The 144,179-nt window shown below is 36.8% G+C and overlaps 4 protein-coding genes across 5 annotated transcripts in view; 3 read left to right on the top strand and 1 right to left on the bottom strand.

Moving 5' to 3' along the window:
* LOC145681387 (uncharacterized) overlaps positions 1 to 10,858 on the top strand; it is a 30,242-nt gene extending 19,384 nt beyond the window's left edge. Inside the window, exon 4 of the mRNA XM_081753037.1 lies at positions 10,091 to 10,858. Within this exon, the coding sequence (XP_081609163.1) occupies positions 10,091 to 10,241 (151 nt within the window). The 3' untranslated portion in view covers positions 10,242 to 10,858. The remainder of the gene's footprint in view (positions 1 to 10,090) is intronic.
* A 21,586-nt stretch (positions 10,859 to 32,444) lies between these two features.
* Positions 32,445 to 50,939, top strand: LOC145681681 (gamma-aminobutyric acid receptor subunit pi-like). The gene is made up of 4 exons (XM_081753300.1): positions 32,445 to 32,485; positions 42,090 to 42,178; positions 45,779 to 45,846; positions 50,694 to 50,939. Exons 1-4 carry the CDS (start codon positions 32,445 to 32,447, stop codon positions 50,937 to 50,939), a joined length of 444 nt encoding a protein of 147 aa, XP_081609426.1.
* Positions 50,940 to 75,107: 24,168 nt separating this feature from the next.
* LOC145681386 (glycine receptor subunit alpha-2-like) lies at positions 75,108 to 87,810 on the top strand. Its single transcript, XM_081753036.1, has 3 exons — positions 75,108 to 75,289; positions 80,385 to 80,670; positions 87,101 to 87,810. The coding sequence occupies exons 1-3, from the start codon at positions 75,234 to 75,236 to the stop codon at positions 87,299 to 87,301; spliced, it is 543 nt and encodes a 180-aa protein (XP_081609162.1). The 5' UTR covers positions 75,108 to 75,233; the 3' UTR covers positions 87,302 to 87,810.
* Positions 87,811 to 102,552: 14,742 nt separating this feature from the next.
* LOC145682428 (uncharacterized) lies at positions 102,553 to 124,253 on the bottom strand. 2 transcript variants are annotated; one of them, XM_081754064.1, is made up of 3 exons: positions 124,143 to 124,253; positions 122,310 to 122,429; positions 102,553 to 103,662 (listed from the first exon to the last, which is right to left on the bottom strand). In XM_081754064.1, the coding sequence occupies exons 1-3, from the start codon at positions 124,171 to 124,173 to the stop codon at positions 102,566 to 102,568; spliced, it is 1,248 nt and encodes a 415-aa protein (XP_081610190.1). In that variant the 5' UTR covers positions 124,174 to 124,253; the 3' UTR covers positions 102,553 to 102,565. The 2 variants fall into 2 exon arrangements, with proteins under 2 accessions (XP_081610190.1, XP_081610192.1); XM_081754066.1 differs by having other exon boundaries at positions 102,553 to 103,659.
* Between the last annotated feature and the right edge of the window lie 19,926 nt (positions 124,254 to 144,179).

The following is a 144,179-nucleotide window of genomic DNA, read 5'->3' as shown; positions in this document are numbered from 1 at the left end:
CTTTGATAAGCTCGGTGCACATCACACAATACATGTTGTACTCGTAGATCAACTCGTAAATCAACTTGTAGGCACATTTGACGTATGACTTTTACTGATTGCTAAAAAGATTTTGTCGTTTAAAAGCGTCATAGTATTTTGAGAATTGGCTCAGAGCGCAAAGTGAACTACATTTGGAAAGGCGTCGGGCCAGTGTGGGCCTGGAAGTGTATCATGCTTAAATGGTTACAGTTTAACTTCGACCAAGTAACACTCCTAGGATGGAAGCAGGTTTACCAGCCATACAGTAATTTATCGTGATATATGATAATTTAATCTTTAATGCTATATACGACAATGCCCTTGCGATAATAGATGAATATACGATAATTTTAAAGATGAAAATTGATAATTTTGTTTTCTGAGGTTAGCATCTCTGGATGGAAGAAGACAGTTGTTTATGCGCTGCTGATCAAGAAATGCCTTGAGGCTTTACTCTTTAGTGATAGTGATACGGCGAGTGCTGAATTTTTATCCTCGTGTGTTCCATACATTGGTGTACTTTGTATCTGTGACTTGTGTTCACCTATCAGTTTTTTGTGTCGTATTCTTATCTACTCTCTATACTTTTCTTTTCCGCCTTGATGGTGGCAACTTCTAACGGTTCTGTGCCTAACCAGGCCACTTTGACGACGATTAAATCTACTTCTTCTACAGCCATGGTGATTGATTCTACTGATAATCTTTCAACTCCTGAACCTACTATTACTACTAATGTTTATGCAGCTCATCATTTGGGCCCTTATATCGTTCATGTCACGGGTTCTGGTAGTATCGGTCGACAACATCCTATGAAATTAGCTCGTTTACTACATACACATGGTGCTGCAGACGTATTGGATTTAAAACAAGTTGGTCGTAGTTTACTTAAAGTTTATTTTCGCACTGGCTCTGCAGCGAACCAATTTCTTACAAATCCGTTACTACAGGCAAATAGCTGGAAAGCCTATGTGCCTAACTATCAAGTTTCCTGTAAAGGTGTCATTCGTAATGTGGATCCTTCTCTCAGTGAAACCGATCTTCTGTCGCATATAAAGAGTTCAGCTAAAATAACGCCCGTGAAGCGTATATTTCGTACCTGTTTAGAGTGCTCAACCTTCCTCTGCAGCGGGCAAGGGGGCTCCATCCCCCGCGCTCCCTCCCCGACCCCCGTCTACATCCTCTTCTTCCTCGCAGAAAACACCTACTGGTACAGTTGTTTTAACCTTCAATACCAATATTCTGTCCGACTATTGTACCCTTTTTTATATGTGCCTTCCAGTGGCCACTTATATACCTCAACTGAAACAATATTATAAATGTTTCCATTATGATCATTGTTCACAAAATTGTAAAGGGTGACCACATTGCACCACTTGTGGCTTAGAAGGGCATTCTTCCTCCGCCTGTACTGCACAACCTAACTGTCTCCATTGTTCCGGTGCTCACGTTGCCACATCCCGTACCTGCCCCAACGGACCCTCCAAACCCAAATCAATCAGCTTATGGCCCCGGAAAACCTCTCCTTTCAAGAAGCACAACGCCGAGTGCGTACTACTACACCCTCTCCTGTTCCTTTGTCCGACACAGTTTACCTCTCAAGAATTGAATACCTGTTTACAAGTACTGAAATCCTTACCTTCACTTCCATCATGCAATTCTTAACTGTACCTCTTCCCATCATACTCCAATGGAACTTGCGCAGTTGCAGCCACAAGGTTTATGCTCTCAAAACCTCTGTGCCTACTTTAACCCCGATTTTATATTCTTACAGGAAACATGGGTTAAAACTCCTTCTTCCCGTCTCCTTTCAATTATAATTGGTTTCATGTACTTCGTGATGATGGCTACGGTGGTAGTTACATCGGAATCCGTAAATCCCTTACGTATTTTCTCCTTCCCGCCCCCCTTACCTCACTCCGAGATACATTGTCAGGCCATTCGAGTTGACTCTGTCACCTTCATCAATATGTATATACCTCCTCATCTTCATCTGCTAGCCTGTGACTGGATCTCTCTTATTCAAAATTTATCCTCTCCGTGGTTTCTTGGTGGTGACCTTAATTGTAATCATCCCCTCTGGGGGGCTGCATTTTCCAATACAGCCGGTAATGAATTCTATGATGCTTATTTTCATACCTCTTGTTATCTTCTAAATGATGGCACCTCTACTCGTATTCCCCGTCTTTCCGAATCTCCTTCTGCTCCGGATCTCCGTCTCTGCTCTCCTTCTCTCAGTCGAGTCCTCCGTTGGGAAGTCTTCGCTGACGCTTTCGGCAGTGACCACTTCCTACTTCTTATCCACGCTTCCTCCTCTCACCCTCTTTCTCCGTCCTTGCCTTCGGTTTTACCTCACTCTCCTCCCTCATTTACTCGCCTTTCTATCTCTTTAGACTGGGCTCACTATAGAACTATTCTCCAACATTTACCATCTGCACCGCCTTCCACCTCTTCCCATGACCAAACAGTTCATTTTCGCCATAAAATTGCAATCAGCACCCGTCAATCACGCTTACAGCCTTCTGTTTCCTCCTTTCCTACTCGCCGTCCCGCTCCCCCGTGGTGGACCTCTGACTGTCAAAAATGGTTAAACCAATGTTTCCATGCTCAGCAAACCTATCTCCAAACACGTTCCACAGCTAATTTTCTTCTTTACCAACGTGCACAAGCTCTTGCAAAACGCCATATCCGCCTCTCTCGTCGTTTAGCCTGGGAACGATTCTCTTCTACTCTTTCTTCCGGTACTAAATCTTCTAAACTTTGGTCCTTTTACTGCTTCCTTAATCGTCCGGTTCGTTTCCTTACATCTGGGATACATATTTCTTCCTCATGGGTTTCCCAATTTCATGCCCAATTAGTCCCGACTACGACTATGTTACCTCTCATTTGGTTCTCCCCCTCCTTTCAAGATCCTACACATACTCCACTGGATTCTCCATTTTCTCTCCGTGAATTGACCATAGCCCTTCCAAAACCCAAATCCACCACTCCCGGTAAAGATGGCGTTTCGTTTAGCCACCCTCAATACCTGCCTGCTTCTCTTATATTAGAGCTGGACCACTGAACATATTCCTCCACTTTGGAAGGAATATGTTGTTCTTCCTATCTTAAAACCTAATAAAACCCCCGGGGTAGTTAATCATTACCGCCGTATAACCCTTTCTTCCTGTTTTTTAAAAAATCTTTGAGCATCTTATCAAAAATCGTATACAATGGTTTGTGGAATATCATAATCTTCTGTCTCAATATCAGTTTGGATTTCGTGTGGGGCGATGTACTTATGGCTATCCCACTACTTTGGTTTCTGATATCTGGTTGACCTTCACTCAACGTAAATCTCTGTACGCAGTGTTTTTGGATCTCGAACAAGCCTATGACACTGTTTCTTTCTATTATCTTTTAGACGAACTCTGGCAACTTGGTCTTCCTCCTAAATTTATTCGTGTCATTCATAATTGACTCATTAATCTTACCGTCTACATCCGCAGTATACTTCCCCCAGACTTACTTCCCAAGGCCTTCCCCAAGGTTCTGTTTTAGCCCCCCTTTTATTCAATTTATATCTTGCTCGTCACATCCGTCATCTTGGTAATACTGTTCGTGTTTTATGCTTTGCAGATGATATTGTCGTGTACACCCGCCTTTTCCCCTTCCCTAGCCTCAAATCTCTTACTACGGCTCTCACATCCTTCGCTTTTTGGTGTGATAAATATAATTTTTCAGTTAACTGGACCAAAACACATGTTGTGGAATTTACCCGGAAACGTTCTCCTTCTCCTCTCCAATTAGTCATCCATGGTGTTTCCATATCTCAAGTCTCATCTGTTAAATATTTGGGCATGTACTTGGATTCATCTTTACGTTGGACGCCTCATTATCGATTCCTTCAAGCTAAAACTGACCGCTATCTCCATCTTCTCCGTACAATCAGTAACCCCTGCTGGAGTGTTGACATTCGTCACCTCCTTACCCTATTCCGTCAAGTTTACCTCCTTATGATTACCTATAGCCTTTTTCTCCTTTCCCCAAAACCTGTTAAACGTATTAAAACCATCCAATCACTTCAATACCGCACCCTTTGTCGCACACTCTTACTCCCTCCCACTACTGCCGCCACAGCGCTATTTTCGGAAGCACGTGCTCCTTCCCTAACAATTTATGTTAAATTCTTCAGTGATACCTTTTGTTTTTCTCGCTTCCCCAGTACCTCCACTGTTTTCCTACCCTAACTTCAATTGTTATCATACCTACATAACTCATCTCGTCATCGTCCCTATCATTCCTCCCTTCATCTATTACAGTATACCATCCTTTCCCCTCTCCTTCCCCTCCTTTCTCGATCTCGGACTCATTTGCCTTATTTGTATTATTTTCTTTCACCCTTAGATCTCAATATCAAACTTCCCCCCTTACCCTCCCTCTTCGATCGGTCTTCATTATCCCAGAATTTATGTTTCGCTTTTCCACTCCTGGCTTTCTCACTTCCCCTCCAACACCCGCTATTTATATACAGATGGCTCTAAATCACGTGACTGTATCGGTTCGGTTTTCTACGATTCTTTTCTCAATCAACATTTCAGTTACAAATTGCCCTCTTCTACTTCTACCTTTCAAGCAGAAGCTTACTCTGTAGCTGCTGTCCTCAGTTACTCTCTTCAAAATTCTTATGCTATAGTATGTCTTGTTACAGATTCCAAATCACTCTTTTCCACATTACAATCATATCCTTGGACTTCTACAACTGACCGTACTATTTTAGAGATCAAATCGTTGGTAGCACTACGTACCACTCATGGCTTTTCTGCTTTCTTTTTACTAGTGAAAAGTCACGTGGGTGTCGATGGCAATGAGTCAGCAGACCGCGCTGCACGTGTTGGCAGTTTGTTTGGTCACCTGATTTCTCTCGAACTCTCTCCCTCCTCTTTCCGCTCCCATTCTCTCTCTCATCATCTACAGCGTTGGGAACATTATAATTCCCAAAGGCCTACAGCTAATTGGTACTGGCATCACCCTTCCCCTCTAACCTCCCGTTCTTGGTTTCTTTCCACCTCCCTCTCCACCTTTCAAATTTGTCTCTTACTCCAACTTCGCCTTGATGTCGCACCTACTCCAGTTCGCCTCTATCGCCTCCATCAACGTCCCTTTCCTCGCTGCGATTGTGGAATGAACCTTGGTACAGGTTATCATTGTTTTTTTTTTTTTTCATGTCCTCTTTACTCCCTCTATCGTTCCCAGTTCTACTCTCTCTTGTATGCTACTTATGGTTCGGGACCTTTCAACTTGGATTCCATTCTTTTCACGACATCGATTTCTCTCCTCAATTTTTTTTCTCTTTTATCTCTCTAACAATCGCATGTTTTCCTGCAGTACATAGTGCTCTATCTTGTCTGCCGCTTTTCTCTTAATTTTCAGAGTTTATTTCCTACCCTATTTGATCTATTTTACATTTTTGTTGTTACCTCTGTAAATTACCGACAGGTCTTATTCAAGGCGGTGGCAACATTCCTGCGTTGTATCTGGCGCAACAGAAGTGAAGTGAAGTGAAAATGCCTCGAGGGGTGCTTCGTAGCAAATTTGAGTTCGCCAGACCAGATCAATTTCATTTTATTTTATTGATGGTTAAAGAGGTGCTTATTGGGAAGGCCAGCAGTGAAGCTATTTGTATTTTATTCCATGCTGCTATGACATTGAACTAATGGGTTGACATTTTCCGTGTGGTTTCAGTCCAACCTGAAAGGAAACCAATGAACGAAGTAGAGCGTTGGCTTCGCATTCGGGTTCGATTCCCGCTGCCGACCATCCTGACTGGAGTTTTCCAGGGTTTTCTTCAGTCGTGCCAGGTAAATGCCGGTATGGTACCTACTAAACAGGTCCTGGCCGATACCTTCCCAAATCCTTTCCATTGTTGTTGTTGTTGTTAGATATCTAGTAAACAATGACCTCTGAGCTGTATCTGGTGATAGTTAAATGAATAAATAAAATAAATGAAATCATTCTTCGTGGACCGAAACTTTATAAAATTATGCTTTTCAAACTCCTAAGTTCCTCATGAAATATTATCATATGGTTTCGGTTGTATCATGCTTAGTTAGGATATATTCTTTTATTTCATTTCCTAATCACAATAGATATTTTATTTTTCTTTCGGGTCATGAACATTTAAATCACAACTGTAATGGGGAAAGTTGAGGTCTTCATGCAAACCAAACAATGCTGTTTGTAATTTGTTTTGATTGCGCGTGTAGTGATATTGAGAAAGAAAAATACAGATAATTGCACCACAGAAAAAGAAGACATTTATTGCATGCTTTGGTCATGCGTCCATCAAAAATGTCTAGATTAATAACACGCGAGTGTGTCAAAGTGTATAGCAACGGAACAGTGTTTGTGTAGGAAACAAAAACATAAAAGCATGCAACGGTTCAATTCCAATATCCATGCTTGTGTCTTCCTACAACGTGATTAATGGCCTATTTGAATTATCAGGAGTAGCAATGCATTTATTTAGTAAACAGTTTTGTTTCAGTAGTTGTTATAAGTGTAGATCGTGATTGTCGTTTTTGTTTCGAGAAGAATGACCTCTTGGAATGTTTACTGTGTCTTCTGCCACCTTTAATCATTTAGTTTATATTTCGTTTATTTTGCACACGCTTCCACCTGCTAATCAAAGCTAAGAACAGCGACACGGGTTGTTGAAAAGAGCTCCTTCGTGGCTAAGCAGTTAGCGTGTCCGCCTTTGGCGTGGAAGACCCGGGTTCGATTTCCGGCAGGAGCTCATGTGGTTCGGATTCCACGTTAATCAGTAGGTCCACGTCTCATATAGCCTCGCTGCTGAACGGGACGTTAAATTCAAAATCACCTGACCTAACGGGTTATTAATTTATAGGAAGTTAGCAATTATTTTACTCCACGTAGGACAAGCTGCATTCCAGCCAGTTTTGGAAGCGTTCAAAAGTAGTTCTGCAGAAATTGGCAGAACATTAACAATTCCTTTATCAATGAAACTGTAGAGGGTATATGACAAATGATTTACTTCTAAGGAAGGGAATATTATAAAATCTCTCTTTCTGACCTGACACCTTGATTTCATGTAGTCATTTCAAAAAATAATAAAAATGTGTCTAACATATTTGAATCTTAGGCCAATAATAGTGATAATTCTGAAGTATTTTAGTGGACTATGAATTGGACTTTTGAAAATCTCCTCTACAAGGTAAATTCTATTATTTACTGGCAAAAGTTAAGAACCATGGCAACTCCTTTCTCCTTCGAATAAAAGTCAAGTGTGATATAAAACATTAAGTCGTCATTAATTTTTGAATTTCTGAAAATCTTAACGTTAGACGAATATTGATTACAAAAGCTCATCCGTGTAATCTAAATGATCTTTGAAAATGTTATCATATAATGACTTCGTGCAATCTTATTTTCTACAAATTCAACAAATTGTCTATTGATGCAGTTAGAATTGATATCAAACAGGCGTTGAGACAAGGTTTTCCAGTCATCTTAGTGCAGCAGATGAAAGGCATCAATTATAATGTGACAAGCCAACACCCTCAAGGTGGGATTCCTATACCACTGTTTTTTGGCGACCCTCAAAATTCACGTTTAAAACCAGTGAAGATTCTTCATGACTATTATCGCATCACTGTTGATATAATTCAATGTAGATATAATTCAATGTTTTGGATGTCAACGCATAGATCATACTTTTAAGACATGTTCCACCATACCCCGTTGTGTTAAATGTCCGAAGCTCCACCTCACTGGGAATGTGCAAGAAGACGTCCGCCCATTGCGTAAATTGTGGAGCCGATCACCCCGCTAATTTCAAAGGATATCTGATTTTCCAGCAGGAGAAATCACGCCGTGGGAAGCTTCAATCAACGGCTTCTACTCAAGCTGCCTCCGTCTGCAAGGAATCTCTTGCGGCTAGTACATCAACACATTCCTACGCCACTCGTTTACGGAGTGCTCAGAACATATCTTCCTTCGAGGACACTGATTCCACAAACTTGGCTACGGCTGTCAGGGAGTTACTTCATATATTCAAGGAATTAAACTTTGCCACGATTTTTTTTTTCAAAATTTGGAAACGAATACCGCAATTGAAGCAAAAACAAGACCGGATGACCAAATTCGCCATTATCACAAAAATAATAGTCAATATTCTGGACAACGGAACCAACTAAGAAGTCCATCAAAAACAAAAATTAAATAAAAGTCAAGCAGTGCTTTCTTTGGACAAATTAGGAATAGGTGATGCATGGTACTTAGCCTAGACCCAGCAACTACCAATGAAATTGTTACATGTGTCAACAACAAGCCAATCAGCAACTGCCAATTCGAGTGTATAAAGAACAAGTACTGAGGAAATCTACACTCAGAGGAGGCCGAGGAACATTTTCAGAGCTGCGACAGTAGCGTTCTCTGATCTCTTCACATTTATCAACTCACAGTCGACTCCACTTAAATAGAAAGTATGAGGTTATCTACCTCGATACTTCATATAACTTGTCAAGATTGCATTTGCCTCTAAGGTAGAACTCATACACAGAAATACCTGAAATAGATGTCTCTAGTAGTCATTGTTTATCTTGTATACGGTCCGTATTTATCGGTGATACTTAATCAAGATTCAAAACGGGTCTACAGTAAAGCTTACTCCTAGATAAAATTTCTTTCTTGAAGCAATTCTTATTCTTAAACATGTTTTGAGAATTTCACAGCGAAAATGTATCTTGGTCAAAGCTACTCGCCTCGTCTTGTAGAAAATATTTAACTTTTTTTTTAAATATACTATCCGGCTTTAAGTGCTTTGCATGTACCTTTCTGACCGTATGATTCCAATGGGAATCACAAACTTTCTTGGCTTACATAGCGTATATATCGTGCCGACAAGTTGTCTTGTACGTCGTACTTCTAGCTTTTGCCAACGGATGGGGTTGTGTACGCCACGATTGCTAGTTCGCGCGCACTTAAGGGTCTTCACTAGAGCGAAATTATACTACCGCTAATTTTAGAGTTTTTCTGAAATATCTTCTAAACAAATAAAAATATTCGAAAAGCAGAAACGTAGTGAACTAGACAATACGATTTTGCATGTTATACCTTTACCACAATTCACCAATCTGCTTTTGGTATGCCACTATTTACAGAACCCGCAAAAATGCTAAATCTATCTACAGTTGCAACTTGAAAGCAGATAAATGAGCTGTGATAACGGTATCACATGCAAAATCGTATTGTCTAGTTCACTACGTTTCTGCTTTTCGAATATGTTTATTTGTTTAGAAGATATTTCAGAAAAACTCTAAAATTAGTGGTAGTTTAATTTTGCTGTAATGAAGACCCTTAACATATAATCCATTGAAATAAAAGACTTTCTTCATTTCAAAAACAAAATTCAGGTCAGAAAGGGTTAAGATCTATGGTCGGTTGGGTCTCCAAGTAGTGCCTGTGAAGCGCTCGATGTGCTGTAAGTGAGGTTTCAACGTTATATGAGTGTCACAAAAGAAGTCAAAATAGGTGACTGCTCTGGTTGGAGTGATGGGAGAGTTTTGAACCTGAAGTGAGAGTAATGAGTTTCGATGCATCTTGAAACATTTGTAAGGTGGTATGAAAGTTACAGCTTGGGTTTTCTCTGCGGTAATAGAGAGGTTGAATCATTCATGCTGTCAAGTTTTTTTTTTTTTTTTAATCCATTGGTTATGACAATAATTAGTGAAATCAAAAACTTGTCGTGAGAAATATTTATAAATAAGGTCAAAATGTACGTCTTGTATAAAACGTATGTCTTAAAATCTCACAAGTAGGATTATGAAACAGCAATTCTATTCTCAAGGCCAAATCTTGAGATACATTTTCATTAAGACAGATCTATGAATACGGCCCTACCAAGCTATGATTCGTCATTACCGCAAGGTTTAGATCTAGAACTTAGCAAATATTTCCCATACCTTTTATAGAAGATTACCTTCGTTACTGTAGCAGTAAACAACAAAATAAAATTTCTAATTTCACAAAACAGGTTTGAAACAAAATGATTATTAGTTATTCTTTATTTCAGATACCCAGAAGCGAAAGATCCAGATGAACTAACTACAGGGATGCATCAACTATACGACGCAGCACGCCACAAAGGACTGCAACAAGATGATTGTGGGAATCTTTTCTACGAGTGTCCTATTTCCTTTCTAGAGGAGCAGGAAGAATCTTGACTAACTTCTAAACAAATCACAAGAAACAGAGAAACATGTGTATTATATAGTCTGTGTAATGAAGCCTTGAGTTTCTCGCTTCAATATAAAATACATGTAACAAATCGTGGAACCATGGAACAGTTACCGGAACAGTCATTCATCTCTTTTTTTTTCTTTTTTTTATTTTAGTGATTAAGTTAAAAGAGAATGGAGATCATAAACAATATACAGGGTGTTGCAAAAAGTGTCACAATATTTTGGGAAGAGTTTCCTTACATCAAATTAAGAAAAACATTCATACATATCTGTACTCAAAACTTGATATTTTCAGAGTTATAAGATGCTGAAAACGTGAAACAAGTGAAATTTAGAAGTTCATAGCTCCACTACTATGGGACCTATCGTAGTCGGGTCAAAACATCATTGAGGAACTGGTATATGACCTATCTAAATACCCATGTTTAAGGGGGCAGACTACTAAATATTTTTGAAAAACTAATAATTTTTCTTTTGCCCGTTTTTCGTAAGTGGAAAGAGGTAATAAAATGTAACTTATCTCAGTAATAGATAATGTTATTCTACACCCGAAAATATGAATCGGAAGAATTTTCAGTGTTACCATCCATAGAAATTACAGTGTGACCAGAATTTGAATTACTCAAAAATCTAGGTAAAGGCAGCGACTAGAAAAATGAACTCAACGGTAATTGATGACTTATCATGCTGTCTATGTTCCTTGTTTACTACTTTTTAAATAATATTTTTATTTATTTTATAAAACTTACATAAATTATTACAAAATAAATCAGTTATTACAAAATAAATAGAAACATTATTTAAAAATGAGTAAACAAGAAACATAGACAGCATGATAAGTCATCAATTACCGTTGAGTTCATTTTTCTAGTCGCTGCCTTTACCTAGATTTTTGGGTAATTCAAATTCTGGTCACACTGTAATTTCTATGGATGGCAACATTGAAAATTCTTGCGATTCGTATTTTCGGGTGTAGAATAACATTATCTATTATTGTGGTAAGTTACATTTTATTACCTCTTTCCACTTACGAAAAACGGGCAAAAGAAAAATTATAACTTTTACAAAAATATTTAGTAGTCTGCCGCCTTAAGAATGTTCCAGTCCTTACACACCAATTTTTAGACAGGTAGGTGGAGAGTGATCAAATACTCCCAAACAGCCTCTCTAGAAATATTTGTGCAAGTACCGGAGGTTCTGAAACATGGATATTTGTATAGTTCACATACGAATTCCTCAGTGATGTCTTGACCCGACTACGATACGTTGCATAGTATTGAAGCTATGAACCTTTAAAATTAATTTTTTCACGTTTTCGGCATCCTATAACTACGAAACTATATGCACTTTCGACCACAGGTCCATATGGACTTCTTTCTTATTTTGATGTGAGGAATACGGTATATTTCCAAAATTTTGTGACAAATTTTGTAACACCCTGTAGATAGTGATCCAGGTCGTATTTTCAAAATACTATCAACTACGTGTATAACTTTCCAAACCTTTTCATATACTCCAGAAATTTGGGTGCATAATGGTGCAACAATAATTGGGCACCCAGATTCATACGGAAAGTCTTGGAACAATAATTGGGTCCTACAATAGCCTTTTACGGATACTGTCTGGCTCGCTTTCTATAATTTTCATTTTATCCACTGTCTTTAAGATATTTGCTATTTTTTTTTTTTTTAAGTGGATGTGAGCTTATAAAAGAAAGAGCCTCAAAAGCTGCGAATGAGTTTAACACTTTTTTTCTTCTTCTTCCTACATGCAATCAGCGCTGTAACTTAAATTTTTTCTTACGTTGAGCAACCATTAATATGCGTATTTGGTCCCTCTAGAAATTTGTTTTCCTAATTCTTGGGTCCCCTCTTTCCATCATTCTCCTACGCTTTATGGGCGCCCCAAAGCTTGTGGGCCCTTCCGCACGGCTAGGTCTACGGGGCCGTTAGTTACTTCCCTGGGACCGTTCCAAACATGACAAATTAATTAAAGTAATAATATTGACAAATCTCACAGCCATACGAATAAATATTATCTCTAGGGCCCCTAATATATATCGAAATGGGCCTACGATTTATTTTTGTTTTATTTACCTTTTGTGTGCTGTTTTTTTTATGTAATGTAGTGAACCTGTTTGATGCTTCATTTATGATTTCGTGTTCGTATCGTATATGGAGTAAGAAAATTTTGTCATAAAATGGCCCCCCTCGAACGGCTGAAAGCTTTTCTGGGGGAAAGTTGCCCCCCACAAATTACGGCCCTGCATGCAACGCGTTTTCTCTTCATATATTTTAGCAGCATTGCATCTGCGTCACATGTGTGTAGTGGAAGGAAGAACTTAACTTAAAAATATCCCTCAGTATAGTTACCAAAGAAATTTGTTTCTATGTCTGCGTGATACCAGTTCATTAAGAAAGGAATAAATCACAGTTTACCTTAGCATTAAGTTTAAAATACAGAATTGTTATTTTGTCTCTATGTTATATGGCATGTTACATATCCCAAGTATTGGATGTGAATCAAAGACTGATATGAAACTTCGAATAACATTTTTGTCGTTATATTGTATTCATATGTTATTCTTTACATGTAAGGTATGAAACTAAATAAAATTTGAAATATATATGTTGAGTTTTGAAATCAGGACAAAATTACATTGGAACTCTCGAACTCAAATTGTCTTGTGTAAATTATTCGCTTTTTCCTGCAATTTTTCAGGTCACTTGGGTTGGTTCAAGTTAGTATGGCATACTGGTAGTAAATGAAGATGTTAAAACTTACAGAGCTCCGTTGTGGCTAAGCGGTTAGCGTACAGGCCTTTGATGCGGGAGATCCAAGTTCGATTTCAGACGGGAGCTCATGTGGTTTGGATTTCGCGTTAAACTCTAGGTTCACGTTTCATATAGTTTCTATGCTGAAGTGTACGCTAAAATTAAATCAAGTCAAAAATCAAAATGCTAAAACTTATAGCAGCTGTAAAAAATAAATAACAAACCAGTGGCAGGTCTTATAGTAATAACATCAGCCAAAATAAATACTGTAACCCCACAAACTAAGGGAAGAAAACACACCAAATGTAATTCTTGTAGTTCAGTAAGCGATTCCTCTTCTTCCAGCCAGTAACGATAAAATTTAAATTTTCGCCGATGTGAAATTTTTGACGAACCGCCACTGAAACAAGTTAAGTACTAATGAAGGGGCGCCTAAGTGTATGCTAAGCACACTTCCTTCTTAGCCAATGTCCCAACCAGTTTCTCTTTCTCTTCTTAATAATATCTAAAACTGTTCTTTTCTCCTCACCATTTCGAATACCATCTTATGAGTTTTCTGCACGACCCAACTAATTCTCTCCATTCTTTTCCACACCTATATTTCTCAAGTTTCCAGTCGTTTGTCATCAATTTGCATAATGTCTATGTTTTTGTCCCCTTAACTACAACACTCTTTCTTAATGAAAGATTGTGAAATTGACATAAAGAAATTGTACGTCTTATAAAAAACATTTGTTTTTAAGCGTACACCCATTTACACCCCTCATTTGTTTTAGAATATAGCATGAAAGGAACTAAAATATTTTATGTGGTATTTATTTCAATTACAAAATAAAGCATTCCATAATAAACAAGAGCTGTCAATACACTATTGGGCAAGCTATTCTATGCTATGGAGGTTAATAGGCAAACATGAACCTCCATTATATAAAGACATATGCTATTAGTGCATGCTTCGACAAGAAATAATTACTTCCGCTATTATGACTGCAGAAATTATATGAACAATACAAATAATTTCTACATAATACACCGATATGTGTTTTGATCTTAAGGACTGATAACCTAATACAGTAATTACATGTAACTTGAAGATCTTTACCCTCCATAAGACAGTAACAATAGCGCTCCATGACAGAAATTTCCTTCATTATAATGCTACAATTAATTATTTATCGATAGTACGTTCTCGACAAATGTGTATATCAATTAGGGAACAAGGGAGAAGAAGAATGAAAGGATACTCGAATATATTTAAATGGGGCTCTTAGTGAATGGTATGTTTGTTAGAAAAAAAAAAAAATACTTAAATTTTATCACAGCAAAAGCTAAGAAATGAAATGAAATCTGAGTTTAACGTCTCACTATTATGCCCGTTAGGCTAAGGGAGACAATGATTATGGTGGATCACTAGGTGTTCTCGGTGCTATGCTAAACGCTGCTTGAATAGTGCGGCGTTGCCAGATAGTGTCGAGTGTTTACTGATGCCAGATAATAAAGGGGAAGTAATCATGTAATTATGCCCAGATACGCACTAGACAAATCAGTTTAGAATCCTTACGGCAATTAAAGCTAAGTTTCACTTCTCGAACTGCAACCCTAGAATCCAGGAATTTTCTTATTGTGTCTACCACAGTAAACGTACAAATTTGACAACGACGCATTATGGCGTTCTGCGTAAGGTCTTTCTCAAAATCTATTTCCCTAAATATAGATTAATATTCAAATAAAATATGAAACGAAAAACGGTCAAACAATATATCTGTTTCGTAATGAGATCGTTATTTTAAAATACTTTACATATACAAAAAGATATTTCATAAAACTAAGCACTTCTAGTAAGATCTAACAGCTAGTGTCATCTTGTGTGCTCATTGTAAAAACAATCAAATAATTTCTTTTATTTGTAACCTTTTTCGATATCAGAATACACAACCGAACGAATCAGTGTCTTGTGTTGTAGCTGAAACATAACTCTATCTTATACTACAATATTTATAATATGTAACGTTTTATTGTGCAGTAGTTAAGGGAACGAGCTAAAATATATACTGACTTCCGGGTGGTGATCCACCTTAAGAGTCTTCATCCCGGCAAAATTAAAATACCTCTAATTTTACAGTAATTATGTGATATCTTCAAATAGATAAAAGATAATCGAAATGTGGAACAAGAGCGCCCTAGACATTATTATTTTGCGTGAGGTACCGTTATCACAAGTCACCTAGTGGCTTTCCGTTTTTAGCTGTTTAGAAACGCGAAAATAAGTGCCGATTTTCAAAATAGCCCGAAATCGAAAGCAGATAAGTGAGTCGTGATAACGGTTTCTCATGTAAAATAATATTGTCTAGGGCGCTCTCGTTCCACATTTCAATTATCTTTTATCTATTTGAAGATATCACATAATTACTGTAAAATTAGCGGTATTTTAATTTCGCCGGGATGAAGATTCTTAAGGCAAGTGAATGATGATGAAATAATTAGTGGAATGAGAGCGTAAAAGAAATCCACGGACGCGATGTTGCTCACTAGAACTTACTCGGCCAGGGATTGAACCAGGGAAGGACCCCACGCATTAGACTAAGGCTAACGAAAGAAAGCTTTACCTAATATACGGATTCTTCTAATATACAGCTTCCTTGTAACACAGATATATCGTAAGACGGGGTTACTTTGCACCAGATGTAAGAAATTTTAAAGAAAATCGCATGTAACTTACAAACGTAATGATTTAGAACACTGTACTTTAAACATATAATAGCTAGATATATAAGGAAAACATTCGTGCAAGTACGTTAGTAAACATTCAGTATGACCATAATTATTGAAATATAAACTTTGGTGCAAAGTAACCCCATAGGTGAGAATACTTTGCACTACATACAAGAAAGTATGTTCAACATACGAACATAATATTTCTGTGCAATGTTTTCCCTCCACTATTTACCCATTTCACTTCCTACACAAAACTGCATGCAGTCTACAAATATTGATATTAGGATCATAGTACTGGTATCAGTACTTAGTATGAAGCATCGATATTTGTAAAGAAAATTACGTATTTCTGGTACCGGCACAGGAACCACGTGCTGATAGTTTAGCATATGTCCTACAAAAAGCCAACTCAGGAACAGAAAAGGGGCCGCGGTGGCTCATTGGTAGAGCGTTCACCTTTGGAGCTTGGGGTCCCGGGTTTGATCCCAGCCCCCGCCAAGTGAACTTTTGGTGGAGAAACACCATGTGCGTGGGCTTCCTCGGGGTTCTCCCGTTTTCTCCCACTTTCTTCCTTCCACCATTTCATTCATTACTCATCATCACAGTCTTCTTTAGCCTTACCGGCATAACCGTGGGACGTAAAACTCAAAAGATTTCATTTTCAGGAACAGAAAAAAATCCCCGTGAACTGATTTGCCTTGGTTGCTCTTTATGTGCAAGAATATCATCCGAAACGTAATCAATGGAATATTTGCGGGGTCTGAGGCTTTTAGGCTGAAGCCCACCCAAATTGCATGATTTCTTTTTTCTTTTTTTAAAAAAATCTAATGTTAGTCATTCCTATGCGTATAAGCTTCAGCCCCCCCCCAAAGAAAAGTTTAGTGCTTTCCAAAAAGCTACGCTTTTCTGAGTGAAGCCCCTCTTAAACTTTTTTGATCCGCCACTGTTCGTAATTTATTTTTCAACGAGAAATCAATTTTGGCATCTACCTAAATATGAAATTTATCAAAAACTAGAAGGCAGGAGGTACCAGAAGTAGTAATTTCCTAAGATGTTACTTTGGACTGGTGCAAAGTAACCTCCATTAGAGGCTGAAATCGCCTTTTTCCAGTTTTATTTTTTATGACTTTAAAACGTTTCACATTTCAATTTCAACTATTGCTTCAAAGTCCCATTATACACAGTAGTGTTCTACGAAACTGAGTTACCTTGACAGAAATTGTTCTAAATGATATCTTTGAAATTTTGTCGACCTTTACAGTGAATGCTTTCCATACATCTACAACAACAGACTCTCCGGATCAACGGTGTCGACTTTCCAAAATTTATGTGGATGCATATCAATGGCAGGAGGTGCTATAGTTTTCAGGGAAGTCTCGATATTTGATTTGATATATTGTTATTTAAAATCTTGTAAACACTGTCATAAAGGGCTATGCAGTGATAAAGTAAAACGTACCGATACTATAAGGATAAGTTGGGTAAACAATAGAAACGGGTTGAAACCCGGATCCAAACTAAAAATCTTGTAGGTGCGGTGCACCCACAAAATTATTTGTGTGGGTGCCGGAGCCCCGGAGCACCCACGTAGTCGGCGCGCATGCTCCGCGTAATTAGAACTAATGTTAACCGCCAATATTATACCCAAAATACAGTTAGATGTTCTCAATATTATAGCCAAAATACAGTTAGATGTTCTATCTTACGGTAGCAGTTGAAAATGTCTTTTTACATTTCTTGGTTTTACCACAGAGGACTGTGTAACTTTTCATATTTTGTACAAAGTTATTTCTGAAGTGCAAAGTACGGCATAATTAAATATTTCGATCCCAGTTCGTTCAAAATTACTTTAGTAACTACCAAAACTTATCAAAATAATTATTTCAATAAATTAAACTATTTTTGTCACTTTTAAACGTTGTATGTCCTTAATACTTATAATTCATTACGCAGAAATTAAAAATAGACTTCAATCCAGTGTTGCCAGACCAACCAGTTTGAAAAGCAGGAGATTCGAAGACAAAAAACAGGAGAAATCAGTAGACACATACAGTGTTGGCGTTTGAATGTAAATCCGAGGGGAGGCAATAAAATTTGCCATTATTAAGGGGGCAGTAGTCAAAACAAGCAGTTCAGAATTCATTTCCGATAAACTACGTTGAGCAAATGAAAGGGAAAAGTCCCGATTTATATTAATGTTATTTGATACACACATGTATCACCGTAAACCGTAGTGAAAGAGCAAAGTGGAGTGGGAAAATGTCTTTTCATGCACGTAGCGATAACGTAACTGTGTTGTGCAGTCACACGTGATCGTGACGTAAGACGATTTCTTGCTGACGATCAGGAGAAACGACCTAAGCCACTCTTCCAACCTAAGTTCCAATTTAAAGAGCACTTACTTGTAAATCTTCCAGAAAGTCATAAAAACGCTAACCATAATGCAGGGGTGCCCACAAGGGGGGGCTATGACGCAAACTGCGTCATTGAAATATTTGGGGGGTTAAAAATCTATATAAATATGTTTGAGGGTGTGTAAAAATTAATCGAAAAGATTTTTTTTCATGGAAGAACACCTATGGATAGACAATTGAGGGGGTGCGTCATGGACATAAGGGGAGGTGGTCACCACTGCATAATGCATATAGAAGATGACGTACAGTTGTATTCTTTGGATTCATACTATATACAGTAAAACTATAACTATATGCTCTACAGAGCTTTGTGTATTAGGCTATAACAGAGAAATTTCGTCTTTTTATGTGAGGAAACATTGAAAATTCAATATTAATAATAATATATTTCTTTAAGTTCTCGAAGTAAGGAAAAAGCAGGAGATTGTTCACTTTTCATTTTCTTTCGCAGTAGATCAGTAGAACTTAGAAAAAGCAGGAGATCTTCTGCAAAATCAGTAGCTCTGGCAACACTGCTTCAATCACCTATCGCTTCTTTACATATTTCTTTATCAGCATAAATAAAACAAGTTTAAACAAGTCTGGCTATAACATTTGTTATCATAAGATACGGACTATTGTCCTTAATGCCCAATAACTAAATATATATAAAAGTTAAGCTTGCATCCTAAAGATTTCTTCCCTTACCTGGTGGCATCAATTTTTAAATTTTTACCTGTGTCACTTCCCTCAGGAGCCACATTTTAAAACAAAAGGTGTCTGAGAAGTCCCTGTACCCTTAAGTTTGGGAATCGCATATACCAATCTCACTGTAATTTCAGTGTAATACTCCACGTAACCTTGATCACAGGGATCGCCAGACAGTGCTTGAAAGTAGGAACACCAGACAGTGCTCTCTGTGACCATGAAAGCGGCGTTATCAATACCACAAGTACAATTATATTATCATTGTTGTATGTGGTACTCAAAACCTAGGATATTCTCAAACAGTCTGTACAATGTTGTTCTCAAATGATATACCTATTTAGCCAGTTGTACCTATTTAGCCAGCTGAAAGGCACTGAAGGGCTTCCAAAAGACAGCTTGTAACTTTCTATTACCATTTTAGTTCTATAGAGATCAATGTTGAAATTAGAAGTTACTAGACCCTACTAAATTTTTTACTAATTCCACTTTCTGTTGAGTGTTACGGGCGAAGAGGTATATTTCTTAAGACGCTAAATCTATTCCAGAAAACTGCTTGCCGCTATCTATTACCGTTCTGTTCAATGCAGATCAACGTTGGAAACTGAAACAGTCAATTTCTACCATTTTCGATTTGAATAGAAGTTTATTGGAGGAGATGGAGGCTACTCTTGAAACGCTGAATCGTTTGCAGAAAAACAAGGGTCCCGATATCTCTTACGGTTTTTGCTCTGATACTGTCGACAGACGGACGAACGGACTTCCCCGTTCTATAGGACTTCCGACCCTTATGCACGGCATAGTTCGGAAGTCTAATGATTAATAGTCCTAGCAAAGAATGTGTTTGCTTTTGGGGCCGTGGATGGTTCAATGATAGAGCACACATCTCTGGTAAGTGGGGTCGCTGATTCGATTGCTGCTCGTGCCAACTGGGCTTCGTGGTGAACAAATACCATATCGGTTGGCTTTCTCGGGGTTTTCTTGTTTGCTTCCTTCTTCAGCCACGCCACCATTTTATTCATTATCATCACCTCCATCTCCCTGAGCCTCGGTGCACGACCGTGGAACGATAAAAACAAAAACCATTTTCTTTTGGTCGAAATAATAATGTTGTGGTGGGAGGTGTACGCAGATATAAACTGATCTTGTTTGAAAGGAGATAGAGGCTACTAAGTGAAGTAGTCTCAGTCTCTCTCTTTATATATATACAGTGGCGTAGGGAAGGGGGGCCGGAGGGGCCGGGCCCACCCAAAGAGGTCCGACAATGTACTTTGGTACTTTGATGTTTGTAATTTTTTATATATTTTTATGTTTATATATTTTTTGTTTGTAATTTTTCTATATGTACCTATAACAGCACTTGCCCCCCCCAAACAGACATCCTGGCTACGCTACTGAATATATATATATATATATATATATATATATATATATATATATATATATATATATATATATATATATATATGCGGGAGATGATAAATTTTACGGGGAATGTGTCCAAGTATGAATTATTCTACTTGTTTTTCTAATTTCTTGAAAAATGTGTTCAAGAACTCTTTCTCTCTCTCTCTCTCTCTCTCTGTCTTTTGAAATCAAGCTTGCTTTTAACGCTTAGAATTAATAGGGTTTTTTGGTGAAAATTGGGTAGTTTTGCTTAAAGAAGTATAACTTGGTCCATAATGGTAGCAGTGTGATGATTTATATTTCGTTGGATTTGTCAAAGACCACGCTTTCATATTCCGTAACATCGAGACTCATATGAGGTCTCTGAGGAAAGCGGTGTAGCCAAAAGTAGTGAAAAATCACCTATCGTTAGGAAAAAACATACATAAAACAAATGGCTGGCAACACTTCGATTCGTTATTTCACAGCTTGGTAACACTGAAAATAGAAGATAAACTTCGGTATATCGTAAAACGAGTGCTAACTAACTGAAAGTCCTCATGTGCTTTTCTGCTTTGATCTGCGTAAAAGCCTGTGTGTAAGAAATTACAGGTTAATTTTTACCTAATCAACAATGACCTTTTTGGACTTGTGAACCACAAATTCAGAGGGGGAGGGTAGGAGACGAGGTGGTGCTTGGATTCAAGGGTGATAATGTGTTCCTGCCCGTAAAGGCGAACAAAGAAGGTCTCTTTCCTTCCTTACTTGTTTGGTTTCTTTACGCCAGTGAGAAGAGAGAAAAATAAATTACTTTACATTTTTCTAATACCTTCCTTCGACAGATAAGGTTATAGAAGAACTGTAATGGGTTTCTTCTCTTTTGTAGATGAAAGCCAACCACAGGACTTCACGAAAAAAATACACATAATACGAATCTAAACATAAATGCATTCAACGTTTGTTGTGAAAAATATCACTACAATTATTTTTTCTTTGGATAAATTTGTATAGTGGCAACACTGCGCAGAATACTGAAATAGAAGTGCAAAAAAGAAATGTACACGTTGTCAGAAACCTATTTGATAAGAAGAAACCAGCGAAACGTTCGTCCTGCCGTTACAACCTCTGCAATAAAAATTCGAGGACCCATGTATTCATTTTGCATACACCTTAATTCTGAGGGTTAACCAAACACTGGATTTGCTTGGGGGAGCCGTCTCCCAAGATGTCGCATGAAAGCAACAGCTCTTTCATTTTTCATTTCGGCCTCCAATTGGACACCTTCTTCATGGGCACGACCGTTCAGGTCCAGTTGCCTTCTTCCTGTTTATGTAATAAATATTACTATAAAATGATAACATTCGAATTTGTGTTTCTCATGAATCTTTGTCCTTTAGAATTGCCGGGATTCAATGGGTTAATTTCTGTAAATTTTAAAAATTGTATTAAATACAGTTGTTATTAGCACTAAATTGTTACAATAAATTTGTTTTAGTGTAAATAGTAATTTCCCAGCTATTCTTTTATATATATATATATATATATATATATATATATATATATATATATATATATATATATATATATATATATATATATTTAAGGTGGTTTAGTATCTAAAGTTCTTGAAAATATACTTTTTTTTTATAAATTTAAATTGTTGTCTTGGATGAATTTTAGTAAATTTTTAATTAATTCCCAATTTTTTGTGTATATAATCATGTTTATAGATACTGGAAATGTATGGAAGTAATTAAGAATATGTGTATTGAAAGTATTTCTTTTCTTTTGTAACAGTTCACATTGGAATATTAGGTGATTGATATTTCCTATTTCTTTTCCACACCAGCACTTGTTTGTTTCTCTTTTTTGAATTATGTTCAACTTATAGGGCGTTAAAGCAGTATTCAATATTAAGCGATAATATAAGATTATTTTTGATCTAGGCCAAATTTTGAGAGAATCCCATGTATACTCCTGTGTTATGTCTGTTAGGTTCCAATAATGGATGCCAGGTCCTTCTCTTATTTTCCTTTTCCATGAAATGATATTTTCTTCCATTTTATTTCTTATCAGATATTTAAAATTGTAGTGAGGAATTTTAATGTTCGTTTTCATTCCTGTGTCAACTGCATTCTTGGATAGTTTATCAACTTCTTCATTCCATTTTATATTTACGTGCGCCTTTGTGTATATTAATGTTATTTTTACATCCCAATCTTGTATGACTTGAAAGGAAAAATTCTTTCTTCCTTTACTGTACATGAAAGCTTCTCAGTTGCGTCAAGTGGCCAGCCAATATGGGCAAAATAGTTATGATGATAATGATTTTTTATTAATATAGACTATATTACTAGCCTTTTCAATATCGTATTACGTTGATTTATACATGGGAAACGGAAGTGTAATCACTTACCCTAAAAGAAACTTGGACGTGTCACAATATGAATTATATTTTACTATAAAACAATTTCCTGAGCTTAAGTATCAGGTCAGTTGGTGATTTATAATATCATTATATTATAATGACATCATAAGGACTACAATGACAAAATATGTTACAGACACATATCAATTATCCCTTCCTCATTTCCTGTCACTACGGAAATGCTACAACCATAAGATGTCGTTCTATTTGTGCACGATAATCATAATTACACCTTGTTACTGCAAATATTTATTCTGTCAGCAAAGGCTATTAATAGAATTCCTAACTCTTGCTGGCATTAATAAACACAACTGTCAATACAGACACCATAGACGGAAGAGAATAGGACGAAAGGAGAGAGATATTTACTACAGACAAAAGCGTATTGATTCTAACCCCATTGTTACCGGGCGCACCTTCGTACGTATACCAGTTCTTGTTTGTCGATAAAATTCAATTGTTCATTACCCCATTTCCCTTTTGATATAGGCTAAATAGCACTTCCAACAGTTCCATATAGTAATGAACACTTCTCGAATAAAATCTTAATAAGCATGTAAAGTTTTGATACGAAACCTCAATTGTAACCCTCAATAATAATACTACTCAGTGACGTATTTAGGGGGGTGGCTTCCGGGCTTAAGCCCCCCGAAATCTTACTTACTATAGTAAAGTATATGAATATCTTGCAGAATTTTCACATTTTCAGGCAAAGCCCCCCCCCCGAAAGTTAGCAAAGCCCCTCCCGAAACAAAATCGTAAATACGCCACTGATACTACTACTACTAATAACAACAACAACAACAATAGGGGCCGCGGTGGCTCAGTGGTAGAGCGTTCACCTCTGGTGCTTGGGGTCCCGGGTTCGATCCCAGCCCCCGCCAAGTGAACCTTGTGGTGGACAAACACCGTGTGCGTGGGTTTTTCGGGGTTCTCCCGTTTCCTCCCACTCTCTTCATTCCACCATTTCATTCATTACTCATCATCACCGTCTCCTAACCGGCATAAGTGTGGGACGTAAAACAAAGATTTCATTTCATTTCAACAACAACAATAATAATAATAATAATAATAATGTTTGAAGTGTTTGAAATGTTCCTTGGGAACAAACAGCTTTACAGCCACAAAATATTTATTCAAATATAGGGTGCATGCATAACATACATATGAAAACATTCAAAAAATAAAAACCGCAATGCATATTACAAATAAAAATACAATGAAAGTCATAAAAAAGTATATAAGCATAATTATCATCTCAAGTAACATCTAAAATAAAATACACTCATTCATAAGACTAAAAATGATAACATAATAAAATGTGTATACAAAAGTGTAAAGAAATTACGTATGACATGTTAAAAAAAACTCGCAACCAAGATAAAAAAAAGAACCGTAGTATCTGCAGGAAAAAAGAACAAGAAAAAAGAGAAGAAAGATGATAGGAAAAAATTATTCAAATAATAATAATAATAATAATAATAATAATAATAATAATAATAATAATAATAATAATACCTCGATTGAATATTTTTACTCCCTCGACTCCCTCGATTGAATTGTTTTTAATCTAAGAGAAAAACGGAGATTGAAATTATTTGCTAAGTTGACCCCAGCCAAAAATATAACGATAATTCATTCATTTATCCAAATTTTCTTTCATTTAGACTGAAAGATCGGGAATTCGGGGCCAACACAATATTTCAGCCGCCGGGGCCAACTTTAAGCGGCAAACTGTTTTCTGCAAACGATTCAGGGCGTCAATGTTTTTTTTTTTTTTTTTTTTTTTGAAAACCTACTTTTGCCTATATTCACATCCTGCAACGCTGAAAGAGAATTTGTGGTTAAATATTTCATACTTTATTTCCTATTAGTTTCATGAAAATTTTGTTTTTATTTTTTGTTTGTGTGCGCGCGTGTTGTTGGAAAGGAAAGCAATTGAAAAGCTTAAATGTCCCGGATTTCAGTGAATAATAATAATAATAATAATAATAATAATAATAATAATAATAATAATAATAATAATAATAATAATAATAATAATAATAATAATAATAATATGAAGAAGAAGAAGAAGAAGGGTACATCACCTTAGTGATAGAGCGTTCAATCCCGGCTACATGATAGATAACATTGTGTTTGTGAGTTTTGTTTTCAAAATTTCCTGTCTTTTAAATTAAATGATAAACCATGGTATATTGTAGAGCTATTATTGACGAAATATGAACAAAATTTATAATAAACAGGATTCGACCCTCAGTGGAGGTTCATGGGATTTGGAACCCTCGTTAAGCTATGAATCACTATCTCATACATCCTCAACAATGTTAAACTCCAAATCAACGAAACAACCAACAGCCATGATCCTTAAGAATTCTGCTCGTTCGTGAAAATATGATGAGTCGATTTGCTCATCCAAACAGCAAGAAGTTGTCATAACAAAGTAATGTCAGTGTTTCCAGTTTGATATTTATGACGTCATATAGAGTAGTTTAAGCGGAGCGGACTACATGTGTAAAACTCAATTCACCAGTTCTAACCTCAATTAACCTCTTTGGGAAAATTTGCATTTTGTTTTTCGTAGAATACAGAAATACAATTAGATGAGGGGTTATTCAAATGAGTTAAACGTCCACCGACATTATTCAACTTATTATGCCAATGGCTATAAGTTTCAAGAAGAGGAGAGACCCCAGGTTGATACATAAACCAGGAAAAGAACACATATAACTAACAACATCAACAAATAATCTATACAGGATGTTTCAAAACAACACCGACAATGTTTGAGAGGTGATTTCTGACACCAAGATAAGTCAAAAAGTATAGACTAACCTGGGTGCACAAGTGCTTCCTTTCGGAGTTATAGGCTGCCGAAAACATGAAAAAATTAACTTTAAAGGTCCATAGCTCCAAACTTATGAGACCTACCGTAGTCGAGTCAAGACTTCCCTTACGAACTAATATGTACCCTATCAAATATCCAAGTTTCAGAATGCTGCGGTACTTCCGCAACAACTTTTATAGAGGTAGTTGCTGAATACTTCAAATTATATGCCCGTAGACAAACTCCATCCGTAAAAATTGTTGCGTGAGTACTTTAGGATTCTGAAGCATGTATTTCTAGATAGGGCACATATTAGTTTCTAAGTGAAGTCTTGACCCGACTACGGTAGGTCTCATAGTTTTGGAGCTATGGGCCTTTAAAGTTCATTTTTTTTTCATGTTTTCGGCAGCCTATAACTCCGAAAGGAAGCATTTGTGAACCCAGGTTAGTCTATACTTTTTGTCTTATCTTGGTGTCAGAAATCACCTCCCAAATTTTTCGGTGTTGTTTTGAAACACCCTGTATATTAAAATGCTAGAAAAGTTTATATCTTTGCGGCCAATCCTTCCGACTATGTGATCTCAAAAAGCACAAGTGGTAGAAACGTGCTGTTTTCGCTGGTCGATTCCAAATTTCGTGTAGATTTGCCAATTATCAATCAAATTTCCAAAAAAAAAAGAAAGAAAGAAAGAAAGAAAGAAAAGAAAGAAAGAAAGAAAGAAAGAAAGAAAGAAAGAAAGAAAGAAAAAGTTGATATCCTTGTGAAAGACAACCAGTAGAGAAGATACGTATTGCAGGTTGATGTATTATTATTATTATTATTATTATTATTATTATTATTATTATTATTATTATTATTATTATTATTATTATTATTATTATTATTATTATGTATCATAACTATTGTTTTAAAATTCTCCTGATAGTTGAATGACAGGCAGTAACATCGTAGTACGTTATACAATTTTCAAACTTACTTTGAATGTAAACAATTGTGTTTCCCAAAAAGTTGTAAAATAATTTTCCAGTTACACTCAGATGTATGAAATGTATGTACTACAGATTTAATTTTGTTTTCCTTGAAACAGTGTTTCAATGACTCTTTTCACTAGGTTAGGAATTATTTTTTGAATTAATATTTTGAAATTTTGAATTAATACACTCAAACCTTTATTACCTTAAGTTTGTAAAATAATTTATGATAAATCATTTTTTGTATCTAGACACAAAAAATACTGGTAAGATACAATTGAAAAACAGAGACAAATTATGTTAAATAAATATTGAAGTTGCAGTATTGGATGTTAAATTCAAATATAAATAGACATTGTATCTTTTCTCTCTCTCAGAAACACGTAGCCCCATGTCAAGTGAAGAGGCTGTGACGCATTCGGTATGGCATTCTGGGTTCGATGCTCGGTGGGAAAGAGGAAATTTTCTCACCTCCATCCCACTCCAATGCAGCTCTAAGGTTCACCTAGCCTTTATGAAATGGGTGCCTAGAGCATCTTGGGCAAGTAAAGGCGGTCGCAGCATGCGTTGGGACGACATCACCTATATTATGAACCGAAATTAAGAAAGTGTACGAGTGTTTTCAAAACCATAGGCCTATCTATGAAGAAATTAAACGTCGAGTAAAAGCAGCGAATTCGTGTTATTATTCGGTTCAAAATCTTTTGTCGTCGCGAACTCTGTCGAGGAATTTGGAGCTTAAAATATATAAAACAATAATCATGCGTGTTCTGTATGGTTGCTAAACGTGGTCCCTTACTCTGAGGGAAGAACATACACTGAAAGTATTTGAGAACAAGATCCTGACACAAATATTCGTAGCCAAGTATAACGGGAATGCAGAATGGCGGAAACTCCTTAACCAGGAAACTTCTTAAGATATATCGTTTACCGAAAATCGTTAAGACACTCGGGTGGGCAGACCATGTAGCCAGAATGGAAGAAAATAGAAACACCTTAAAAATTTTAACTGGAAATCCAATCGGAAAACGACCATTAGGAAGACCTAGGCACAGATGGGAGGATAATAGTAAGATGGATTTCGCAGAAATAGGAATACAAAGTAGAAACTGGATCCAGTTGGCTAAGGACAGAAGTCAATGAAGAGCTTTTGTGAACGTGGCATTGAACCTCCGGATTACATAGGAGATACAGTTAGTTACTTTTACTTAGTATGAGATTTTATTTCATATAGCCCGTGGTTCCATTAGACCTGTCTTTTTTCTGACCACCCTTTATTTTTTACATGTCAAGTGAAGAATGTTAAAATGATCAATCAACGAAAGACTTTGTATAACACTAGTAGAGCTTCAAGATAATGTTTTATGATAAAACGGAATAGTTGTAATAGATGTTCCAGCCTGGAACATTTCTTTCTGGGAAAGAGATTGTTGAGTTGATTTTAATGTCCTGTTCAGCAGCGAGGCTATATGAGACATGGGCCTACTGATTAACGTGGAATCCGAACCACATAAGCTCCCGCCGGGAATTCTAGGAAAGAGAATTCGAACTCCAGCGGTAACACGAATAGATACAAATTATATGCATTACTTGTTTTGGAATTTAGCGTCCGTTTCAGAACCGAGGCTGAATGAGACGCAGACCTACAATTTAAGGAGGTACACGAACCACCGTAATGCGTTGAAAGTTTTGAAGGTTCTCCCGTAGGAGATTGAACCCACAACTCTGTGAACTAAAGGCAAACGTGTTTGCCACTGGACGAGCACATATAATAATAATAACAATAATAATAGTCAGAACTGTAGTTTTCCTCTATTACCTAATAAAGGTTTTATGCTAAAAATGTGCCTGCTAGATACACTTATATCCTTTCGTTTATAAGACAAAATATAAGTAATTACACAGGGTGCTTCAAAACAACACCGACAACGTTTGGAGCTGACACCAAGATAAGACAAAGGGTATAGACCAACCTGGGTGCACAAGTGCTTTCTTTCGGCGTTAGAGGCTGCCAAAAACATGAAAAAATGAACTTTAAAGGTCCATAGCTCCAATACTGTGGGATCTACCGTAGCCAGGTCAAGACTTCACTTAGGAACTACTAGTATGTGACCTATTCAAATATCCAAGTTTCAGAATCCTGCGGTACTTCTCTAACAATTTTTATAGAGGTAGTTCTTGAGTACTTCAAGTTATATGCCCGTAGCGAAACTTCCTCTATAAAAATTGTTGCGCGAGAACCTTAGGATTCTGAAACATGTATTTTTGGATAGTGCACATATTAGTTCCTAAGTAAAGTCTTGATCCGACTATGGTAAGTCCCATAGTTTTGGAGCAACTAGTCCTTTAGAGTTCATTTTTGCATGTTTTCGATAGCCTATAACTCCGAAAGGAAGTATTTGTGCACCCAGGTTGGTCTATACCTTTTGTCTTATCTTGGTGTCAAGGAATCACCTCACAAATGTTGTCAGTGTTGTTTTGAAACACCCTGTATATGCATGTAATAATTAAATGCTAACTATATCACAATCCCTTAAAAGCTTCTTTTCCATTATTACAGCTTATTACAGTGGCTCGGTGGTAAAGTATTTATCTCTGGTGTATGGGGTTCCTAGTTTGATCCCCGCCCAAGTAAGTCTGTGGTGGACAATACTGTGTCCTTGGGGTTTTCTTGGGGTTCTCCCATTTCCTCCCACATTATCATTTTACTAATTCTTCCATCATCATTCCCTTGCTTTAACTGTCCATCTACCTTGGCCTACAGGGCATAAACGTAGGATCTTAAGCTGAAAGAGTTTGTATTTTCTTTTAGGGATTTGAGTCTCTCTCCTCACTAGAGAACTCCATAGAGACAAGCGTAAACTTTGGTCTTTCCATTGAACTGGGTCTATTCTAGTCCTGTCCTTTGCGTGTGTGTATTTTTAAGTAAAGAAACGTGCTAAATATATAAAGACAAGCAAGCATTATGCATTGCCTCTATCAGTTCATTGGCCAACTGACATGACCGCTTTTCGCAAGGAAGAATCAAGTTCATGGAAAATAATTCAAAAATCTAAAAGCTATGCAACCAGGATGATAAGAAAAACGATTGGGTTGCCTACCTCATAGACACTACAGTTCACTGTATAACTTTTGCTTTTTTGACTCCAATTTCCTCTCGAGTCGCAAATAGAGAATGCAGCTTGGTACGCTATTAGATCTGGTAAAAATCTATCCTGTGCAAATGTTTGTATCTGTGGGTGACTCCTTTGTATGGGAAAATATGTTGAGAGACACAGAGATAGACATTATTCTATGTATTATTAAGAATTGTAGAATAGCTAGTGGAACGTTTAGTTATAAAAAGGGAATAACATTTGCTAAGCCGTTTTTTTTAAAAAAAAAAAGTAATGAAAAATTCACCTTATTAAAAATAACATACGACTTCTGAGTTTTTCCAAAAGAAATGACTTCTGTCTTGTTATTGGGCTCTAAATGAAATATTACTCTATAAAATATAAACAAAATCGTTAGAGATGTTTTGACGTAAAAAAGCAATTTTCAATTTTTCATCCTTCAGTAATGCTTTCTTACTTTAAGGGATAGAGGTGGGCTACTGTGGCTCGGCGGTAGAGCGCTTACCCCTGGTACAGTGGTTCTCTGGTTCGATTCTTGGCCAAGTAATTTTGTGGTGAACAACATCGTGTCCGTGGGTTTTCGCAGGTTATTCCCATTTCCTTCCAAAATTCTCATTTCACCAATTCTTTCATCATCATCATTATCATCATTTGCCTTAATCATCAATCTCCTTAGCCCAAAGGGCATAATCGTGAGAAATTGAAAGATTTTCTGCTTTGTTTTAGGAGTACGAGAAAACCTTAGCTCTCCCCTCACTAGAGAAACCCAAAAAGACCTCAAATTCAAATTTTGATCTCTTCAATGAACTACGTCCCTAGTCATGTCCTTTTTAGTGCTTTTGGTTTAAACTTTAATTGCAAACTTTCATCCATAAATTTATATATATAGGGTGTTTCAAAACAACGCCAACAACGTTCGAGAGGTGATTCCCGACATCAAGATAGACAAAAAGTATAGACCAACCTGGGTGCACAAATGCTTCCATTCAGAGTTATAGGGTACCGAAAACATGAACAAATGAACTTTAAAAGTCCATAGCTCCAAAACTATGGGATCTACCGTACTTGGGTCGACACTTCACTTAAGAACTAATATGTGTCCTATCCAAATATCCAAGTTTCAGAATCCTGCGGTACTTCTGCAACAATTTTTGAAGAGGTAGTTGGTGAGTACTTCAAGTTATATGCTTGTAGCCGAACTCCCTCTATAAACATTGTTACGTGAATAGTTTAGGATTCTGAAACATGTATTTTTGGATAGCACACACGTTGATTCCTTAGTGAAGTCTTGACCTGACTACGGGAGATTGCATAGTTCTGGAGTTATGGTCAATTAAAGTTCAGTTTTTCATGTTTTCGGCAGACAATAACTCCGAAAGGAAGCGTTTGTGCACCCAAGTTGGTCTATACTTTTTGTCTCATATTTGTGTCAGGAATCTCCTGTCAAACGTTGTCTGTGTTGTTTTGAAACACCCCATATATATGAAACACCCCATGTTCCATAACCGTGTTCTGTTTTATGGTTACCAAAGAGTCCTAAGTAATAAAGACAATGAACAAAAGAGTGCTATGAGGACTGTGGTTGAAGGCAAAATCCACCGACACGGTGTTTGTCCACCACAAAGCCCAATTTAACGTCAGCTGGGATCGAACCAAAAACCTCATGCATCAGAGGTGAGCGCCCTGAGGTTGTACTCAAAGAATTGTTACTGAATACTATTAAATTTAAAAAAAACAAATAAAATTCTCGTTTCTCCCTCCAAAAAAAGTTAATTTAAAGAAGCGCTGAACCTAGTGGTTGATCTAGCCCAGGGACCGGGGCGGGAACCGGGGGCCTAGGCCTCGCAGTTGATTGAGTGACAAAAATAATTATAATATGTAAAGGTATTATTTACATATTACCGAAAGGGAACAAAATCTCCTAAGACGTTCTTGATAAAGTAAACTCATAATAATATATCATACTCTCATAGTATCATAGTCAATATCATAATATCATACTCTGAGATGTAGCTGCCTCCTTTCCCCAGTTTTACCTTCTAGATCCGCCACTGTTGTCCCTACAAGATTTACGTTACTTCAATAATCACGTAAAAGTTATAAAAAAAAAGAAGGAATATAAACAAATCGGTTCACATGACTACATTGATTTTGACTTCATTTCATGTGAATGACATTAATGACATTAATGAAGTAATTTTTAATTTTAATAGACGCCAAGGTTAGAAGCAAGTCCAGCTCATTATATATGATTTAATGGGTAATGTAATTTGTTCTTACGATTTGATTTTCCTGCAAAGAAAAAGAAAAGAAAATATTTGCGTTTCGCCTGGAAGTAAAGAAAACAATAAAGCAATCCTCATTATACTGCAATTGTTCTGTTCAATCGATCGGGTGTTTTGAAGTTTCTACATGTATGACTTGCTTCCGGACGGAAGGAGGAAACAAAAAAAAAAAAAAAAAAGCAATCTCTAGCCTTTAAACAGGTTCCTACTTCGAATAGGTACTAATGCGACACAAGTATTTTCTATACGCTAATCAATAGCAATGTCATAATCAGATATTTCTCCACATTCGTGTGTTAGTGTGCCACTTGTAGATAAGCCACATGCAAGGCTCGAACGTGTTTGTGTCGACAGGAAGGCCGGTAAAGGTCTTTCCTGTCAGTATGTGACAAGCAGTACTCGGGAAGTGTTACGATGATATGAGTGCTCAAGTGAAACATAAACAATATGCCCGTGTTCCTAGTTCAAGAATTTTTGGACTTGTCGCTTTGCACGTGCACTACTTCCCTGCTGGACATTACGTACAACGTAGCGAGGAAAATGTTTATTTACCGTAGATGACGCAACGTAATTTTGAGAATAAAATGACTGTTTTTGTAATATTTGGATTTTTGCTCCTGACCAGGTAGGTTTGTTTACGTTTTCTTTAGAAAATATTCAAACAGGTTAGTTGTACAGAGTTTCTTCATTTAAAGAAGGAAACACAGTGGCGATTCGTAACAAAGAAGATATACTGATAAAAATTATTTATGAATTTTATCGAAATGAGGTATGGGAACAAAGCTTCGTACAACTTCAAAGAGCTAAACTATGTCTTACTAGTATTGTAGGTAAACTTTATCCCGTTATTTTGTAGGTAAAAAAAATGTACTTTTTTTTTAAAGGATGTGACCTTTTTCAAGAGCCACCACTGTGGGAAAAGTTTACTCAGAGAAAGATTAGAATACTGTGGTATGCTAAAATGCACTGTCAGCTTTTAAGTCAAGATGAATTTTTCATCCATTTTGAGTATCAACTGTAATATACTATCATATCTATTGTAACAAAAAAAATTCAATCTAGACACTTGTAGTTTTGTTTTCTCAATTATCATACATATAAAGCTGCCTTGTGTTGGATGATTAGCGCATTCGCTTGCAGTCGGTAGAGGAAACTGCAGTTCGATGCCCGTGAGGTACACGTATGTAATTTGTATCCCGTTATAAACTGTTGGTCTGGGTTTCTAAATAATGTTCGCATGATGGGAAGCTTCAGTATCTGGGCTAGTTCTCATGTCATGGTGTATGGGGCACGGATCACCACCAACCACACTGACTCAAAGACTGCCACACTAAAATAGAATGAGTTATTTGAAAACAAATAACTGAAAATAAAACTAGAGTACTTAAAAGTACAAAGAGCTCCCTTCTGGCTATGTGGTTAGCATATGCGTTTTTAACGCTGAAGACCTAGGCTCAATTCCCGGTAGGAGCTCACGCGGATCGGATTCCTCGTTAAGCTATAAGTCCACTTCTCATCTAGCCTCGCTTCTGAAAAGGACGCTAAATTCAGATCAACAACTGACCAATTAATGAAATAAATTAAAATTTGACGGTATAAATCACAAGAAAATAAAGTTCGATTGAAACGAAAAAGCCTTAAGTTCTTATATGAAAGAACAAATTCCAGTCATAAAAATGAAACGGAATTTCTAGTTTTTAACATCTGACGATTATGTACTGTAGGCAAAGAAGATAAGAAAACCCGCGGCCAAATGTTGTCTATAGCACTTCGTTGTTCTGGGATAAATTTAAATAATAAAAACACACCTTTCTATATAAAACCCACACAGTACGTTAATGATTCCAATTTCACAAATAAACAAGAAAAACAACGAAAACGAAGGATAAACGCAAGTATTATAAGATAATCAGTGGTTGTTAAATATGAGGGAGATCCATGTTTCTCAAGAAGCACATGGCGCTGGAGAGTTTTGAGTAGGTCCGAGTCTCTGTAGCGCGACCTGCCTGAAAGCATTCCGTTGAAACGAAGTTAAGCGCGTTCCTTGGCTGCGAATCACGGCGCCCGCGACCTCCGCCTAACGCAAACACGATCTTGCCCTAGTTACAATTTCCTGCCAATGTGATGAAAACAAAGTACTTAGGAAATAACCACGACTACATTTGTTATAGCGTGTTTCTCACATACGTTGTAAGACAGTATTCACAAAAACGGTGAATTTTAAAACTTGATTTTATGTAGCTTATTTTTTAAATTTTTATTTAAATATTTAGTTCGACTTATAAATGTAAATACTAGAAGCTATAAATACTGAACTCAATATTTGATAAGGGCAATCCCTCTGTAAATAAACAAAAATATCGCTCAGGGATGTATTTAAATGAGCGTGCACTGAAAAATACATTGCATGTGTGGTACCTTTTTCTCAAGTACATGTTATTCTCATGGTAAAATGCCTTAATTCACATAGTAAATGAAATGAAATCTTTCAGTTTAAGGTTCCATAATTATGCCTGTTAGGCAAGAGCGCCGATCCTGGGGAGGCCAATGGGGCCCGGCCCCCTCAAAGCTCATGTGGGCCCCCGTATTGTATTTATGAATATACATATTTTTGCATAATTTGAATGCAACTTGTCTTAAACTCCTCATAAAGGGTCTATATACCTTCTGCATCTGAATGGGTGCCCCCCAAATTTACAGAGAAATGGGCACCCTTGACGTTAGGTTAAAGTAAACGGATGATTAAGGCAAGTGAATCATGATGGTGAAGAATTGGTGGAATGAATATGTGGGAGGAAACGGGAGTATCTCTAGAAAAACCCCACGATGTTGAACGCTACAAACTAACTTGGCTGGGGTCCGAACCAAGGACCCCACACGCCAGAGGTAAGAGCCCTACCACTGAGTCAAAGTGCCCCCCTTTAATTCACACAGTGACCAGTGTGCGAATTGATGGACGTGTGCCAGGGATTCCTCTTGACAAAAATTGACACTCTTTGAAGAAGGAATATTCATTCGTGACAGGGATAACTTTTTCTCTCTCATATTTTTTTTTCAAATTATCTTGAAGATAGAAACTGCAAACAGTTTTTTTTATTTTTTTATTTTGCGTAGACAAATTAAACATTCCTATTTCAGTTAACCCTTTTCCGGCTGAATTTATTTTTTTACTATAATTTGATATGATGGTAAAATATAGTACATTGAGGGTACATTAGACTATATAAAAATAAATTCTGCTTCAATTGTTGCTGAATAATGCTGAGGTGAAAGGGGACTCAGGAGTCCCGTCAGGCGGTTCGGCTTCGACATTATAACGCATACAAGAGAAATAATGTATGTGTAAAGAAGATGGGACTTAAAAGTCCCGACAGTCGGAAAAGGGTTAAAACAGTTTCATAAAAACGTTTAGATATCTTTGAGATAAAGTATAGAAGTAAGAAAAATTTTTACTCGTATTGGAGTAGGCCTTTAAAATGTGTGTGTGTATAATGGGTGGGTGCGTATACGGGTGAAATTTGTCCCCTGCCATAAGAAAAATAGTCAATTCGTACACGGATACTGACTGTACTAAAAATGAGAGTAACTCATTGCAGGTTTTCCAGGTATCTCACAAGAAAGCAGGCAACTTGTTGTACATCAAATAATAATAATAATAATAATAATAATAATAATAATAATAATAATAATAATAATAATAATAATAATAATAATAATAATAATAATAATAATAATAATAATAGTTTAACGTCCCTTTCAGCAGCGAGGCTATATGAGACGTGGACCTACTGATTAACGTGGAATTCGAACCGCATGAGCTCCCGCCGGGAATCGAACCCGGGTCTCCCACGCCAAAGGCGCGTACGTTAACCGCTTAGCCACGGAGAAGCTCAAGAAGAAGAAGAAGAAGAAGAAGAAGAGTTTTAGGTTCAGATTGGAAGTGTTCGGTTTCTGTGTGGTTATTCAGCAGGAGTTATGTTTTTTTTTGGGGGGGGGGAGATTTTGTGTTTACGAAGTGTATTGCAGATTAATATTCAAATTGTAGAAACTGTTTACTTGCTAAATAACTCTGAATAGATCCGTAGTATGGAGATGTGCGCAATATCAACGCCATTATAAGACTGTTGACAGCATTCATCATGTTAGTTACCGCAGTGGTCTCTTCACATTCCTTACATTCCAACTGGCCTACATGCAATCTTTTCGTTTTGACGCCAAGATTAGAAATTTTTAATTTACTAATTCCACTGAAGAGTGCACTTCGAAGTAAACGAAAAAATATTTATGTAATGAGCTCAAAATATGTTTTGGGGTTGCAAATTGGAAGTTTCATTATAAAGGCAATCAGTTCTTTGAAATGAAACTTTAAAAAATAAAATAAAATATGGATGAAACATCAAAACTTTCAGATAATTAATTATTTAATTATTATCAATTCTTTATTAATTGAAATTATACTATCTTTTCTTATCTTTTGAAACCGTACGATAACTGACAAGATGTTTCTACTTCAATATCAAATAATACACAGAATAATAATCCTATTTTGAAAAAAATGAAATGAAATATTTTAGTTTTACGTCCCCGATTATGCCGGCAAGGCTAAAGCAAGGCCGCAGCCAGCCAAAAAATGTAGGGGGGCCGGCTGAAGTTAGGGGGGCCCGATCCAACCATATGATAGTTCATCACCATATTATAGTTCTTTTGCAAGCCTACTGTAAAAATTTAAGGGGGCCAGCAAAAATTTAGGGGGCCCGGCCCGCTAGACCCTCCTTGGATACGGGCCTGGGCTAAAGGAGACGATGATGATAAGAAATAAAGAAGCCGTGGTAGCTCAGTGATAGGGCGTTCACCTCTGGTGCGTCGAGTCTCTAGTTCGATCCTAGCACGAACCAAGTAGACTTTATGGTGGCTTTTCTCGGTGTTCTCCCGTTTCCTCCCACTTTATTCATTCCACCCTTTCATTCATTTCTTACCATCACTGTCTCCTTTCACTTGCACGGGATAACCGTAGGACGTAAAACTGAAAGATTTCATTTCTTTTTTTTTCATTTCACAAAAAATGAATGAAATAGTGGAATGAATAAAGTGGGAGGAAACGGGAGAACACCGAGAAAACCCACACGCACGGTGTTTGTCCACCACAAAGTTCACTTGGTTAGAGCTGGCATAAATCCATGGACTCCACGCACCAGAGGTGAAGGAACGCTCTACCTCTGAGTCACCGTGGCCCAATCGTATTTTGAAGCTCACTAAAATAAATACAGATCGGATATGTCTTATGACAGCTGATAATATAAGTTATTTTACTTGTGCTTATCTAATATTACCATAAATAATAACTCAAAATATTTAAATAGAGTTTCGTGAGTATCTTTTATGTCCATACGGAACAGCGAGGTTAAAGAGACACAGAACATATTATGAACGTGGATTCCGAACCACAAACAAAACCAGTTGTTGACGGGTGCACAAATCTTCATATAAGATCAAACCTAACGATATGGGAAGTTTCTTCTCACATTATTTTGCCTTCAAAGAACCTCGGTTACCTGACCCTTAAAAATATTTCGATAGAGTAAATAAAAGGAGTAAAACTTTTTCATCTTCATTTATACGGCACGATAATAAGTTCCATTTCATTCCTTCTCTCTTTATAGAAACCGGAAGATGTAGACCTTCCATTTCTTTTTTAGAATTGAGGGTACGGTGGATGAGTAGTTCAGTGCTTACCCCTGGTGCGTCGGGTCCCTGGTTCGTTTTTTTCTTTTTGCCAAGTAAGTTTGTGTTGAACAACACCATACCGTGAGATTTCTCGGGTACACCCGTTTCCTCCCACTTGCTCATCCTACTAATTCTTCCATCATCATTCACTTGCCTTAGAGAAAATCTTGAAAAAACGAATTTTCCTGGTGGTGTCGTTCGTTGCGAATATTGATAACTTTTATTTTATTGGAACCTTTTAATTGTTTATGTTTTGAATACGTTAGAAAATATACTTTTAATCTTCAAATTATATCTATTGCAGTTTGACATCTTCTAACGGTGACACACACATCCCTAACACTGACGTATTTAGTTATAACAGAGACAGGCATAGACTTAACAATAACGCAGATACTACTTGCTAATATAATATTATGAGTTCAAATATTCCTGGTAAAGAAAACGGAAGATAGTGTAAGTAATTGCATATTTCATTACAGTAATAATATGTGTGTGTGATTATCTTCCTGCATAGAAAATAGTCGCCTAGAGGTCCCAATTTTCGTACAAACACAGTTCTTCAATCAGATCTAATCGCATACGAAGCCTTCTTTTTTCTAGATTTTCGGCATGGGAGTGGGTAAATATTAGAATTGAATCCTTCGTATTCGTGGTCGCTATTGTCCTGCAGTGTTAGGCAACCAACATGACAGAGTGGATGAATGGGTTGCATACATCTGAGGGGATGATAAACCTATTCCAACCACAGATAAATCTAGAGAGGGTGGGGGTGAGACGTTACAGCTAAAAATAATCCAAAACGTCAGATATTGCTGTCGAGTTGGGTTCACTCATTCCATGCGAGAATCCCGGTTTCATCCCTTAATGGAACCACATGTAGTATGTTAAACATCAAAGAATAGGATAAACTAATACAAGAAGGCAAAATTCTTTATCCTTTATAGGGGCGCAGTAGCTCAGTGGTAGAGCATTCACGTCTGGTGCATGAGGTCCCTGGTTCGATCTCAGCTCGCGCCAAGTGAACTTTGTGGTAGACAAATACCGTGTGCTTGGGTTCTCACGTTTCCTCCCACTTTCTTCATTCCACCATTTCATTAATTACTCATCATCACCGTCTCCTTTAGCCTAACCAACATAACCGTAGGACGTAAAACTGAAAGATTTCATATCATTTCTTTATCTCTTATGTATAACTAGACGTCAATTTCCGACAATCTTATGTTAAAGACTATTTGTATAAAGTGTGCTGTTACTTTGCACTATAATTTATTGAAATACTCGTATACGAATGATTTTATCAGAGAAACACTGAAACATTATTACCGTGAAAGTTCCTCAAGATTATATCATTTTTGTTCTGAACAATTCAGAAAGAGAACGTTACGCAATATTAAATAAATAAAAACAAAGTCTATACTATCAAAAATAACATACATAAATAAAACCTGATGTGACTATATCGAATACTACTTTTAAGATATGTATTTACGCATAATCGTACTAACAAATATAATGTCACACGCACACGAACAATAGAAACAGTTAATTGCATATGTGATCATTTATCATTAACTAGCTGAACCTGCGCTCTCTACACAGCGCATAATTCACAGATGAGCATGAATCTCCTTGTTATTCCTCACATTTGTACATGTTCTTTTACAACACAAGTCAAGGACAAATCGGCAAGGGCTATCATAAAGGGTAGATTTTTTCGATTATTTTTTCAATATCTCGCACCGCTTGCAAGATTTGAGCCTACTTTCATTGGAGTTTCCAATTCATGTACGATCAGTCTTTTCTTTCTTCTTGCATGCAGTATGTCATAAGCAAATACATTACACACACAATTAATTATAATGTCAGTGATATATGGTGTTCATTGGACGAAACACTCCAACATTAAAGATTCATCTTAGACTGGAAAAATGGTTATCCTTCGTTTTTCATGATCATTTAGCCATGAAAGAAACACCGGAGAGATATACTAACACCGTATACAAATGCGAGGTGTTGGAATGTATAACTCGTAGGATATGATACATTTACTTTTAAAAAATTCAATATTACCAGTTTACTTCTAAAAAAAAGTGTAATAAAGAAATAATGGCTATATTTAAAAAAATTCAATTAGAACTGAACAATCTACACACAATTTGCAATCGACCAGTGAAAACGGCATCTTTCTAGAGCTTGTGGTTTCCGAGATTTCATTGTCAATAGAATTGGCCACAAACATATAAACTTTCATGACCACAAACATATAAACCTAGGATTTTAATATATATATAGATTGTTGCGTCCGAGTTTTCAATTAACAGTTTGGGAACGTTCTGAAGTCACGTACATACGGAATTTATTTCTTACTTTTTTAAGTCTGTATATGTCCTCTTCCAAAATAAGTAGAAAAGCTTATTTTAGTTAGGTTTGTTTTAAAGATATATCTCAAAACTACAAAGATATGGATTTTTTGCGTTTCACTTTCTTTCAAGATAGGTGTTCTCCAGACACCAAACATAAATTTTTCAAGTTCTTCGGTTTGTTTCAACATAAGTGTAGTGTTCTCCAATCACCAAATAGAAATTTCACAGATCCGTCGATTTCTTTCAGCATAGATCTAGTCAAGCACCCATCCAGAAATGTTTGTTGGGAAGGGGTGGTTAGTCCAATACTACTAGCCATTACGTCTATGTAATATGGAACAGGTATTATTATGCACCCGAAAAGACTATAAGTAATCATAAAGTACTTTCACCTACATTTTCAGAAAAATGATACTCTGATAGACCTTGTAGTTATCTTTCAGTGCAATGCTTTGGTACAGACAGAGAATCATACAACAAGCAAGAAAGAAAATTACAAATTTAACGTGTAAGTAGAGGGATAGAGGAAATTATCATATTTGTTAGAAGTACATTACCAGGCTCATATATAATTTCCATGTGTGTGTGACGATGTTTCGTTGTCTCTGAGTCACACCGGGCTTGTGTCCGGTTTACCAGGTGTGATGGGTCATGATCTGATCGCTCTGGGTCAGCCCTTACTATAAAAACTGATTAAATTCTACAAGAGTGTTAGCGTTTAACGTTAAAAAAATGTTTAACGATGAGACATAGAACAATTTGAGAGATTTTTGATCTGAACAAAATTACATGAGTAAGCGTAAATCCTCATGCGTGGTTTTTGAGAAAATCGAATATTTATGGCGTTAAAAAGTATGTCTTTGGTTCCCAAACTGATGTGCATGGGTGATTCGGAAAGTAATGCCTCCAAGCTCACTAGTTGGCCAATAGTAATACAAACATTCTGATTTTTTTTATCATTAATGCAGTGATGTTTACGCTATAGAATGTCATTTGTTTCACCTTCCTATCTCTTCTCATTCTAAAGTAATGGAGCAATCCATGGAATCCAGTGGGGACGTTTGGTTGAAACAGCGGACTGTGTCATTGAATTTCTGACTGCAGATGGTTGTGCGCCCAGGAACAGTCATCGCCGGCGACGGGTCGTGGATATACCATTACGACCCGGAAACGAAGCGTCAGTCGATGGAGTACTGCCACACGTTCTGTCCTCCGCCAAAAAAAAAAAAAAAATTCAAAGTTGTCCCATCCGCTGGCAAAGTGTTGTTGACATTCTGCCTTATCCTGCCTATAGTCCGGATCTTGAGCCCTGCGACTTTTGAGTCTTCCTCAAATTTAAGGACCACCTGAAGGGTCAAAGCTACAGTTGTGGCGTGGAGGCGGAAGCAGCAGTTCAGTAATAGTGTCACCAGCAAGCATCACATTTCTTTGCCGACGGTATGAAAAATTTTGTTTCGTGTTGGCGCAAATATGTTGCCCGTAATGGGGACTATGTTGAAAAATAATGGTAGCATTTCTAGCCGACAGTGCAAGTTTTCCACTGATATGTGTATCGGTGCTGTCCAGTGGCGTATTTACGATTTTGTTTCGGGGAGGGCTTTGCCTGAAAATGTGAAAATTCTGCAAGATATTTCATATACTTGACTATAGTGAGTAAGATTTCGGGAGGGCTTAAGCCCGGAAGCCCCCCCCTTAAATACGCCACTGGTGCTGTCTGTCAAACACAAATAAAGGTATCACTTTGGAGGCTTTACTTTCTGAATCACTCTCGTAGTTGTATTTTTATTGTCCTGGAATCAGAGGTAAAGGTGAGAGGGAAAGCGGGGGAAGTCGTCCTACACTTCCAGAAAATCTGTGGCGTCCCTCGCTTTCTAAAAATTTACAATGGGCAAAAAAGGCATGGAGAACAGCTTGACGTCATGCGTCCCCCTACCTTTTCAGATCAATTTTTACCCCTGCCTGGAATAGTTTCTTTGTCGATATATTGTGTGTGAAAAACAAACACTGCTGGGTAGGAGATTATATTACATGTATAGTTGTTTGATTTCTTCTAACACGGATGCACATACTGCTTATAGAAGATAGACATAGTTTATATACATATATAACTTTTTCTTTCATGTTTTAATTGTCTTTCAGAAGTGGAAATGCCCAGCCCAAAAACGAAACCGTCGACATGTTCAATTTAAAAGAAGGTTACAATAAAAATGTACCTCCGCAAAATGCAGGTAATTTCAATTTATTTTCTTATTCTATTACTTCAGATCAGCCTATCTTTCCCTTTGTTATTTCTTTATTTGTTAGTAGCAGAATGCTCGTAGACAGAATATGTTTCATTTTGGATATAAAGGGCACCAAAACTGTTACAAATCGCCAACTTCGAGTCCCCAAAAGCTATGAATTCATCACTAATATCAGTCACTTTCAATTATTTTTTACATGTCACCATACCCCCTTAGGAGTACTAATGAGCAAGGGCGCCGATTTCTCTGTAAATTTGGGGGGGCCTACTCAGGCGCAGAAGGTATATATATATATGAGGATGTTAAGACAAATTGCATTCAAATTATACCAAATATTGTATATTCGTAAATACACTAGGGGGCTCACATGAGCTTTGGGGGAGGCCGGGTCCCCCAGGATCGGCGCCCTTGCTAATGGGGGTTGCATTTGGATTTAAACGGCATCTCAAGTGTCACTTTTCATCTTGGCAAAATCGAAAACTATAGATTAGACACTAAACACAAACTGGGACGACAAACATATCCTTTCATCCATTACAAACCAAGATTTAGAAATTTTCTTTTTCGTTAAGACTCACAGGACAGTTCCAGCTCATGACTCACGATACGCATGAAGTGGCAACTGCGTACCACGTGCTTCTCCAAACGTCAATTTGCTTCTAGTTTTGAAAACACTTTAATATCAGTAATTTTCCATCATTTTTATATATATATCTCCCACTCCCAAAGTTGCGGGGCTGAATTTGGATTTAAACAACATCAGAAGTGTCACTATTTATCTCAGCGACCCCGAAAACTATGGATTCCACACTAATATCGGTCATTTTCGATAATTTTTATATACTTTTCCGCTCTCCTAAGTTGCGCCATCAAAGTGAAATAATAAGAAACATCCCGGGCCCGAACCTCAACTATGTTGAAAATTTGATCCAGATTAGTCTCCTGGTTCAAGAGTTATTAAGTAGTGATGAGCGCAAGAGTCTTGGTCTTGGAGTTTGTGCAAGAGTCTTGCATGCAAAACCAAGACCAAGACCAAGACCAGGAATCCCGATGCAAGACCAAGACCAAGGGGTGCAACATCAAGACAATAGACAAAGACCAAGACCATACCTGAAAGACCAAGACCATACCTGCAAGACCAAGACCAAGACCAGGACCAAGACTCTTGCGCAAGAGTCTTGCACAAGTACCGGTACTTCTTGAATTCTTGTATAGAATGTAAAAGAGGAACACGAAAAATCATTACATCTTACACTTGAATTTCTTGGTTTGAGTAAAAATGCGCTGGAGTGAATGCGTTCTCAGTAGTTACGCAATCTGTGTGAGTCGATCTGCCCCTGTAGCATATAGCTACAGTATGTCGTTTTCTGAATCGGTTGTTCGCGTTTTCTGTAGTTATTACTCGTTTTCAAACCACACAGGTGTCATCTTGCGATATATGAGATATTTTGATGGACAAACACCGTGTGCGTGGGTTCTCCCGGTGTTTTCCCGTTTCCTCATACTTTCTTCATTCCACCATCTCAGTCATTTCTCATCGTCACCGTCTTCCTTAGACTTGGTGCATAATAGTGGGACGTTAAACTAGATATTTCATTTCAAAACATATCAGTTCTGTTCTTCGAAAACTAAAGAGAAATGTAGGGAACATCGCTAATTCCGTACACTATGGGTATGACCTTAGCTCCAAGGCTCAAACATCCGTTGCTAATTTGTAATGTGTGCTCATAAAATTAGTGTCAAAATAACATTTTCATTACATTGACAAAAACTTATTGCATGTGGCCGGGCGGATACTTGTACTTTGAATAATTGTTTATCAATGTAACTTTTAGCTTCCTTAGGTATAAGGCACATCGAGGATTGAGCGATATAACATTATACAACAATAAATAATCCATATTTACAAGTGAGAGTGATTTTGTACAGTTACATCAAATAACTTGGAGTTTGAAGACGGCCGTTATTTTGTATTTTTAATATAGGTCAAAAGTATTTATAGAAATTGAGTTTACACGAAAGACATAGAGAGTTGGGTTCTTTTCAGTTTTCACTCAAATTGTTCTAAAATATTAAGAGATTTGATTATAATCATTGTTATTTTAACTCTCTTTTTTGGCCAATATTGCTAAACATATCATCATCATCATTATCATCATCATATAGATATTCAGCCATTATTGGCAGGTCACTTGCTGCAACTGAGAAGCTTCGATGTGCGGTAGTCCTCAGCTACTCTCTTCTTCTTGACGTAGCAATTTTCTGAGTTAATACTTTCCTTCAACTACAGTCTTCTTCTCCCCCTTCCTCTCTTTCTTTTCACCATACCGTCTAGCTCGTCTCTCATAATACAGTTCCTCCTCAGCCAATATCCCAAATAGTTCCTCTTCTTTCTCTTAGTTATATCTAAAACCCTTCTTTTCTCCCCTACTGCTACTATTTCTAACACCTCATTCGTTTCCCGTTCAACTGAGCTAATTCTTTCCTTTATTTTCAAGTCTACATTTCGAAAATCTCCAATTTTTATGTTGTTTTTGCGTAATGTCCTTGTTACTGCACCATAGAGTACATAATGAAATCAGTAAAACAAAATCTCAATATTTAATTGGAAGTTTGTTCAATACAAAAATTAGCTAATCGTGGTTGAAAAGAAAAAAAATACAATCTGAGGCTTTAGAGTGTAAAAATAATTTTGTAATTTATAGTATTTCAGTAATCTGTGCTCTCTTGATTTTCTTTCGTGCGTCTCAGGCGTAGCCTCCCCAGTTTGGGAACCAGTGGAGTGTTGCATCTGTTAAAAACTATATATATAAAAAGATTATGATTTATCTTATAAGTAGAGAAGTGTGGGCACCCATTAAAAAAATAAAGGTCATCACCCATAGGTAAACTATATTAGATTTAGAAACACATTGTATTTCCGTTTCTATTGGCAAATTTTAGAACTTGTTATCCCTTATATCCAGAGTAAATTTTAGCTATGAAAAACACAAGATTTCTTAAAAGCAAGACTTGCAAGACCAAGACCAAGACCAAGACTCGGTGTGCAAGACTCGGTCTTGGTCTTGATTTGCCCATGACTATTATTGTCTAAAACAGTCACTTTCATTTTCGTATATATATAGATATAGATATAGATAAAATTTGGATTTACGAGAACTTATTGCGGTGACATGTAAACATAACCAAAGACGAGCGATATTAGTGCCCAATCAATACTCTTCTGGGTCGCTGAGATGAATACTGATACATGACAATGCCGTATATATTCCAAATTCATCCCTCGTGCGTATTCTAACAAAAGAAGTGGTTCAAATACTTTTTCTAAACCTATTACCCCCGTTCGAAGAAGGGGTGTTTCAGCTTGTAATGAACGAGTGTAGTTTAGAAAAATGCGACTGAAGCATTAGTAAGTTTAGGAAAATTCATTTCCAATCTCTATTCTTAATGTTTCAACCGTGAAAACGTGTCTCTACTTATAACTGTATTGTTAAATAAAAATACACAAACGTAGGTATAGGTTATTAATACTAATATAATGGGTTAACGTCTAGGTAATATTAATAGGTTAACGTCTTCTTACAGGTGAACCAACGGACCTCAGACTGGATGTGATGATTGACAGGATTTCGGAAGTCAATGAACACAGAAGAGTAAGTCTTATCTCTTTCAAAGATTTTACATTGTTTTCTCTTCTCCTTACGCACACACTGCATTGGATACACTATTCAACACCAAATTTCTTTCCTGAAAATTAATAGGCGACTCTGATATATATACTGCACACAGCATGCGTTATTCATACATTGCAATATATAAAATACAAACGATCATTAATGGAAAATACATTACTTCCAGCCCCCGTGGTAGACGAAAGTTGAAAAAATGTTGCGGGAAAAAGTGGAAACTTTACCGTCGGAACTAACTTTTCCCACTTACACCTGGCAACATCGGACGGCGATGAAACAACTGAGCATCAATATTGTATGTTTATTTTCCTGCTTGTTCGTGTGGTGAGCTACAGTTGGGTTAACAAGATGGCGACGGACATCTTTACATCTGAAATATCATGCTCCTTCAATTGTGCAATTGTGAATTCGTACATAATTTTAAATTTTGACAAAATTTAGTTTCTTTACAATTTTTATATATTATTACATCTTTTTTATATGTCCTGAGCCTCTAACCCCCAAGTAATTTTACAAATTGCGTGAAAACAAATCTACTTAGAACAGGCGAATTCGTCCATGTTGGAACGCGCCATTTTATACAAACCTACGTTTTCAAAAACAATTAAAACAAATTTAGTGAAGCAGTCCACAGGGCTATACGGCCGGGACTTCCTTCATAAATCTCCCAAATGGGAGATAACTAGAACTAGAGCTACATTTTCTCTTGATATACTGTGCTAATAGAAGATAAACAACATTGAGACTTGTGTTCTTGTGACTCACAGCTTGTGCATCCTTTGTTGTGAACTGGGCAACATTTGAAAACGTTGTTGTGTTTTGTGTTTTATAATGATCCTGACAACTTCTGTTATGTGTGTGGACGGATAACTCCAAAACCGAAGCTCACTAAGATAACGCCTGTTGTGAGAAAAGCGTATGAATTGTATTTTTAATCGAAAGTCGACGTAGACAAATCCCAGGCACCGAAATTCTGTTCTAAATCCTGTACAGTAAATTTAGGGGCCTGGTTATGTGGTTCTCACAAGTGTATGCCATTTGCTACACCTATGTTACGGTTTGAATCACATGATCATGTACACGACTGTTACTTTTGTCTGACAAATATAAAGGGAATAACCTCCAAGGGTAAACGATCAGTACAATACCCAGATCTACAATCAGCTAGAAGACTCATCCCACATGGTGAAGGTTTTCCTGTGCCAGTAGCACCAGACGCATGGACAATAGACAGCAGTGATGTTGATGAAAGTGAAGATGGATACTCAGAGTGAAGACCCTACATACAGTGCACGTACCAAAGAACCACATTTGATAACGCAAGAGAAACTGAACGACCTTATTAGAAACTTGAACCTACCCAAACAATAAGCTGAACTCTTAGCTTCAAGACTTCAAGGTTGGAACCTTCTTCAAAAGGAAAGGAAACTAACATTTTACCGTGGTAAACAACATGACTTCCTCAAATTTTACAGCAGTAGTGATAATTGCGTATATTGTACTGACGTGGAAGGACTGATGCAGGCATTACACATAAAGTCGGTGAGTGGCATTTATTCTTGGACTCGTCAAAAGCAAGTATGGAGTGTGTTCTCCTCCACAACGGTAATACATACCCTTCCATTCCAATTGGATATTCCGTTAATTTCAAAGAGACGTATCAAAATGTGAAACTTCTTTTCGACAAAGTGAGGTATGCTGAGCATCAGTAGAATATACGTGGGGACTTGAAGGTGATTGGTTTATTGCTAGGGTTACAGTTGGGTTTACAAAGTATTGTTGTTTTCTGTAAGAGTGAGACAGTAGAGCAAGGGGTCTGCACTACACACAAAGAGAATGGCCTACTCGTACATCCCTCACTCCCGGAATTAAGAATGTGAAAGAGAAACCCCTTGTTAATCCCAAGAAAATTTTTCTGCTTTCCCTACACATTAAGTTAGGCCTTATGAAGGTGTTCGTGAAAGGGCTGGAAAAGGAAGGACGAGTATTTAAGTATCTCCAAGAAAAGTTCCCAAAAATATCAGATGCTAAATTAAAAGAAGGTGTATTCATTAGTCCCCAGATATGTCAGTTGATGAAAGATGACATATTCGAATCAAAACTGACTGAGGTGGAACGGAAAACCTGGAATTCTTTTAAGAATGTCTTAGAAAACTTTCTGGGAAATAACAAAAGTGCGAACTATGCGCAACTAGTGGAGGAGTTGTCAAGTCTGCACTCTATGGGATGCAACATGTCACTGAAAGTGCATTTTCTACAAAGTCACCTGTCTTTCTTTCCCGAAAACCCAGGAGCTGTGTCTGATTAGCACGGTGAGAGGTTTCGACAATCCATTCAGACTCTGGAGCAGCGGTAAAAGGGAAACTGGTGTGTCAATGCTCGCAGATTTCTGCTGGAACTTGGCACGTGACACGCTCTTTACATCACACAAGAGGCAAGCTTCATAAGTGTTTCTTTTCTTTTGAGTGCCAATGTATAAATGCAGTAATTTCAGCAGCAGCTTTTCCACACTTACACGTGGAAACTTTGTACTTTTCATTGTTAGGGCATAGGAGTTTTTTTTTTTTTTTTTTTTTTGTAGTTTGACATACAAAATGTCGCATTTGATTTTACACATATCGCATTTTAGGCTATACAATTGCACATTTTGTCGCCAAGTAAATTAATTTACAAGATTAAATATACAATATTATACAAACTCTAATACAGGCTTAATATACGTACTTCATCAACTTGCGAAAAACCTCTTGCCCCTATTTATTGTTTGTCAATCTAATATGAATGGAAATGCCACGAAATATAAAAAATATACATTTTCGTTTATATTTACGAGATCCAGATGTGCCACGTATATATATTTTTCAACATCTCGTTTTTACATCAAAGTCACAATATTTATTAAAATGCATACATTAAAAAAGCCTTTTAACCTTTATTTACAAATTTCTCAACAACCAGCTCTGATACAGCATATCTGACTTCAGATTCGTAATCAGAAAGTCAAAAACTATATAAAAAAACACCTACTTTCATTCAGGAAAGAGAAAAAAAGGTGAAAATCTGTAGAACACTCTTTATATTTTTGGAGAGACACGTCCATCCTGTTCCCCGCCAGGGACGCCCATGGCATTACTGTTATCACCATGTGTAGGATGTTACATTCCCTTCGGCATGCACTGATTCGATTAGGAAGGGTGTAATAAAGCTGTTGTGTCATCTCCTAAGGCAGATTGGACTACAATTGTAGTACGACTAACGCCTGGACATTGGCTCTGGAATGGAGTTTTTCTTACTGGCTGGCTCCAAACGTGCTCTATCGGGGACAGATTGGGGGCTCTTGTTGGTAAAGGGAGTACCTCAACATCATGCAGACAGTTTATGGAGATACATGCCGTGTATAGAAGATCATTGTCCTATTGAAAGATGGAACCAGGATACTATCTCATGAGATGTAACATGAGGAATCAAGATGTCCGTAAACTACTAGTGAGCCGTCAGAATCACCACCAGAAGTGACGTGAAGTCATACTCGATGGTTCCCCTCATGACACCAGAGGTAAGATCGATATGTCTTTCCAAAACATTAGCAGAATGTGCCCTTTTTTCCTCGGTATAGCCATGCTCGGTACAGAACTGAGTCATCGCTAGAAACGATGCAACGCCAATCTTCAGTAATCAATGTATCCCAGGTGTAGGACCACTCCAAATGCAGCTGTATATGTTATGATGTTAAAGGCATCCTACGCATGGGTCGGCGATTCAGTAGTCTGCTAGACTGCGAGGTGACAGCCGAATGATGCGGGTGATAGGGGATGTTGTAGGAAGTTCATTACTTCAGCCCAGAGGCACGCCTAGATGTGAATGGGTTACGATGTGTTTAGCAGTACGATATTAGATATCGTGTAAGTGGCCATAATGTTTTGGCTGGTGAGTGTACATTCACAATAAATTAATTTTACAGTAAAATGATAAGGTAGAACGAAAATTATGTGAGAATGTTGTATTGCCATCGTGATTATGTGTATTTGTACAAACTTTGAGAGCTCTCAGTCAGTACAGAAGTCAATGAAGTTTAAGATACATGATTTGATTTTAACAAACAAACTGAAAAGTAATCTAACAAAAGCATTTTAAAAAAAATACATTAGTCAATAAGTGATTCTGGTTGATCAAAACAGACATTGCACAAGGTTGAATCAATTTGATGGCGTTCTTAGGTATCGAAGAAAAAGTAATTTTTGTCTACATTAATCTCGTTAACCACTCTTATTATTATTTTGATTGTTATTATTGTTCTGTTATTGCATTAATATCTAATTTGTAGTGGCGGATCCGGAAGGTAAAAAGTTCGGGGGGGGGGCAACCAACAGTCGTTCTTTCAGAAAGAATGTTCCGGGGAGGCACACTTAGTATTCCGCGGGGTACTGCTGGTACTATTCTATTTATTATTATATTATAAACGTATTATTTTGGTCTCCTCCGGGGAGCAGTCTTAGAGCTCCGGGGGGAACAGTGCCCCCATAAAACTTGTCTGGAAGAAATGCTGGCAGCCAGAACCCAGAGTATGATAGGTATATGATATATTTACTATAAGTTTTCAAAAATATATAAATGATAGCTGAAATTATTTTGGTACTAAAAAACTTGAGGGCTTAGCCCTCGGTTACGGACTAGATCCTCCACTGGCAGTTTGTTAGATTTACCAGTGTCAACTAGCGCTTAAGCTGTATTTGGAATTGTATTCGTAAATAAATAAAATAAAATAAAATAAATATTTGTATTCGATAACGCTTTACTTTTTTTGTCGGCAGGAAGTAGAAATGGATCTGTTGCTTCGCATTCACTGGATTGAAACCCGAGTAACGGTAAATCATGAGTTTCTGGACAAAGACAACAATAGTCGGCCTGTCTCTTTGGACGCAGACGTCGTGGAGCTGTTTTGGTTTCCAGACATTTACATTCGGGAGATGAAGAACATGAAACTGATGGAGATGTTTTATAAACTACGATCCATGAAGTTGTACAAGACTGGAGAAGTTGTTTTCAAAATGTCGTAAGTGTTGGATCTCTTTCTGATGGTGATCTCCTTTTAGAAAAAAAAATCGTAATGAATTATTTTTGAACATAGGAGTGGACTTGCTCCGTGAAAAGAGCGGTTCTATAGATATTGAGAGGGTATTATTATCAATTGGTCAGACGAGCTCCTCCGTGGCTAAGCGGTTAGCTACGCGCCTTTGCGTGGGAGACCCGGGTTCGATTCCCGGCGGGAGCTCATGTGGTTCGGATTTCACGTTAATCAGTAGGTCCACGTCTCATATAGCCTCGCTGCTGAAAGGGACGCTAAACTAAAATCAACTCAACTCAACTCAATTGGTCAGAGAGGGGAGTATTAAGAGTCGTGGGTCACGAATTTTATTGGGATCTGCGTCTCGCTTCTTAGACCATTTAGCACGGTAACCCAGACAGATTTGGTGACGTGGGCAGATCCAGTGACCCGGAAACAGGCCAAATAAAGGGTGTCTCATAAGGATCGCAACTTTGTAAATGTCCGCCATTTCTGTCCTAGTAAGTTGGCAGCACTGAACGTTATACGATTTTCATCTGTTATCTTTGTGGTTAGTAGTCACGTAGCGCCGAATAGCGTATGATAGTCATCTGTTTTCTATACGGATAGGAATGGAGCGCTTCACGGCAAAACAGTGTGTTGTCATTAAAAATGTGGTGAATCTTCTGAATTCCTACCCGTACAAAAAACAGATGACGATCATTCACTCACTATTCGGCGCTCTTATACTAACCATAAAGACAATAGATGAAAATCGTATAACGCTCAGTGCTGCCAACTTACGAGAACAGAAATGGCGGGCATTTGAAAAGTTGCGATCTTTATGAGACACCCTTTATTTGCTGTACCGCATTATTGCAGAAATTTACAGTAGATTAATTAATGTTCACTACTCGATCTCGAATGTTCATTTGTTTGATTCCGGTGTGATGTTTCTTAATCAAGATACCATGCTTTGCATATTTTAAATGTAATTTCATGCTTACTCATCTTCCCATGCTGAATATAATACTGTGGTTTTTGAACACAGACTATATAAAAAGATTTAACAAAACACTGTTAGGGCTCAGCAACATCCTTTATACTCTACACGACAACTTTTGCACTTTCACTTGATTAAACTTTGGCGATCTCCTATAAGAAAAACATATCTCTTATGTGATTTTCACGCGTTTATACTTTGATAAACCTTGTAGTTACCTTTCAATACAATCTTTTGACACGCAACAAGTGAGAAAGAAAATTCTAGATTTAGTGAGAAGACAGAGAGAGAGACAGAGAGAGAGAGAAGAGAAGAGAATGGTGTTTGTTAGCACGGGCGTCTCTGGCGGGGGGACGAGGAGGACGCGTCTCCCTAAATATTTTGAAGTACAAAATATTCAATATTTTATTCTAATTTAACTTGATTACTAACGACAGAATAACATAAATAATAATAATTATATTTATTTGGAATATAATACTCAGGCTATGAAACAATTATAACAAAGTTCTTGATATACCTTCGGCGGTCCGTGAAGGTAAGCAGATAGGTAACAAATGGAATCGAAGATAATAAACAGGTTGCCTAGGTAGTACCATTTAAATCACTTTCTTTGATGTTCCCCCTTCCCAAATTTTGCATGCCAGAGACGCCAGTGTTTGTTAGAATTATATTAGAACTTTCACACCCACTTCCCCCATATGTATGACGATGTTTCGTCATCTCTGGATCTCTCCCGGTCACACCGGGTCATGGTTTCACTGGGGTCACCGAGTCACGGATGTTGTGAGTCATGAGTCTAACTGCTTGGGGGGATAAGACTCCCCGAAGAACGTAGATTCTCACGTTTTTCACTATTATATTTTTATACTATGCATTCAAATGTATATTCATCTCAAATTCTTGAGACGGGATAACTGGCCCCCTAACCTCCCCAGATTACACCCCTGAGTGTAGTCATAAAGTGTAAATTAACTTTACTCACACCAAGGTGGGGAAAAAATGTCCACACTTTTTTGCGAGAATAATTTTTATGCATGTTTCTTTAGTATCATGTCATAACTCAGGTTTTCTGTCAAAAAATAATATAGATTTCATTTTTTGTCATTCATTACTTTTATTTTTTAGAAAATAACCCAAAATTAAAAAAAAAAAGTTTCGTGGTGAACATAAAGTAATCCTCCCTTGGTGTGTACATATGCATGAGGTTATTTCCAGTTAAAGTTGAAGATTATGACACTAGGTGTTGCTGCGGGTACAGCTGATGCAAAGCGTCGTACGTTTAAACGGAAAAGACTTGCTTATTTTCAGAGTGGTTATATTAAATGTGTAATCATAACGCACACCAAGGGGTTACGCGTTACACCGCTCACTAAGGCATGATATTAAAAATGTTCATCATATAAATTAAATTTTTGTCTCAGAATTTGTAATCCATTTTGTATTAAGTATAAGTATAAACTAAGAAAACTGAAGTCACAAACAGGGGTGCCCATCCCCCCAAAAACTGATGGCGCACTCCCCCCCAAAGTGATGCCACTTTTGAGCTGGTTTTCAGTTTACCGCAGGCCCTGGAAAATGTAATCGCACAAACAGAAAACTATACAAAATATTATCATTAATTCATTTATTATACATCATGTAGCAATTGAACAGCATTACTTATTAAGTGTCGTACATGGTATAAATAAGAAATAAATAAATACTCCCAGCAGAAAATGGGTAAATTACCTACACAAAGCGATAAACCGACCAGCCCATCCTTTCATATAGCAACTTGCGCGGTACTTCATTCGTAGAGTTTCTAAGCAGGGGGTAGGGGGATTCATTCTCGAGATTAAAAAAAAAATCGCATCGTGTTCCAATGTTATTCTGACGACAGCAAAATCACTTATTCGACATTAGAATAAAATTCTTCCCCATTTTTTTTCTCGATGGCACAACTTGCGCAATTCATCCCTCCTGCGGGCGGCCCTTCTCTCTTAAAACGAACCAACCTTTCCTTTCATACGGCTACTTGCGCGGTACTTCATTCATCGAATATCGAAGCAGGGGGTACGGGGGTTCACCCCGGAAAATTTTTGAAAATTAGCTTCTCAAAATCGTGTTTTAATGCTATTCCGACAGCAAAATTGCTAGTTCGAAAGTAGAGTAAAATCCCCCCCCCAAAACTTTTCTCAATGGCGCAGCTTGCGCCATACATCCCCCCTGTGGGCGGCCCTGGTCACAAAATAGAGAAGAATACTACACAATTATGAGTAAAAAAAAAAATTATGTGATGAACATTTTTAAACCCTGCCTTGATGTGCGATGTTACACGTAATCTCTTGGTTGAGTCGATTTTGAGTTTAACGTCCCTTTCAGCTGCGAGGCTATATGAGACAGGACCTAACGATTAACGTGGAATCCGAAACACATGAGCTCCCACCGGGAATCGAAACCAGGTCTCCCACGCCAAAGGCGCGTACGCTAACCGCTTAGCCACTGAGGAGCTCCACGTATTCCCTTGGTATACGTAGAGTTAAACATATTTCTTGTATGGACTTCTACAGTTTTGTGAAGAAAAAACGAGAGCCCTTCCATATGAAGTTTAGTTCGGTCATAAAAGAAGCATTCAAAAGACAGCCAATGCCACTATTTCTGATTTCTCTTAAATGTTGTTAAAAGGGAATATGAAAATAAAAAATTGAATAAGATTAAACAAATATAAATCTAGTTATGTTGAAAAGGCATAACTTCTTCTTCACAGGCATGAATGACGACTATGTTATACTTAAATGGATTGTCAAATTATGCCAGTTTGGCGAGTGCCCTGTTTTTTTTATTTTCTAAATTTTTTCACCAGTGATGCCAACCTAAAACGTTATAAAATCCCATCTCGAGATGTAGGAATTCCCATTTTCCTCTTAAATTTCCCAGAATCTACAAAATTTGCATAACTAACTAACTAACTGTATGGCCTATGGAACCCGGAGGTTCAATGCCGCTTTCACAAAAGCTCTCCACTGACTTCTATCCTTAGCTAACTAGATCCACTTTCTACTTTCTATTCTTATCTTTGCGAGATCCATCTTAATATTGTCCTTCCATCTGCACCTAGGTCTTCTTAATGGTCCTTTTCCGATTGGTCTTCCAGTTTAAGCTTTGAAAGCGTTAGTACTTTGTTAAATTCTCGCTACATGACCTGCCCACCTTAGCCTCCTAAACTTGATGACGCTAAGAATGTTTGGTAAACCGTATAAATTATGTATTTCCTCGTTATGAAGTTCCTGCCATTCCCCATTCTCGTTTGTCTTGGGTCCGAATATTCGTCTCAGGATCTTGTTCTCAAATACTTCCAGTCTATGTTCTTCCCTCAGAGTAAGCGACCATGTTGCGCAACCCTGTTTCTTTAATGTAAGTGTATTCAGATCTTTTACCTTAGTCAAATAATTTATGAATAAATAATTTAAAAAGACAATTAAAACTGTTGACGGAAACAGGCGCATTTTCTTTTAGTATTTTTATTACGCTTGTGTGTCGTAATCTTCGATGGAATATAGCGAAACTACGCAAGAAAACCTTCTTTCTCCAGTAATTTCGTGTGGGACGTTTTGGGGGTTGGTTGTTTTTAGTCTGGTACTTTTTTAGGAGTATGTTTAGTACAAGGGGTCCAGAAGCACGTAAAAAACACAAAATTTACAGGAGAAATGAGTGATGCAAGTACTTAGACGTAACATAACGTAACCAAATCTAAGCTAACCTAACATAAACTAACGTAAGCTAACCTGAACTAACCTAAACTAACGTAGTATTAGTAGAAATAAGCGAAATTCTGTCATTTTTTGGAAAATTATGCGGGACTCCTACACTAATATAACATAAACTAAACTAACCTAACGTAACCTAAACTAGCCTAACCTAACTAAAACTAACCAACTCTACCGTAAACTAACCGAATGTGAGCAGAAATTACCAAAATAGTAACATTTTTTAGAGAAAAAAGCTGGACCCCTTCTGCTAAACATAGGCCCTTTTTTATTATTATTATTTTACAGTAACAAAATTTGACAGTTAGCACAGATTTCAAGTTTATTGAGCACCCATTAGTCTACTACCTACCCATAGAGAATTTTGTTGGCGTAGGTGAAGTAAATGTACAAAAAATCCCACACATAAATTTCCTTTATCCCTATTCCAGAAATTAATGAGAAAATCCCATAAAATGGAATTTTTTCCACAGGTTAGCATCACTGTTGATCACCCTAATATGGTTATTACTAATAATAAATTAAAGTAAAAGTAAATCCACTCAAACAGAATTAACATTATATTCTCTTTTTTAACGTTGTTGTTTTGTTTTCAGGGCTGTGGTGAATCTGGAATGTGCAATGGACTTTACGCTTTATCCGCTGGACAAACACGAGTGTAAAATGCAATTCAGCAGCTGTAAGTTTCAATATTATTTATTATTTATTTTAGTAAAACGTTTTGCTTTGTTCAGAGATTGTTTTAATTCTACTTTGAGTTTTATTAGTATCTGAAGTCTATTCGAGAATTCTTAAACGCGTTCAATATCACCATTTTTTAAAAAAGTAAATGGCTTAAGACTATGAATACCATCAAAAATTTAGAAACTGAGCCAGATTTTGTCTGTAATATGCTATAAAATAAACTAATCCCAAATGTTCCCAAACGTATTCTTGTAGACCAGATATTTGATTACGTAGTTTATGACGTCATCATTGTTAGGCACCCAAACTTCTATAATAGCGTTTTGTATATAGTATTTGGATCAGTTTCTGATTTTTTCCAGCCTTATGCAGAGTCGTTTAGACGTTTGATTAGCGCCATACTAAGGGTTTGACTAACACATGATTATCAAAAGTGTATTCAGAATCTCAGATTAGCACGTAGTAGTTGACTAAGTTAATCGCAGGTGACTAATTAATTTAGAGCAGAGGGTACCCTGGTTTAGCCACGAGAATACAGACAATTAATTACCTGTTTCTCTTTCTATCTTTCCTTTCACCTCATCGGGTGAGTTAACTATAAACCAGCTATTTAGCCGAGTCCTTTACAATAGCAGAACTTTTTCTTAAGTTAGGTTGCCATGTTGGAAGATCGTGTAGCTGTGATTAAAAAAATCTTGCAACCCTACAATGTTTCTCCATGTAAACATAATCTTTAAAAAGACATGCAACATTTTTTCATCTTGCAAGGAGTCAAATCATGTTCAACTTTCTGGATCGTCTTGCTTGCTACCTGCTATCGCCCTCTCACTGACAGAAAGAAAACAAAACAGTTTTGCCGCTTCAAAAACGACGGATTCTTTTGGCCGGGTGGTGAAGCGCGCCAAAATACTCGTTTTTAATGAGAAGGTTCACTATTTATCCACTAGAGTGCAGTGCTGCATGGGTGGAAATATCCTTAATTTCAGAAAGTTGTAATGTGGTAAACAGTAAATAGAAAGATGGAGTTGCAAGATTTGTTAATGACAGCTACAAGATTCTTGTAGCATGGCAACCTAGCTTTAAAGTGAACAATGAGAGATGAGTAGAAGATTTCTAGTTTTATGAGGGATACATACAACTGATCAGTGGCGGCGGTTGGACGTTAAAAGTGGAGGGGCAAGACATGATCTGAATATTTGCATATAAATGTTAATTTACTTGCTTGTTTCTAATATTTTGTTTGATGAAAGGTTGTATAACTAATAGGATACTATCTTTTTCAGTTAAAATACCGTATATAGTATTTCATATTTTATTAAGTAAATTGACAAGAGCAAGAGCAACGCCAGTAGGTAGTAGTCCTTTGTACTCTTAAACAACAAAAGTGTAAGAGATTTGATTCCTTGCTCATGAACATCTTAAAATTCTGTCTGGAAAGCTGTGATCAGATTATTGAATAATAAATTTGCAAAACAAATAAATAGAAAGGATAATATTAATCATAGTAATAAATAATGATGCTTGTTTTGCAAGTCATATTGAAACAGGGATTAATGAACAACTTAATTTTTAATTCCACACATGCTATTAAATGTATGTTATTACTCTTAGAAAATGAAAGACAGTAAATACTACAAACATATGCTACGGTACGACATTTAAAGAAATATTTGCTTTTGCAACTTCCCGAAACATATTCGTTGCCATTAGGTGCAGTTTTCACTTTCTTGGAGCACATCAAAACACAACAATACTTAAGATTCATTCCATACTCCAGTTACACAAAATAACACTAAAACCTAGAATTATGTTGAATTCACTAAATTTAATTGTATATACACTCGTACACCCCTAACACCTACTTATACACTCATATATTACACTACAAGACAATGGAAAAGATAGAAGTTGTTTCTTATTACGCTATTTTCCCTTACTTTAGAAAGAAGAAAAGACATTTTAGGAACTGCCAATTTTTGTGCAATTAAAAAATAACTTGTGAAATACTTTTTTTTCTTCTTTTGCGAAATGCTCTCTGAATTAGTTTCAAAGCGGCTAACATATCGAGCCCTTGTAAAAAGTGAAAGTATGCTGAAATTGTTGTGCTCCAATAGGTTAATTTTGGGGTTATATTCTGTGGCAATTAAAACGCAATTCCTGTTGTTTTCTTTACTCCACGGGAAGACAACCAATACGTACTCACGGAACGGCAAATATATGGCACCATTTTATCTATGAACCAATAATACATACAAAAACTTTACATTTCTAAATGAAACTATATACATTAATGGGTTACTTCAAAAAAGTGCGGGGGCAGCTGCCCCCCTTTGCCCCTCTAATCGCCGCCCATGCAACTGATCAATAAATTATCTTCCGTTATAATTACAACATAATCCTTCTATTGGCACTAATATTGATTGACTTCTACTTATTCCTGCCATAAATATATCCCTCAGAAATGAATACGTTAATTATAATTCAATTCCGTAACTATTCATAAGTTATTGTGATGTCAAACCACAAAGAAAACAGTTCGAATTTCTTATTTCATATATTTTCATTTTAACAGACTACGAATGCACACGTCTAGATTTCCGTAATTGGCACATTTATTTTTCTCACTTGATTTGTTGGAGTTATATTAATTAATCATACCCAAATCAACTTATTAGCTGAACTCCAAGCAGACTCTGAATACCAAAAGGTGCACCCTCCTTAGTACAGAACTAGTACGATACTAACTAACTAATAGCATGACTAGCACTTGATTAACAAACTCTCTCTCTGAATACCACCCTTTATGTTCTTCCTTCTATTTAAGTTATTAACTTCTTTTAAGTAGGATGAGCGTAGACACCTTTATAATAATCGTGCCCCGTCCGTGCAATGAAAGTTCTTCCTCAAACTATGACATTGAAATTTCATTGGGTTGTTTTTTAATTCACACATGACGCGCCGTGACCCGACAGGCTGCCTTGAAGAGAAACTAGTCCGGCCGTGACTCGTTGGCTGCGATCCTTCAGATTTCTTCGGAGCATACGAAGCGACACAGAGCGCGACAAGAACAAATCAAGGGGAAATTGTGTCTTAAAGGCAGTAGCCGTACTGCACGGCACGGCATGGTATGTGTGACTGGTCGCGGCCGTGTTTCCGATGGAGCACGGCAGGAGAATGACATGGGCACGACATACACTGTGTGAATTAACCTTTAGACACCAAATTAATTACAGTTCCGTGACATTGTTCGTAATCCGGCATGTTTGTAAATAATTTCTTTTCCGTTGAATAAGTACCATTAATCCGTTCTATACGTGGTATTCTGTGTATATTCTTTTAAACTTTTTTTTTTCTGATGGAGAATATAGAATAAAAATAACATTGCCTTTTTTAATGATAAATAAGTAACATTGAATTAAAAAAAACAGTACAAGGGCAAGAAAAGAAAAAGTGCAAAAAAGAACAAAAAGTAGTTTTTGAACACAGATCTCTGACAGATAATGTTACGAAAAACCTTCAAAAGCACTCCTAGACACGTGGATATCTTGTCGGTTCGATCCCGAAATATTGTTCGTAAGCCGACGAAAAAATTGTTCTTATAATTTGTTTGTAAACCGATATGTCCGCAGAACGAGAAATTCGTAACTTCCTGATCCACTGTATATGTTATCTGTCAACAATTCCTTTTATATTGGCAACATACGGTTTATTTTAGGCACATAACGAGAGAAACTACTTCGATCACAGAGAAAGCTCAAAGGGGACTCAGTATCCCATAACTATTAAGCGCTAATGGCTATCATACAACTTACTTCTGACTCTAACCACACGCTAATCTAAAACTGAAAAATGAAATTGATAAATTGTGCCATAATTGTGTAAGCAATATTCAAATTTTAACTAAGGGTTTTTGTGTAAGAAAAATAACTTTGTATTTTATATATGTGTGATACTAGCTTCATATACGACTTGCTCTATTTCAGTTAATTTTCCGAAGAACGTGCTAAGTCTGAAATGGCAAGAAAATACAGCTGAGTCTTTTAGGAACAACTCCAAGTTTCGACTTCCACAATATGAAATATATTTCACCAGGAATGAGAAACCCTACACCCTGGAATATACGCTCAGTAAGTCTCTTCTCTAGACACAAAAATTGCTGTTAGATAATAGTGGAAGGGAGTATATAGTGGCCAGGGCGGGTAAAGTGGTCATCGGCACTTTTTTCGCCTGTATATACCTGACACCTATCGCAAGTAAGCCCAATCAGTGGCTTTAGTTGCCATTTTAGTTCTAGACGACAAAGAGGCCAGACGCAATTGTTGTTCTGCTTGTATGAAGAAAAAGGTGTATTCATCCATTGTTGATCTAAGGATAAGTATTAGTAACAATGATTTTCTCCCAACTTAATGACTATAGGTATAATATTTGTATTATCAAGTGCAATGCTTCTTAATATTTGTATTATCAAGTGCAATGTTTCTTAATATTTGTATTATCAAGTGCAATGCTTCTTAATATTTGTATTATCAAGTGCAATGCTTCTTAATATTTGCATTATCAAGTGCAATGCTTCTTAATATTTGTATTATCAAGTGCAATGCTTCTTAATATTTGTATTATCAAGTGCAATACTTCTTAATATTTGAATTATCAAGTGCAATACTTCTTAATATTTGAATTATCAAGTGCAATGCTTCTTAATATTTGAATTATCAAGTGCAATGCTTCTTAATATTTGTATTATCAAGTGCAATGCTTCTTAATATTTGAATTATCAAGTGCAATGCTTCTTAATATTTGTATTATCAAGTGCAATGCTTCTTAATATTTGTATTATCAAGTGCAATGCTTCTTAATATTTGTATTATCAAGTGCAATGCTTCTTAATATTTGTATTATCAAGTGCAATGCTTCTTAATATTTGAATTATCAAGTGCAATGCTTCTTAATATTTGTATTATCAAGTGCAATGCTTCTTAATATTTGAATTATCAAGTGCAATACTTCTTAATATTTGTATTATCAAGTGCAATGCTTCTTAATATTTGTATTATCAAGTGCAATGCTTCTTAATATTTGTATTATCAAGTGCAATGCTTCTTAATATTTGTATTATCAAGTGCAATGCTTCTTAATATTTGTATTATCAAGTGCAATACTTCTTAATATTTGTATTATCAAGTGCAATGTTTCTTAATATTTTTTTCTATTGTTAGGTGCTGTTTAAGTTCTGTTCAGAACGAAGAAAAGAAAAGTACACTATGGCGTGCAATCGGGTAAAGTGGTCAGAAGCAGAGGCGGGTAAAGTGTCCATCTCACTGTGCTTGTGGCCGCTTTACCCGGTACTTCCAATTGATCCAAACAAATATTTCTAAACTATGTAATAAATTGGGCTTACTATTTTAATATTGAAATAGCGGTTCACTTGTTATATACTTGCAGTGCTAGGTACGCTCATATAGACTTAGATCCATGTTCTTGATCGAAATAATGTAGAAGTTATTGAGCTGTTTTGTTCTGTTAATAAATAAATGCATTTGACCATTTTGAAAGGTAGGGTTTTGGTAGCTTCTGTTTGACTTCTCTGTATTCAGTATTAGCTAACTTTCTTACAACTACAGGTAAACTACTATAATAACAGTTTCTGCTAATCTTTCAGATTTAGGTGGATTCTTAATAGATGACTATTGGATATAAAGATGCACTTTAACCACTTAAACTAAACAAGTCAATTGTAGTCCATAAATTCTCACAGTGGATCATATTCCCGCGAATGATATCCCATAAGTAACAAACATTGCGAGGAAGCGTGTCCATTTTGCTCGCCTACGTCGGGTAAAGTGGACATTTTGTATGACTTGAAATTATGAATAATTACTCCGTAAAGCTCCTTCGAAACAGGTTCATTTAAATAAATCTTAAAACATAAGGACGGAAGTACATTATAAAACTTTTACTTATTTGTTAGCATGTTTCTATAGGACTGAAAAAAAATAAAATTCCTTAGTGTGGTCGCTTTACCCATTCTTCCCCTACATTTTATTTCTTTAAGTGAAATTTGAACTTAGCCCTATGACAAATAGTTCGGAAAGAGGAATTAATTAATGTGTACAGTTAATTCTGCTGAAGCTGAATTGAAACTGAAAACGAGCTGTAGAATTTGCTAAACCCAAATTCATTTTCCTTTTCTTTTCTTTTTTCTTTTTTTTCTTTTCTTTTTTTTTTTTTTTTTGTAATTTAACGTCTCATGATTATGCACTGAGATTAAGGGAGGCAATGATGATAATCGTGGAATGACAAAAGTAAGAGGAAACGGGAGAACCCCCAAGAAAACCCACGCACACGGTGTTCAACCGCCACAAAACCCATTTGACGGGAGCTGGGATCGAACTAAGGACAGTACGCGCTAGACTTGAATGCTCTACCACTGAGCCACCGCGGTCTCGCGTTTTTATAAGTATTTATATGTATGATTATAGTTAAAAAATAATTAAATAAAATAGACACTACCTACACAATTTTTTCGTCGAATTAATTTAGTTCAGTTATGACGTCACACAATTTCATGACGAATTAGCCAAAAATAATGAATAGCTAGAAAGGTATTTAAGTTTCATTACCTCTAATCTATACACAGGGTGCTTCAAAAAACACCGACAAAGTTTGGGGGTGATTCCTGACACCAAGATAAGGCAGAAAGTATAAAGCAACGTGGGTGCACAAGTTCTTCCTTTCGAAGTTATACGCTGCCGAAAACATTAAAAAAAAATGAACTTCAGAGATCAATGGCTCCAAACTCTGGAACCTACCGTAGTTTACTGAAGACTTCACTTAGAAACCAGTATGTGCCTTATCCAAATATCCATGTTTCAGAATCCTGTGGTACTTTTGCAACAATTTTTATAGAGGAAGTTGGTGAGTGCTTCAATCTGTATGCCCGTAGCCGAACTCCCTCTATAAAAATTGTTGCATGAGCACCTTAGGATTCTGAAACATAAATTTTTGGATAGCGTACCTATTTGTTCCTAAGTAAAATCTTAACCTGGCTACGGTAGGTCCCATAGTTTGGAGCTATGAACCTTTAAAGTTCATTTTCTTTTTATGTTTTCGACAGCCTATAACTCCGAAAGGAAGCATTTATGCACCCTTGGTCTATAACTTTGGTCCTATCTTGGTGTCAGGAATCACGTCCCAAACGTTGTCGGTGTTGTTTTGAAACACCCTGTACATAAAAATGAAAGTGACTACGTTTGTAACTTGATACTTCTTGAATCATTCGACCGATCTCGATCAGAGGTGATAAGAAGATAAGATTCATTTAGATTTTAGAGAGATACTTGAAAAAATAATAGGCTATATCTGGGTTTCTCAACCTGGGGTCGCGACCCCTAGAGGAATTGCGAGAGGGTTTCATGGGGTCGCGAAGATAAGCGGAAGAGATAAGTATAATCAGAATCTTAATACCGGAACACATTTCAAAATAATATTTTGAATTATGTTCTGATAGGCATATTTTTATTTTTGTACATACTGTTAAGAACAACAAAAAATAAGTCTACTAAACATTTTCAACAGGTGCAGAGTTGTTTAAAAATCAATTTAAATGAAAGAGGTACGCTATGAAACTAATGAGAACTGCATATTGAAATACCAGAAAAATATAAATGTAAAAAGCCTGCATTCAATTGAAATTCAATTAAATTTGAAATCTAATGAGGTATCTGAGGATGGTGTGATTTCACTAGTGCGGCAATGTCCGGTTCGATCTTCGTGACGCACATTATCGAGTCATTTTCAACTGATAAGCGATTTCTTGCCTTTAATGCTTACCATGGAAGAAAAACTACTTTCGCACGTGTACAATGTACCAAATGGAATTATTACTTTTAAAGCAGAATATACCAGACCAAGATATTCTTCTTACTTACTTTATTTATGTATTTCTTTATTTATTTTTATCATATGAGTCAAAATTAAGGAAGTTACGAAGTTTTAAACGGCGTCCATTTTGAAACAGTATGACGGATCGGATTCGATATTTGTAATATGAATAAACTGATCAAATCTGGATTGAATCCATTCGCTTTTAGGGAAGTTACTGTATCTACTATATACAAGAAATGGATTCTACTATTACAGAAATAGATGTATATAGTGAGATCTCTATAATAAGTATATTGGAAATTCCACACAAGCTTATTACAAACCAGAAATAATATGGGGTCGCTGGGCAGAGGATATGATACAATCGGGTCGTGATAGGAATTAGATTGAGAGAAGACTTATGAATAAGATAAACTTTAGAAAAGGAAGTTATAAAGGCAATTGGCAATTATCAGAGTGTGTCCTCTTTAGGAAGATACAAAATAAAAAAGAATATATCAGAATATGAAAGTGCTTCTATAGTTACGTCATAACTGTAGACTACAAAATGAAATGAAATGAAATCTTTAAGTTTTATGTCCCACGGTTATGCCGGTTAGGCTAAAGGAGACGGTGATGATGAGAGATGAGTGAAATGGTGGAATGAATACACTGGGAGGAAACGGGAGAACCCCGAGAAAACCCACGAGCACGGTGTTTGTCCACCACAAAGTCCACACGGCGCGAGCTGGGATCGAAGCAGGAACCCCAAGCACCGGGCCAGTTACTTGTCTTACGATTTTATGGGTCGAACCTTTTTATGTCGATTTTATGGCAATGAACCTTTTTTTTTGAACGTCCGTGAACTAGCCCCCCACATAACGCACTAACGATAAAATTAGTCTCAATTGTTAGTGCATCGTTAGTGCTTCATTATTATAGACGCTACAACTAAAGAAAACCTTTGGGGGACACATTCACGCGGGCCCCCATTTCAAGCACTAACGAAAAAATTAGTGCCATTCGTTAGAGCATTGTTAGTGTTTCTTAGTGGACCAACTCCCAACATTGGTACTTCAATATGGACGCTGGAAGCAAAACCTTTAGGGTGTGCTAACTTCATGCTAATCCCCCCAGAAAGCACAAACGATGAAACCTAGTGCAATTGATATTGTATTGTTAGTGCTTTCAGGAAACACTAATAGTTTCGTTAGTGCTTGGCTATTAATGCAGATATAATCAATTATATGTTACGAATCTCCCATAAGGAATGCATGGGGAATTTTTCATTGGGTCAAATTCCCGATAAATTCAAAAGCACTAATGATCTCTTCTAGTGCACTCGTTAATGCTTCATTAATGCTTTTTAGAGTACCAACACCCTACATTAGTGCTTCTTACGTATGCACTTACTCTTACCATTGTTTTGGCTCTATAGCCTACACTAATGAAGCACTAACGCTGGGTTTTGGTGCACAAAGAAGCACTAACGAATGACACTAGGTTTCCGTTAGTGCTTGAAGTGGGGGCTCGCTTGTACTTATTCCTACCATTGTTTTGGTTCTAGAGCCTACACTAATGAAACACTAACGTTGTAGGTTGGCGTACTAAGAACCACTAACGATCGAGACTAATTTTATCGTTAGTGCGTCGTGGTGGGGGGGCAAGTTCACAGACGTCTTTTTTAATGAGTTGTTTGCAGAGATGTCACATAAAAGTATCGTTCTCCCAGTTTCTTCATTCCACCATTTCATTCATTTCTCATCATCACCGTCTCCTTTAGCCTAGCCGGCATATCCGTAGGATCAGGACCGTAACTTGTGGGGGCAGGGGGGCAACAGTTCCCCAGAGAAGCTCCCCGCCGTTCCAGGGAGGCCCATATTAAGACAAAATTTTCTTACTCCATATACGATACGAACATGAAATTATAAATGAAGCATCAAACAGGTTCACTACATTACATAACAAAATAGCACACAAAATTTTAATGAAACAAAAATGAGTCATGGGCCCATTTCAGCAAAAAAAATGTCTACTATTAGGGGCCCTAAAAATAATATTTACTCATATGGCTTTGAAGTTTGTTAATATTGTCCCCTTCATTAATTTGTCATGTATGGAACGGGCCCAGGGGCATAATTAATGGTCCCGCAGACCTTGCCGTGAAAGAGGGCCCACAAGCTCCGGGGCCCATAAAGTAAGAGAAAGATGGAAAGAGGGGCCCAAGAATTAGAAAGACAACCTGTCTATGGGGCCCAAATACGCGTATTAATGCTTGCCCTCCCAGAAAAAAATGTAAGTTACGGCACCGCGTGGGACGTAAAACTCAAATATTTCATTTCATTTCATAAAAGTGTAGTTTCAGCATCGTATCACTCCGCCATCTATTAAAACAATGATTAATTAAATAGCGTTCCTTACGCATAGACGAAACAAAAATACATTGCCATTGGGTTTACTGCAGTGGTTCTCAACCTAACTGTTATCACGACCCCTGTTTTATCACATCCTCTTGTCAGCAACCCCGTTATAATTTCTGGTTTGTAATAAGCTTGTGTGGGACTTCTAATATACCTATTGTGGAGATCTCATGATATCCATCTATTTCTATAATAGTAGAATCCATTTCTTGTATATAGTGGATACAGTAACAGTAATATATTCCCTATGATGAAACTGCTGGTTCAAGATGGATATTAAAACCCTTCATTGAAGAGACCATCAAAGTAGATGATCTAAGCTCACAACTTCTTGACCAACTAAATAGAATTATTGTGCGACAAACCCTTGCAACTGGTTTTCTGTAACGAAGACTTGGACAACTTCTGGCTGAAGAGGAGAGAATATCCTGATCTGGTATCTGCTGCTACCGTGCAAAGTAATAAATCCATTTGCTACGTCGTACCTGTGTGAAAGTGTTTTTTCTTCCATGGTAAGCATTAAAACAAAGACAAGAAATTGCCTATCAGTTGAAAATGATTTAATGTGTGTCTCGAAGATTGAACCGGGCATTGCCGCACTAGTGAAATCACAGCATGCTTAGGTATCTCATTAGCTTTCAATTTTAGTTGTATTTCAATATGTAGATTTTGTTGTTTGTATTTTTCTGGATTTCAATATGCAGTGCTCATTAGTTTCATATCGTACTACTTTCGTTGTTCTTAACAGTATGTATAAAAATTAAAGCAAGCGGATTAGAACAAAATTGAAAATAACATTTAAAAATATTTTCCGGCATCAGATTCTAATTATATTTATTTCTTTTGCTTATCTTCGCAACCACCATGAAATCCTCTCGGCATTCTCCCTAGGGGTTGCGCCTCGAGGCTGAGAAACTCTGATTTACTTTAAAAGTAGGCTTATTACCAATGTTCGAAGTGGAAAAATAAATGCAGAGGCGGTATGTTTCATTATGATTTTGACTCAACATATTGCTATTTAAATATTGTCTTGATCACTGAAAAACCAGAGACGATATGTCATTATTGAAAAACCAGAGGCGGTATGGCATACCACCGCATACCGTCTCACTTCGACCACTGCTTATTACGGATAGGTGCTGATTGCCACGGGTGCTGAATGCCACAGCCAATTATTGGTGCTGACTGCCACGACTGTCGCTGATTGCAAATATGAAGGTGCTGACCGCCACGATCCTGGGAGAAACTGTATTTGGAAAGAGAGGAATTAATCCCTCATACTAAATTTATGATTATTAATTAATTTAGTAGGGATTAATTTAGTAATCATCACAGCAAATCTATGTGGCATCCTATAAGTTACAAAGTTGCTCACTAAGTGGAACGACATACACTTGGATGTTTATAAAGGGAATGTCTTTTCTCTTATATGTACAATTTGCACATTTCATTGTTTATATTAATTGTTTTATTTTATTATTTAATGGATATTATGGTCTGAAGCCAGTTGACAAGGGAAGTTTGGGAGAAGCATTCGCCTGCAGAGAAATAAGCATGTCATTTGAAGGACCAATTCATACTGATTACAACAGGTAATAAAACTCCTGTACGTTGAGAACTGTTCGAGATATTCAGCTTGGAAATTTATATGTGAAAATTAGTGGATGCATGTTTCAATGCGTTAAGTATTCTCACCCATGGCGAAGCCTGATGGTTTGAAATTGCTATTGCTTGATCACTGGGGTCCATTCAGAGACAAATTGTCCATTACAAGTTGCATGACGGATGGCAAAGATCTAATGGTTGAGAAGATACCAAAGAATTGGACACGACTTGTGCAACCATTTGATGTGTTTTGATTCCGATCAATCAAAGATTATGGCAGGAGATTTGTACATAGTATGAATCTTCTTCATCTGGACGTTATAATGTACCAACGAAACAATCAAATAAAGTTCGTGTCCATACGAATCACTTCCGATCACCGCGATACATTGGATTGTTTCAGTTTGCGTTCTACAAGGCAGGTTACGAACAAATTATAGGCCTATAACTTTTGAATCACTTGTCGAATTTGCTTTTTGCTTTGGTTCTGCGAACTGTTCTCTTGACGGATGCAACCCAATTGCACATATAAAATGTTCATGGTGCAAGGGAGTATTTTGCCTGCGTCATTTCTTCATAAAACAGAAGAACAACAGTGATCAATTTTCATCTCTAACCTATGATTATTGTGAACAATGTAATGACTAATTGTATCTAACAAACCCGTTAGTTATTGCGAAATACTTTTTTTTCTGTTACTTCCGATAGCTTTCAATTCGTATGTCAATATTCGTTACTAATTATCTAGTACTTAACGCGTATAAATGCGTATATCCTCATTTTCTGATATAAACTTCCAAGTTGAATATCTCGAACCGTTCTCAACCGTACAGGAATTTTATTAGCTTGTTAAAATCAGCATGAATTGGGACTTAAATGGTATGCTTAGTTTCTCTGCAGGCGAGTGCTTTCTCCTGAACTTCCCTTGTGAGGGACAGCCAGCAGTGCTTTTTTGATGGAACTTTCAAGAGCTGCTCGAAACAATTTGCACAGCTGTACACAGCTCATGCTGACATAGGGAGTTCAAGTGAGAACACATAAATCGTACCAATTTTGTACGCACCGCTCCCTGACAAAAAACTGAAAGTACACTCATGTCCAAAATTATTGTCGCATACCTATAACGATCTTCTTGTAAGAATATAATTTGATAATTTTGCAGAGTACTTTTAATGCATATATTATGTGTATAATCAGGAAATTTATATTTGTGATAAATTTCATAGGAAAAGAATTATAAATACGAAAATCATAATGAGTAAAAGAAAATATAAGTAAATGGACAAGAAAATTTTATTTTCGTTTTATTGTTCTTATTTACTGCTCTTTTGACATGAAATTTACCACATACTTGTCTTTGCCGATTATACACATACTAACATTATAAGAAATACCGGACGAATTCGTTATCAAATGATATTACTAGAACAACATATTTATAATCATGTGACAATAATTTTGGACATGAGAGTACATACAGAATCCTGTTTACCTTTGTTAGGTGTTGGTCTGAACAACACGATCCTAAGGATCATCTAGTTTCTTTCATGCTTCTTGGCGTCCGGTAATGTTTTCTCTCAGGCTCGTGGCAGTCAGCACGCCATCGTGGCAGTCAGCACCTTGATATTGGCAATCAGCGCCAAGAGTATATTATGATCCTACGAAATCAGGTGCGGATGCTTACGTTTTTACGAGATATGGATGAAAACTATCCAACATTAAAAATAATGCAAAATAACGCACAGGGAAGCAAGGTGGCAACAATGGAATTAAGAAGATTAGCGGAAATAAAAAGAATAGATATTGTGGCAATACAGGAGCCATATCTTCTAAATAGCAAATTAACAACCTTTCCTGTGGGAAGTAGGATAATCTATGGAGGAGAAGAGCCAAAAGCTGTGACTGTAATCATGAATAAGGAAATTGAAATACTGAAGCTAACTCAGTATGCAGATAATTGGATAACAACAGTGGAAATTAAATGGAAAAAAATAAATTTTGGATAATTAATGGGTACTTTCAATACCGCCTACCAACTCAAGATTTTGTAAACAAAATACAGGACATAATAGGACAAAGAGGTAATAATAGTATTCTGCTGTTGGCAGACACAAATGCAAAGTCAACAATGTGGGGAGCACAAGAAAACGATTTCAAGGGTGACTTAGTGGAAGATTTAATTATTCAAAATGGACTGCAAATCTTAAACGTGGGAAATAGACCAACCTTTATAGGAAACAGAGGAAAATCCCACATAGATGTATCATGGGCAACCACTGAGTTAGCAAACAGAGTAACAAATTGGCATCTGGGAGACAGTAACACGCTAAGTGATCACGAAATTATCACCATAGAGATTCAGGCAAACCAAACAACCAAAGTAGCAGAGACATATAATATAAAGAAAACAAACTGGAATAAGTTTAAAGATAATTTAAAGTTACCACAAATAGAAGAAGATAGTAATATTACACAAATAATACAGCAAATAGAGTTAGTAACCAAAAAAGCACTAAAAGATGCTACCCCGACAAATAAGGAAATTAAGAAATGCGAAGACTTTTGGAACCCCAAACTCCAGAGGTTGAAACGAATAGCAACATCAGCAAGAAAAAGCTACCAATCAACACTTCATCCCATTCTGAAGGAAAGGAGATTGGAAAAATACAGAATTGCTAAAAGGGAATACAAAGAAAAACTATTAGAGGCAAAAAAGAAAAGTTGTGATTTATTCCTAAAAAAAGGAATATAGAAGTAGACCCATGGGGAACACCCTACAAACTAATTACACAAAAAGTCAACCCTCTAATATTGAGCACAGTTAAAAAACCTGATGGAATGCTAACTACAAACAGAGAGGAAACATTAACGGCATTAGCAAATAAGTTCTTCCCAAAGGATATAAAGGAGACAGATACGGAAAGTAACATCGAGTTAAGAAACAAAATGATGGAGGAAACCATTGATACTGTACCTGAAGAAGATCTGGTAACAAATGAGGAGATGGAAAAGATAATGAAGAAACTTAAAAAGAAAAAAGCACCAGGAATAGATGGACTAAAGAACGAAATATACAAAAAGGCAAAAGATATTTGGACACCATATCTAGCTAGACTATTTAACTGGTTACTTAAGAAGCAACTTTTCCCAGATACCTGGAAAGTTTCAAAGTTAAGTATCCTATCTAAAGGACCAGAAAAGGACGCCTCAGAAGTTGGATCTTATAGACCCATTTGCTTGCTTAAAAACATTTCCAAAATTTTTGAAAGAATAATACTAAACAGGTTACAAAAATATAGAGACGTTAAGGACGATCAATTGCAATATGGTTTTAGAACTGGAAAATCAACAGAAGACGCTATAAATAGATTAGTAGATAATATAAAGGGAAAAAGGTACGAACGAAAATATGTCTTAGCACTCTTTATAGATATTGAAGGAGCTTTTGACAATCTTTGGTTTCCCTCTCTTCTAGAAAATATCAGAAACTTAAATTTGCCTAAATACATAATAAACTTAATAAGAAATTACTTATTAAACAGGCAAATCATAATACCGAACGAAGAAGGAGACATAGAAATTGAGACCGAGAAAGGTTGCCCACAAGGTTCTATCCTGGGACCAACTTTATGGGACATTGAGCTACAACCATGCTTGGAAGTATTAAACAAGATGCAGGAAGTGGACATAGTTGTTGCATTTGCCGACGATATTGCAATAACAGCAAGTGGAAATAGCAGAAGAGAATTAGAAATTAAAGCTGCAAAAATAATAGAACAATTAGACAAGTGGAGCAAAGACTAAACTGAAACTATCAACGAGCAAAACTAAATACCTAATTTTTGGAACAAAGTTACAACGAAACCCAATAATAAAGCTAAATAATATAAACATAAAAAGAGAACAAAAGATAAGATATCTGGGAATAATATTAGATGAAAAACTAAATTTTGATGCACATTTTAAATATATAACAACTAGAGGGAACAGCATAGCAAATAAATTAATTACGATAGCTAGAAACAAATACAAACTACCATTGAAAATAATAAATTTGTACCAAGAAACCATTTTAGCAGCTGCAATAACATATGCATCAAGTGTTTGGATTGGGAGAACATTAGAAAATAAAACATATAAGAATAGATTAAATAGACCACAAAGAAACATACTAATAAGATTAAGTGGAGCTTTTTCATCAACATCACATAGCTCATTAAGTATAATATTAGAAGTAAAACCCATGAATATTGTAGCTCTGCAGAGGGCAGCGAACTATTGGTTAAGAAAAGGAAATCTAGACAAAATCAGGAATACATTTGATAAAGAACTAAATACCTAAAAAGAAATTGAAGATCATATGATAGCAATTTGGAATGAAGATTGGTAACGGTATGAAGGAGCTCACAGAGTACATCAGATATTTCCAAACATAAAAGATAGACTACAAATAAAACATTTAAATCCCACTTACGGAATAATTCATTTCCTAACAGGACATGGACCGTATGAAGATTACTTGTATAAAATAAAATCCAAACGGACACCAAGCTGTGAATGTGGAGAAATTGGCACACCAGAACACCACATTATGTGGTGCCCAACAATGGAAGATGACGTGATACTAAGAAGGGAAATTCGAAACAAGACTTTACAAGAAATATTAACTAGTAAGGAAGATTGTGAGAAATTGAAAAAAATAACTAATGAATACTCAGATATAAGAAGAAATATGTACAGAAGAAATTTAAACAATGGAGAGAATTAAAGTGATGAATGAAAGAAAATGAACGAATGTGAGACTTGTTCCTGGACCGGAGAAAAGACTCCAGGAGAGGAAACACAGGAAATCCGTGTCTCCCACCGGGAACAAATTGAATGAATGTATGCACCTCCAGCCAAGGGACTGGAAGAGGAATTCCGGTGCAAGAGTGTGTGAAGAAGAGTGCGTGAAGTAGAGAGTGGTGGCGGGTTCACGGGAGGGAATAGGGTAATGGCAAGAAAGGACATAATGGAAACACCGCATTTACCGTTCGGGAGCCAGGTGAGGTTGGTGAGGATAGCACTGGGATACAACGGACCAGGGTCCACACTAAGTGCTCCGAGTGGATCCCGGACCCAGTCTATAAGAACCAGCCAAGATACCAAGGAACGCAAAATGAGCGGTTAAAAGAAATAAATAAATAATGAATACAGTATTCGAGTTAAACGAAAAGATAAATTTTTAGTATGTGGAAGAGTGAAAGTAAACAATAAATGGAAAAACATACAGGCTGAAAAACTAAATGCTTAAGTTAAGCCAGAAATTCGTGTGGTGCAAGGTGAAGTTAATATATATATATATATATATATATATATATATATATATATATATATATATATATATATATATATATATATATATATAAATAGAAAGTCATATAGGTGAAAAATAAGTGTCACTGATTATTAGTGTTAGTGACAGCAAAAGCATTCAGTGTAGTGTAGTGTTAAGAATATTAGTTTTGGTGTACAAAGGTTAGTGTGAAACACAGGTGAAAACCATTAGTGCAGTGAAAGAAATAGATGAATACCAAAGAAATATATTTAAAAATATGTATATATATATATATATACATAAATGTGTATATGTATATATATATATATATATATATATATATATATATATATATATATATATATATATATATATATATATATATATATATATATGTATGTATGTATGTATATGAAACATATGGGTGAAAAAAAAATCTAAACATACAGGGAAAACCTGCAAGAAACAAGAAGAAGCCTAAGGTAAAAAAAAAAGAAGAAGCCAATAGGTAAAAACATAAAAACATAAATACGCAGAGAACACAGATACAAAACACACACACAGAAATACACAATAAACAAGCAATCTAGATTCAAACTCATTTGTTAAATTTTTATAGCTTTTTTTTTGTTTGTTTGTTTTTTTTCGTATTTGTAAATTTTCCCTTTTTTTGGTCTCTTTTCCTTTCCTATCCTTTCCCTCCCAAATTTTCCATTTTTTTTCTTTTTTCACTTATGGAAATAAAGAAAAAAAAACTACTATAGAAATCATTCGCAATGATGATAACTCGTCGGTTTTCGAATGCTCTAGGTAACCGACTAAGAGTAACGCGACTGAGCGAATGTTAAAAAAAAAAAAAAAAAAAAAAAGCGCCAGTCGTGGCAATCAGCACCAATAATTAGCTGTGGCAGTCAGCACCCCACCGCTTACTACAATAAACTAAATGTATTTGTATCTGTTGCTTGGAATTGACTGTCCGGCTCAAACTTCTTGACGTTTGGCTAAAGCCAATGGTGCTTAAGAGCGACGTTGTCAGATTTCTTTTTCCTTTCGTGTACAAGAATAATGTGAAACGTTTCTTTTATGAAACACGGATCGGAGAACGAAGTAAACCTTCAAACCGAGAAGGTGAAAGAATAAACACTGGTTTAGATTGACTTGTGTATGAAAAAACAGTCTTATGAAAAAACAGTCTTACAATAAATTAACGAACCACTGTGCGTAGAATAATGCTTTTCTCTCCTAATTATTTAGAAATGATTTTCTCGTTTCCTAAACATACGTTCCTTGTACATTATATGAACAAAGGTGATTTTTGAGTGCAAATAATGTTTATCTCAAGCATCGGCTATTAGGCAACCTCGCGTAACTTTCATTGGATAATGTAAAAACAGAGGCCACGCCTTAAATGTCAAGAGGTTTGAGCCAGACAGTAAGTTCCAATATTTGATTCTAACAAACAAAAAAAATAATCTAACAGAAGCCATTTTAAAATAGATCCATTGTTTCCTTCTTTCTTTCAGCTGAACACTCTGCACTGCTAATCACATACACCTTGTCCAGGCGATTTTCCAGCCATCTGTGGGATACATACGTCCCTAGCTCAATCTTTGTTATAATCTCCTGGATTAGTTTTGCAATTCCTCACAACGTGATTCCTGGAAGAATGGTTCTCTTGGTTACAACATTGCTTACACTTGTCACGCAATACAACTCAATCAGGTAAACAAACATTATTACATTGCTGTAGGCGCATTCTAGACTAGAAGTTACAGTATCGTAAAACGGGGTTACTTTGCACAAGATTTAAGCCATTTTAAAGAAAACCGCATGTAACTCACAAACGTGATGATTTAGAACACTGTATTTTAAACAGGGCCGCGGTGGCTCAGTGGTAGAGCGTTCACATCTGGTGCTTGGGGTCTCGGGTTCGATCCCAGCCCCCGCCAAGTGAACTTTGTGGTGGACAAACACCGTGTGCGTGGGTTTTCTCGGGCTTCTCCCGTTTCCTCCCACTTTCTTCATTCCACCATTTCATTCATTACTCATCTTCACCGTCTCCTTTAGCCTAACCGGCATAACCGTGAGACGTAAAACTCAAAGATTTCTTTTTCTTTTTTTCTTTTTTTTTCTTTTTTTTTTTTTTTTTGTATTTTAAACATATAATAGCTAGATATATAAGGAAAACATTCGTGCAAGTTCATTGGTAAGCTTTCAGTTTGATCGTAATTATTGAAATATAAACTTTGGTGCAAAGTAATCCTGTAGGTTGGGTTACTTTGCACTACATACAAGAAAGTATGTTCAACATACGAACATAACGTTTCTGTGGAATGTTTTCCCTTCAGTATTTATAAATTTTACTTTCTACACATAACTGCATGCAGTCTACAAATATTGATATTATAATGATGGTACCGGTGTCAGTACTTAGTTTGAATTATCGATATTTGTAAAGAAAATTATGTATTTTCTTTTACCGGCACAGGAACCGCATTCTAATAGTTTAGCATGTGTCCTACAAAAATGCCAACTCAGGAACAGAAAAAAAATCTCTGTGAACTGATTTGCCTTCGTTATTCATTATATCCAAGAATAACCAACCGTAGTTAGTGGAAGATTTACGGGATTTGGGACTTTCAGGCTGAGGCCCACCCAAATTGCACGATTTATTTAAAAAAAAAATCTAATGGTAGTCATTCCTATGCATATAAGCTGGAAGCCCCCCCAAAAAGTCTAGCGATTTCTAAAAAAAAAAAAAAAAAAAAAAAAACGAACTCTTTGTGAGTGAAGCCTCTCTCTCAAACTACTTTTCTGGATCCACCACTGTCCATAATTTATTTTCCTACAAGAAATTCATTCCGGCATCTTCCTAAATAGGAAGTTTACCTAAATTTAGAAAGCAGGAGGTTCCAGTAGTAATAATTTCCTATCTGAGCGGTATTTTAGACCGGTGGAAAGTAACCCCGAGTAGAGGCTGAAACCGCCTTCTCCCAATTATACTTTTTTTATGACTTTAAAACGTTTCACATTTCAATTTCAACTATTGTATCAAAGTCCCATTATACACAGTAGTATTCTCCGAAACTAACTTAACTTTGACGGAAATGTGATATCTTTCAAATTTTGGTGGCCTTTACAGTGGCTGTTTTCCATACCTCTACAATAATGAACCCTCTCGGTAATTAGAACTGATGTTAACCGCCAACATTATAGCCAAAATACAGTTAGATGTTCTATCTTACGGTGCCAGTTGAAACTTCCTCTTTTCTGTTCATGGTTTTGCCGACAGATGACTGTGAAACTCTTTTCATAAAAGTGACCCCGTCTTACGGTAAGTTAAAATAATTACTCTGTTGGCTAGATGCAAAATACCCTACAAGGAGTTTATCTTATAATAATACAAAAATCAAGAGCTCATCTTGAAACATTGGACATTTTTACGTTTCTAGCCACATACTACATTTTGATTTTGTATAATTCGTACCTAACCACTACCTTTCCAATAGTATATATATACTCGTACCCAGTGGTGTAAGGAAGGGGGCCTGGAGGGGCCGCCCCCCCAAAGAGGTCCGACAATGTACTTTGGTACTTTGATGTTTGTAATTTTTATATATTTTTTATGTTTATATATTTTTTGTTTATATATTTTTTGTTTGTAATTTTTCTATGTGTACCTATAACAGCACTTCCCCCTCCCCCCAAACACACATCCTGGCTACGCTACTGCTCGTACGATAAGTTATTACTTAGTAGTAAATGCGAGGTGCATCCAGAAAGTAAGTTCTAAAAGTACCCCAAGATGACGTTAGTGCAAGAGCAGGAAGCACTTGGGTAAAACTAGAGGAGGAACACACAGCCATAATACCTAGATTAAATCCAAAATTTGTGTTGGTAATAAACGTAGCATGCGTTCAATATATAAGCTATTTGTTGCTTTACAGAAAATAGATATAAGCATCTCCCAAATATAGGGGAACGTGGGGCATAACGGGGAAGGGGGGCATAACGGGGTATCGGTATTTTTTGAACTGTAATTAACTGCAATCTAGCGATAAGTACCTAAACAAGATTCTCAAGGACGAAGGGCTGTTGCGCTTGAGCAGCGTTCTTATCAGTTGAAAAGGAACAGTGCTGTGTGTCAATTCTTTGTTTTCGTCCTATGGCATAAAACGATTGGGATTTTACTTCAGTCAAGTTAAGGCAAATTATTTATTACACACTTTTAAACTATTGATATGTTGAAAGAATATTTCTTCTGTATTTGTTGTGTGTTTTTGAAGTTTACGGATTGTAGGTTATAACAGATACTCGTTGATTTAACACTACAACTCATCTGGGGCAAAACGGGGTGAGGCAAAACGGTATTGCAATCACCCCATATTGCCCCATTACCCCATTATGCCCCGTAAGAGTATCGATTGTGTAGTTTACTATCCAGCTCGAAACATTTCTTGTTAATGCTGGGATTGCATTTGCGCAGTTTTGTTTAAGTTTTTCATGCTGAATTTTCAATATTTGGTTATGTTGATTTGATGTCAGGAAATATTAAGATTTAACTGACAATAATCCGATGTAATCTGCATAAACTTTGTAGTACAATTCCCAATGATCACATTCTTTCTTTTTCTTAATAATGACTAATTCAGAATGTACATTTTGAAGTAATTATCAACATTAAAAAAAAAAAAAGAGTACTCATCTTTTGTTATATTTGATTATTGAGTCTAATAAATATTTCATAAAATTCAAGTTGTGTTATATAATAGTTATCATATATTGTTGATTTATGATAAGTCTATATTAGAGCTGGATATTATAGATGTAATAGTGTACGGGGCAGTATGGGGTAGGGGCATAATGGGGTTGACTGAAATTCAATGTTCCATTATGCCCCACGTAGGGGGCATAATGGGGAAAAAAGCCATTTTTGGAATAAGCTAAGCAAAAAGGTCCAAAACAATATTTTTGAAAGGATTTGCTGGTTGAAATATCACAATAAATGTCCAACGTGTCTACCGCAGAAAAATTACTGCAATTGAGATATTGGTTACCAATTTAGAAAGGCAAATATTTTAGCTTCCCCATTATGCCCCACGTTCCCCTATTCTATAGAAAGCGTTGCTCAATTTGGATCGGTTTCTGGATTGCATTCAGAAGATAACAAGCATACGTCACTCTAACCCTCTTCTCTGTGTTGTCAAGCGTACTTCATGGTTTCATTTTTCACCAATGATTTGATATCACTGCTACACTCATGAATTGTAAGCCAGTGTTCCTGTCTTTTTCTCTGTCCTGATGATTATGGTTAAAGGCCATAATGTTCTGCAATTTGAGTGAACTCAGATACAATAAAGTTATATAAATTCCAAAAGTCAAGTACCAAAATTTAAATGTACTTGTGTACTAAGGTCAATAGTATTGTTTTAGCTACAGCACGGCATATTTGAATATTTTAGTGGAAAATATTTCAGTGTTTGAATATTTTAACTTTTCAAACTCAACTTACTGATTGCCTAGGTTGGACCTTTGCATGTTTTCTGCATTAGACCGGTCCCTTGAATCAAATCGTTTCATACCTTTGGCATGGGAGGCCCGGGTTCGATTCCCGGCGGGAGTTCATGTTCGGATTTCACGTTAATCAGTAGGTCCCCGTCTCATATAGCCTCGCTGCTGAAAAGGGACGTTAAACTCAACCAATCGTTTTTAATTATTCTTGTCTATTGCGTCAGTATTATAAAATAAAGTATCGTACAAATCAAACCATTTGGCGTGACAGCCCTTTGTGGGTCTGAGCCGCTCTAACGCCATCTGTTAGCGACCGACTGAACTATGTTCAACCTAAGACTAACACGTGGTCAGTGCACTGTCTCTAACACGTGTATCAGGAGCTTAGTAGCCGTCATCTCTTTTATTTACGTGACTCCCCAGATCGCCTCGTGACGCTAGATGGAGACCGAAAATTGGGAAGCACTGGTCGAGAATCGAACCCGGAACCACGCGGAACGAAACCAACACTTTAACCAATAGATTACTGTGTCCGCTTCTCAGTATCCTGATTGGCCAAAAACGTATTGAAGAAATATATTACTATTTTCTACTCCAGGATGACTGAAAGAGGACAGTGTGCAAAATTTACTGAAAATGAATTGCAAACGGCCCTTTCAGCTTGATTTGGACTTGGGACCGCGGTGGCTCAGTGGTAGAGCGTTCACCTCTGGTGCTAGGGGTCCCGGGTTCGATCCCAGCCCCGCCAAGTGAACTTTGTGGTGGACAAACACCGTGTGCGTGGGTTTTCTCGGGGTTTTCCGGTTTCCTCCCACTTTCTTTATTCCACCATTTCATTCATTACTCATCATCACCGTGTCCTTTAGCCTAACCGGCACACGCGTGGGACGTAAAACTCAAAGATTTTTGATTTGGACTTGATATCAATAGATCACATGTCATTTAATTTTGAAAATGATTCATTTTTAAAATGAATGGTCCACTTAAGAGACTAATTTCCTTAAATTGACCAATGGCAATTGTTTTTTTTTATTATATAAAGTTAGCGCGTGACTTTCTGATTAAAATAAATATGTGTTATAAATGCAGATATGAGTATAATGAACATCTTATTACAGCTCTTAATTAAACGTTATGAAATTGGTCTAAACTCTCCTCTCGTCGTAGACAACTCTCTCCTACGTTTGTATTTGTATTAGACAGAGAAATGGGCCTAAAATTTTGTTATTTAAATCTATTATACGCGTACTATGTGTTTTGTATTGTGTTAAATATATGGTAGCTCAAGCACTTTTCTACTTTCCAGGGCAACGACTCCACAAGCTCTTGGGGTGAAATGTGTGGAAGTGTGGCTTATCACGTGCATTTGTTTTGTATTTTTCGCGCTAATGGAATATGCCATGTTGCTGATTGGCCAACGCTATGAGAAATGCTACAAGAAATGCTACGACGACCTAGAGAAATTGGTGATAGAATCAGACAACGAGGATGGTGAGAATGAGCAGGGAAATGAGCAAAAGGCTGGCGTTTCTGTCGTTTCGGATAGAGCAAGAGTTCATCCAATGCGATTGGAGAAGCCCAAGTCGACACGTGTAAGTAACATGCATTACATAGTGGAGTAATACACATTTCTTTTGTTGTGTTATACAGGGTATTAATGAAGTATACTTTAAGAGGTCATTCCTCACATCAAAATAAGAAAATAAGTTTATATCGACCTGTTCCTGTAACAGTGCATAGTGTCAGAGCTAGAGGCGTGGAAGAAAAATAAATTGCAGCATACGTTATTTTGAACACAAGGAACCGTGGAATGGCGGTCCATACCGGAGTAAAGAAAGTCGCACATACGACATCCAAAAATTCATATTTCAGCAATGTGCAATGGGTCCGTAAGGGATTCCCACAAGGCATGATTCTCAACATTCTGATGATTTCCAACAAATTCTCAGATATACTCACATTGCTGAAATATGCATTTTTGTATGTCGTATGTGTGGCTTAATTTACACCGATAAGGACCACCACTCTACGGTTCCTCATGTTCGAAATACGTATGTTGAAATTTATTTTTCTTTCTTTCACGCCTCTGGACGCCTCTAGCTCTGACACTATGCACTTTTGCAGGGGCTAATATTTTGCCTACTTTGAACCCATCTTTAAATTCCGAGCATATTCCAAAGTCCCAAAGAGATAGTATTGCATTTGCGTCAGCCGACTGTCGCCAGGGGCTCTACAATCTATACGGGCAGTGCGAATTTTGGTCCACAATAGTAGTTCAAGCCGACGGGAAACAATGCCTATTTCCTTAGGAACCGATGTGTGTAAAGTGTTGTATTAATTATTTTATTAACAACTAAATCTCTTTTTGAGAAGGATTAAGCTACCCATTGTTTCAGCGGCAGTTCCTTGTGAACGCCGTAAAGTTTTGCCGGGACGCCACTCTTGTTTGGCAATATTTTTCATTGAAGCTCTTCTCTTTAAAATCTCGATGGCTGTCTTCAATCCAACTCGCTGCTGCTCATTAATTCCTGCCTGCTTTTCTTCTGGTTGAACTCTCTCAATATCACTCCTGCGTTGCTTCTCCTCCCATCAATATATGAGAAACCCAATACGGAAATAAATTAAAGATAAACAGGAACCTCTATACCCACGTGCACCTCCTACATGCAGTTAAAGATCTAAAGTAGCACGTCGAATGTTGTGTCCCGTCACGGTTTTTATCCTCCGACATTTACCGGACAGTGAGTATTAGAGAAAGAAAGAAGAGTAAAAAAGAAAATAGGAGAGCGCATGTGAAGATTTTTTTCACCTCACCGTTGGCTTGGATAGTAGGAGGAAAAACCCCGGAAAGAAATGGATCCCAGGGAAACGCCTTTAATCGGTCATGCTCAAGTTATTTACATGGTAAACCACACAAAGAAGGGGTGGGGAAAACCATGTAAAAACTTTTTACTAAAAAGCGTATTTTACTGTCTGTATTTTTCTAGGTTAAAAAGCTGGGTGTGAATTAACACGTTAAATGTATATATTTTGTGATTACCTTTCCTTAGTGATGTTTTTTAGCATGCAGTTTCGGCATCTTCTTTTTCTCCTTCATCCAGTTTTCGATTGGTTTGTTTTTGTCTTGGCCAGTTTCTTCCTCTCCCTCTTTGGTTTGGATGCTATGTACTATGGATCTGGGATGTATGTGGATCCATCGGAGCTGGTGATTGGCTGCAGGTGTGCATTGAGAATTTTCAATGTAGCAGTTTTAATTACCGTTGCTAATAGTCTCCTGTTTTCTTTATATGTTACTTTGGTGAGTATGCTAGATGCCCACACAATGATTTTGTCTGACAGTTTCGATTACTTGGTTCACGTACTGCTTGATGTGTTCTGGTACTTGTGTTGTCGTCTGTTCAGGACTTAGTATTTCCTTCTGCTGGGTTTGAGGTGGTGATTGTGTCTTCTTTGGTTCTTTCTGTTGGGTGTTTTTCTTGGTGTTTTTCGCTGGTAGAGTATTCTTGTGGGTTGAGTCAGTTCTGCGTGGTGAGGCCATTTCGGACAATTTCCGCTTCCGGTTCCATGCCCCTCCATGGCACACGTTGCGCAGAAATTCTTGCTGACTGGTTTGCTGCACGGTTGGTTGTGGGCTTCCGCATAATCAGAACAAACTCTCTGTTTGTTGCATAGCTGCCTCCGGTGCTCATATTGGTAGCAATTCCATCATGGGTCCGGCCTTGCCTGCCCTTTAGATGCTTCTACTCTATGATGCACAGCGTAAACACGTACTCCATGTGTTTTAAGATAATGGACCTGGTCGGGTTTGGTACTAAACAGCCGTAGAAGTGGAAGGGGTCCTGAAGCTGGTTGTGTTCTTATAATGTTAGAGAATACAATGTCCTGGTTACGTAAGTAAGTTATGATTGGCTCTAATTTCTCATCTAATGGTACCCCTTTAATTATACACGTAAATGTTTGGGATATCTTCTTCTGTTTATTGTCAGTGCCCTTATTTCGTTCCTCTTTCTGGTTTGGGAATCCGTAGGTTGGGATAAATTCTTGGCTCTTCTCTCTTTTTTTACTACAATGAAGCCTTCTTCCTTATCTTCTACTAGTACTTCTTGGCTCTGAGAAGGGCTAGTGTTTCTATCTTTCTGGGCTGGTCCTACTTCTGGTTTAGCACTCCGAACCGTTTTGGGGAGGAACTTTCTGTTGAATTCTGCTAATTTCTCAGCGTAGGCCTGGCTTTCGTTGAAGTTCTTCTTCTGCTGCTGGTCTTATTTTTCCGAGTTTTGGCTTTTCACCTGTGCTTGGTTTTTCTTTGTGTGAGCGTTGAGGTTGTGAGGTTTCCTCCTGTGTGAATCTACGTGACTGGCTCTGAAAAGAGCCTGCTTTTTCTTCTTCGGAGCTCTTGACTTCCTCCTGGTTGTCAAATGTCATGCCTGGACCAAAGTCTTTCTCCTCGAAGATGCGAAGGAATATTTCTCGAGCTACTTTGGTCGGGAAGGTTATCATATATGTTCTTTTTCTGAGACATATATTTTCCATCCCGGAAGCGTCGATCTTCTTCTTTTTGTGCCTCATGATGTCCTCGTGGATGCTAAATCTAGAGCCGACAGAAAACATGAATACTGGTAGCGGCTGCAGTTCATTCTTTATCAGATTTGCCTCTGGATCAGCTGCGAGACACTCAATTGGTTCTAGATAGTGCTGCCGCTTACGTTCTTGACTTGTAAGCTTCTCCATGCTAGGGTTCTTCCTTTCCTCCTTCTTGGTTAGGTTCTTCTGCTTCGGCATCTTGAACGGATTTTTCTATTGTTTGGCTCTGGAAAGGGTCGAAGTATTAATTTAGGATTTTGGGCCTAAAATGGACCGTTTTTCCTTTAATTTGTGTGTTATTTTTGTCTCTACAGCACCCGAAGAGAAATGTATTGCATCCACATCAGTTGACTTCGGCAAAGCCTGTACAACATACCCGACCAGTGCGAATCTTGGTCCACAATAGGGGGACACACCGACGCAATGTAATACTATTTCTTCCGGTTATGCCTGTATGTGTAAGATGGCGTGTTTTTGAAAAACCTATCTCAAATGACTGATTCCTTTCTGTATTTATGATTTTGACAGCACCTCAGTTAACACCGCAAGGTTTACTTGTGTGTCAGACTGTTTTCGTTCTGCCGCTGAAACTACATTTGGCCGGTGAGATCTTCTCTTCCGCTGAAATATTCTCTGTCGCAGTAACACGAACTCAGCTCTTCTCAGTACGTCTTCTCTGGATCAGATCAGGAACTCATCTCCCCTATTATGAGAAACCAAAAACAGAAACCTTTATTATATAGAAGGTAGGCAGGAAGGGGCTGGAGTCTGATTGGTCAATGGCGACGTCTAATCAGTGTCAGTCTATGGGCCTCAATTGTGATTGGCTAGTTGCCTGTATTGATTGACAAGTCTTAATTTTTTTTTTTTTTTTTTTTTTTTTTTGTATACGTTTTCTTCCAATGAGGGGAAGCCATGTTTGGCTAAGTTGAAGACTGGTATTCCTATTGAGGTTGCTGCGTTCTCCTAATACTGCTATTGCCTCCTTCACTTCTCTTTCCCAGCGGAAAAAAGAGAAAAGGAAACAAGAAGCAAAAGCGTGTGAAATAAATGTAGGAGGTACGGAATTCTACTTCGCTCCGGGCGCCGAAATCTCTAGCTACGGCTCTGCTTAAGACCTCCAACACTTATGCATTTGGAAATCTAATTATTATACAAGTAATGCCAAGATACTACCACTCAAAATATGACTAAGATCATTAGGCAATTAAAAAAAAAGTTCTATAAACTCTGTATCACAAACATTCTACAAGAAGATACAGAACACTCACAAGGATGACACATGGCACTTGATTGAAATACCACCTTCGGCGCGGGAGGCTGGGGTTCGATTCCAGAAGAGACCTCATGTGGTTCGGATCCCACGTTAAGCAATAGGTCTACGTTTCATAGCCTCGCTGCTGAACGGGACACTAAACTCATATCAAATCAACTGTACTTTGATGTCACGTTGAAAATTAACTTTGCCATGCTCTGTGTAATGTTTACTTTGTTAGATCACATAGAGGAAGTTTAGGTATGTACCCGTGGACTCTCTGGTCTTGAATGCCTTATTAAAAAATCAATAAAAATTGTAAGCTTCTATGTTATAAATATACCACATTGACTTGACACCTAGTCTTATGTTCCAAGCGCTGCTATCGGCTGTAGGAATTCCACTCTCTTTGGCGTAGACGGCTGCAAGGCTCTCTCGCTTAGCAACAGCTGAACTCTTATTGGCTCAACGCGTGGGTGTGTTGAGAGTGTATTTTAGTTCGCATTTTTGCCATGGCTCAAGACATTTTGGCAGCACTATAGCTGGGTACAATTGATATTCTTGCAATGTGGTGCAACCATGCTGTTAATTTTTAAAACACGTTAACCTGTCTCTAAGATTGTATGCTTAGAAACGACATAAGCTTTCAACTCTTTGGCAGTTATTCTTCAATACTAGGCTTCAATACATAGGGATGACGTGTAAGTGGATAAGGAAACCATAGGTTATAAGTGCATTATAGGAAAACCAATATTATTGATATACTTTTAGAATTAGTTCAAACGTATTATAATTTTAAATTAAATCTATCTTCGTGAGAAGTACTAATTGGCATTGCAGAGCTACAGCCAAAGATTTAATTAGTTGTAGGGCATAACGTAGACATTCTTGTACAAATTCATTTATCAATGGTGGCATGAAGTTTGATCATGTTACCAAGGTACTGGTGTCTTTACGTGCGATGGTTGCTACAGGGTGTCCAATATACAATGCAACCCGGAGTTTGGGATAGTAGAACTTTTGAACCTGAAGAGATACACGAATAATGGTTATACCAAAATGAAGCCTTGTTCATGCATATATTTTTAAACTAGGAAGCAACGATTGAAGTACACTAGGAACCACACAGTGTTGCCAGATGTAACCGAAGAAGTAAATCAAGTTTTTTTGCAAAACATGCAAATTAACTCATAACTCAGATCTTAACTCAGGTTCGTTTCCAGGTCTTGAATAGTTCTTGTATACCTCTTGCTTTAAATAGCCCCATAGAAATGAATAGCAGTGTTGCTGAGTGCATGTAAGTAAAAATTCTATCATGATAATTTCAAAGTTTGTTTTTCATTGTTTTCAGGAATTGCATAATGTAGACAGATCCTTAACACACCTTTTGATGCACTGAAACATCAGCAGGGCTGTCAATTCAGAGTGTTAATTTATGAAAACTACGATTTCCCTAGTTCCCCCTTACAGAAGCCTCATCTGATTAGTTATCGGTGGAAATGAAAAGTTTTTTTTTTTTTCATTCCATAGTTTCCAAGGTACTCCAACTAAGCAAACTGAAAATTAACGACAGAACGTCCATACGTACGAGTTATGAATCAATTTACATGTTTTTTGAAAAAAAAAAAATGATTTACACCTTCGGTTACATCTGGCAACACTGTGCAGTTTCTAGTGCACTAGCAACTATCCACTTGACTTCATCGGACACTATAAATACACAGGTAGTGACAAATTATATATATATATATATATATATATATATATATATATATATATATATATATATATATATATATATATATATACAGTTCATGAATGCTGATTGGCTGGGATTAGCTGAAGTAATTTGTAGTAGCCAATCAGCATTCAGGACTTTTTTCGCTGTCTCTTACATATACAAACTGTCATTACCTATGTATTTATAGTGTTTGATGAAACCAAAGTGAACAGTTGGCGAAACTGTTACACTTTATTAATTTTTACAAAAACGTATTGTTTTGCTCAGCGAGTAATTTTAATTCGATATTGTGGTACGGAATCGTTTATGTTCTATTTAAATCAACAAGCCTCACAAACAGCTTGTGTCAGTGTAACATAATATGATAATATCTGTTGCGTAGGTACAATCTTTTCTGTAGCAAATATTATTAATTCAATGTAACGAATTTACTTTTTCATTTTAGAATGGTGAACATGTGTCTCGCAGAGAAGCCAGCAAGCAATTTGCCGGCAAAAAGGAAAAGATGAGGTTCCGTTGGTTGAGAGATCCTTCGAAGGGGGAGCTGGACAGTCTTTCCATCATCCTGTTCCCTTTCATGTTCTTCGTATTCAACGTGGCCTACTGGGTGAGCTACGGAACGGCCACAGAGGAACATGGGAAATGATCATAGGCCATTAATCAAAAACTATCATCGGCCATTTTAGTACCTGTGACAGACAGATATTAACTTTGATCTGAGCTATGTGGATATTTTCATAGTAGAAATTACGAGATTGAACGAGCACAGAGGAGCATGCGTAGCGATTATGAGCCACTAAGGAAAACGATCATTGGCCAGTTTGGTACTGTAACTACGAGAGACAGATATTAACTGTATATCTCAGTAGCGTAGCGTGGTATTCCGAAATGGGGATGCCAAAGTTAGTCACTTGTTTGATATAATACAGTACAATGCAATGCATGTTCAATGTGTATTTTCCTTAACAAGTGAAAAGATTCACTATGCAGGAAATGTTTCGATGACTCATGTTTTAGAGCTTTCTTCATGAAATTACCCAAATCAGAATACCGTTTGAACACCACTCCGACTCCTTTGCCCCAAACATAATGCAGACGAAACATAACATTTTATGCCCTACAGAACACCCAGAAAGCCAAGAAAACCTATCTCATACCACGAAGACTGAAATATTTGCGACTGATTGCTAGTTGTCGTTTTTATGGAAAGCTTTGGGGTAGGTCGTATCCCTTTCAGAGAGCAGCGCTGCTCGTAAGTCAACCGAGATATGGTAATTGTTAACAAATAATAATAATAATAATAATAATAATAATAATAATAATAATAATAATAATAATAATAATAATAATAATAATAATAATAAAATAAATTAAATTTGTGTCTGGTACTGTTATTGTAGTCATCATTTGCTAAAAGTTAGTAAGGTGCTATACCTTGTAGCAGCCGAAGACTTTCCATAGCTTTGTCTCTTAGTTATAAATGTAATTTTCTTCATACTACAGTAAAAAAATAAAACAAATATTCATTTCAAATCACAACGCAAAAAAAAATATACCGACAATTTTTCTTGACCACCAACGATCAATGTTGCTAATCAAAAGCATAAATCTAGTACAGAACGCAAGGGCATAGCCAGAGAGAGGTGAGCCAATAATTTATTACAAGAAAGGAGTGTAAAGCCATGTTCATTAAACAACTTGCAGAAGCTTTATATTAGCACGGCATAATTTGCAACCATCCCATACGATTACACAACACAAATAGAAGATTAACAGGATGAGTCTGCTCATTAAGGCCCGCAACCAGCCATTAAAGTTCAGGAGAGAGGCACAAATATGCTAGGGGGTCCAATCGTCACAATTCTGGATCTCTTTTATCAATAACTACTCTTAATAATTAGGAGGCCAAAACATTTAGGGGCCCAGGTTCCCGTAATTGCACGCCTGGTGGGGCATACAGTAGCAAATGCGTAGATTACGTTAGACGCCAATAAGCAATTGTCCCAGTTCCTTTTCTGCCACTACCATTGTGACGAGAAAAACCGGCTCCACTTTTGTATAAATATTGTTTTCAGTATAATTCCCTTTATTTATTTCTCGTGGGCAGCTTCTTTCTCCGCATACCATACTTCAATCTCGTTTTTTTTTTTTTTTTTTTAAATGTCACCCCTAGAAATTTGTCATCTTGGGTCCAGACCTCAGGTGCCCGTTCGTGAATATGGGCCTGAGTGTTTATACTATCATTTGAAGATACAAATAGAAAACACTTAAAGCAACTCTGGGGGCCTATTTCTGTGTATCTACTTCATTGTCAGATATCCAGATACGGAAGAGCACAAGTAAATTTTGTGAAGGGCAGAGGGTGGCCTACCGGATCGGTGACCGTGATTCTACAGAATGCATTATAGTTATGCTTGTGTATGTGAGTCCTCTCCAAGAATATCTGGCTACATTCTGGGACATGATATGTATTTATGATGTAGATTATTAGTTTGCCTTTAATTACTATTACAATTAAAATGCATTTAATTACGATTAAAGCATAACTATTTTTATACTATCACTTACATAAGCGACATGCTTCATAATGGCGTTGAACTAACTTTTTATGTTTTGTTCTATTTCCTTGACAGCGGTCGTACGTTCTATACAGAAACCATAGCTTAGTTCAAAATATATAGAGTTGGCAGTACTTGAGCATACGCCAGCTTATAGCTAAAGCAAATGTTGGGTTGCAAAGGGATGGCGGGGAGTAGTTGGACATGCGCATTCGACAGAAAGCAGACGAAAACCCCGATGCTTGCAGTAGGCCTGGATGCCCGAGGAACGTAGCGTACAACAAGAGGAAAGACAGAAAATGTGCATCTGAGTGATGCGCATGCGTAGGTTCCGCTTGCCAAAGTAAAGCGAGAGAGCGCATCCACAAGATTGCAGTGGAAATAATTGTGATAATATAAGCAAACTATTTATAAATATAATGAAATAGTACTTTTTTCTTATTAACAGGGGATGCCGGGCATACAGGCGTTCCCTTACGCTACGCCGCTGGTATATCTGTAGAAATGTCGATATTTTCATAATAGAAATTGCAAGAATGAACTTGACCCCAAGCAAACAAAAACTTTTAGTAAATATTAGTGGAGTTCGGGAAGACCAGCACGATCTTATGGTTCTTACAGACCTATATAAGAAAAAAAAGAAACATTTTGTTTTACTCGCCTTTCGGGAAGTTTAGGCTACGGTGTTCAACATCCTCCCTCCTCCATTAATTTGTTTTCTTTCAAATGAACTAAAGTTTTAAATGGAGGCACGGTGGCTGAGTGGTAGAGCGCTTACCCCTGTTGCGTGAGGATCTTGGTTCGATCCCCGCCCAAATAAGTTTGTGGTGGACAACATTCTGTCCGTGGGTTTTCTCAGGGTACTCCCGTTTCCTCCACTTTCTCATTCCACCAATTCTTCCATCATCATTCATTTACCTTAGTCATCGTCTCCCTTAGCTTAAAGGGCATAATTATGGAACGTTCAACCAGTGGCGTAGCGAAGGGAGGACCCAGAGGTGCCGCACTCCCCCCCCCCCAAAGAGGTCCGACAATGTACTTTGGTACTTTGGTACTTTGATATTTAAATTTTTTATATATTTTTATGTTTATATATTTTTTGTTTGTAATTTCTCTATATGTACATATAACAGCACTTGCCTCCCCCAAACACATCCTGGCTACGCTACTGCGTTCAACCGAAAGATTGTTTTTTCATTTTGGAATTTTAAAGTTTTGACTTTAGTCACTTGTTCTTCAAGTTTATTTAAACGTTCTTTAATTCCTGAAAATTAGATTTTGTTATACGTAGACCTATAGCTATCTAATAATCAAATTTGATATAAATGATATTAAATTTATATTTTAATAGGTCTACAATTTTTTTTTAAAGCAAGGGACATTTATTTAGATTTGAAGAAAAATTAGTAAGATCAAATCGTTAAACACCCAGTTTACTTCAGCGAAAACTCTAAGGAAACTCCCAACAAAAATCCTTGAGCTATATGTACAGGGTGATTTTTTTTAACTCATGAATTTCATTTGGATCTAGAATTTCTAACTGAAGTCCGATTTTTATGCGGTTTCTGGCAAATGATCACGGAAGGATGGGGGATTTATAGGACTATGTTTACTGGTTTAAATTCATCCGGGGTAATATCGATTACGCCTCAAGAAAAACAGCAAAATTTCGCCAGTGTACCTTACAATTGGAATGAAGTGCAGTGCGGTGTGGAGATTTGAGTTTTCTTCGTTAGATGGCAACTTCGCCAAGGTCAATAAAAAAGGGGAAACTAGGTCGGCTGTATTGGGAAATGTGATGTACAGTTCTGTGTTACTGTGTGAGTATGACAGCGCACAGTGAGAATAGTGTACTCTTTGGAGCAACATGAGTTTATCGTTAATGCTTTGGAGAACGGAATCTGTTGTTGCTATGCAAAGGGCATTTACAAACATATTTGCCTCACATTCTTCCCCAGACAGGAACATAATGTGGTCGTTAGTGAATAAATTGGAACAAACAGGATCGCTTCTGAGTGAGACAGAGAAGCATCGGACCCCGCAGAAGGGTGGTGTGAAAAATGTTTGTTATCGGCTCCTTAGGTCATTCAAGAAATCTCTTCGTCGTTTGTGGCAAGAAACCGGCTATAGCTGTTCAACATGTGATTTATGGGTGTTACCACGAACACTTAATTTGTATTCTCACTGACACTTGTTTTCTGCAGTTTCGCTTCAAAAATCCAAAACCTCATTCTAATTGTAAGGTATACTGGCGAAAATTTGCTGTTTTTCTTGAGGCGTGATCGATATTATCCCGGATGAATTTAAACAAGTAAACATAGTCCCATAAATCTCCCATCCTTCCTAGATCATTTGCCACAAACCGCACGAAAATCGGACCTCAGTTAGAAATTCTAAACCCAAATGAAATCCACGAGTTTAAAAAAAAAAATCACTTTGTGTATATATATAAAGGACTCAACAGCATTAGTTACAAAGCTGGTGATTACAAACAGTGTTCCAGGAAGAACACCAACTTCTAATATACCCGCCATTTCTGTTCTAGTAAGTTGGCTGCACTGAATCTTAGATTATTTTCATCTGTTACCTTTGTATTTAATAGAGATGGAGCGGCGAATGGCGGATGACCTTCACTTGTTTTCTGTACGAGTAGGAATGGAACGTTTCACAAAGGAACAGCGTATTGTTATAGTGAAAACTTAATTCCAAATGTGGTAAATGTTATGAATTCCACGCTGTACAGAAAACAGATGACGTTCATGCGCTACACTGAAAGAGAGAGAAAAAAACGTATGTGGTTTTCCCTAAAAACGTAGGGCACATTTGTAAATCCTGTAGTTTTTAGACCGCACATAGCACAAGTACATCCACGGGATCTCCGAGACTGAGCCCGCAACGGACGACGGGACATCCACATGTGCTCCCGGGACATCCACAGGATTTTCCGCGGGAGATCCAGATGTCCGCTAATATCCCGGGATACGGGATATTCAACGGGACCACGGAGGGATGTCTATTGGTTTTCCCTCGGACCTCCTGTCCCATCTGGGACGTCCCGTGGATATCCTACATGGGAATCCTTCAGGACGTCCATGAAATGTCTTCTCATTGTCCCGATAATCCCGGGAGCCGAATGGGATGATTGGGATCAAAATGGGACATCCCAGGGACGTAGTGTGCTATGTGGGACTTAACGTACAGCAAACATATAACTGAAAAAGTATATTTCTGTACATACTTTCCGTATAACTATTACGAATAAACATGCTTTTCGTTTGAACGAAAGAACTCTATATAGACGGCGTATCTCAAATAACCGTCGTTTTTCCTAGAGCGGCATAGTTATAGTCACAACTTTTATTGCAATATTTACAGGATCACTTCTTAAATCTCCAAGCCAATTTTGGACCCCAAAAAAAGTGTGATAAGCAATTAATGAGAAACTTTTGAATAACTGCAAAACTTTCTCGTGCTCTTCTGAAAAAGTGCTAAAACTTGAGTTACGCCCTTTCGTGATCTTGACGACGATATGATTCAAATCCCGCTTTAAGTAACAGATCTTGTCTCGTATAGTCTCGGTAGTGAAAAAAGACAGTAAACTGTAATCAATCAACTCTTACATTGCAGTTTAACTCGTTGTCTGTTGAATCAGTGTTATCCAATACCACATGCCAGATACAATAAATACAGCCAAAATTCTATTTAATCGAATTGTTATGCAACTTTTTATGGATTTTCATTTATTATCCATTATGTTTCATATTCTCGTTTGACTGTTCTGCTCACTAACAGGAAATCGCGCTCATTATCTTAACAAATATTACTATTTACTACAATAAGAGAACAAATGAAAGTCGTTTCATGTTCAATGCTGCCAACTTACTAGAACAAAATTGGCGGACATTTCAAAAGTTGTGATTTTTATGGGACACATTCCTTGATTACGTTTTTACTAGGGATGGCCAGAACCGGTTCCTGGTGGAACCGGTTTTCGGGTCTGAACGAATCCGGTTCTAGAAGATCCGGTTCCAGAACCGGTTCTAAAACGGATCTCCGAGAACCGGTTCCTCGTGGAACCGGTTCCGCCGGAACCGGAACTTTCTGGCCATCCCTAGTTTTTACTACTATAACGTTTGAAATACTACATGGAATAACTGCAGATATTGAGGTGTCATTTCATAATTAGTATTGTAATATACTCAGCCAAACAAAAGAAAAAAGTGAATGTCTGCTTATATTGGTGGAGAGTTTTGTTTTCCTCCTTGCCCAAAGCAAAACCTGAAATGACTCTATACTACGTAATTACAAATCATTTTGGTAGATTATTCCAGTGTACGGAAGTTCTCTGAGAACAGTAACCAAAACTTGGGTAAAAATATTCAATTATTGTTACACTTTTATTTTTCTCCCAACATCAACAATTACCCTCATGTGATATAACTTAGTACCTGTGTAAGAGTTTGTGATATAAAATTGAAAGTGATCAATATTTGATTTGTGTATTATAACAGTTACTTTTGTACAAATGTTTCCGAAAGAAATTAATTAATGTAATACTATGACTTATTCTAGTTTTTATGTTTTTTTTCTAAAAACAAAAACTATTCAACTATTAATACAGGGATGCAAATAAGCAACAAAATTTTACTCGCCCAACAAAAAAGGTACTAGCCCACATCCCACAATAGAAATCATTTACTTACCTTCGCTGAGCGCGAGAGATAGCATGAGCTATGAGAAGCGGGAGGTAGGAAGAACGCTATTCGCTGCGAGGATGATAGTGGAGAGAGAGGGAAGATTTTTTGGTAGTGTTTCTAACCCATGCTGATTTTAACCTCCAACATCAGTGAACACAACACAGAACTATACACAAAGAATTACACTTCACTGCACACAAGAACACTGTGTCCGGTTCGGCTTCTTCATGTGTCCTTCAAGATGCCCCCATCTGTGTCATAAATAACTACCCCGGGAGGGAGGGTACTAATAGGACCACTTTGTTTTACCAGCGAAAACGACAAACTTCCTTGTATGAGGAGGGAAGGAGTTGACAAGTCTGTAGCCACGAACTCCCTAAGGTGAGGATATGAGTCCTGGTCCCCAGAATGAATGAATTGCAAATATAGGTTGTGTTATGTGATGTAAGTTTTGCTTACTTTAGCTTACTCATTTAAGAAATAAATAAAGAAAACAATGAACAACTAAGGAAACCTTTATTGCACCGAGTGCACTTTTACATCTTATTAAATAAATAGCCTAATTTATTGTTCAGATTTTTCTAAATGAAGATGAGAAAAGGAAGGCTGCAGATTGATTCAAAGTATCTCTGTCATCCCTTCCCAGAAATGCTTCAAATCGCCAAATTCTAGTTCACTGTTGTGGCAGTTAGCAACACTATTAGGATTGCCCGTTCCTTTCAAGTGTGTTGGTTGCGGATTTCAAGGTCATAGCTCATGCTATCCCTCGCGCTCTATATTCGCCCGCACTGATGAACCACTCGCCCCAGGCGAGTGGGTTGAGTTGAGTTGATTTTAGTTTAGCGTCCCTTTCAGCAGCGAGGCTATATGAGACGTGGACCTACTGATTAACGTGGAATCCGAACCACATGAGCTCCCGCCGGGAATCGAACCCGGGTCTCCCACGCCAAAGGCGCGTACGCTAACCACTTAGCCACGAAGGAGCTCCCCAGGCGAGTGGGTGAGCGGTTATTTGCCTCCCTGTATTAATAATTCTTCGAAGGCATTCTTAATTTATTCTTACTTCGCACTATCGTTAGATCTTAGAATTGATATTGTTATTTGTTACTTCATTGTTTCAAACACGTGTTATGATTTATGAAGCATGTTCTCCTAATACAGTGAGGCCTCGATAACTTGAAGCTGAAGAGGATAGACCAGAATTCGAGTTATCGAGTTTTTCGAGTAATCAGTATTCGAATTATTAAGTTGGTCATAACAAAAATTTGAGATACCGAAGTACCGCGTTTCTCATTAAAAGTGATATATAACCTCTATAACATGAAGTTTTATGCTATTCGTTCAACCTTTATAACACGAAGTTTTATTCATTCAACCTCTATAACTCGAAGTTGTATTCGTTCAACCTCTATAACTGGATGTTTTATTCGTTCGACCTCTAAGATGATTTCGAAAGGGGTTTCATGTTTAGACATGAGTAAAACACAATTAGTCTACAATACATATTACCAACAATGACAGGATTAGCAACAATGACAATTACGTAAAAGCATAGAGCTATAGCTTCGAGTTATCGAGGCCATATCAAGAGAAATTCGATTTATAGAGGTAAACTTCGACTTGTAGAGGTTTACAGACACAAAAGCTTGAATTACCGAGGGTTGTAAATATTATTGTGAAGCCCTTAAAATTCGACTTATCGAGGGTGTATTTTATAAACATTCAACTTATAGAGGTTATTTTAACATTAAGTGGTATAGGAATGTTAAAAAGATCGAGTTATCACGCAATTCGACTTATCGAGGTCCAACTGTAGTAAATCGTCAGTATTGTGAACGAATTAATTATGAATCATTATGTAGTGTTTTACACGAAACCTGAACAGAACAGTAAATATGTGGAAGCAAATAAAATATTAAAAACTTTGTATTTGATTTTTGAAACAACTGCAGCGTAAAACGGAACATTATAAATAACAGTGACGTAACATGGATTATTTGAAATGTAAATATTGTGTATATATAAGAGTGATGAATTAGCATTATAACATGTCCTACTATTTTTACGTCCATTTGGAAAATGTGCCATTGGATTATAACGTGGTTCTCCCTATTTATTTATTTTTTTCCATATCTTCATATCAGTGGCGTATTTACGATTTTGTTTCGGGGGGGGGGGGCTTTGCCTGAAAATGTGAAAATTCTGCAAGATATTTCATTTACTTCACTATAGTAAGATTTCGGGGGGGCTTAAGCCCGGAAGACCTCCTAAATACGCTACTGCTTCACGTAGAGCAGTTCTTCTTATAGTAGCGGATTTAGCACGAGGCCAAGGAGTGCCTAGTCCTCCCAGTGTTTTGAGTGACAAAAATTATTTATTATTTTTATATGTTTGAAAGTCTACAGTAAAGTCATGATATATGTATCATAGTCTGGGCTCTGCCCTCCCCCCTAAATTTTACTTTCTAGATCCGCCACTGTTTCTTAGGACATCTTAAATAATTTTCAGAAATGAAATTTAGGGACATTAGGTGTGTCATTAGCTTGGTCATGCACTTTCTCTGATATCTTAAGACTTCTTTTTATTTTTTTTTAAAAAGTAATAAATTATATCTCAATAATATAATAAATAACTCAACACTATATCGTTAACATTGTCCATTTGTTTGCACCGTATTTTCTTCAACTTCTTCAAAATGGTGTGAAAAATAAATTTTTTATAACCTAACTTTTTAGTGCGTAGTGTACCTAAATTAGTCACAAATATCCACAAGCTTATAATAATTATTACTATAGTGGGTATTCGGAAAAATACCAAAAAACTTTGGGGCAAGAATCTTGACATGAAAATATTGTGATATTATATACAAGGTGTTTCAAAATAATACCGACAATGTTTAGGAGATGATTCCTGTCACGAAAATAAGCCAAAAAGTATAGACCAACCTGGGTGAACAAATGCTTCCTTTCGGAGTTATAGGCTGCCGAAAACATGAAAAAAAAATTAACTTTAAAGGTCCATAGCTCCAAAACTATGGGACCTACCGCAGTCGGGTCAAGACTTCACTTAGGAACTAATATGTGCCCAATCCAAAAATCCATGTTTAGGAATCCTAAGGCACTCACGCAACAACTTTTATAGAGGGGGTTTAGCTACGGCTATATAATTTGAACTACTCACCAACTACCTTTATAAAAATTGTTGCGGAAGTACCGCAGGGCTCTGAAGCTTGGATATTTAAATAGGGTACTTACTACTTCCTAAGTGAAGTCTTGACCCGACTACGGTAGGTCCCATAGTACTACAGCTATGGACCTTTAAAGTTCATTTTTTTCATGTTTTAGGCAGCCTATAACTCCGAAAGGAAGCATTTGTGCACCCAGGTTGGTCTATACTTTTTGTCTTATCTTTGTGTCAGGAATCACCTTCCAAACGTTGTCGGTGTTATTTTGAAACAACCTGCATATGATATAGATCATGGGTACATAAATGCATCATTTCGGGCTATAGCCCACAGAAAATTGATCGAAACGATAAAAAATGAAATGAAATGAATTCTTTGAGTTTTACGTCCCACGGTTATGCCGGTTAGGCTAAAGGAGACGGTGATGATGAGAAATTAATGAAATGGTAGAATGAAGAAAGTGAAAGAAAATGGGAGAACCCCAAGAAAACCTACGCACACGGTGTTTGTCTACCACAAAGCTCACTTGGCACGACCTGGGATTGAGTCTAGGACCCTATGCACTAGAGGTGAACGCTCTACCACTGAGCCACCGCTATCCTCGAAACGATAAAATAAAGGGCCATAATTCGAGGACGGAATGTCGGATATAGGGATAGTATCGAGACGAGACTTCATATAATCCCGACCTCGTCTCGATCGATAAATAGCAGTCTGAGTTTCGGTCTCGTCTGGAGTGGAAAATTGCCATCTCAGTCTTGGTTTTGTCTTGATCAGCAGTTGCTTGTCTGGAGCTCACTCTTCGTCTCGAGGGTCAAGTCTTGATGTCTCGTTTGATGATGTTTATCAAATTTATCCAGTTTATTAAGCCTTGGATAACTCAAATAATGATTCAAATCCCAGTGTAAGCAACAGATCTTGTCTCATATAGTTTCGGTAGTGAAAAGAAACAGTAAACTAATCAATCAACTCCAACATTAGAATTTGATTCCTGCCTGTTGAATCAGTGTTATTCAATACCACATGCCAGATACAGTAGATAGCCCCAAAATTGTATTTCAACTTTTTCGGATTTTTTCATTTCTTAGCCATTATACAAGGTATTTCACATTCTTCTTTGACTGCTCTATTCACTAACAGAAAAATCACGCTCATTATCTTAACAAATATTACCACGTACTAGAATAATAAATTATTACTGCAAAATGAATAATTACTACAAAATAAATTATTTCTAAAGAACAAAATGCTTCTTTTTACCGTTTTAGTTTTTCGAGTTTAATTGACAATTTATAACACAGATTTCTTGCAACTTTATGGTCAGCTTAACTCCCCAAACTCATAACTACACACTCAACTTTGGTGCGCATGGTCCTTGGCTGGATCCCTGAACAGGCTAAATTCAAACTCTTACATCTTGTGTAATTCGGATCCTACTTTAAATACCCGGTATTCTGTTTCTTGTATTAGTTTTCTGGATTATTATTATAGTTTCTTCCGCCTAATGATACGAATCGTTTCAAATTGTCGTATGTTTTTCGTGTTTACAATGGAGTAAAATTTACTTAATTTCAAGCATAAAATGTAAATACTGTACTTACTCTGTATTTTCAGTGTTACACTTTAGCCCACAGTTCGAATAATTATAATCTAGTCTACTGCTTTTTACTAAAATCCACTTAAACACTCAATTTTGATATTACCTTTTTTTATTATAGTACGTAAAGAATTAAACATTTACACCTTTTAAATATTGTACATGTTGATTCTACAAAATGGATCTTCTGTTATGTATTATGTTTTTCATTTCTATGACAACCAATAACACATATCATCAGATTATCATGTCGACAAGATATCAATAATAATCAAGGATCTTATAAAATAGAGGATCTGCCCTTCCAACAAAATCTTGAAGTCATACGTCACAGTTTCGCCACCGCTACTCTGCCCACTCCACCTAATAGGATCGCAATGTTTTGAGCCAACAAACATGGCGGAAACGAAAGTAGCCAATCAGACGATGGCGGAAACGAGAGTAGCCAATCAGACTGCCGATGCTCGGCTGTTTTTTGGCTTCATTATTTAATAGGATTAAGATACATATGGGCAGATTCTCTATTTATAACATCCTCGATAATAATATCAGAAATAAAATTAACTTAATTTTTTTTATATTTTCTTCTTCTTCTTCTAACTAGCTTGTGCATATTTCAATAGCACCTATTGCCCGCAAATACAAGAAATAATATTTAAAATTACATGTAGAATACACAATATCGTTATAAGTATAATCATGGAGAAAACAAATTACACCGGATTCAAAATAGAAAATCAAATTTCAACCTTAGAATACAATATCTACTATAATTAAGCATATTCTTTTCGTTCAACGTTAATTGCTTGACATACTATCTATTTCAAATAGAATTTTCTTTTCTTTATCTGTAGGAAACAAGTACCAACAGTTACGCTGAATTTAAATTCATTTTAAAATGTGTTGGAAGAAATGCCTTGTAATTCTAAATTGACTGAAAATGAAATAAAATCGGTGAGTCCCAGGATTATGCCCTTTTGGGCTAAGGAAGAAGGATAATTAAGGCAAGTGAATGATGATGGATGAATTGGTGGAATGAGAAAGTGGGAGGAAACGGGAGTACCCTGACTAACCCACGGACACTTTCACCACAAAGTTATTTGGTAGGGGATCGAACCAGGGACCCCATGCACCAAAGATAATCGCTCTACCACTGAACCAGCGTAGTAACATCTATTAGCATTAGACAGGTAAGTAATAACACACGTAGCAACATCTACTGACGTAACTGTTTATTAGTAGGAATTTAGCAAATGACGCGTAAACTGACGAAACATTGTGTTAACCAGGTCAAGAATTGCCGTAGCCAAGTAACCATTGAACAAAAAAGGTCACTGCTAACTAGGAGACTTAACAGTGGATAAAGGAAGAACATGTCCAAGTGCTAAATAATTATAGCGCATTAGACGGTATTACCCGGAGACTTGAACATTACGGAAGTTAGAGAAGAAATATTTAGAGAGTTTCGAAATGTAGTGTTGGAGGAAGATTGAGAAGGTAAAATGGACAGAAACAGTATCAAACGAAGATGTTTTAAAACGAATAGGAGAGAAGAGGACACTTCTAGCCACCACCCTTCGTAGAAAGGCCAATTGGATTGGATACATCTTGCGAAGAAGTCGTCTTCTTGGCACAACATCATAGAGGGAAAAAGGTAACGAAAGCGAGAAAAAGGAAGAAAAAGAACACAACTGATGGATGATTTGAAAAATAGAAGTAAATATTGGGAATTAAAAAGAAGGTTGAAGATCGGAAAACGTGAAACCATACAAATAAGTTTATTATTATGTTCAAATATAAAATACAAGTTATTAAATATATCTATCTTATATATATATATGGAGAGAGAGAAAGGGACGATTTCGAGACCTGCGTCCCTCGCTCGAGAAAATTCTGGATTCGCCCCTGTTTTCTCCCTCGATGCTGAACTTCAACTTCCTTGGCGTATACTTTTTCATCAGTTTCATCAGACTTTAAATGGTGTCCTTAGACTATCTTCCTTTCCTATTGTTTTGTCGGTAGTGATGGTGACTTTTAATGATTTATCATCTTAGTTTTCATTGTTGTTGTTATTGTTGGAGGTGAAGGTGATTTTTAATGGTGAACATCTTTTTTTTTTTTACCATTGTTGTTAGTGCTTGTGGTATTGGTTGTTAATGATTCCACACTCTTTGGCTTCACAGATTGAGATTCCAAGAGTTGAACCAGAAATAAAGTTACATTATAATCTTCTAATTCCAAATACTTCGAAAAATTATGGAAGACTAACTGATGTAAATATTGTACTGATTGTGTCTATAAATAATCACACGTGTTCCTGTTTGTAAACATCAACCACATGTATTTACGTTGGAGTACTACATCTCACGTTGGATTACTACAAGAAGCCAGACGTCGGCTACAAGTCATATGACGACATTGGAGCAGCAGCGCTACTGCCTCCAGGAGCACCTATAAAAACGAAAAGAATTCAGCTACCAGTTTGCGATTGGTCATCCCTTCTCTAGCTTGCCTAAGAGCTCTAGAAGAAACCGAACCTAGAAGCCTCTAGTTTGCTGCGGAACTTTAGGCTTTCATTTCTCCTGCCTTAGCTTGCCCGGAGCTCTGTCGGGATCTCAACGTCAGTCGCTTAGCTTGCTACGGTGCTCTGTGACTCTTAAATTCCCCTCACTGCTTGCTTCATTGCTCTGTGACCCTTAATCCCCCTCGCTGCTTGCTTCGGAGCGTTGGGGTTTCCTATTCCACTCTACTTAGCTTTCACGGAACTCTTTCTACCTCGCCTTAGAGAAAGTTATATTGTAATATTTCTGCAAATACTGTTTTATTTTATTTTATTAGAGGATTTAATAATAAACTAGTAGTGGCACTCGATTTTTGTCTATAATTTTACTGCATCTAGCCCTACCTATTCCCACAAATGGAAGAATGTTACAATATGAATAAAGCAAATGGATTAAGACAAAGTTTTTATAAACTTTCTACACTTGAAGAAATAATAATAATAAATTCCCGTAGGAGATCAATAATTTGAATCCCCGGGAAGCTGTAAGTGCATGCCCCATCTCAGTGCTGAAAGTGAATGTTAACTCCAAACAAACGGAAATATCGACGTAGATAACAAAGGTCCTGGGGGACCTATTTCCAGGACCTGACAAGCAAGTATGGGCTTCAGAGCTCCTAATAAAAGTTATTGTCAATGTCTTGAAAGAAAGCAAAAAGTATTGGTTATGGCACCCTGAAACAAAAGTTTTGACTACAATAAAGAATGAAATGTTAAAACAACACAAAGTGATAGGACTTTACGATGTTACTTGTGTGTTAATTTAACATCAAGAACATCGCCTTCCGAGCATATCAGAAATAACAAGTACAAGTAATTGTCAGTGAGAATTTACATTGGATTCTATTGTTTGCTATATAAAGCTTTACGCTATACGTAAGGACAATAGTTTTGTAAACCTATGAATTATCTGACAACAGTTACATGAGTATCAGTTCTGCCATCTGTTGTTATCCTAGCACACAAGAAAAACAGGTAAGAACAACAATAGCAGAACCGCTACTCATGAACTTTTGTCAGACAATTCATAGGCTTACAAAACTATTTTCCTTACCGATTACAGCAAATCTTATTACGTTATTCGTTACTTGGCATAAATGTCAAATATACTGCGTAAGGCTTTACATACAGCAAACAATGAAATCCAATGTAAATTCTCACTGACAATTCTGATATGCTTGGAAGGCGATGTCCTTAGTAATAGCAAACAAGAAACACCGTCAAATAGTAGTCGTTTTGTGTTGTTTTAACACGTCATTGTTTGCTGTGTGGTCTTAAATAATAGTCAGCTTTAATAATAATTAATAATTAATATTATATTTCTTCTGAACTATTCGGTAAAATAATACAACGAAATAAGCACCATCTACACAGATTTCGACACGGTGAGCACAGTTTACGTTCACCCCGTCTTGAGTTTGTGGTTTGCGAGATTGTAGAAGGCGTATGATAAGTTGATCGGACTCTAACATTGAGATCATTTTGTGACTCTTCCTTGTGCACAAACATTCCCTCATCCATGGACTTACTCCTGGAAAATCTGGTGCGAGCCTGATCATTGGCTGTGACAATTTTTAAAGCATCGGTGTCGGAATTCGATTTATCTCTATCCCAAGTTGGAGCTTTACCTAGAGAAGTGTGCTCACACGATGTGACAGAAACCAATGCTTTAGGGGTGACTTCGGATGTTGAGAACGTTTCCATGCATAAGTTACACATTGAAGAATGTTGAAAGTTCTCCGAAATCTTACTCATTTGGCCCTGCTTCCCAGGTTCTACTTCAATCACCTCGGCCAGCATTGACGATCGGCGTAACTGATCAAGAACTTTCACGTTGGACACAAATTTGGCAGGAGTGGCATCGTGAATGCAATGTGCTTTATTTTTACTGTTTATGAAAGATTTGATTGAGAGTCTCTTAGCGGAATCCACGTGCGGTTTGGGAATCTTTACTTTTCGCTCCTGTGTAAGATTTCTTGGATTTTGTATCGTTGCTTCAAAGGTGGGCGTAGAAACTGATACTGTTGTTAATACTGAGCTATTATTAACATCGTAATACCTATTGGCTTCAAAATCAACAACAGTGGAAGTATGACTGGAATCCAACAACGGTAGTGATCCAGGCGAAACTCCTCTGCCCAGTGATTCTTGCCTTGAGTAAGGGAAACTCTCTGTGCTTTCTGCTGTGATTTGGAAACTATCCTTCTTAAAATTCTCATCATTGGAATCATAATCATACGATGAATCAGAAAACTTAAATGTGGCTGGAAAGACCTCATGTACAGGTAATTTTGAAGGAGTGGCTTGTTTATCAGGTGCTCCTTGTTGGAGAGAACGAGGTAAATATGAGGAAGTGGGTGATTCAACGGTCTCCGCAGGATTTTCAAATCCATCCCAAGATGAGAATACTGCTGTAAAACAAAATATGAAATTAAGTGTGCACTGTACTGGAGGAAGTAAAAATAACGTGCTTGATTACAAGGTTTTATGACTTAACAGTCGACTAAGAAAACAACTGAAAAGCGACATATTCATTGTGTAGTTTTCAACTAATGAGTCATTTTTACATTCTAGAAATCACGTAGACTCTCTTATTCAATGAAAAATTTATCACTAACGATTAACACAACAACAGAAAATGATCGCAGTGTATTGCTAGGTGCGATATCTATAAGTTACTGTACGTATGACCATCTGCAAGATAAATAAGCCACCTTAAAAAGGAAAACGTAGGGAGGGACACGTAATGCAGCTAATGGAGGAGGAAAAATGTATCAGAGATCCTTTGTCCGTAATAATGTAATATAATTTTTTCTAGTGAAAAGTATATTATATTTATCTAACTGATAAAAGAAAGTAGGGCAACTTAAATCACATAGATCCAATATCAATTAAAATATATAAAAAATCATTAATTTAAATTATATTTGGCTTATGTTCAGGCTTTATGTTGCGGACACGTTGCTGCCTGTCTGCCGCTAGTAGCTCTGTATAATACAGTGTGTCCATAAAGCTGCGCAACCCAAAGTTTGATTCCGTATATCTTTTGAACCAAAGACGATAAACACCTGAGATTTAAAACAAATGCAAGCGTTTTCTATATAGATATTTCCGAGATCATGACCAATGTTAGAATTTGTAACGTTTTTGTGTAGTACCGAAAGTGTAAAATAAAAAAAATAAAAAAATGTACAAAATAAAGAAAATCAATTGACCTATTTAGTAACAGAAAACTGGTTTCCTGCGGGTGAAACCCTGTGTATATGTGGAGTATGCATCAAAATTTATCCATTGGTGTGAAAATGTAACAAAGTTAATGCAGTGTTGCCATGTAAAAAGACTATTGAAGGCAAGTCTGCAAAACGGGTGTTATTTGACAGAATAGCACTCCTTGTCAACATTATTATCGTAAAATTATTGCAACAGGCGTGTTTTAGGTTAATTGTTGCTAAATAATGAGAATTTGCACATAATCAATAACCTGAATAATTATGCAAAAATTTGTGATAAATTACCTGCAGCTGGCAACCCTTTCAAAGAAACATTAGAAACTACGAGAACGTTTTGGAGGCCACATCATATCCAAAAATTTCTTGAGGTACAAAAACAGTTAGTTAGGCAAGCCAACTAACGCCCATTCCAAGATTAATTACGCCTGGTAGAGCAGCTAGAACAGCAGCATGAACTTGCCCCCACATGTTAAAAGAACAAATCGTAAAGAGTGTTTTTGTGCAGGAGTGAGTCAAAACGGGGGCTGACGAAATGACAAATGGAGTATGCATACTTGTACTCACAGTACATAGCACAGTACCAGAAAAAATATACGGACACCAGTTGCGATGAGACTTAAATATTCTTTTAATTAATTCAAATTAGGGATCATATAAACAAGTTAACTTACTTCAAATGACTATACATATATGCGTATCAAATAATATATGCATAGATCATGTGGTATATGTATTAGTTTATTTTTTCAAAGTAAACACAAAGCCTTGCTCTGAGTTTTAAAACTATTAACAATAGTCCTACCTGCAAATCAATTAAAGTATGGATTGATCATTCAGGGGAAGAACCCAGCCCCGAATGAAAATTTTTGGGGTCTAGCAGAGCCTGAGCTCCTAGGTGCCGGCGCCACTGATTGATACGTAATGTTGCTTCGAAAGAAGAACTTCTCTGATTTCATTATTCGTTAAATCACTTTTGAAAATGCTAAATATTGGTACGCGGTAATTTATTTGTAAATATTAAAAATGCAAAATTCGGTAACACTTAAACGAGTTGCAGAACTTATCCGTACTAAGCGTATTTCACCCTTAGGTTGCAAGTGAGGGTTCGTGATTTGTTTAATATTAGTGCAAATTTACACATTAAGACACAAGGAGAAAAGAGGAGAATGTAGTGTCAATAAACAACAATTTAAAAATGCACGAAGTTAACGGTTAATATCCAATATCATTATTGTCAAATATCATAATTGACAATATATCAAATATCATTATTCCGTTCAATTCATTTTTCTTCCTTTATTTTCAGGATTACATTATCACTGAATTTCTCCACTGGAGATTATCTTTTATTTAGCAGCTTCCAACTGGAGCTCTGCCTTGTAAATGAAACATTTTAAAATGTGTAAACAGCGAGGGCGAGAATCGAACACGAATTGCCGGATTACGAATCTACAACGCTAACCACTCATCTAAAGCGTTACTTCTTCCGGCTCGCCAAAATAAAGAGCCTTTTCTGTTCGCTCACAACAGTAGCTTATTAATAGTCAGATTGATTGGCAAAACACAGGAATATGTAATTGAGGACTCGGAGGGCATTATATCACTGTATTCATTAAATTATCAACATTACAGATTTTTTACAAACAATTTTTTTTACAAACAAACAAAATACAAAACTCCTTTATTTTGAATCAAATACGCCGCGTGTATAATACTCGAAAACAAACTAAAGACGAATCAATTGCTGCATATTAATCGTGGTTCAGTGATCAAGGCGCTCGACCAGTAATCTGAAGGTAGTTGAATCGAATCGGAATACGAAAGACAAGTACTTTTTTTACTTTAGAATTTTTGGTGGCGATTGATCGGCGATGACACATGTTTTATTATCTTCAGATATTTGAATACTCGGATGTTTCAATACTTGAATTATCAAATCTTCAGGAATAATAATAATAATAATAATAATAATAATAATAATAATAATAATAATAATAATAATCTCAAAGATTAAAAGTTAGGAGCTTATTTTCGCTCAGGGAATAACCTTACAACCAGAAATGTAACATTTGGCAAGAATATTTCGGTATTGTTTAGTGTTGCTCACGAGAAGAGGAATTTGTCATCTCGTTTCTGAAACAAAACAAACACAATTGAGACGAGATTTTAGATTTTAGATTCAAGACGGGACAAGGTTAACTCAAATTATAGTCTCGCTTTGGAGATGGAAATTAAGTCTAGACGAAAAGTATCGTAAAGAGTTCTCGTTTTATCTCGATTCTCGAAATAGTGTATGTCCATTCTTTAAGTAACAATTACTTTGTAGACTGAATTTTATGCGCTACTTTGTTACTTTGTATTTCGGAGCTCATTGAATTTATAATGGTCTATGTAGGTATTTTTGTAGCAAAGCTTTTATAATTACTTCTGTATATCCTAAAAGTTAGTTTATTATATGCCTTACTATTCAGTGATATTCAGTTATTTTTATTACAGTTATTTTCCTCAAAACGTACAGTAGAATACTTTCTACAGTAAACTGTAGTGGAACGCTTTGGTTTAAAATTTTGGTAGTTGCAGAGGTGTGTCCTGGAGGTCCAGACACCATCCCAAAATCCCGACTTATCTGTAAGTTTTGCCTAATTTTAGGGCAACTTTAAAAATTTTAATATCATTATATTATTATTATTATTATTATTATTATTATTATTATTATTATTATTATTATTATTATTATTATTATTATTGAAAATTTAAGACCTCAATATTACGTATTATTGCAATGTAAATAAGCATACTGAAGTTGATAGGAAAAGAAAAAGAAAGAATAAGAGATATTTTCGAGGGATTAGTGTCCGAAAGGAAACGAAACAAGAGAAAGAAGGTGTCAGCTCCTGGACTATATTAATATCGAAATTTCGGATGCCTAAACAGAAACTAAGTAGGATTTGTCTTCACTATGATACGTAGCAACATGCTTTCTTTGGATAAAAGACTTTAAATTATGTATGCATTATATTGATATTTTATCAAAATATCCATACATACCAATATAAAAAGAATAATTTCCATTTACAAATTCTTCTTGAACGGAACGTGTTGGAAATGGCAAACGAATATATTATTTCTAGCAGTAGGAGTAATAGTGGAAGACGTTCGGAATAATTGCTCGGAAACAATATCGTTTCAGACACATTTATGACTCATACTAGGCCCTAAGCATGACCCTTAGGTGTCGTATTCATCAATGGTTTGCTAAACACGTTACGTTTTCACACAGTACGAATCAAGGTTGTAGAGATACATGTGACGTCATTTTGCTATTTCCCCTGTGAAGAAAGCCGTTTCTCCTCTAACCTGTAAGATCGAAAGAAACTGAGTATTTTTCATTTTATTATACATCAGATGTATGAATATTGTAGTTGATAAAAATAACTTCCCGTAACGAGAATCGAACCAGGAACCCCTGAATTACGAAATGAACGCTCATACCACTATGCTAAGTTCTCTGTTAAGTAAGTCAAAAAAACACTAGTGTGTGTAGCAAATTGCACACGTTTACGATAACGACGAAACACAATGATTAAGGTCATGATAAAATAGTATAGTCGAGAGACTTCAAATTTAAATTAAAAACAAAAATTGACATATAGTGCCTCAGATTATAACGACCACTAACTGTGTATAACTACGGAAAACACCAGTTTGTAACGAGCTTATTGCTTGTTTTGCATTATTTTATGTCGTTATAGCCCACAGTCCGTATATTTATATAATCTAGGTTACTGTTTTATCAAAATCCATATAAACACTTTATTTCGATATTACACTTTTTATTGCATTATATAATAAGTTAAACATTTATACACAATGTACATGTAAGTTTCACAAGATGGATTCTATATATATTATATATTTTTCGTTGCTATGACAACTTACAAAACATGTCATATCACAGAACATCAATCATAATAACAGAAAAGAAATTACATCTATCTCTCTTTATATTTTCTTCTTCTTCCTTTTGAATAGCTTGTGCATATTTTAAAAGCACATTTTGCTCGAAAAATACAAGTTACTATATAAAAATTACACAATACCGTGTAACGTAATCGACACGTGAAACACTAGATTATTGTGTTTAGTACTCACCAGGGGCTACAGTCCTCATATGAGGATGGGGAGTGCTGGCTCTATTGGCGAATGCCTGAACTAAAAATTATTGCTATGCAAATGCATGAGCTGGATTTCATTGCATAGCTGAAAATTACGAGAGGTTTTTTTCCAACTTTCTAGCTTTAAAATTTAAGTAATATTTGAAGTGTGGTAAAATTATAAATTCCATTATTTGTGCCTAGTTTCTTGATATGCAAACTAATTGTAAGTATTTATATTTGTTATGGGAAAGGAAGGAAAATAAGTGAAAACATGGTACCATTTCTCGGCGTTGAATGCTTAGCTTTGAAATTAATTTGATTGACAAATTTGTTTTATGTACATGAGGTTAAATTACGAAGAATTTCTTGTAATCCATATATTACGTAAAATCGGAAAACATGAGAAATGTATTTACAGAAAATTAAAATTTATAGACCTTCAGAAGCTCGTTCAAAACTAAAAAAACATGTGGTTGCTTTGGGAAGCACATTTTTTTGCTTCACCTTATGACAAGTATAGCTTCTCAAGTTAAAGAATATAACCCAATGTTGTATTGAGTTTTCATTAAATGCTAGAAGTTGTTGTTATTATTATATATTGTTCTTACATTCTTTGTTTTCCAATAAAATAAGGTTAAAAGGAAAACTAAAATAGTTATAATTCAAATGCGCAATCCACTATTTCAGTGTTACTGCCTCTTCGGGGTACTTCTGTGAGTAATAAAATAACATATAAATAAAGACGTCACGACCGTTACATAATGTCGCCCGAAAATGGGACTTTTTTTGTGTTTAAAAATAAAAAAGAAATCCTGGACTGTTGGATATCACATATTGATTATTTGAGTTTTCGAATGACCCTCGTATATGCAATAATTACAATTCATACAATCATATATTTTACTTTTATATCAATATTATTTTCATATTTATCTTAATTCTTATAATTAATTTCGTTGTATATAGTTCAACATCGACAACAGAAGGTACATTCAAATAACGTCATAAAAGCTGTTTAATTTAAAGTCCTTTCGAGGCCATCGATACGTGTTACAAGTTGGAAGTTAACAAAATCTATGTCATTTTCTTGGGCAAAACTAAGAAGATTAGGAAATGGATATTATTATGATATTTGTATGATTGTTCTTTTAAATGAGAAAGGATCAGATATATTATCTGTTCACACAAAATGCAATTTATAAATGAAATATCGACAATATCTAGAACAAAACACGATAATCAACGTATGATGTTTATTTATTTATATTTATATTCATAGAATTCAAATAAGGTACGAATAACAAACCAAATCATAACGATATTTACAGTGAAATAAAACAAGAGTCAATTGAATACGGTTTTCTCGGACGCCGTAACTTTAGCTTAAGTTACATGACCAACGAATTCGTTTAGGTTGCATTGAAAATCATAAATCGGAATACAATCTTGCGCGTTATTTACATCTACAGTTCTTTGTTTCCTATTTCGAGAATTTTTGCCATCTAGGAAATTTCTACGAAATTCAATTCGAGAAAAATTAGATCTAATGATTACATGTTTCTTAAGTGTAGTACGATTACTATTACTGTTGTTACCAAGATTAGATTCGGTTACATTACCGGTACACGTGAATTTAACATTACTTTTTACCTTGGAATTACACTTTAATCTCACATGGATATTTCGAACTTGGTTTCGAGTAAGGTTATTTTGGTTCAGGTTAGTATTGTATTGCACCATTGATGGATTTTCAAAATTTTGCAGTCATACCTAGATGATTGAAGTCAACGCATTGCATCACGTTCTGTAAAAGCACCATCGGATTGTTCACTATTATCATTTTGGTCTTTTCGTTGAGTGAACATTTCAACAGCTCCAACTCAATAAACCAATCATTACCAACATTGGTGGGAACACACGATCTCTTTCTGAATTTTACGAATACTGGAATCAACTTCCTTTCTGCTACATGAACAAATGTCGTATACATATCATTAAACCATTCTATTACAATTGCTTCATCTCTAGAATTAATATCATGTTGAATATACTGTGAATACAAGCAACCAATAGCATTCACTAGACGAAAATGGCCATAACTTTCCGTATATTTATGCATACTAAAATCATCGTTACACGCAGCATCAGTAAATCAATCAAAAACATTCGAATAAAGAGAAAAATCGGGAAGATCTAATTCAACCAATACCGCAGTATGTTTTTGCGAACACTTAGCAAATTTCATCCACGCATTTAAATCAATGACGTCATATTCCTTCGTCAATGCAAATTTTGGATCTACAGGTTCACTTAACGTTTCGGTAACTGATAAATGTTGGCTATTACTGTCGAGTTGTTGTTTCAATTGTACAATCTGCTGATTCATTTGCTCACCAAAATCTTGCTTCAATTGTCCAATATGTTGTTTAATAAGGTTACCCAGGTCAGAGGAAGTGTACATTTCCTAGTATCAGTTACTTCAGGTGTATTTTCAGTACCAGGAAGACTCATCTTAGTATTCCTATAAATTTTTATTCCACTCCTTAATAAAGTATATTCCGTTTTGATGTCTTTAATAAAATTACTACGTAACCTAAAAATTAATCTGCAGTTATTTATTTAGGAGATTGTTTACTTCTTACAAATCTCCTGAATTCCTGAGGCGGCAAACCACCAATTTATAAGAGGTCCATAAGATTTAACCCCGGGTGGAAACACCAATTTATAACGTCCTTAAATGTGTATAACTACGGAAAACACCAGTTTGTAACGAGCTTAATGCTTGTTTTGCATTATTTTATATGTCGTTATAGTCCACAGTCCGTATATTTATATAATTTAGGTTACTGTTTTATCAAAATCCATATAAACACTTCATTTCGATATTACACTTTTTTATGCATTACGTAATAAGTTAAACATTTACACACATTGTACATGTAAGTTTCACAAGATGGATTCTATATATATTATATATTTTTCGTTGCTATGACAACTTACAAAACATGTCATATCACTATCACAACAGAACATCAATCATAATAACAGAAAAGAAATTACATCTATCTCTCTTTATATTTTCTTGTTCTTCCTTTTGAATAGCTTGTGCATATTTTAAAAGCACATTTTGCTCGTAAATACAAGTTATTATATAAAAATTACACAATTTCGTTACAAGATCACTTTTTTTTGATTAACCGAAAGTATCTCCGTAACTTGTCTTTTATTATACTTAGTAATACTCGTTTTACAGTTATTTCCAGTAACCTTGAACGACAGGGACAAGAACACAGATTCATCGAGGACATATTCAATTTCAAAGGATCTCCCACCGGAATTGAACACGGGACCGCGAGCACTAAACTATCTGAGGCAGTGATAGCGTGGGTCAATGAAAACTTGACCCACCCCCCACCATGACCCACCACGATCCGCCATAACCCTCTACTAACCGTGGCCCACTCTGACCCACCACCAACTGACCTGCTCCGACCCACCACCTACCAAAACATGATACACAGCCTCTTCTCTACTGACTAAAGAGTTTATACTTGTAATAAAACCAGGTTGTGAAATTCTAACTAATCGGAGTTTGAATTTTTACGGTTACTCGCTCAAGCAGCGGACTGTTACAATAACGGTGGATCTGATCTTTACGATATAAAATGGTAGTTTCTCATGGGCCAAATTTCGATGAATTTCAATTAAATTATCATGGTATAATTATTTCCTTGTTGAATTATCGATACTTTTCAGTGGAAAAGTGGAAATTTGAAAGTCCCAAATCAAGGTAAGTAGACCAACATATAGGTCCTAACTTAAATTTTCCGTGTAATCAAGCGTACATTACAAATTTTATGTCTATTTTTCTCGTAACTTTATTGCCTGATTGCCCTGTGCCCTAAGAGCTCCGTATAATAAATATAAGCTTCAGAAATTATTATAGTACAAGGTGCATTGTTTCTGTTTCTCAATTTGTTTGTGAATTTGTTTCTCAACTAATATCGATCATTTTCGATTATTTTTACAAACCAACCCACTACCAATTTTGCATGTATAGAAAGTGTAAAGAACAATTTTAAAACATGCTATGAGACGTTCTGTTCATTTTCAATAAAGAGTTAATATACTGAATTTCAGCTCCGTAAGTTTAACGGTTTGTGAGATACTCATTCTTTCGCAAAAATTCGGATCCCCAATGCCCCATTAAGATATTATTATAATGAAAGTGATATGATAACCTCGCAGTTTGGATTAAGGCCTAACTATATACCAAAAGTCATTTCATTTGACTTTCCAATTTGACCGTGATGATCAGGCACACATAGCTACATTCATTTTTATACTATAATTTATATATTATAGTGATTCAAAAATGTATTGTTTCAAGTAGTTAGCTCCTCTAAAAACTCACAGGCTTTGTGTCTTAAAAGCGAAGTAGTAGTATAAGTCCTATTGCTATTATTGCCACCTAATAAAGTTGATGCGTTTGTTGCTTCTAGTACACAATCACTTAGAAAAAAGAAGCAACAAATGCATCAAATGCGGGAGATGAATTTAGAACATCTAAATGACGCATGCCTAGCACATCTTGTGCTGTTGGGTATCTGAAACAGTATGTACCTAAAGGACGTACCTAGAACATGACAGATATAACGTATGTCCCAAGTGACGACATAAAAACAAATGGCTGTTAGAGTGCGAGACTGAGCAGGTATATAAGTGCTATATTTGTGATGCATAGTTGCAAATATCAATTAGATGTAACAAGTACCTAAAACTAGGTGGTTGAAGTACATACTTAGCACATGAATATCATATGTGCCAAGTGTCGGGTACCTAAAAAGTAGCTGGGACACCTAAAGAGCACATGCCTAGCACATCTTGTGCTGTTAGGGAATATGCTTACATTTGTTTCAAGTCTTAGGTCTTTATCGTTCTTAGTTCAAAAGATATACGCAATCAAATTTTGGGTTGTGTAACTTTATGGACACACTGTACTATGGAAATTAAATTTTAATAATAATAATAACAATAACAATAATAATAATAATAATAATAATAATAATAATAATAATAATAATAATAATAATAATAATAATAATCATCATCATCATCAATTTCATCAATAAACATGAAAGGACAAGTCCTGACAGAGCCATGTTAGGTCTCGGGACATTTTCTCCGAAATTGGGATTGACTCAACAAACTTGGGACGGGTAGTAACGCTAGAACTACTCGACATCCAATTCGAGTAACTGTCGAGGGCAATACGAAAATTGCTGCAAGAAGACTGCAAATCTCAATTGAAGACATACATCGAATATTTCTGTCGGGAGATTTGCAGAATCAATATCCATGCTGTTGCTGACAAATCCTTGATGACCAGAGTCAATAGAAGAAAATTATTTCATAATGTTTGCAAATCTCAATTGAAGACATACATCGAATATTTCTGTCGGGAGATTTGCAGAATCAATATCCATGGTGTTGCTGACAAATCTTTGATGACCAGAGTCAATAGAAGAAAATTATTTCATAATGTTTGCAAATCTCAATTGAAGACATACATCGAATATTTCTGTCGGGAGATTTGCAGAATCAATATCCATGGTGTTGCTGACAAATCTTTGATGACCAGAGTCAATAGAAGAAAATTATTTCATAATGTTAACCAAGGATGTTATAAAATAGAGGATCTGCTCATATGACAAAATCGTGAAGCCATACGTCAGTGCTTCGCCACACCTACTCTGCCCACTCCGCGCCACTAAGATCACAGTGTTTCGCGCCAACAATCATGGCGGAAACGAGAGTAGCCAATCAGACGTTCCGGTCCAGATGATGCTCGGTTGTTTTGTGACTTCATTGTGTTCATATGATGAAGATACGTATGGGCAGATCCTCTATTTTATAACATCCTTGATGTAAACAGTACAAGTCGTGCACTACGGACAATATGAAGTTTATTGTCCTCTAATGATTCATCTCTCACGTTCTTTCCCGTATCCGGTGGAAAAGTTCTAAATACGCTTTCTGGTTCGTTTTAGTGTTTCACGTCGAGATTGTAGGTCGAATCTACAATATTGAATCTCTATCCACCAGCTGTTCTACAGAGGACTTACGACAGAGGTGTAGTAAGATTGAAAATCTGTTATGTCCTGCATGAATCCCTGGACAAGCATTACTGGGTTCCTCGGGTATTTTACAGGAACCAGTCAAAAAATATTTTCTCCAGCAACATTACGTCATAAGATACGTCATTACGTCAATAAACATACAATTCTATCTCTGTTCACTTGAACTCGATACGTCATCACGTCAATAAACAGACTCTATCTCTGTTCACTTGAACCCTTAAAGATTTCTGCTACAAATTGTTCTCATATAAGCTTTGTATTCCAATGTAAAAGCATTCTCAGGAGTGAAGAGATCACACCAATTGCGAGCAAACTTGTTAGATTTAAAGTAGTATGCTCTATTATGTTCCAGGTAGTCATATGTTCTGTTTTAGGCGGGACAGTACCAATTTTAGAATTATTTTCCGCTATTGAAGAAATGATCGGTGGGACACAGTAATGTCTTGCTTTGATCCTACAGACTTCAACATACCCAAAAATCTGTGCGTTTCTTAAGATATGATTGTCATCTTACGTTACATGCAACCGGCGATTATAATGTACTGCATTAGCTCGCGAAAATCATAAAAATCATAACTATTTTAATTATGCAAGAAATTGTAACATATTACGTTGAGATATTCACAATGAAAATATCTCCAGTTTAATTTTTCACTTGGAAGGAAAACGACTTAGGTAATTACGGTATGTTTTGGATTATAACCAATGTTCGAAATGAAAACAAACCAGAGGAGGTATGTTTTATTACAATTTTGATTCGACATACCGGCTACCTAATGTTGAAATGCAGTGAGGGTATGTTGCCCAAAAGATTGCACTTCTGTTTACATAATGACTGAAAACCATTGGAGAGCATATCTGTAGTAACGGGTGGGGATTGGTGTGTGGGGGAGCATGGAGAGACTTTGATCCCCTAGAACTTTCAGAAAAATATATTGCCTTATATTGTATTATAGAGAATTATACAAGAGAATGTTCAAAAACCGAATGAGGATATTAATAATTTCCTGCGGGAAAACTCCCGGTCCCTCACTCGATCGTGGGGTATTCCAAACACCCGGAAGGTCCGCTCCCACAGCAGACAACCCGTAAACCTGCCCATGCTTAAAATACGGTATTTATGTGGATCGTTCAATAAAGATGTGGCCTGACCCATTTCCAGTTGGGATAGGTTACAGATGTTAATAATGTGGAATGGTACATATCTGTATGGAAATATTGCAAAATATCAGCCTTCTAACCTAAACCGTTTTGTTGTTACATATCCTAATCCATGACAACGTGTAACTATGGAAAAAGTTGAGGCCAGAGCCGTGATTCGTTATCTGCTTTTTAAGGGGAAATCGCCCAAGGAGATTCACGAGGAGATGATCAATGGGTATGGTGATGTTGCCCCATCCTACAGCATGGTGAAACAGTGGTACAATGAATTTAGAGGTGGTCGGACATTAGTGCAAGATGACCCAAAACCAGGAAGGCCTCAATCAGCCACTGATGATGACACTGTGAAACAAGTGGAGGCATTAATCCCAGAAGACAGACGAATAACTATCCAGGAACTATCCCAACAGGTCAACATAAGTGTAAGATCTACCGAAACAATCATCCATGACCATCTGCACCTGTCAAAATTGAGTGCCAGGTAGATTCCAAGACTGCTGCAACCTTTTCAGAAGGAACAACGCGTGCAAACATTAAAGCAATGTTTGGAACTGTGCAATCGTGAGCCAAAGGACGATGCATGGATTCATACGTTTGATCCCGAGACCAAAATGGAGTCCAAGCAGTGGAATCACAGGGGGTCACAGCCTCCAAAAAGGCTCATGTGGTACTATCAGCTATAAACTAGGTGAACTTCTTTGCAGACACCTCATTTTAAAAAAAAATAGGAAAAAGATGTGAAAAACGTCGGTGTTGTCAACTTAGAAATTATTTCTACATAAGAAACAAATCCTTTTACGTGCAAAGCTATTCGTCAATTATTGTCTATAAAAATGGATTTACCAAAGGTATTTAGCATCTACTTTCTAGTGACGGTACGAGTATGTTTTAATCATTAAAAAACCAGAGACGGTATGCCTTCATCACTGAAAAACCAGAGATGGTATGGCATACCACCGCATACCGTCTCACTTCGACCATTGAGTAACGTATCCGAATCATACGTCTCAATATACTGTACTTGTACTCAAGGTACGAAAAATTAAACATAAAATGACATGGACGAAGGGTAAACTGGAAGATAAGAATTGGAACGTAATTAACAAACCAAAGGAGTCAGAGAGATCACGTAAAAAATCCTTCCTTGTCTCCTGTTAACAAGTTAAAATCATGATCTAAAGCACATACCGTAAAACTAGGTTACTTTCGGACTGCTCGGGTACCTTTTTGGGACACAGATATTTGCATGTTCAGGATGGTGTGGAATATCCTGCTACAGTCGAAAGTGGAATTCCATGCCACTATTAGAAAAAAAAAATTATCTGCTGTTTTTAATAGCAACTTCTGAAACCACTCGAAAGCACATTCTCGGAAGCGTGACAGTCTGTAGTGTCTTGTGGATAGATAGGGAAGGAGGTAATTTTGACCAACTTTCATCATACGTGCAGAAAGTGGAGCCATTGTTACGAAAAAACAGGTATCTATAATGAATATTGGATACCTTGATTATAATTGTCGATAACGTGCGCAGGCAGCAGACAAAAAAAAAAAGTGTTGATGTGGTGAATTTTATCACAGTTGAAACATTGGCGGGGAAACTCTGTGACACTCCTAAAACATTGGCGGGGTAACATGCTTAAGAGGCAGTCATAATCATGATGACAAGAGAAGATAATTATACATTAGAGAAGACATCTTGTCTACTGTGATAGGAGAAACACCTCCCAGAAAAGAATAGCAGTGTCTCAACTTCAACAAACTATCAGAAGGAAGAAATTGAACGTTTCCGCTAGACAAACAATCTACTCTAAGGACATATCAAGTGCAGAGGCCTTCAGCAGTGATCAAAATATATCGGTATTGCTCACTTCTAGTGCAAGGCGAGCGTTCCTGACAGAAAAGACAAACAGAAGCAGAAACCTGTCACTGGGAAATTCCGTTATCATTCTCAGCAGTTCCTTACGCAGAGCCTAATAACTGTCTCCTCCGATTTCTGGCAAAATTGTAAATTGATTCAAATGAAGACACCATTTATTCTGTAATGTCAGGACATCCTAACAAGGCCATATCAAATTTGTGCAAGGGTCAGTTCATATTCGGAAACTATGAAGGTGAGGTCTACCCAGGACGAACTGTTCAAAGGACTATCAACAACTGAGGCGCCTAATATCAAAAGTGGCCAAATCTATTTTTTTTACCAAAATTGATTTATAAATCGCTTGTTATATGCTTGATCTAAAGGAATTCCATGTGAACAGAATTTTGTTTAAAAACTTAATATTTCATACTAAAAACCTGGTTCAAATATGGGACTTTGTCCGCGTGTATATGGAGCTTCACTGCACGTTTTGCGAGATTACTCGAAACTAAGCGAAATGGATGTGATTGGTTTTGATAGTAGGCGCCTCAACTGTTTGGTCAGTACCGTGCAAAAGTGCAGTAATTATATTGATAATAACTGAATAAAAGACGACAACTTATACTAAAAGACGACAACTTATACTATACTGAGTTTTCACAATTAATAAACCTCTACACATAAAAAGGCCGCCGAAGAATCTTCACTATGAACGACCCGAACGGTCTTGTACAACGAATACTTCATTGATTGTTTTGTTTTGTGTGCATTTTGGATATCTTTTCCTTCATTTCAGTTGCTGCATTTGTGCACAACTCCTTTGTGTGTAGGGGCGTGGTGGCTCAGTGGTAGAGCGTTCACCTCCGGTGCTCGGGGTCCCTGGATCGATCTCAGCTCGCGCCGTGTAGACTTTGTGGTGGACAAAGATCATGTTCGTGGGTTTTCTCGGGGTTCTCCCGTTTTCTCCCACTTTCTTCATTCCACCATTTCATTCATTTCTCATAATCACTGTCTCCTTTAGCCTAATCGCCATAATCGTGGCACGTAAAACTCAACCCTGCAGCCATTTATAAGTACGATTACGTTTACAAGGGGATGAAAATATTGTTATTGTTCAGAATAGTGTTAATAAGGATCAGGCCCGCATCCAGACAGAAGTTTGGGGGGGCATGAATAAGTAGGGGGCCAAGTCATTAAAAAATTCTCTTACAAATATCTAAATTGTAATTTTTGTATTTTGTATTGAGGTCTGAAGGGGCCTTTAAAACTTTAGGGGGGTAGGCCCCCTGACCCCCTCTAGTTGCGGGCCTGATAAGAATATTTTTAAGAACGGTGAGGACAATGACGGCGATTTGGAGTTATTGAAGATTATTAGATAGAATAAGCCTATTATATATTATTGCTATTATTAATAGTAGTATCTTACTTGTTTCTACAATTAGCACTTGCGTAACGAATACACAATGATTTTAAAGACAAAATCGATAATTTTGTCCTCTGAGGTTGGCAACTCTGACGTAGTTGAAGGGTTAACTTTGAAATAGAAGTGCGGGGAATAGCTAAATACATTGTGTTCTGATAGTTGTTTGCCTCACATTTACAAAGCAGAAGATTGATTCTACAGGATGGTCCAAAAGTGTTGAAACACCCAAATAAAATCCAAACCGTTCAGAATCGGAAAAAAAAAAAAAGAGAGAGAGAGAAGTGTGACGGTAACAGACGAGGGGGAAAATCTTTTAAGACATATGGCACCAGCGGCCGCCATCTTAAAATGGCGGGAACTTTTTAAAATGGGAACCCTATCGTGTGATAGATCAAATAGTGATTTTTTTTTTTCAGGAATCCAGTGGTGAAACGTTTCTGACTCTACGACCAGTTGCTGCAAAGTTTTAATCGACTTTATGTATTTACCTGGAGATAACACTGCGGGCAATGTGTGGCTCATGTCCAGTCATAAATTACACTGCCCAGTATGTCCTCAAGAATGCTGGCACACGCAGCAATAACCCTGCGTTGAAGGTGGTTAATGTCCCTGATCTAGGCAGCATACACAATGAATTTCACGTAACCCCACAGAAAAAAAAATCCAATGCAGTGAGGTCTGGGGAACGTAGTGGTCATTCTACAGGTTCTCGCCGGCCTATCCATCTCTGTGGGAATTGCTCACCGAGGTACTCACGAGCACATAGTCCGAAATGACGTGGTGCCCTGTCATGTTAGAAGAACAAAGGGAAAGAGCCATCCTCTAATGCAATGGACGGCAGGATCTCCTCCTCAAGCATGTTACGGTAGGTAATTGCATTTAAATTGCTCTCGATGAAGAATGGGCCCACCACACGGGTACCCCACACACCGCACCACACAATCACTTTGTCAGAGTCAACGACCCGAGAATCGCCGTACTAGTGTGGATTGTTGTCACACCAATATCGGTTATTTTTACTTGTTCATCTTGCCCGACACAAAAAAATTGGTCTGAATTGATTCTGTCTTAGTAGTTCCGCGGGCCACTCACAGAATTCGACTCGGCGGTCTGGATCATCCTCGGTTAGATGTTGGAATAGCTGTACCTGGAATAGCCACTTATGCACAGATACGATTCGCAGGATGGACGTACGGGATTGGGCTAGGACAGTGGTTCTTAAAGTGGGGTCCGCGGACCCCTGGGAGTCCGTGGGATTTAGACGGGAGTCCGCGACGTCTAAAAATTGAAATGCGTTGTTATCAAAATGGAACTCTCAGCTGTTATGGAAGAAGTATTTTTAAGACTAAGAAACTGCAGCTATGGGCAGTACGAGTACAAAACAATAACTTAATCATTTCCAGTGCTCAAGGATTTCATTGATTCTTCAGGTGAAAAACTCTTCTGAATGCACAAAACACTTGTAGGACACTTGACAGCATTAGCTGCATGTTTTCGAGAATATTTCTCTGTCTCACAACTTCGGAATGTTGGATTGAAAATCCTTTCACTAATGTAGAAATCCATGACATACAAGGTATGAATCTCTCTAACACAGAGCAAGAACAGCTATTGAAACTATCCTGTGATAGTTCATGGAAAAATGTTTTTAAAGAAAATGAACTTCGTAGCTTTTTGTTGCGTGTGTGTTGTGAGTATGAAGAGTTGTCTAAAAAGGCACTGCAACATTTGATGTCTTTCCCTACCACTTACTTATGTGAGCAGACCTTTTCTGCCCTTCACAGTATTAAAACCTTAAAGCGAAATCGTCTTAATGTGGAATTTGATCTAAGATTGATGATGACAAATCTTATTCCATATTTCAATGCAATTATGGAAAATATTGTTTACCAAGTGGGTATTCTTTAAAAAAAAAAAAAAAAAAAAAAAGAAAAGAAAGAAAGAAAGAAAGAAAGAAAGAAAGAAAGAAAGAAAGAAAGTAAAAGAAAAAACATTGATTTTCAGTCTTGAAAGTTACTGTATTTTCAACTGAAATTTCGTCCACTAGGAAACAATCATGTATCTTTAGAATAAATTACTTATTGTATTATTTTTTGATCTTTTTCTTGTCTGTGGTAATTCTAATTAGTGCATTTTTTAATCCCCGTAAAATTTCAGATAGCATTCCAAGGGGGTCCGCAGATCACTTTCTGAATGAACAGGAAAGTTATCGGAAAGTTTGAGAACCACTGGGCTAGGCGACGGGCACTGCGGGTGGGACTTTTCGCGAATGATGCCAACACAGCAGCGGATGTAGCTTCGTCCATCGCTGTGCGAGGCCAGCCTACCGGGTTTTGGTTTGTTTTCCACCGACCCGGTTACCTTAAGTTTCGCAATAAATTTCTACACTGCACTATGGGAAATGTGCTCCCGTTCTGAGTGACGAGCGTTAAAATCGTCTGCGATTTGTTTGCTGCTACACTCTCCTGAGATCAACACGATCTCTATCAGCTTAACCCTTGTTAGCACCATTCCGTGTTATGCCACCTGAAACAAAAGAAAATCGGTTAAAACTCTGCAACGGTTGGTCGCAAAGCCAAAAACATTTCACCACTGGATTCCTGGAAACATTTCAGTCCTATGTAATGTATCACACGATAGGGTTCCCATTTTAAAAAAGTTCCCGCCATTTCAAGATGGCGGCCGATGTAACATATGTCTCAAAATATATTACTTCTCGTCTGTTATCATAACTTTTTTTCTCTTTCCCAATTCTGAACAGTTTGGATTTTATTTGCGTTTCCACACTTTTGGAGAATCCTGTACTTTGCTCAGTCAGTATTGGATCTAAATAGCTGACTTCTTTATTGTGACTTTCTAATTATGCCAAAATTGTACAAAAGTAACCCTGTTTTACGGTATCTCATTATATTCTAAGAAAATATAGCTACTGCAGCATTTTGTGGTAAGAATGTACTTCTTGAATCCACAATTTCGTTATCCAAAACTCATAAATAAAAATGTGTTTGTTTCTTGTTTTGTGGTTTTAAAAACTTGATACACTAAACCAGTACAAATGGAGTAGTGATGTATATCTTTGAAAAACTTACTGTCAAATGGACAACGAGTCTTCAGAAAAGCCTTCAGCTGACGATGCAATTCCTCGTTTCGAGAGTCCGATCCACAAAGCTCGAAGCAGATCTTATCTACATATTCCTCCCATGCGAGCTCTGTCAAATAAAGAAAACCATTTTCAAAAAATGTTGTAAGGTATAACGAATGATTCTGCTGTTCTTCTTTGTTAAATCTATACGTTTCTTGGAACAGTAGGGCCTAATTGATTTCTAAACAACTTCCATGTATCTTATGGTGTACGAAAATATCTTATTTCTTTGAGTATCGATGAAAACGATGCGCATGATACCTTCAATATAATTCTTAAATGTATGATACACATTTTTATACGAAGAGAAAGTACTTTTGTAAGTATGTTGCCTGTTGGATGCAGGCAATACTACTTACTTCACTGTATAGTTGGTTGTCCAGCTTCAATAACTGTATGGCGCAAATGGACTACCTGCTGTATTTATAAATAAGCTTTATAAAAACCACATTGGATCTCAAAGACTTCGCAGGTTGTTTGGACTGGACGCCCTCAAACGATGGCCCAGTTCTCCATGTAGCAAATCTATAAGGATTTATTGTGTGTAGCTCGGAATTGTTAGTTCCCAGCGCTTCGCATTAGCAAGAGGCTACCCAAGAGACCCATGGATATAATTGTAAAATACCGTATGCAATAAGAACTTACTATGCATGGCATTATTCAGATGCTTACACCTCATGGAATATGAAGAATTAGATCCTTCCTCTCGTTTGTCAACTGATCTATTCTGAATGGTAGTTAAGTCCTTTAAAATACCCTGATTCTTACAGGCGCCACACTGTCCGCATGCGTCGTGGTAATGTAACTTCCTGGGGCCAATAGTCTGAACTTGATTTACATAGTTGCTCTATTTATAGCCATCGGACTAATTTGGCTAAACACTAATAAAAATGAAATGAAATCTTTTAAGTTTTATGTTCCACGGTTATGACGGTCAGGCTAAAGGAGACAATGATAATGAGAAATGAATGAAACAGTGGAATGAAGACAGTGGGGGAACCCCGAGAAAACCCACGCACACGGTGTTTGTTTACCACAAAGCTCACTTGGCATGAGCAAAAACTAACTTTATGGTTTATGGTACTTGGAGGTTCAATGCTACGTTCACAAAAGCTCTCCATTGACTTCTATTCATACTAATCCGGCTTAAATATTAAATTTATTATTCTTTACCTGAAAATAATTGCACTCTATCAACGTTTACAAGGAGCACACTCACGCTTAACTTTGCTTTTGTTGACCTTTAATCCTCACAGGATCTGCCCACACTGTCTCTGTGCTTCCTCAAACCTTCTAGGAAGTACGTACATCCACCGCGTCTGTACTACCCATCAGAGATAATCACAACTTTTTTTTTTTTTTTAAACATTGTGCAGTCTCACTTGCTTCTTTGATCATTCGTTCACTAATAGTTAACTCTATATATTTGACTAAACACAAGCACCGGTAGTATTTTTTAGTTCGTTAAGTTAAAAATAATGAGCCTCACGCAGAGTCGTTTTGACGTACGATTAACGTCATACTAAAGAGCTGACTACTGCAGGAAACATATGTTAGTCGAACTCTTTAGTGTGGCACTAATCACTCGTCAGAACGACACTGCATAAGGCCCAATATTTCTAAGAAACATGTCACTTTAAAATTATCATGTTAACAGGGTGGAAATATTTAAATTTCATTATCAATGTCTCATTAAACAATAAATCATATGAAACAATAAATCCATGATAACACTAGCTCTCTTAAATCTTAGAATTAGATTTCTATTCCTAGTACGTACTGATTCTCTCTTCGCGGTTTATACGATCCATCGAGGTCACTGCTTTCGTATATAACCGTGGTTCTCATACAGAGGTTCATACTTTCGTTGTTAAGGTTAACTTCTTTGGCAACACACAATTATTATCGTGACAATTATTGCAGATGAGGTAATCTAGCTGCAAAATTAAAAAAGAAAAGAAAAGAAAAGAAATGCTACTTTGTTTTATTCGACTTTCAATAAATATTTTGTTTATACAAATAAACTTATTCTCACTGTATTCATAGCCACTACCTATACCACTGACTAACACAACCCTCTCGGGCACAGACTAGAATACATACAGACGAGCAACTTCCTATATGCGCTATTGAAATCAGTTTGGATCGTCTACACAGCGAAAGAACCAATCAACGCTCTCGGTAGGCGAGATCAGTGTCGTCGTGTGTGGATGGCGCTGCCATCGGTCTTGGAACGTGACGTCATGGGTTGTCCGAGTAACCGGCGGATTGTTTTCCTCTGCTTTGTATCTCAGTGTTAGATGTAGTACAGTAAGCTAATATTCACTTTTTCTTGTACTGTCTCTGGATTAGATGTTTCGTTCCAGCTTTTGTTATAATAATAGATTTTTCTTTTAAAGAGTTCAGTTTGAAAATATCTAAATTCCGCGAAGTACGTCAACATAAAAAGGTGTTCCCCAAATGCAAGTAAAAAAAGTGAAAATCTACTCTGTGGTTACTTTCGAAATTTCCACGTAGGTGACGTCAGATCAATTGGTTAGCTCCGTCGTCGCGTGTTAGAGACGCTACTGTCGCCAAATTTCCAGTTTTTCTCTGAGTTGGCGGTCTGTGCTCTCGGGAGAGTAATGCTCCCGGAAGTACGTTTTCTCGCGCGCTACTCTAGCCAGCTGTTTTACGCGCTATCCTAGCCAGCTGTTTTGTCACAAAATTTATATCATGGAGTACAAGGGGAACAAAACGAGCCCTCCGGGGCTTCTAACCCGTTCCTGCTCCAACGGTGCCGACTTTCCAAAATGTATGTGGGTGCATACCAGTGGCGGGCCGTGTTATATATTTTCTGGGGGTCTCGATAGTTTTGATTGATTTCCTTTTAGTTAAAATATTTTATGAACACTGTCATAAAGGGCTGTGCTCGATTCTATTCACAATATAGTTCAATTTTTTTTATTATTGTGTGGACTGCTTTTGACTAGACAAGAGACAGGCAAGGAAGGGGGGGGGGGTTGCTTGACTGCCTTTGCACACATTTGAAACAATTTTGCTTTAGAGGTTAGATATGTTAACCTCCATTTCAATGTTTTAATTGCTTATTATTTTTGATAATGGCAAATTAGAAATATTTTATTTTGTTTCAATCAAACAAAAAAAAAATCCTGTGGGTGCTGGACCCCGGAGCACCCACGTAGTCGGCGCACATGCCTACTACTACTACTTATCTGTACAAAAGTAAGTAAATCACTTTTTTGAGCATTATTTTAATAAAAAAAGCGTTATGATTTTTTTAATAAAAAACTTTCCTTGGGCCGGGTTTAAACCCACGCCTAAAGCGACTTCCATTACTAGCACGTAGTTCTAGCACGCTCGGCTACGAGGACCGATAGCAACAAGCGTTTGATTTCTGCTATATGAATGCTACGTGGCAAGACATGGATAACGCCAACCAATCGTGTATTTCGTTCATACTTCCGGGAGCATTACTCTCCCGAGCTAGTCCTCTGATTATCCTGATGAACCACTCCCTATATTCCTAATTGAAATTCAAATCGTTCCCACAATGCAACGAAAGTGATTCGACGACACTACCGGCTAGAGTTATAACTAACTGCATCTTCTGCTGTTGGCAGTAGCTAATTGTATCATTGGCTAATTCTATCAAACTCACGGGCTCTGAATGATTTGTTTCGTTCTTGTTTTCAGCAGTTCGTGCTACCCAACTCCTTTGAGTGGCGGAGCCACAATTTCCTCTCACGTAACTTAGTTTCAGCGGAAGAGCAGCTGTAACCTCTTACACTATATCGTTACTCTATGACTTGTACCAAACGACCTGGCACCAGTGTTCGTAGGTTTTAGTAAGAAAATTTCTCTCAAATTGCTCAAAAGGATTGAGTATAGCCTGCTACCCCCAGTGATTTTTAACGAATCATAGTGATTCTAACGATTCACGTTAGTTCGTAATGAATCGGAATCACATGTTATCAAGATTTAAGATGTAAATCTTGTGGTAAGGAGGCTTTAGTATAAGTAGTAGTAGCGGTAGTAGTAGTAGTAGTAGTAGCAGTAGAAGTAGTAGTGGTGGTAGTTAGTAGCAATACTAGTAGTAGTAGTAATAGGAACGGGTTAGAAGCCCCGCAGAGGTTGGTTGGGTTCTGTTCTCGATATAAGTAGTAGTAGTAGCAGCAGTAGCAGTAGCATTAGTAGTAGTAGTAGTAGTAGTAGTAATAGCAGTAGTAGTAGTAGTAGTAGTAGTAGTAGTGACTCTTCCAGTTCCGGTGACAAAGAACTGGGGGGAGCGGGTTATACACAAGCCGCTCAAAATTTTCCCTAGTTCGTTGAATGTCCAATCTCTACGACAGGAGGTGCCAACCATATTTGTTTTATTCATTTGCTTTTGTTTCAATTTTTTACTTTCTTCTTCTTCTTCTTTTTACAAAAAATACACATAAATACATCCTACCAACAATGGATGTAAATTATGCTACTTTGAACAGACACACACAAAGTAATTGCTATTGCATTGGTTTATTTTTGAAAAAGAAATTAAAATTTAAGTATTTATAGTGATCAATCAGTCAGAGCGAGAATTTCCCTGGATTTTCAATATTTTATTGAAAAATTCCCTTTTTTCTAAATTTATGTATGAAATTTCTCTCAAACTACGTACACTGTCTGACACTCCAAGCACCACAGACAGTAGGGCCAATCTTGGGGAAAACATAGGCTAGCCAACTGTCAACGTTGTAATTTTGTCTAATATTAGCCAGTCAATTTATCTCCCAACGTAGATTCAAGAAACATTTTGAGTGGCTCAGATCACCAACCTTTTACCTATCTGAGCCAACGTATTTTATGGTTAGAGAAACCGCAACTGGAAGTATGAGATCAGAACCATTGAATAAACGTTGGAAAATTTTCCGTTGGACAAATTACACTGCAAACTACGCTGGGCAAACGTATTTTTCAACTGTAGTTTCGCAGTTCCCTACCATGCCGGCAATTAGCATATATAGGGCTAATCAAATGTGCTAGGCAGTGGCGTACGCGGAATTTCATCAAGGGGGGTCGAGCAACCAATCTCATATCCTTTCAGGACAAAAATGATTTGTATGTGGATATATATCTTAATAAAAATATATTATTATTAACTATTCTTTCTGTTGGCATGTAATGGGATTAATAAGTTTTTTTTCTTGCGTTCACGCTTGGGAAAGTTTCTTCTCTAACCCTCAATATTTTCTTCTATTTTTAAAATTGTCGATCACTTCTTATTCTTCCTATTCCTCGCTTTCCTTCCATCTTCCCTTCTATAGCGATGTGAAGAAGACAATTTCTTCGCAAGATATGTCCAATCCAATTAGCCTTCCTACGAATCCAAGTAGCCTAAAACTATCCTCTTCTCTCCTCCACGTTTTCAATCAGTTTTGTTTGTTATTCCCTGTGTCCATTTTATCTTCTCCATCTCCCAACACCACATTTCGATGCTCTCTAAATATTTCTTCTTTAGCTTCCCTACTGCCCAAGTCTCAGAATCATAGTCGAATACTCCATATACATCACTTGATCAGCTTCTCCTTTAGTATAACACTAGCATTATATTACCCGCTTCGCTGTGTTGAAATAAACGATTTAAAAGCATATCTTTGTATGTCACCGCTCATCTTAGCGACCCTTAAAAATGTGGATTCAGCACTAATATCGGTCATTTTTGATTATTTTTAAATACCTCTCCTCCCCCCCCCCAAGTTGCGGGTTTGAATTTGGATTTAAACCGGATCGGAAATGTCACTGTTCATCTGAATGATCCCGAAAACTATGGATTAGACACTAATATTGGTCATTTTCGACCATTATTATATATACACATCCCAGTGGCGTCTCGTGACATAATTTTTCGGTAGTTCACAGTCGTTAAAAACTTCTATTCTAGAATTCTTTCAGTATTCTAAATAAGAAAAACTATAAATAATCAATATTTACACATAATGGAAAGTAAAAATTTATAAACAAATGTTCCATTTCATTCAGATATGAAATTACATCTCATGTTCTTCTAAGCAATCAACTTCTTAATATCTCTTCTGAAGTTTAGTTTTTTTATTTTTATTTTTTTCTCTATTGATGCTATAGATAATGCACTAAGACTATTTTGAGCTGTGGTACTCCTTTAAATGCTTTCATATTCTTTAATATGCTAACACAACTTTCAGTTTCTGAAGTCGACATCGGATTATTTACTATGATTTTCACGAATTTTGTTGTATGCTATTCTCTTTTTACAGACTCATAATCAATTTCACAATATACTAAATATAATCTCCATTAGTATCAAGACTACAAACGTCTGCTATCTCGTATATTTGAAGAGCTCATTCGTGGCTAAGCGGTTAGCGTAAGTGCCTTTGGTATGGAAGACCCATATTCGATTCCCGGAGAGAGCTCACGTGGTTCGGATTCCACGTTAATCAGTAGGTCCCGTCTCATATAGCCTCGCTGCTGAAAGGGACGTTAAACTCAAAATCAACTCAACTCGTATATTTGAATTGTCATGTATGCATTTTAGTGAACTGTCAACAGTATACACAAAACATGCAATGTATCAAATTTATTATTATAGTTGCAAAGGCACCTTTAATTAGGAACGCTTTGTCCTGTTATCTCAAGTAGTGATGGGCAGTGGGAATATTTCCGGCTGGAAGGAAAATAAAAAATGGGAATATTCCCGTTTTTTTTTCGGCATATAAATTCCCGGGAAGGAATTTATTTCCATTTCTTTATCTTCCAAATTATAAGAACCATGTATCTAATTACTTTATTTTCATTTATTATGTTTTACTTCTAGGTTTTAAATAATTTGGAGATTAAAAAGATAAAATTCTTTGACAGTACTTTACATATATAACTAATAATATGATATTTTAACTTCCATTTCCGTTTGCACTAGAAAGTAGCAAAGTACGGTACTAATTTATAAATGATGAGAAGGAGCCAGTTTGTAAAGTAATGTAGAAATTCTGTAGAAATAGAGATGGATTACTATAAATGCACTCGGAACCACCGTTAGTAATAGACGTCGGTCTGTCTCCTGTCTCTGACTCGAATTTCTGGAAAGGTCCTCGGACTTCTCTTACATGTGAATTAAGGCATGAAATTTGGAGAAACAGATAGGAAGAAAGGTCGTGTGTGGCAATGTTACGTGCTAAATTATAAAACTAGGTCAGTATCTTGCAAATATTGTGAACATAAATATGTACATGCAAATGTCTTCTAAGACATGGTGAGATATGTGTCTTCTAACAGTTGCCCAACCTAATTTGTTTATAACGTTTAAACATTTAATATGTTTATAATATCAATAGTAGAGTCAAGTTTAGAAAATCCACTTACATTTAATTTTAATTGTTTAGCGGTGTAAAAGTATGTGGACTTACTATACCATTTTTTCACATACATATTGTAAGGGGCCGTGGTGGCTCAGTGGTAGAGCGTTCACCTCTGGTGCATGGGGTCCCGGGTTCAAACCCTGCTCCCGCCAAGTGAACTTTGTGGTGGACAAACACCGTGTGCGTGGGTTTTCTCGGGGTTCTCCCGTTTCCTCACACTTTCTTCATTCCACCATTTCATTCGTTTCTCATAATCACCGTCTCCTTTAGCCTAACCGGCATAACCGTTGGACGTAAAACTCAGAGATTTCATTTCATTTTTTAACATATTGTAATATACATTTATGCGTACTCTCTAAATATAATAAAATACAGTAAAATCTGCCTTCAACGGACCCTTTATTAAACGGAAAACTGTCTTAAAGGGAAATATTTCATTGTCCCATGGATTTTGGAGTAAAAGACATGTAAAAGTCCCTTCATTAAGCGGAAACTGTGTTATGCGGACAACGGAAAGCAAAATAAACCTTTAACGGAAAATTCTGAGTTTCAGACTACATCGTTTAGAAAATTTTTAAACATCCTGTGAGAGGGTAAACATATACTGTCTACGATAAATACTTCGTTCTTTTGTTAAATCTTTATGGGCAGTGTTGACCTTCGTCAATCACTACTCATATTCAGCTCCCACAATTTTTCGCTAGTCCTACGTAGCATGTCAGCTGTCAGTCTTCTTTGTAGGCGTACTTCTGTTCCGCTTGTGTAGCAACTAGCGACAGCCAACAAAAATTAGAAGAAAACTGACAAAATAAAGTTCTGGAAAAAAGGAATTGAGGTAAAGCAGAAGTTATATATCTCCATTACGTGTCGTGAAAACAAGGAGGAAAGAGTTCAGAAGACTTTCAACATTTCAGAGAAAGCTTTTCTGTGTCCTGAAGTATACCGCAGCCAAGTAGTAGCAATGTATGCAAAAAATCCTGCTTGACTATTGGGAAAAAATAAAGGAAAGTGTGCACAGCATATTTTGTGTTTAAGTTTTTTTTGGGTATTAATCCGTAGAAGGAAAAAGTACTGTAATTGAACAAGTTGCGTACAACAATATATTTTCTCATTATGTCCGTTATAAGCATGCATATATATATATATTAACGAAAAGGTCTATGTCCATTAAACCCGTCTTTAACGGAAATTTTTGCGAGTTCAGCTAGATTCCGCTGAAGACAGGTTTCACTGTATTAATAAAACAAGATAATACCGTTCAGAATATACATTTTGAAGAATCCTCTGGACATAACAGTACAATATACGGTGATAAGAAACGAATTTACATTTGAAATCGTAATATAGTAGTAGAATTCACTTTTCTTTGTGTTTGTATATAAATTCCCGGAATATTCCCATGCTGGGGAATATTCCCGGGAATTTTCCCACAGAATATTCCCGAAAAATATTTTCCCGGGAATTTACCCATCACTAATCTCAAGACACTTCATTACTGATCCGCCCCCTACAAAGAAAAAAACCTTTCTGGTTACAGCTGAACGTACGTTACTGCAAATCTCAATATTCCTCTTTTTCTATTGTGTATGTGTTAAAGATGAATGTTGAAAAAAATTACTTGCAAAATTTCCTTCAATTTCCCACAATACAGAAGCTAAGATTTTACCATTGTAGCAATATTACCAAGTACAGCATTTTTTGATAAGCTATTCGCTTTTCTTACAAACATTTAGTTTATTTAGGTAGAAAAAAAACGTAGCCTAAAGAAAAATCAGAGATAATACATACTTAAAAAGTCTTGAAAATAAATTAAAATTTAATTTTATTCTACATTAAGTTAAAAATCTCTGGGGAAGGATTTTAAACCTCTCATTCCCCTTGGTATGACTTCGGAAAGCCGTAATTTTCTTTGCTGCATTAGAGTATTTTCATTACGAGAAATTGAGATAAAAAGAAATGTAGATAACTAATTGAAAAAATGAGTTATATAGTACTACTATATACTTCTATATATTTTAAGTTGCAGTTCATTGTTTGATTCTGTTTAAAGCGCCAAGATACTGAAAATTAGTCAACAACAGCTGTCAACGCAAAAGTTCATTCTTTGATTCTGTTTAAATCGCCACATTACTAAAAATAAGTCAACAACAGAGCTGTCAACGCTGCTCGTGCTAATCTTGATTTGAACGTCAGGAGATCGCAGTTCCTCCCCTCAGCTGCCCGCGTTTCCCTGCCTTTCACGCTCGCTGCTCTGTTGTGAACGCGGTGTGATGATGGAATGCATATACGCAAGGGATAAAGCAAGCGAAGAATAAAAATGACACGGTAATATAATACTATTCTAAATATTATTAAATATCTTAAGGAACAACAAACAGCCCACGATACTTGGTGGTTCACGTGCACTTGCGAACTGCACAAGGCGACGCCACTGATACCTCCCCCTCCTCCGTGCTGCGGCACACGGCATCAGAATTTTCACTGTTAATCTCAGCTACTTCTAAAACTATGGATTCGACACTAATATTAGTAATTTTCGATCATTTTTAAATGTTTATCTCCTCCTACGTTGTACCTTCCCCCTTTCCAACTATCAGGGCTGAACTTGAATTGAAACAGCATAAGAAGTGTCACTGTTTCTCTCATCGACCCCGAAAACTATGGATTCAACACTAATATGTCATTTTTGATCCTCCCCTATGTTGCATCGTCAAAGTGAATAGCCTAAAGTAATACCTGCCCTTAAACTCATGTATGATGAAAATTTGATAGAGATCGGTAGGGTGGTTCAAGAGTGATGAAGTCACAAAAGCAGTCATTTTATTTTATTTTATTTTATTTTATTTTATTTTTTACATATATCTCTCCTCATCCCTCCCTTACATTCGGTCGTCAAAGTGAAACGATATAAAACACCCGAGGCCCGACCCTCATATATGTTGAAAATTTGATCGAGATTGGTTGGGTGGTTCAAAAGTTATTAGGTTTTATTAGTTTTTATTTATATGTACCCCTACTAGGTTCAGGAGTTATTAAGTTTTATTTTTATACCCACCGGCGCAAATCCCGGGGGGACGAGGGGGACATGTCCCCCCAATGTTGGACCTGGGGGGGACTGTCCCCCCCAATAATCTGATTTAAAAAGCGCTTTTTCGGATTTGCGTCCGAGTGCCCCAAAGGAATGTAAGATGAAATTGATTTCTCTTGGCTTTTCCATTTTTTTTTTTTTAAAAGAATCGTATTCTATAGTATTTCAAACTGAACTTCGTGCTGTAGTGAGTTTAGTAGTCTCATCAATATGTATTAATTCCACTTCCGCTATTTGGGCACAAATTGCAATAAATGCCAGAGGAGGATATGCCCCTCTCCTCATGCTGGAAAGTTGTCTCAGCTGTAGGTACGGGCACAAATTCCGGGGAAATGGGGAGACATGTCCCCCCCAACATTGGAACTGGAGGCTCTCGCAATAATCCGATTTGAAAACTGCTTTTTGCAGATAACTGTGATGAGTTGTGTCCGACTGCCACAAAGGAAAGTTAGATGAAATTTGTTTCTCTTGGCTTTTCCATTTATAATGAAAATGAAGGCGTGCGACTGTGCGTGACGTAATCTCATATGAAATCTTATCTCCTCCTCTCCCCTAGGCCCTAGCACACGAAGAGTATATAGACTATCCAATGTCAGTAGAACCCATCTTTTCAGTAAATGCGCATTTAATCTATTTGTAGTATCAGCCTAGGCATCTACTCATGCTTCGTAAGCTAAAAAACTCTATAGCTATGGAACTCGGAGGTTCAATGCCGCGTTCACAAAAGCTCTCCACTGACTTCTATTCTTAGCCAACTGGATCCAGTTTCTACTTTGTATTCCTATCTCTGCGAGATTTATCTTAATATTGTCTTCCCATCTGCGCCTAGGTCTTCTTAATAGTCGTTTTCCGATTGGTCTTACCGCTAACACTTTGAAAGCGTTCCTACTTTCTTCCATCCTGGCTACATGTCCTGCCCACCTAAGCCTCCTAGACTTGATTACCTTAACAATGTTTGGTAAGCCATATAATTTACGTAGTTCGTCGTTATGAAGTTTCCACCATTCCCCATTCCCGTTCCTCTTGGTCCGAATATTTCTCTCGGGATCTTGTTCTCAAATACTTTCAGTCTATGCTCTGTACTCAATAAGCGTATGATTATCGTTTTATACATTTTAAGCTTCAAATCCCTCGACAGAATTCGCGACGACAAGAGGTTTTGAACTGAATAATAACACGAATTCCCTGTTTTTAGTCGACATTTAATTTCTTCGTGAATATGATTTTCGTCTGTTAATATTGATCCTAGATGTTTGAAAGTATCCACTTTATCAAAAGTATTATTTAATATTTTAACACATACATAATTTGCCGTATTACGGTCCCGACGCACTTCCATGTATTTAGTTTTCTCTGCATTTACTTCTAAACTCATGTCCATGCAAGCGTGTCTAATAAGACCTCTGCATTTCTTTCTATTTTTCTCATATCAACCCCTACTAAACTTACATAATCAGCGTACGCATAACCTGGTGAACACCGTTCACCTCTAGGTCCTGGTTGCTATCCTTCATCTTCCTTATAGCGTATTCCAGGACAAAGTTGAATAATAATGACGACAACGCATCTTCTTGTTTCAGGCCATTCTTAACGTGAAAGCTCGTGGCCAAAACTTTTCCTACCCGGACTTTACTTTGGGATTCATTTAAACATGCCTTAATTAATCTAATTAGCTTTTTCGGTATTCCAAATTCTGTAAGAACGTTGTACAATGTTTCTCTCCTAACCGAGTTATAAGCCTTTCTAAAATCAATAAATAGTTGATGTACGGGACTACTGTATTCCCGCTTATTTTCGAGTATTTGGCGAATGGTAAATATTTGGTCGATAGTTGATCGATTTCGTCTAAATCCACACTGATAATCTCCAAACATTTCATCTGCGTATGGGCTCATTCTTGCTAATAGAATGTTTGAAAGGATTTTATAGGATGTTAACAGAAGAGAGATGCCTCGATAATTATTACAGTCAGTTTTGTCGCCTTTCTTGTGAATTGGAACAATGATTGATTCTTCCCACTCTTGTGGCAATTCTTCCTTGTTGTAGATAAGGAGAATGAGTTTGTGTATCTTGTTCCACAATTTTTTTGCCTCCAACTAAAATTAACTCAGCCGGGATTTCGTTTACACCCGAGATTTGTTTCTTTAATTTCTTTATAGCGATTTTTACTTCTATTCGATTGGGTTCTGGAATATATGGTTCTGCGGTGTGTATCTTCCTTTCTTCACGCACATTAGTTTTTGGCTGCGTGTTAAGCAAATCGTCAAAGAAATCTTTCCATCTATTTAAAATGCTATCTGTATCAGTGAGAACTTTTCCATCAGCTTTCTTTCATATATAAGAACGAGGTTGATAGCCTTTCTTAAATTCGTTGACCCCTTTATACATGTCCCGAATGTTTTTATTTTTACTATCTTCAAGTTCCTAAATTTTAGCTTTCAAAATATCGCGTTTTTTTGTTCTAAAAGTTTTGGAAGTTCCTCGCCTGATGTCTACGAAATTTTGTGTAGTTACTTCATTCGGATTTTGTAGCCAACGTAATTTTGCCTGTTTTCTCTTCTCTGCTAGTTCGAACCATGGTTTGTTCCTACGTATTATTTCCGCGTGTCCCAATTTTTCTTTTGAGAGAGGATGTTTCGTAAGCAAAGAAAAGAATTCAATTGCTGGAATATTTTTCTCTCTAATCTTAAGGTTACATCTGTTAAGTAAAGAGTATGACATGCGTCAGATTTCTGAAACGATTCCTGTAATGTTATTGAGATTATAATCATTTTGCTCAAAGAGTATTGTTGCGTCACACATAATTGATATTCTTTCTTCATAGTTTTGGGGAAGTCGTCATTTATATTATTATATTACTATAAAACAATTTTAACGTGGATCTTTGTGGATGCCTAATTAGAAACATACCAATTATAAATGTGCATGTATTCAGATTTCAGAATGTTTTCACGGCAGTGATTTGTAATACTGATATGTACTACTACTTCATCTACATCACCTAATATATAATATACTCTACAACAGTTGATCAGATTCATCTACCGTAATATGAGTTTCATCTCCCTTATCTAGAATAAGCCTCAAATCTGCCCACCTTCCAATGTTGAAGACAACCAATGGCGTATTTAGGATTTTCTTTTGAGGGCTATGCCCAATACAAGGAAGGAAGTGGGCAATTGCCCACCTGAGTTTGAGAATTAAATATATTTTAATTTATGCATAAATTGAAGTTATAATGACAAGAATTACAGATCGATAAATCCTATATGATATGACACAAAAATTTAAAAGTGAATCTAACCCTTTATTCTATTCATACAAGAAAAAGAAAGCATCCTCTTGGCCGTCCTAATTTCCCGGGCTAATTATTTCCCCGTTTTGATTTTCTTTAATTCAAACATTTCCTTCTTTTAAAAATAACTAAACGATATAATTGTTCCTTTGTTATAATAACTAAAGTCTTGTCATGTTGATATCCGCGCATGTTGGTGTGGAACACTAGTTTCGCTTATCAACTCCTCTTAGTTTTGGTGTTACTGATGACGGCCAACTTGAATCACAACTGACAACGGTCGATAAAGTATGATAGGCGAAATGAAAGTAGTAACGTCAAGAAAAAGAAACAGAAAAATAGAAAGGATGACAGAAAGAACAATTAAGGACGCGGTCCTTACATGGAATGAAATTTGACAAATACAGTATTATTTCTAAACAAAAAGCATAAGAAAATGGAAAGTCAATGACATTCTTAGAAATGGTAAGAAGGATTATTGTTGTACGTGGAATGCGTAAAACTAACAAATTATTTCGAGGGGAGAATGAGCCCGATAGCCTCCTAAATTCGTCACTGAAGACAATTCTGCTCCCCTGATCCTTCACAACATTGTTTTTCAACTTCATAAATATTTTGAACATCGCTTATATATATATATATATATATATATATATATATATATATACGGGACCATCTTACCCGTCCCCCCCAATGTTGAAGACAGATTTGCGCCTTTGTTTATACCCCCTCCTCCTCCCCATTCCCCTCAGTTCTACAATCAAATTGAATAGCCTAAAACCAGCTTAGCCTCAAACCTCATCCATGTTACAAATTTGATCGAGATTGATCGGACGGTTCAGGAGATTTAGAGTCACAAACATAGTGATTTTCAATTTTATATATATAAATATTTTCTTGTTGAATGTTTCTTTGGCTATGACAATTCTTGACCTTATCTCTTTGGTGCAGTAAGCGTTTCCAGTCAAAATACTTTCTAGATACCAATGATCTATTTCTTCACGTTCACTTTGTTCTATTCTGATCCGTAAGGGCGTGTTTCCAAGGGATATTCGCATGACTTTCGATGTTAATTTCCATTCCATGTTGTTTCCCAGCGTCAACTATTTTGTTCGTTATCTCCTGTAATCCTTCAGGTCTAGCTATAACCGTTAACCGTATCATCTGCATACCTGATCTTGTTAATGATCTGCGATCAATCTTGAAATCTCCGATTTCCATTAACAGGGTGTCTACTAAAATTCCAAAATGAAATTTCATGACTTTTTCGTGACCTTTTCTTCACCAAATCATAAAACTTCCTAACATTTTGAAGAGCAAATTTGGGTGCGAATTAGGTCGAATTTTCATCCATGCGATAGAAACGTACTTTGCTTGCGGTTTGGTAGTGTCTAAAGCCAACCATAGACATTTTTGGTGGTGAATTTTGACGTTTTATAGAACGAATTTTTCCAATCTGTAGTTACATTTGTACAGTTTTTTAAAAATCGTGACCCAAAAGCTAATTTTTTTTTTTTGTCTTTTTCGTGACTTTCAGGACCGTTTTCTAATTTCGTGAGCGATAGACACCCTGATTAATGATTCCTTCATTATATATTCACTGTGAATTTTGAATAATTGGACAGACATATTTCATTCTTGCCTGACTCCTCTTTCAATTTTCACACTATTGGTTTCTCCTTGATTCAAGCGCAACGTCACTCGTTGACATATGTACAGGTTGCGAATGAGTCGTCGGTCTCTCCAGTTGACCTATGTTTCTTTAATACATAGTAAATATTTATTCATACTGTCTTGCTCAAGAGGGTTAAACCTCAACCCCTTGTGGACGCCACTGCAGCTGCAGATTCGTTAACTTTTCTTTCTTTGACAATGAATAAAATTATCGGAAATGCATATTAGCCTGAGCTGATTTAAATCATTTAGCCTGTAAATTTTCAGTTTGGATTGCAAATACAATAATGTGAATGTGTGACTCATATCCATGGACTGATCGAGTATTGATTGGCTATCGTACTATGTTGACAGACACGTAACCAAGGGGAGTCCGGACCCCCTTCGAAACCAGAAATGAAAATATTAAGGAAGGATGAAACGAAAAGAAACGAGAAAAAGAAGAATCAGCATTAAAAACAAAAAACTATAGCAAGTTTTTGGTTATTCTTTCTTATGAGGAGATTTGTATTACTTACAATACATGATTGCGAATGAGCGGGATATCCTGAAAAAGTCACGGAATTTGAAAATTTCTAAGAAAGTTACGGAATTTTCAGTATTTCTGCTACTAGTCAGGGAAATTTCAACCTTTTGAAAGTATAGTGCCGTTCTGTAACAACGTGGACATTTTTTCGTCATCGCTTCTCTGCAGTATCAAGCATATTTCAGAAACAAGTTTTCTACTGCTCCTTTAACCTATCATTTGAAACAGACAGTAGTTGACGGAATAATAAAAATAAGAGTGTTATGTAGAAAGAAAGTTCTGTTAATATTTGATTCAACAGAGAAAGGAACGCAGATATTGTAAAATATTTTGCAAAACATTACTGAATATGTACCGTACTTTTTATAATAGTTGAGGTCAGGGCCGGCGCTAGCAGTTTTGCCGCCCTGGGCGGTACTTTAAAATGCCGCCTCTTTAATCCGCAAACCTTATTTTGACAGAGGACGTTCAGGTATTAAGAAAAAGTAAGATACCATATTTAAAAACATGTATGAAAAGGAAAAGTACACAAAAAATTGAACTACCTCTCTCGAATGCTTACGTAATATTTAAACGACTCCATACATGGCACAATATTCAGCATGATTGATTTCGCTGTACGTGATATACAGCAGGGCATACAGAAAATTTAAAAATATATATGCTTTAGTCCGACTAAGAATTTTAATTTTTAAGCTTAGTTTATATCAAAAGGTGTTTCCAATAATGTGGAGCATGAAGATAATATAGTGAATCAAATATTACGGCGAAAGTAAGTGATTAGCCTAAGCCTTATAGCGTACAAAGACACAATAGAAAAACACAAATTTTACTTAGTTTAATTGAAAAAACTTTTCTTGCTTTGATGTGAGCAAATTCCTTTATCACATTCGCGTAGTCCAATGTTTCAGCCAATTCGTGGTCCATTGATATCGTCAGTAGACCATCTAAGGGCGTTTAAGATATGGAAGAACGTAGACAGTTTTTAATAATCTTAGAGTAAGTTTCGAAAAACTTCTTTCTCTACTTGCCACTGTTACTGGTAAGGTATACAAAATCATAAGTGCAACACTGACATTGGAAGCAAAGTCATATTCCTTAATTAATTTTAGTCTCTTTTGTTGAACATTTAGGCTTAATTATAGCCGATAATAGTTTCAGTTCGTCTTTCAAATCACTGGGGTTAATATCTTTCGATTCTTCGCGTATTAAAATGCAGGCACTTTTCAGACAAAAGTTCAGGTGGCATATCTTTAAGATTACTTATATCGTAAATAAAATCGAAATACTCGCTGTGATGTTTAAGTTGCCCAAACCTTTCTCTTAAAGCTAACACAATCACGTCTAGAAGTTTGTAATAAAAATCGATCTTGTATCTTATTTGTGAATCTTCAATAGCTTCATCCTCTGCCTCGTAGTACTGAAGCTGTCTTCTTTCGATTCGAGCTTGCACTGCACTACCTATCCGTGGAACATCCATATCTAATGATGATGCCAACTCCATCGCATCAACTAAGTAAGGTTGAAACTTTGGATAATTTCTGCTCCTCTCAAAGTATTTAGATATATTTTGAAGAAATCCGACTGCATCCGAAACATGAGAATCAATGGTTTGAAGACTTTTGCTTACTGTGTTTATGTGGAGTGAAGTCATACCAAATAACGAGTGAGCAAAGAAAGTAAAGCCACGCAGCTGGTTTGCTATACATAGAGAATCGCAGGCAACCATTCTATCTGTTCTATTGTCGTTGCTTATTTGAAGTAAGGCATCATAAATCTCTCGTATTTGATATCTAAGTGGAGTTAGAGCATCAATTCGGCTCTCCCACCGTGTAGTGTGAATAGTTTTAACCCTTAAGTACTCGCGCGGGGTGTTCACAGACCCCCCAACCAGGTAACTTTTGTTTTTGTGTTGCTAGACAGAAATCTTGATGAAAAAATATAACAATGTCTCAAAACGAGTTCAAAAAATCTGATTGCAGCAAATACTTTTAAAAACATGTCTAGAGTTACGCTACATTGTGTGAATTATTAAAAAAATATATATTTTTATTGTAATAAAACAAATATCAATTTGGGGGTATACTGGGCCCCCGCGCTAGTATCAGTGTCACAAAAAGGGCGCGAGTACTTACGGGTTAAAGTGAGGCTGCTAATATGTTCCTTTAGTATGGCCCAACGTTGAACTGACACAGAAAAGAAGTCATAAACTTTTTTTAACTATACAAAAAATGAAACGGTGGACTGAAGTGTTCTGCTTGCGTCGTTAGCGACAAAGTTTAGTAAAGGAACATAAAAGGCTTGGGAATTTACTTCTAGTATTCTCTTCTGAATACCTGAATGTTTGCTTTTCATATTGGAACCATTGTCATATCTTTGGCCCTTCTTGTCTTCGATAGGAAGTTCATTTCCTTTAGCTGTTTAATTATTACTTCTGTCAGTGCTATGCTAGACCAGTGGTGTCTGTTACTGGTACAAAACCAAGAAAGTGTTCGCAAATTTTTACAAGGCATTCTTCATTACTGTATGTATACAATTTGTACAAAACGATTGTTTTCATTTGCTCTGTACCAGAAATATCTGGTATACAGTTTAGTATTATACTATAATATGTTGCAGCTCTCAACAAAGACAGTATTTTGCTTTCAATTTACTCACTAAGAATTGGAATAATTTCATTTTGAACATCTTTTCCTTAGTAATGGTGGTATTTATTTTGTCCTCCCATGGTTCTTTTTAATGTGTTCGGCCATGACGCTGTCAAATTTATATTGCTAAAATATAAAAATAATTATATATAACGTATTCTCTAAAATATATATTGTTGATAAGATATGAAGAATTTGTAAATTGGTTAAAAACTCACTGCTAGAACCTAAATGTCTCTAGGTGTTGTAGGCTAGAACCGCCTGTCTCAAGTGGGATTGTACCTTTTGCGTACTTGGAGTGGAGCGTTAGAATATTGCTGAATAGAAAAAAAAAAAAAAAAAAAAATCAAAGACACTTGATAATCTTATCCGCCCTAGTTGAAAATCTTATCTACGCCGCTGCAAGGGAAATCTTAAACGAGACACCTGTGGCTAGTAGTTTGATCATTGAAAATGAGGGGAATGCTCTGAATTTCCTGAGTGAGTATTTTCCTGAACGTGAGTGAATTAAGTTTAATTACATTCTCAGGTAAACACAATTTTATTTTTCCATGTGGGCCTATTACGAACCGACACTATTCTTTTCTTTTCCAAATTTTGCCGCCCACTAGACGTGCCGCCCTGGGCGGTGGCACGGCTCGACCCCCCCTCGCGCCGGCCCTGGTTGAGGTCATAATGAAAGGAAAATTATTATATTTGCTTTATCTTAAGAGAAGAAACGCAGATATTGTACAATCTTTCCCTTAACTTTTTATCTTCTTTTACGCAATGTTTCTTCATAGTTTGTTATTAAAATACTTACAACCTAGGTAACATATCCCCGTTTTATTGTCCTAACAGACCAATATATGTTGCCAGTAAAGTTGTTTAGGTTGATCGAGCTCCTGGGCCTTCGGTATTTCATGTCACGCCCTCTTTCCCATTACGAAATTCTGGCTAAACGAACCAGTATATGTTCCAATAAAATAGTTTAGAATCATTGAGCCTCTGTTGTGACGGCCACAGTATTTCATGTCAGCTGGTTCGCTAGAACTGGTTGTTAAAATATTTCGAGTTCGCAGAACCGTTTGTTATACCCAGATATAAACAAACACACGTCTACGAAAGACCTAGCCAAGAGTGAAAGAAGGAAGCCAAAGAAATTAGTGAAAATACCTCTGTACTTTTCCCGCTCGCTTGTATTGTTGTGAATACAAACAACTTTCAATTTTTTCAATTCAATTGGCAGACAGAAATTTGAATGAATAGATAGAAATCTGGATACGAATTACGGAATTTTGTTCGGACTACTGGGATCTGTGAGTGTAATGAGTGTGATACGTATCTAAGAGGTCATCCACTTATTACGTAACGCGCCAAAAAGGGTTCGTCCTTTAGTTACGAAGTATGACACAAGGAAGGAAGGGGTTAGCGTCTTCATTACGTAACTTTTTTTTTTTTTTGTAATTTTTAGTTTTATTCTCAGGTTTATACGCAATCTTTTAAACAAATAATTTTATTGTTCTTTTCATTTTTATAAATAAATATTTATATTGTTTGGAAAATTGAGACAGCCTGTATAAATTGAAAAATGAAATGAAATCTTTCAGTTTAACGTCCCACGCTTATGCCGGTTAGGCTAAAGGAGACGGTGATAATGAGAAATGAGTGAAATGAAGAAAGTGGGAGGAAACGGGAGAACCCCGAGAAAACCCACGAGCATGGTGTTTGTCCACCACAAAGTCCACACGGCGCGACCTGTATAAATTGAGTAATACAGAAGGGATTTGAAGACGCTACTAGACACCAGCATGACTGGTGATGAACCCTGCGTCTATTACAATGTAATAAAGCTCTGTTTTGTGGCTATGGCCGCAATGCATTTACGGTACACGCTTTTCTGGAGTTAGTTGTTAGCGATCGTAACTACTGCTTGAAAATGCCCTTGTGTTCACACTCGTATTGCTATTTCTGAGAATAGATTTAAAACTTTTGATTTGAATCATTACCCACTCTTTTCTTCCAAGGGGTTTCGTATGTGAAAACAGAAGGAACTTTTTTTTTTTTTTTTTTTGTGAAATAATATTTTCCGCAACAGAACAATCCAAGCAATATTAAGATATTAAAAACCGAATTCGTCGGATATTCATCTCATAGTACTGAATTTTTTATCTTTAGATTTAAATCTTCCAAGAGAAATCGAATTTATTCGCATTCTGGCACTGATTTAGAACAAGGAGTTGAAAAGTTCTTGAGAACTGAAGTCCAAAGATGACCGAAAGTTTGTTCACAACCGAGATGTCCCTGCTCTTTCGAATCTGTGATCTACGGGGAAGAGAACTTCTTTGTATCGTCGACACTGGGAAACTTCAAATACAGAAAGCATCCTGGATTCCAGAAAACAGAGGTCAATGTCAATTCTCTAGATCCTGTTTCACCTGCATCTTCCTGCAGCACTTTCTCCTTTCCAATGATCGGTTACCGAAGAGGTTGGGTGCGATTTCCTTGGGAAAACGACAGTATGGAATTTCGAAGAATTAAGACTGCTTAATTAAACAATCTTATGGGGTTAAAATATTTTTACGGTACTACCATTTTCTAGTACTTTGATTTGTTGCCGAAAAAACACTACAAATATATTCAAAATACAAGCATTTTGTAATGAAAAGTTCTGCCATTAAAATATTTTTTATTGTGATAACCCCCAAAATAAGCAAAATTGGTGAAAAAAATTAAAAAGCGTTACGTAACAAAGGGGAAGGGGTTCAGCCTTCCATTACGAAGTGTGACAAGGGAGAGGATAAAATCGATCAAAAACAGCGTTACGTAATATGTGAACGGCCCCTAAGGCCTATTACGTGTGCTACGTACCTGCAACACGTTTCTGAATGACTCCAATGTCTTCATTAGTTCTCGAGATATGTACCTTCGAAGCAATGTGTACAAAATAAAGTGGTCTTTTCATCGATGTCTCGATCGATTGCTTGTCATGACCAGTACTATCACTCCTCAAAATATGGCACCTTCCTGGTGGGACACCTTCTCTCTCTCTCTCTCTCTCTCTCTCTCTCTATATATATATATATATATATATATATATATATATATAGAGAGAGAGAGAGAGAGAGAGAGAGAGAGAGACAGAGAGAGAGAACCGGTTGTTAAAAGATTAGAATAGCACCACTGATGTCACGGACCCCCTTCCTTTTTTTTTTTTTTTAAACGAAATCC

This window comes from Thermobia domestica, chromosome 3, assembly GCF_964235325.1.
Source record: "Thermobia domestica chromosome 3, izTheDome1.hap1.1, whole genome shotgun sequence".
In the NCBI taxonomy this organism is placed as follows: Eukaryota; Metazoa; Arthropoda; class Insecta; order Zygentoma; family Lepismatidae; genus Thermobia; species Thermobia domestica.
This window is presented reverse-complemented; position numbering and strand designations above follow the sequence as displayed.

Bases quoted from the DNA above. Each gene is read 5' to 3' on its own strand.
- LOC145681681 (XM_081753300.1), top strand. From the start codon at position 32,445: ATGACTGTTTTTGTAATATTTGGATTTTTGCTCCTGACCAG. The intron at 32,486-42,089 runs GTAGGTTTGTTT...ATTGTCTTTCAG, and splicing joins GGATTTTTGCTCCTGACCAG to AAGTGGAAATGCCCAGCCCA. The intron at 45,847-50,693 runs GTAAGTCTTATC...TTTTGTCGGCAG, and splicing joins AAGTCAATGAACACAGAAGA to GAAGTAGAAATGGATCTGTT.
- LOC145681386 (XM_081753036.1), top strand. From the start codon at position 75,234: ATGGTTCTCTTGGTTACAACATTGCTTACACTTGTCACGCAATACAAC. The intron at 75,290-80,384 runs GTAAACAAACAT...TCTACTTTCCAG, and splicing joins ACGCAATACAACTCAATCAG to GGCAACGACTCCACAAGCTC. The intron at 80,671-87,100 runs GTAAGTAACATG...TTTTCATTTTAG, and splicing joins AGAAGCCCAAGTCGACACGT to AATGGTGAACATGTGTCTCG.
- LOC145682428 (XM_081754064.1), bottom strand. From the start codon at position 124,173: ATGGATCGTATAAACCGCGAAGAGAGAATCA. The intron at 122,430-124,142 runs GTACGTACTAGG...TTTATTTGACAG, and splicing joins AAACCGCGAAGAGAGAATCA to AGCTCGCATGGGAGGAATAT. The intron at 103,663-122,309 runs GTAAGTTTTTCA...TTTGTTTTACAG, and splicing joins GACTCGTTGTCCATTTGACA to CAGTATTCTCATCTTGGGAT.